We start from the raw sequence: 142,047 nt of genomic DNA on the forward strand, positions 1-142,047 counted from the left end.
AGCATCATCATACTCCTCACGAGCCTGAAGCACAGGTGACACATGTCAGTGACATTCACTGTGTTTATTTTGAAGCTCACTTATAATCAGGTTATATTTACTGTCCAGCTCACCTTCTGTTTCTCCTTCACTTCAGCTACAATCTGTGTCTGTCCAATCTGAGCACTGAAATGACAGACAGCAGCATCTCCAGGCAGAGGGAAGACAAAAACAGCCTCTAATGGTTTGTCCTCCTTGTTCTTATAGTTCAGAATGGAGACCACTGTAGCCACATGGTCCCTCACCTCCAGCTCCACCTCAATGCTCTTCAGAGGAACTGACAGAGAAACAAAATTAGAATAAATGCATAAACCATACAAATGTTTTGCAAACGGTTGATTCACAGATTGTGTCTTGTGTTACATTTCAGCCACACAAAAGTCAACCATTAACAAGCTGGTACTTAAACCTGACTGTTCAATAGTGTCACAATGTTTGTCTATTTTTATTGAGTTTATTTGTTTATTGGGTTTATTTTTTGTTTGTTTGTTTGTTTTTGTCCATCAATTTTCTTCTTTGCTTTTCTACTATAATGTTATACTCTGCATGACTTGTCCCCATATGCAGCAGCAGCCAACTGCCCAGGATGCATATGGTCAACTTCACAGAGTGAGCTTGGTGCCATGCGTATCTCTTCACCAGTCTGTGTGGGAGATGCAGATGTTTTTATTATTTATACTTTGGTCAGTAGAAGATGAAAATGAACCTCAATGCAATTCTCATGTTGATAGTTGAGTACAGCCTCAGTCAGGGTGAAACAATTATATATTATTATTTGTTACTACAACTGACAAAAGTCTTTACATGTTGTTACATGCATGTTACATGAATGAAAAGAGTCTGCAGAGAAAACTTTATTTCCTGTCAGTACCTGGTTCCCTCTGGAGAGTTAGCAGACCACAGCGGTTCATCATCATACCTGTGAAACAAAAAATATTAAAATATTAAAAACAAGACATAATTCTTGTCTATGCATGACTGAGAACCTTCACAGACATCTTGTCTATGCAGCCTGGAACAATGCTCTACTTTATATATAATATATTTTTTTAAATTCCCCACTCGCCTCTGTGGGTGGTCAATCTTTCAAGCTCGGGTCCTCTACCAGAGGCCTGGGAGCTTGAGGGTCCTGCGCAGTATCTTAGCTGTTCCCAGGACTGCGCTCTTCTGGACAGAGATCTGCGATGTTGTTCCCAGGATCTGCTGGAGTCACTCGCCTAGCTTGGGAGTCACTGCACCTAGTGCTCCGATTACCACTGGGACCACTGTTACCTTATGCATGTGTTATTTTCAGACAGGTGGGGGTTATGTCACCTCCCCCCCTCCTCATCATTAATGAACTAGTCCAGTATTAACTTGGGCATGACTTAACCAAATAACCAATACGTACCTATTATATGTCAGCTGATTTATCAATGAAGTTTTGACTGGTTAATTTGATTTTATTTTTATTTTTCCTGTCTTGTATTTAAGCAATTTTCTACAATGTTTTACTATGACCCTGATGAAGGCCACAAGCCGAAATGCGTTGGTCAATTATTAAAGTTGTTCATCTTCCCTCAATTGTTGCTGGAGTTCCTGCATTGTGAACACTGTTACCTTCACCATCCACATTTTCTCGAGCTCATGTTCAAAAAGGAGCAGGAAGTAGCATAAGCTTATTTAATCCCACCCCTTTTCCACTATCTAGTAATCAATACTGCCAAGCAAAGACTCACAGCCTTGGCCAGCCGCTTGAGGAGGTACACCAGAGAGATAGAAGGCAGGAGAATAAACCAGCTGTTCTCCACAGAACCAGCAAAGGTGTACTCTCAGTGGCAAGGGAACAATAACAGAACAGCACCACCAAGGCTGGAGACGGAGCAATACTGGAAGAGCATATGGGAGAAGGACGCAACCCATAACGGCAATGCTCAGTGGCTAGTGGATCTGAGGGCAGACCATAGCGACCTCCCTGAACAGGGTCCAGTAACCATCACAGTGGCAGACATCCAAGAAAGGGTCTCCAGTATGAAGAGTTGGACAGCACCAGGGCCCGACATGGTTCACGCCTACTGGCTGAAGAAGCTGACTGCACTCCACGAGCGTCTGGCAGCACAAATGAACCAGCTGCTAGTTAACGAGAGACACCCGGAATGGCTAACCGAAGGTCGGACGGTCCTGATCCCCAAGGACCCCAAGAAGGGACCGGTCCCATCCAACTACCGACCAATAACCTGCCTCAGTACTACATGGAAGCTCCTGTCAGGCATCATATCGGCTAAGATGAACAGGCACATGGGTCAATACATGAGCGGGGCACAGAAAGGGATCGGCAAGAATACCAGAGGCGCAAAACACCAGCTACTGGTAGACAGAACAGTCAGACTGACCAACCTGTGCACAGCCTGGATTGATTACAAGAAGGCCTATGACTCAATGCCCCACAGCTGGATACTGGAATGCCTAGAATTGTACAAGATCAACAGTACCCTAAGAGCCTTCATCAGGAACTCAATGGGAATGTGGCACACAACACTAGAGGCCAACTCCAAGCCCATAGCACAAGTCACCATCAAGTGCGGGATCTACCAAGGAGATGCTCTGTCCCCACTGCTGTTCTGCATAGTGTTCTTGTTAATGATCTCACTGAGATCATTAACAAGACTGGCTACGGATACCGACTACGGAACGGAGCGGTTGTCAGCCACCTCCTGTACATGGATGACATCAAGCTGTATGCCAAGAGTGAACGAGACATCGATTCACTGATACACACTACCAGGCTATACAGCAATGACATTGGAATGTCATTCGGGCTGGAGAAGTGTAGTCGGATGGTAACAAAGAGAGGGAAGGTAGTTAGAACTGAGGGGATTGAACTACCAGAAGGCAACATTGCAGACATAGAGGACAGTTACAAGTACCTGGGGATCCCACAGGCGAATGGGAACGATGAAGAGGCCGCTAGGAAAGCTGCAACCACCAAGTACCTGCAGAGGGTCAGGCAAGTCCTGAGGAGTCAGCTGAACGGTAAGAACAAGATCCGGGCCATCAACACCTACGCCCTGCCCGTGATCAGGTACCCTGCTGGGGTAATAGGCTGGCCAAAGGAGGAGATAGAAGCCACTGACATCAAGACAAGAAAGCTCCTTACCATGCATGGAGGGTTTCACCCCAAGTCCAGCACCCTGAGGCTGTACGCTAAGCGGAAGGAAGGAGGCCGGGGACTGGTGAGTGTCAGCACCACAGTCCAGGATGAGACAAGAAACATCCACGAATACATCACAAAGATGGCCCCAACTGACAGTGTGCTCAGTGAATACCTCAGGCAGCAGAAACCCAAGAAAGAGGAGGAAGGCATAACCATCATGGAAGGACAGGCCCCTGCACGGTATGTACCACCGGCAGATAGAGGAGGTGGCTGATATACAGAAATCCTACCAGTGGCTGGACAAAGCTGGACTGAAAGACAGCACAGAGGCACTAATCATGGCAGCACAAGAACAAGCTCTGAGTACAAGATCCATAGAGGCTGGGGTCTATCACACCAGGCAAGACCCCAGGTGCAGGCTGTGTAAAGATGCCCCAGAGACGATCCAGCACATAACAGCAGGGTGCAAGATGCTAGCAGGCAAGGCATACATGGAACGCCATAACCAAGTGGCCGGCATAGTGTACAGGAACATCTGTGCCGAGTATAACCTGGAAGTCCCGAGGTCAAAATGGGAGATGCCCCCAAGGGTGATGGAGAATGACCGAGCTAAGATCCTGTGGGACTTCCAGATGCAGACGGACAAAATGGTGGTGGCTAACCAACCGGACATAGTGGTGGTAGACAAACAGAAGAAGACGGCTGTAGTGATCGATGTAGCGGTTCCGAATGACAGCAATATCAGGAAGAAGGAACACGAGAAGCTGGAGAAATACCAAGGGCTCAGAGAAGAGCTCGAGAGGATGTGGAGGGTGAACGTAACGGTGGTCCCCGTGGTAATCGGAGCACTAGGTGTGGTGACTCCCAAGCTAGGCGAGTGGCTCCAGCAGATCCCGGGAACAACATCGGAGATCTCTGTCCAGAAGAGCGCAGTCCTGGGAACAGCTAAGATACTGCGCAGGACCCTCAAGCTCCCAGGCCTCTGGTAGAGGACCCGAGCTTGAAGGATAAACCGCCCGCAGGGGCGTGCTGGGTGTTTTATATATATATACATAGATATATATATGTGTGTGTATATATATATATATATATATATATACATAGATATATATATACACATATATATATACACACACACATATATATACATAGATAGATAGATAGATAGATAGATATATCAAGGGCGTAGATTTGGTTTTGGCATTGGTGGGGACGGATGATTCAACCACCGAACCCTGCCCTGATTCTTTTTTTTTTCTTTTTGTCTTTGCTTCTTGATTTTAAAAAAAGGAGAAAAAAAAACTTGCCTATGCATGTAGAATATACTATTCTACATGCAATTCATAGTTTTATGTGATTTATATAATGTTAAATTACTATTAAACAAATGACTAAGTACTTTAGACTTTAGTTTACTTCAGCCATATTCCATATAAATCAGGTATCATACAAAAATAAAAATAGCTTCAAATACAGTCATGACAATAAAAAAATATGACTTTAAGGACTTAACAACATTAGTTCAGTTATAGTACACCAACATCTCTTACACATTAGCACTAAGGGAACACTGATTGACCTGGTGGGTTTTGTCCATAAAACTACTCATCTAAGATTACCACCAAGTAAAAGATCTCTCAGCAAAATTATGCAACATTTTATTGCCCCGATCAAATCAGTGAGCTGGGATTTTTTATTCTAAACATGAACTACTGTTACAGCAACAGACATGGACTACTGGTGCCGCACACAACAACTCAATGTCCACTATGTGAAGGAGCCAAACACATGCTGTCTCCTCTCGTTAACTGAGATGAACTGCTGGCATATTTGTTTTACATCTATACTGTCCAGTCTCTCCTGGTGGACATGGCAACACGTTATTCATGGTCACATGCAATTTTAGACGATGTGGGCCAAAAGGGAGCTGATTGATTATAATGTAAGTAAAATAACACAGATATTTGAAGTTTACACAGCTACATTCTCGCCTGAAAATATGTTAAAAGTTTATTTTGCGACCCAGAAAGATTAATAAGAGTAATATTAAAACTAAGTAGCTGCAGCAGTAGTAGCCATTGATGGAAACTTGAATTGGCTGGGCCAAGCTGGGATATGGTTTTTCAATTTTGTTGTCCGGGTGGAAAATCGGGAGAAACTGGGGAGAATGGTGGCTCCGGAAGATTTTTGGGAGGGGCACTGAAATTCAGGATTCTCCCAGAAAAATCTGGAGTGTTGGCATGTATGGCCTAGCATAGCCTGTAACGTTATTATGATGGACATATTTTATGAGTGAACTTGACTTTAAGTGACTTACAGGTTTCTTTGAAAAATACTTTCTTATATCCAGATTCTTCCTTTTTGCTGCCATCCTCCTCTCCTCCTTGCAGGTCCTTGCAGCGCAGGCTTGCCGCTGCTAAAGCTAAACAGAGCTCCCTGACAGGCACAGCCAGTCACATTGGCCATATTTGTCACATGAGGTAGGACTCCAGTAGAGGACATAATTTAACTCTTTCTGCACCGCTGGGTGAATGACACGTTGACAGATCGTTTTTTTTCTTTCTATCGGGTTTGTTTTTCTTTACTGGAAGAGATCAAATTATTGGTGGGGACTAGAGATGGCACGATACCACTTTTTTATGTCCGATACTGATACCGATATCATAAATTTGGATATCGGCCGATACCGATATGAATCCGATATAATGTGTTTTTTAATCAATAAAACTGTTTTTTTTTTAATATCTTGCTGCATTTTGTATACGTTCATACTCAAGTTTAAATAAACAACAACACTAAAGCTATTCTGTTATACCTGTATGTAAAAAATACACTGCACCCAAAATATTTCATAGTTCAGCAACACTGATCAATCTAATCAACTTAAACCTACCTACTCCATCCTTCCTATTCTGGTATTTTAAAGAGTACTTAGCAGAAATATTAAGCAACCTAACTAACAGGGTTGCAAACTCCCAGCAAGAAAAAATAGGGAACCACCCCCCACCCTCCACCTCATGATGCTTAATCGACGTAATCAACTTTAATTTGATGCAGGGTGAAAAAAATGGACAGAAATAAATTATTTTTCAAGAATAATAAGATAAAGAAAAGTATGTCTTTGTGCCCCCTTTTCAATGTTCATGCCCTATCGGCCCCCCTGGCTAAACTTTGCTAGATCCGCCCCTGCACAGTTACCAGCCGTCAGCTAGAAAACGATCCTGGTGTAGAAAGTAATATTAAATAAATTCTAACAACAGCTTATCAAGGTTAAACGTTCTGCTGTTGTTCAGCCGCTGGTTTCCTCTTTCTGGTGAGAAGTGGGCCAAAAACAAAGAAGAGAGACGGTCTGGCGACAGAAAAGCCGATCAGCTGATCATTAAGCAGTTTCATGATTGAAGTAGCAGCAGGAGAGGGAGAGAGAGAGGCAGTCGCTCCATATATCGGTTGTTAAGCTTAATGTGGGTATGGTTTACAAACATTCAGAGATGAACTTACACACTTGCTTTACTTCTCTCTGGGATAACTTCCTCGGAGATGAAATGCTGGAGGCATACTGCTCAGATGTGCTACGGTTATGAGCCGAGTTATGCCTGTAGCAAGTTTTGTGAGGTGCTTTTTTGATATTTAATGGATTACATTTTTTATTTCTCGCCGATATCCGATCCAGTAATTTAGGTATATATATGAAGACGGCTGTAGTGATCGATGTAGCGGTTCCGAATGACAGCAATATCAGGAAGAAGGAACACAGAAGCTGGAGAAATACCAAGGGCTCAGAGAAGAGCTCGAGAGGATGTGGAGGGTGAAGGTAACGGTGGTCCCCGTGGTAATCGGAGCACTAGGTGCGGTGACTCCCAAGCTAGGCGAGTGGCTCCAGCAGATCCTGGGAACAACATCGGAGATCTCTGTCCAGAAGAGCGCAGTCCTGGGAACAGCTAAGATACTGCGCAGGACCCTCAAGCTCCCAGGCCTCTGGTAGAGGACCCGAGCTTGAAGGATAAACCGCCCGCAGGGGCGAGATGGGTGTTTTTGTTTTGTTTTTTTATATATATACATATACATACATACATACCTATATATGTGTGTGTGTGTGTGTGTTTCTATCTATCCATACATACGTATATACACATACACACATATACATATTTTCAATAATCCCAGTAACACCTCAAAGGATACACAACCTACAGATATATATACCCATACCAACATATTCGTGCACCCGCACCCTGCAAAAACCATATCCTTAAACCGCTTTTTAAACTGCGCTATGCTCGGACATTGCTTCATATCTTTGCTTAGTCTGCTCCACAGCTTCACTCTAGAGTGCATGCTTTTTCTTAAGGAAAAAAAATATCCTTGACCCGTTAAATCGTCTAAACAGCATGTTAATTACTCGACAAGCGTCTTATTTGCATTAATGTGAGGAATCTGCGACTAGAAAAATCTGGATTACAGAGTGAAATGTTGGAAAACGTCACCAGAAAACCAGTTAAGATGGAAAACCGAGGACTTTTTCCATGCGTTGATAACTTCCCGACAGAGGATTCTCCGTGCAGACGATAAATGGTATCTTTCTTTTTGTGAGTGTGAGTGACTGTGCAGCTGGGGGATAATAACTTTATGCTTAGGCAATACTTCTTTTTCACAAAACACAAAACTATTTGAAATAGTTTTGAAACTGGGTGTTTTTGTCTGTGACCCGAAAGCATTTTTCAAAAGGCGATAATAAAAACTGAAAGAGAAACCAACGATGTGACATTAGGGATAAACTGACGGACAAACTCATAAAGAATGGGATGGTTAAACCATCCACCTGTGAGATATGAAAATATGGCACTCGAGACCCCAAATGAAGAATCATTGCAATAGAAGCTTACCTGTGTGGACAGGTAGTTGTTGACTACAGTTCTTTTTTCTTGTAGTAGTGTTTACACACCCCATCGTAGAAACAAGTCAGTGCTGTCGGGTGTGTCCCATTTCCATGTTGTCTCAAAAAAACGGTATATACTGGGTAGGCGGAGCTTCAACTGCCAAATAAATTTTTCTTTTGGTTTGTTTTTTTTTTTTTTAAATTTTGTTTATTTGAGAAGACCTGTGAGTTTCATTTTTACTTTGCAAAAGCTCTGAAGTGCTGAGAAATATTATTTTTAAAAGATTGAGCTTATTCTTCCACATTATTCGGTAATTTACTGTGCATACCTTTCATTATACAGTTGTATAATTGGTGTGATATTCTGGATTAGGCTCTGTGAAAAGATCAGGACAGAAGGACGTGGATACGTGCTTTATTGAACAACAGGACATCACACACTAACTTGTTTTTCTTAGCGTTACACAAGCTACCCTTTTTTGTTATGTGTTGGTCAACCAAGAATTAGCCCTCTAACAGGCACTTCTGTATTTTAAAACTGGGGGGCAACAATTCACTCTATTACAGTTGGCTTACAGATTATAGAAATAGTTCAAAAGAAAATTCGACAGATTAAACAGCATTTATAACACACAACACCGAACTGAAGGCAGTATGTTGTAAGTAGATCTGCTTCTGTTGACCTGTCCTGACGGTGAAGGCACTTTAAGAAAATCCTCAGAGACCCAGAGCTTCTTTCTTCACTCTGCAGCCCAAAAGGACATTTCCAGCTTCCACACACTCTGACACACATCTTGCTAAAATAGAAAAGTTATTATTAGAACAAATCAAAAGAAGTACAGCATCAAACAGTGTTTAAAAGAATATTTTAGTTGTTGTTCTCATTGATACGACCAGTCTGAGCACGGAGTCATGAGGAAGCCTTCATTGTCAAAAGCTCCTATACTTCTCCTTTTCATACTGTATATCTTGAGAACATAAAGCAAGATTAGAGTCAGAATGGTGGCCCACACTTCACTGTTGGCCTTATTCAACAAATCAAAGATAATCAAATATAACAGAACACATAAAGATCGTTATCTCACTTTCTACATCTGTGCAAACACATTATCTAAAATATAGTCGGAGTATTTTTTGGTGTCTGATAAATAGATATCTACATCACACTATGTAACCCTTGTTCCAAACAACATATTTAGCATACATAGATGACCGACTTGAGGTCCAACAATAATTTATTGTAAGAAAAAAAAATTTAAGCAGTGAAACATGTTTCTTCACAAATTATATTACTTACCTAATTCAGAACAAGTTTTCTGCAGTTAGTCTTCCCTAAAAAGTAACCCCCAGCAGTTCACAGAGTTTTATATGAGAATCTGCTTCCTTATAACCAACCAACTCATAATACAAGTTAGAGCTTTATAAAAAGAAAGAAAGAAAGAAAGAAAGAAAGAAAGAGTTGTGTTTTCAAATTTGGAGTTCAAGTTATTTTTACTTCCAATAGTGTTAACATACTACACAGGTCATGAACAAGATTTTTTTTTTTAATTTTCATTGTAAGTGGGCTAAAGCAGTTAATTAAAAGTAGTCTAACATAAATTTAAATGCTGTAATTTGATTATTTTAATAAACCATGTAACTTGGATGGATTTGATGCTTGCGTGACCACAGTTCACACGTCTGCTGTTGCTCACAGTGGTCCAAGGGACAGCTCAGGGAGTTTGTGTGTTCGCTCAGACACATGAAAAAATAGAGGGAACATTGCCAAAGACCCTATGACAGTGCTGCCTGAGATGAAAAGAAAAGGGATTGGTTTACTTTGGTACGTTTTCATTTGTGTGTATTTGTAGATTTGACAAGGCAGTGACCTGACAGAAAGCCACTGACTGGGCTCACCTCAAAGCATAACTCAAACTCTGGAAGCAGTTTTTGGACAGGGGTAAGAGTCTGTTGGGGTGTGTGTGAGCATTAACACCTCGGTGAGTGGGTTTGGCTTCGTCCGGCTCCTGCTGCTGCTACATCTGTGCAATAATAACACTTACCTGGAGTATTTAATTCTGGCTCAGCTCTCTGCTGATTGGTGCTCAGGCCACTTTAAATATGTTGCTTTTTGTGATAACTCTAAATTTCCTCCTGGCTTATGAGAGCTTATTAGGGCCAGTGAAAGAAGGAAAAGATCAGGCACTGGGCATTGGGGGTCTCCAAAGTTCTGAGAAAGAACTCAATTTTTTAGGTTAAAGTGGAAAATTTTTGAGGAAAAGTGTTTGCCAAGAAAATTTGTGTACTGTGCCAAGACTGGATGATCTACAGTTATATCCATAAATTTGGACAGAGACAACTTTGAGTTTTCGTTTTGTAGATGACCACAATGACATTTAAATTGAACAACTGAGATGCAGTTGAAGTGAAGACTCTCAGCTTTAAATCAGTGGATGAAACTGAAGCATTTTTAACACAATCCCTTCATTTCAGGGGCTCAAAGGTATTTGGACAAAATTAAGAACGGAGAATATGGTAAATGGCCTGTATTTGTATAGCACTTTACTAGTCCCGAAGGACCCCAAAGCACTTTACACAACCAGTCATCCACCTATTCACCCACCCATTCACACACTGGTGATGGCAAGTTACATTGTAGCCACAGCTACACTGGGGCGCAGTGACAGAGGTGAGGCTGCTGGACACTGACGCCACCGGGCCCTCTGTCCACCACCAGTAGGCAACGGGTGAAGTGTCTTGCCCGAGGACACAACGACCGAGACTGTCCGAGCCAGGGCTCAAACCGTCGAACTCCCAACTCTTGAGCCACGATCACCCCCTAAGGCAATGAAAGACTGAAGGACATCACCAGTGTTACACACCGGCCTGGGGTGGGGCTGGAGTGCAACACAAGAAAAATAATAAAAAGAAGTAAATCACACAGCTACAGCTTTACAATGACTAGTCGTTTTATTAATTTGACAGGTAGCCAGCGTCAGGGTGGGCATGGCCAAAACAACAAACAAAACACACTAGAAATGAATCAGAACTAGCTTACCTATAGTGTGTCAACCCCAAAGGAAAATACAAGCCTCTAACCTGTCTCCCTACCCAAAACAGGAGAAAAAGGTTGTAAAAGAAACGGCATCCCACCCCTACAGCTGTCCAGATAGAAGACTCTCTATACTATTTTTACTGCAGCCTAGCTCATTCTAGGAAACTCAGTCACACGGCACGAAGGGCCCCAAACGCGCAGCTCACTGGAAACAGGAAGTAGGAGGGAGGGGCTGCCTGTCCATTCAGGTCCCAATTTGTAGCTGGCCTCATTCGCTTTTCCATCAATGGTCAGCCTCTACCTGGAAACTTACATAACACAGACATCACAGAGTACAAACAATGCCCCCGCCTGGTGTGGCAAGTAACAGTACCACACGGCAACAATGACCTGGGTCATAACACCAGATAAAGGAAATTAAAACAGTTTCCCCCTTTTTAATGCCCTGTTAGGTCTTTACTACAACAGCTTTCAGTTGCTGCCTGTTTGTGGGGCCTTTCTGTCCGAATTTTTTGTCTTCAGCAAGTAAAATGCATGCTCAATTGAGTTAAGATCAGGTGACTGACTTGGCCATTCAAAGTAATAATATAATAAGAGTTTTATAAGCACTATACAAAAACCGACTTTTACTGTCTGATTTTGTGATCCAAGCTGTCCACCTTCAGGCTCGCTTTCTGCTCACACACAGGATGTACTTGGTGGCTTAAGGGAAAGTTATGGAGGAAAATGAGTACATACACACAAGCTTTTAAGTTGTTAATACTACAGGTACCCATCAATGAATAATAACCACTAGTACATAATTTAACATAGCACAGCTTCAGTTTAAATGTTTATGTTTAAATTATGAGTCAAAACCTCCAACATTGGGTTGTGTGACCCAATATATTTTCATATTCTTCAAAAAACCTGATAACTTATTTCGTTCTTATATAACTAAACACATTGTAAGGACTCTGGGGTTAGGTTTGCATGAGGTGGAAGCAGATGTGTTTCTTTTTCTTTAGGAAAAAACAAAACATGTATGTCGTGTAATTTTAATGCATGCTTTCCTGGAAATAAAGACAAATTATACAACAATGACTGGAAACACATTAGTTATAAATAGATGAAAAATATATTAAAGTATTTTGATCCTGTGAAACAAATATCAACATGAAAAAAAACATGCTTCATCAGTGGTTTCAGTCTGTTTCAACCCGAATGTTACACCTAAAATATATATTCAAAGTATTTTCAATGTTTTGCTCTTGAGCCCCAGATGTTTTCATCTGGGGCTCAAGAGCAAACCCCATAAAAGAATGATTCATTAAAAGGCAAATGCATTCAGGCCTGTAACATGTGACTTCAGCAGCTGTGCTGCAAAGCAGTTGATGTAGTGAGTTGATGGTTAAGAGCCTTTAAAGTGCAACAATGTGAATTTACAAACTGACTCAGAATGTCTGGTGCTCTGGACTCATGTGAGAAGGTCAGTCTAACACCCTGATGTCATTGTCCGGTTTATTTTGCCATGTTTATTTTTGAGCCTTTTTCCAGAAATGGTTACCTGGACATTCCTGTTCATGATTTCATCTCCTTCCGCTTAGATTACTGTAGTCCTCTATTGTCTTGTCTGTCTAAATGATCTGTTAATCAACTCCAATCTGCCAAAAATGCTGCTGTAAGGCTTTTAACCCACTTGTGATGGCATGCCACACATGGTAAGCTCCACACCTCACCACCAGTTGATTCACCTTAGTTTAATTTACAGTCACTACTTTAAAATATTCTACTTATTCTTCAATATTGTTTCTTTATTAAATGTATTTATTTTTCCATCACACCTTCCAATGTTTATATGGCGTGCACACATATTAACCTTGCCAGGTCTAAGTTCTGTTTTTATGTTATATTAATACATCTCTCTTTGTTTGAGTTACCTGGGGGTTGGCGTCTTCTCCTGTCTGGCAAAAGGTGTGGCAAAGGGCTGGGAGAGCTGAAATACCACTGACAGCCTAATTGGATAGCACCACATGCTTCATTGCCTGGGGGGTGTTTCATGTTTGTTTAATTGTTTTGTATTAGTTGGTTATATGGCAGCCATTTTGTTTTCCCCCGTGTGTGTCATTTGGTTTAGCTAGACCAGTATTTAAGTTCCCCCGTGTGTCATTTCAGCAGGTCAGTTTACCTTATGTTTGGTTGAGGTTTTGTTAACTATTATCTTGAGTTTAGTCTATTGAGTTGACCTCTTTTATTGGTCTGCCTGTTTAAGTTTTGGCTTTGTTAAATATATAATATATAACTGATTGGGATCAGTGGCTGCCATATCTAGTCTTTGCTTATAGAGAAGTCCCCCAAGCCTCCACAGGTTTTTCCCCTTTTGAGCTGTTGTATGGTTATGAGGTTCGTGGCCCTCTAACTCTGTTAAAGGAGATCTGGGAGGGAGACAAGGCGAAGGAGGGACCCAAGAACATTTTGTCTTATGTCATTCAGATGAGAGAACGGTTGGAGAAAATGAGCGAACTTGCTCAATCACATATGGTGGAGGCCCAGCAGCAGCAGAAGTCTTGGTATGATAAATCTGCTCGTCAGCGTTCGTTTGAGCCAGGACAAAGGGTGCTCGTGCTCCTCCCCAGTGACAACAACAAATTGTTGGTAAAGTGGCAGGGGCCATTTGAAGTCATGAGGAAGCTGGGACCCACCACATATGAGGTGTCCACCCCAGGGCAGTTGCGCTCCAGCAAGGTCTTGCATATAAACCTTCTGAAGGAGTGGGTGGAGCGTATTGAACACAAGGCGGATGCAATGCTCATACGGCGAGTGCCTGAAGAAGATGAAGCAGATGAGCAATATCTACCACCTGCTGGCTCTCTAGATTATCATCTCAGCCATCTCCCAGAGGACAAGCAGCAGCAGGTGAGAGAAATGTGTAAATCAGCAGTCTTTCAAGAGAATCCAGGGAGAACTGACATTGTCGAACATGATATTGTGGTACGAGAAGGTGCCTCTGTGAGACGATTAAGTTACAGGATCCCAGAACGTCTGCTGCCTTCATTGAAGAAGGAAATCGATTTGATGCTATCCCTAGGGATCATTGAAAGATCTAAGAGCGAGTGGTGCAACCCTGTGGTCTTGGTACCCAAAAAGGATGAGAGTATGAGGTTCTGCATTGATTTCAGGTACCTGAACTCCATATCCATGTTTGACTCCTACCCAACACCAAGAATTGACGATCTACTTGAACGTCTGGGAAAAGCAAGGTACCTGACCACAATAGATCTGTGTAAGGGTTACTGGCAGGTCCCACTCACTCAACGGTCCAGAGAGTTCACAGCATTCAGAACACCATGGGGGCTTTTCCAATTTACAGTCTTGCCATTTGGATTACATGGAGCTCCAGCCACTTTCCAACGGCTAATGGATCAGGTATTACGTGACTGCTCTGACTTTGCTGCTGCTTACTTGGATGATATTGTTATCCACAGCAACACCTGGGAGGAGCATGTGGAACACCTGCGAACTGTTCTGGACCACCTGCACTCAGCTGGGTTGACGGTGAATCCGTCAAAGTGTGTTTTCGCTGCTGCTGAGACAGAATACCTGGGCCATGTCATCGGCAAGGGGGTTATCAGGCCACAGGTCAGCAAAATCGAGGCCATGGAATCATCCCCCCTGCCCCAAACAAGGAAGCAGCTGAGATCCTTTTTGGGCATGGCAGGTTTCTATCGTCGTTTCATCCCTCAGTTCTCCAACAGGGCAGCTCTGCTCACAGACCTGACGGGATCACGCTCCCCCAATCACATCCAGTGGACAGAGGAGGCAGTGGCAGCATTTCATGACATCCAACAGTCACTAAGTAAGCAACCGGTTTTGTACAGTCCCAACTTTGATGAACCGTTCATATTACAGACTGATGCTTCAGATCGGGGCCTGGGAGCTGTCCTCCTTCAGGAAACCATGGGAGGCCGCCATCCAGTGGCTTACATCAGCCGGAAACTGTTTCCACGGGAAGTTCGGTATTCCACAGTAGAGAAGGAGACCTTAGCAATCAAGTGGGCCCTGGACTCCTTCCGCTACTATCTACTGGGAAGAGACTTCACCTTGGAAACTGACCACAAAGCACTCCAGTGGCTTGAGCAGATGAAGGACACAAATGGGCGAATTACCCGCTGGTACCTGGCCTTACAGCCATTCCGATTCACTGTCCACCATGTACCAGGCAAGGAGAACCTTACTGCTGACTATCTCTCTCGCTGTTCCAGCGAGAGCTCTGAAGAGGGGAGGTGTGTGATGGCATGCCACACATGGTAAGCTCCACACCTCACCACCAGTTGATTCACCTTAGTTTAATTTACAGTCACTACTTTAAAATATTCTACTTATTCTTCAATATTGTTTCTTTATTAAATGTATTTATTTTTCCATCACACCTTCCAATGTTTATATGGCGTGCACACATATTAACCTTGCCAGGTCTAAGTTCTGTTTTTATGTTATATTAATACATCTCTCTTTGTTTGAGTTACCTGGGGGTTGGCGTCTTCTCCTGTCTGGCAAAAGGTGTGGCAAAGGGCTGGGAGAGCTGAAATACCACTGACAGCCTAATTGGATAGCACCACATGCTTCATTGCCTGGGGGGTGTTTCATGTTTGTTTAATTGTTTTGTATTAGTTGGTTATATGGCAGCCATTTTAAGTTCCCCCGTGTGTCATTTCAGCAGGTCAGTTTACCTTATGTTTGGTTGAGGTTTTGTTAACTATTATCTTGAGTTTAGTCTATTGAGTTGACCTCTTTTATTGGTCTGCTTGTTTAAGTTTTGGCTTTGTTAAATATATTTTCATATTTTTGGGTCAATAAAACCCCTTTTTTGAATTAAACCACCTGTGTCCTTTATGCTTTACTGCTTGGTCCCTGACACCACTCATAAATTATTTTATATCACTCCATTGTTAAAGTGTCTGCACTGGCTTCGGGTAAGATTTACATATCAGTTAAAAATCTTCATTCATTCTTTTATGGCCTTAGGAGGAGAGGATCCCACTTATATGACCCCGGTTTACTCGACACCTAGTCTTCAAACCAAATCCTGAGGTCCGGAGATTCTTTTTTTAAAAAGAAGAAGCTGTAAATTAATTTATTTAGAAAGGCATTTGAGTAATTTTTTGGTGTTTTGTGTTATTTTACATAATTTGAGCATGTTCATTTTGTCCACTTTTTATTGCCTCTGTAAAGCAATTTGTGACTCGTTCGTATCTTAAAGTGGTATATAAATAAACATTACTCTACTTACTCTTTGAATGTACAAAAACATTTAAGATGTCTACTTGTTTGAATGCCTCTTATTATAACTAAAGCACTTCAGCATTGTTGGCAGAGGAGCTGTCTCCTGTTACTGTTGCAGCATAGACTTATGGAGAGAAAGTTGCCCCTAAAGTGTTGCAAAAGCTACGATATGATCCACAAGCATAAACTAAGATTTACAAATATGTACAACTTTTGAGAAATCACAAGTGCATGCTTCAATCCACACACAAATAGAAGGCAATTTGTTCAGCTTCAAGAATCATAATTTTTTTCTTTCAAAAACTTTTCTGTGCACGCAAATGCTTAGTTTTGTTTTAGGGACTTTTTTTTTCTCCAAATAAAGTGGACGTGTCCTTTTCTAAATCTACTAGATCTACTAGAAAATGTGATTTACCAGTTAGAGAAACTACACAGTGGCCTATAAAGCTTAATATACGGTTTGAATAATCTGCTGCTACATGCTGGACGATCTTTTGATTGGAAAAGTCATCCAGTGCTCAGCTACATCGTGGCTGTACATCACTGTGAATCCTACTCTGGAGTGAGAATACACTAACTAATCTCTGTGTGTTCTGAATATAACCAAGGTAATGTGCACATAACACTTTGATGTTAATATTACCATTCTCTAATAACAGAAGGGTTACCTTAATGTTGGGGTAATTAATAATTCTGAACATTTCAGGATGGTGCAGTCTACTGTCTAGTGTCTGTAATTGGTAAATCTATGTTTTCTAGTAAAGGAGTTATGAGTTCAGTTTATTTAGGGGAAAAAAAACGCAGAAAAGGCAGTGGAGGCCCAGACGTCCCAGTTTTACATTGTGACTGACTTGAATGCAGCTTACGTTTGCAGATAATCTGTGCAAAACTGGCAGCGTTAATTTTGCCTCAGACCCCACGTGGGCATGCAATGTGATCTGTGCGTACCAGACGATTCGTCCACACATATATATATGGATTTTAAGAGACCGAGAAGGAAGTTGCGTGAAGTTTTAGACATTTGTGTGCACAGTGTGTGCTCAGGTTTGGATGCATGCATTTGTAAAATAGTTTTAAGCGTGTGGTCAAATTGCATTTGTGAGTCCTCAAAGGTTGCACACAAATCATTGTCCATATTTTTAAATCTTGGTTTACGGTCGTGGGTAGTAAAAAATGCCCACAAGTTCAACATGTCAGGATGAAATCATCCATGATCCTGTCTCAAACTGTTTGCACACGTGTGCATGACAGTGCGTAACCATGGTTACCGTGTGACAGCAATTGTCTGTTACTCTGAAACTCTCGTGACTTCTAATAAATGATGTCGGGTTACTATGCATACAAAATAAATCAAGATTAAGATTTCATAGTAAAAAAAAACAACAGGAAAGGTGAAAAGAAGAAGAAGAAGACAGACTATCAATTTAAAAGGTGCAACAGAAGCAGAAGCTATGAGACTAGGGCTGGACAAACTAAAAAAAAAAGATACTGGCAGCACGCAGGCTTGCAATTTTCTTAAGGTTTTACTACTACTTCTATATATCATATGCATGAATAAATATCACAAAAAAGGGCTAGGCGAGGCCCCCAGTGTTTATAAGATCCTAGCCCCTGTATGCAGGGCTGGACTGGGACAAAAACTCTGACTAGTGACCGGCCCACCATGATATTATAGGAAAAGCCATAAGGTCTTTATGATAAACTTAAACCTACACCATTCTCCCTATTCTGGTATTCTAAACCGTACTTAGCAAAAATATAAAACAACCTAATTTATAATTACATATAACTAACTAATAGGGTTGCCAACTGCCAGCAAAAAAAGAAAAGAAAAAAAAATAGGGAACCACTGCCGTACCCTCTGCCTCAAGATGCTTAATTGACAAAACTGATTTTAATTTAATGCACGTATAAAACAAATGCACAGAAATCTATTATTTTTCTCCAGTAATTAAATAGATTCAACATCTTTCTTCAACAGAACTGCACAGATGGCACCTTCCCAAAAGAAAGAATAATATAAGTTCTTAGGGTATATACTAGATTTAATATTTACTGAATACAATAATGGATTTCTATACATTTTACATCAGATGAAAACTTTGGTTGTAAGATTCAGATAATTATTTATTAAAAGCTAGACATTTTAAATAAGAATAAGAAAGAAAAGTATTTCTTTGTGCCCTCTTTCCCTGTTAATGCCCTACCTGGCCCCCTGGCAAAACTTTGCTAGACCCGCCCCTGCACAGTTAGCTATCAGCTACGTAGAAAAGGATCCTGGTGTTATTTGTCTCTCAGAAACAGTTCATAACTTCCCTTCAACTCATCCATGTCACCTAAAAGGTAAACCTGTTTCTCCATCACCTGTTCAGCTCTGATGATTCAGTAAGGACATCTCCTGGTTTCATCTGCATGTTTCCCTCTCACCACATATCCAAACGATATCATGACCAGCAGCTTTTACAGCTGTGGCTCCAGCAAACATCAGCTGATACTAGAAAGTAATATTAAATAAATTCTAACAACAGCTGATCTTAAACGTGCTGCTGTTGTTTAGCGCGACATCCACTGGTTTCCTCTTTCTGGCGCAGAGAGAAAATCTGATCAGCGGATCATTGATCAGTTTCATGATTGAATTAGCAACTTTCTAGCTGAAGAGGAACGGGACAAACCGCGTTCTTTTTCACCTCAACTTTAAAGTTCGACCTCGGCTGTAATCTGTATCTGTAAACTGTAAACTGTAAACTGGCAAACATCCCTTATGATGAGATTCTCTCAAAGAAGGGTAAACATTTGTACACACCAAACAATACGCACAACAATTTGTGCTTCTCCCTGTGCATAGCACATTCATTAAACCCAACAGCCCCCGAGCATGAAAAACATGCTACTGCTAAACAGTTACATGCTCAAGCAGGTCTATGCGACACACAGACCGTATCATTCTCTGATGTCTGCAAATTTGAGAAACACCTAAACATTAAGATAGTAATCTATTATCACGCAGCAGGACGTAAACGTCTGCATACTTTTTTCACACATGATGATCCAAATCCAAACACTGTAATGATGTACCTACACAATGAACACTGTCACCTGATTGAAAAGCCAACAGCTTTTCTTGGGGGAGCCTATGTGTGTAATTTTTGTTACAACACATATGAAAGACCTCTCTATCACAGCTGTAAACATAGATGCAGCGTATAACACCTACCGTCATTGTGACGGTAGCTGTTATACGCTGCTTGACATAGTACTCCAAAAGTATGTAGTTATCAAAGCCAGATGCATTATGTGCTATGAATGTGTACCCACGAAACCTCGGGCATCTCTAATGCTGCACAAACGCCGCCACACATTTCAATGTATTAAATGTGAACTTGTTGCCCTTCAGATCAGACGCACACACAAAGTTGGCCTCATGTTTGCCGTTGTGATACCGTGTCTCAAAATCATATAAAATATATTTATCACAAGGGTTCTGTTGTTCAACAGGCTGTATGAAACACTGATGCTCAGAGTCCCCGGCTAATTTAGGCTCGCGGCAGTGCTCACATTTAGGCTGGACACATCTGTGTGGTGATTTCTTTGATTCTTTATATGTGACACCGCAACTCATGCAATGCTTCATATTGTCGCACGGTACCATGTTGTGTTTTATTTCTGGTAATTTGTGTTGTTGGTAACAGTGTTGTGATTTGCAGATGCGGTTACAGTCACTGCATTTCACGGTGGGACCTCTGTGATGGTGACAGAGTGTGAAACATATGTTGCATCTATGTTTACAGCTGTGATAGAGAGGTCTTTCATATGTGTTGTAACAAAAATTACACACATAGGCTCCCCCGAGAAAAGCTGTTGGCTTTTCAATCAGGTGACAGTGTTCATTGTGTAGGTACATCATTACAGTGTTTGTTTGTTGGATATTGCAATTCACGGGCGTTGAAATTAGGTATCTCTCTGATGCTAAGCTGACTGTGACTGCCAGACCCATATGGGCTCGACTACTGCAGCACCTGTTTGTGAATGGTTAGCACTTAAGGAATTTCCATTGTTTGAGGGGCTGTGTGGTGATGCGTCAGCAACAGCAGCAGCAGCAGATGCAGCGTTAGCACCCAGATAAGCTTGTGCGCTAGGTGCACCCACCCGTTCAGGGGTGAAAGAAGGCTCAGTAATAAGACAATCATCGGTAGCCTGAGTAACAACAGTCTGTGCAACAGTAACATCCGTGGCAACAGCCAAATCCATATGTGTTTCGGATGCATGATCACCAGCATCATCAGCAATAGGTTCAGAATGAGTTGGACAAGGACACTCATTAGACACACTGCGTGCTGCAGCGAGACTACTAAGTGTTGCATGCAAAACTTGACAATTGCTTACTAATTGTGCAGTCGCCTGGTTAAAAGCCTCAAAGTCAAAACATTTAGTTCGAGTGGCGGTACCATCATTGTGTTTGAATAATTTACGGGGTGGGTCCATGATGTGGATTTTAAAAGTCACCTATTTAGAATGGTGGTATTAATGAGACGTAATAAACAGAGGTGTGGAGTCGAGTCACATGACTTGGACTCGAGTCAGACTCGAGTCATTAATTTTATGACTTTAGACTTGACTTGAAAAAAGGTTGTAAGACTTGTGACTTGACTTGGACTTTTACACCAGTGACTTGGGACTTGAATTGGACTTGAACCTGTTTACTTGAAAAGACTTTATATCTTACCCAAATCTAAAATTTAACATACATATTATATAAAAAGTGCGGACCATTAATTCACTTTATTCATTCATTCATTCTTACCACACTCCGTATGTATGTGAGCGTGGGCTGTAGCACAGCCAATCAAATTAACCAGATTTGAAAAAAACAAGAACAAAAACGCTTGAGCCAAAAATGCTTCCAAGAGTAATTTCTTTCGGGTACATAAACTACGAAGTAGTCAACAAAAAACGAAATGCAATATGCAAAACATGCAAGAAGAGAATCACAGACAGAGATGGAACAACTTCCAACTTTGTCCGACATTTGAAGTTGCATAAAGAACGGTAGGTGGTGCTTTTTTTTTTTTTTTTTTTTTGCTACGATGAGACAGCTGACTTAGCTAACTTCATCTTATTAGCAAATGTTCTTCGGGCTACGTTGATGATACTGTTTGGCTTTAACAGGTGCTATTTTAAATCCGGTCCTGCAAGCGCATCCAAAAATAACATGCAACTTGTTAGCTCAGAATTGTCGGTGAATGGTGAGCAGGGTCCGTTTCAGAAAGTGGGTTCTGTAGCTGTACTCAGTCTCTCTCCGTCTCCTCCCCATCATTAACCCCGTAGATTTAACCCAGTTTAGACTGACAAATATTTATTTTACCATCACATCACAATTCAAAATCACTGTGTTTAATTTGCAATTAGTGTATGGTCGTGTTTAACTTTTGCATGTCTGAGCCAGGGAAAATTTTTTTTTTTGGTTAGAAAATCTGGCCCACCTTAGTGTGTAATTGAGTAGTCCTGCTATACATGGCCTTTTTCTTCTGTCATTTATGTCAATACATCAAATAAAATACTTTGATCTTATATTATTAGCTGTTGTTTATTTGCAAAGGTTATTCTCAACAGGGATGCTAGACAAAAACGGCGTTTTCTACAGACAGCCTAGCATACGCTCTCCACTTGCGAGTGAAAAAAGAAAAAGAAAAAACACCCCTTCCCTATTGGTGTTAGAGTTTACCATGTCAGCCAATCAAAAAAATGATAAGGCAACATGTGACATTTGGTTGTTTAGGGAGAAGGGGAAGTTTTTAGGAGTGACACCCGCGACGGAAAGCGGGCGAGCGAAAGAAAGAGAGAGAGAGAGAGTTTTCATATGTGAGACATTAGTGACGTTTAGCGTGTTTGGAGGCTGTAGTTAGTTTGTTGTGTAGTTATTGTTTTGTATTGTGTGTCGGTTAGACTGCTGAATTTCATATTTGATCTAAAAAAGCTGTCAAAGGCAGATTCCAGTGTAAACGCTGTCTCCACATAGAAAACTGGACTGTTGCACCTCCAGTTGTCAGACCTGCAGGGTTTAGGCCTGTGCTGTTCTCCTCTGTCTTATACTGAACACAAACTACATTTTTTGGACTGGCATAAATAATTTGTGTGCCTTCTTATTTGATGCAGCACACCTGATTGTTCTGTAAATAGATTTAAATGGTTATATAAAAAACGCCTGAGGCCTTGGCTGCATTTTTAGGTAAATAGTACCATATAACTTTGTTGTTTGCAAAACTTGTGCATAATTTTTAGAAATGTACAATTTCTATTTGCATTTCAAGTTATGAAAATGATTCGTTAAACATGTAAAAAAATATAACTTTTTTCTACTCGGATTCTGAATTTTTTGTCTGAATTTAGATCAACTGTGCTAATATAGTATACCAAAATGAAAAAAATAACTCAAATTTCAGATATTTGAGGTTGTGCTGTAAATAATGATACCAAACAAGGCAAGAAAAACATATTTTAAAAGTGAAATATAGAAGTAAAATCAAAAGTAGTCAAGAACGGCCAATTATACCCGGGACCCCAGAGGGTTAAAAAAAAGACTTGAAAGGACTTGAAATTCAAAGTTTCGGACTTGGGACTTGACTTGAAAGTTGTCTGTCTTGACTTGCGACTTGACTCTGACTTGCTTGACTTTACTTGAGACTTGACTTGTGACTTGAGGATAAAGACTTGGGACTTACTTGAGACTTGCAAAACAATGACTTGGTCCCACCTCTGGTAATAAACCTGAGGTATTGTTTATTGTCTGCTGGATACTAGTTAGAACCCGCGCTATTTCTTGCAAGTTGGCCTGCGCTGCTTCTGGCGCAAAATGGGCGATAAACAAATAAGAGAGACGATCAGCTGATCATTGATCAGTTTAATGATTGAAGTAGCAACAGGAGAGGGAGGGAGGGAGAGAGAATGAGGGGAGAAGAGGCAGCTGTGCAACCTAAAGACAGAATAACTCCAGCTTTGTGTCTTTTTTTCATTCTAGCTGAAGTACGGGACAAATCGCGTTCCTTTTCCTGTCAATACGGATGTATTGTAATTGGTCCAGCCCAGAGTTGATCATGACCAATTGGCTAATCCACCACTTTTCAATGTTTATACCGTTACAAAAACAAACAAACATAAAAATGAAAAATCACCATCGGCCCACCAAGCAAATGCCCGGTATGCCCAATAGACTATGTGCACGTTAGCACGGTGTCCTATTCGCGCCTTGTTTATGGTCCAAAACAAGTTAAGCAAATGAATGAATCAAGCGGCGATTTACATTTCTATAGATGTCTTGGGCATTTACCCAATATATCTGTAAATGATGTTCATCAACTTGTCGATATTTTTCCCCCGTGCCTCAGAGCAAAAGAGAAAAGGGATTCAAATGTTATATTTCTCAGTATCTGTAAACAGCGGTCCCTCGTTTATCACGGGTGTTATGTTCTAAAGATAACCAGCGATAGGTGAAATCAAGTAGCCAATTTTATTTTTTGATGGTCTAAAACGTTTCGTCGACATCGTCGACATACAGTACTGCACTTCAGAGTCATACTGCTAGCGATCGATGCAGCGATTCTGTACTGTACAGGAGAGACGTCATGGAGGAGATCGTCTGCAGCGATCAGGACGCAGGACAAAATGTGATGTAAAAAAAAAAAGCATGCAAACTTGCACTAAAAAATCTGCGAAACAGCGAGGTGAAAGGTGAACTGCGTTATAGCGAGGGACCACTGTAATTTTGAAGGTAAGTCACAACATACCCTTCATAAATACTAATGTATAGAAACCCTTACCAGCAATCATTCATTTTTTGTGTGGCTTTTTTTCACGGTTTGTTAACATGCTGTGTAGGTGTGTACTTGACTAGCTGATATCGACATAACGGGGGAAACATCTAGTTTGACTATTCTTCACCTGTAGTTTGAATGCTGAACCTTTGCCTGTTTAAATCATAAGACCAGTCACTATACAGAGATGTGCTTCTGAATGTGGACGATGTGTCTTCTGATTCTGTAATGCAGTTCTGCTTGTGTTGAGTGATGTAAACAACTGATCGATCTAAACTCTTTAAACGTCAAAGTTGATCATTCGATTTTTTATGACACAACAGTGGTGAGTGTTCCCACCTTCTGCTCTTTGTAACTTAACGCGATCTTTCCGTTTTTGAGTTTTGGACATGATTTTGGAGTATATCTCCGCAGTAGCGATTGACCGCAAAGTAAAGCTATCGGAAATGTACAATCCTACATCCGGTCTCAAACCAGGAAGTTAGCATTTTCTCGTGCACAGGGTCTATGGCCAGTCCAGCTATGCGCTCAGTTTGTGGGTAACAGGCATCTCCGAAAACGTTAGAGCAGTTATGCAAATATGTGAAGTCTTGATAAATCCAGCAGGTATTTGAAGTTTACACAGCACCATTCTCGCATGAAAATATCTTAAAAGTTTATTTTGTGACCCAGAAAGAGTAATATTTCAAACTCCGCCACTCTGTGTACCGCCGCCACTGCCTCGTTTGAGTTTTGGACGAAATAGATTCTGGGATATTGCATTTTGTCATTTCGAGCTGATTGGAGACCAGAACAGCCAATCAGATTTTTTTGCATCCAAGTCTGTGATTGGCTGGTTTTGTGGCACAAAACTAACGGTGTACAGAAAGAGTTGAGCACGCACGGGCAGAAATGCTGAGAACGGGAGCTAAACACATTGCGAGCGAGCACAAATGCCAAAACTGAGCGAGAGGGGCTGCATTTGTGTGTATATGGATAATAGCAAACACTGAAATAAATTTTTTGCACGCAGCAATGAATTTTGTTCACTCAAATTCAGCTTTTCTTCGCTCAAAATAAATTTTTCCTCAAAATGCAACACTTGCACCTGCAAACTTTTTTTAACGTGCGCTCAAAATGTTTTTCCGTGCACTCAGAATAGTGGCACAAAAATAACGCCATAGAAATACTTTAAGCACACATGCAGTGTTATTTTCTCTGATGAATCTTTATATGTTGGTTTTGTGTATCAGGGATTATAAAGGTCTCTGTAAACGATACAGTTTGTAAGGAAAACTACACTCAGCCTGAATGCCACCCAAATGTCACTTTCAACAAACAGCTGTTAATCTTACACAACAGTAAGTATGTTTCATGTGTACTCAATTACTGAATACAAAGAATCAGTATATTTGTTGCCACACATGCTTTCAATAAATCACCTGTATATTTTCCTCCACAAAAGGAATGGAAATATCTGCTTCAACATGTCACCAAAGAATGGCATGAAAGTAAAGATTAAATTTCAGTGTGCTGAGTACCCTGCTGCTAACAGTAAGCTCTACCCAACACAGTAAAATTGCTTAAAGACAGCATTTAATGTGGTGACATGGAGTTTATGTACAATATGTGTGCATTACATTTTTAAAACCTACTCTCAATTTTTGTGTCCAGTCAGTCTACACAGCGAAAGTAAAAGTTGGATTGATGCCTTGGAGGACTGCCAGACGGAACATTTCTCCCTGGTTGAGATCTGTGAAAAGAAAGTAAGGGATGATGTGAAAAGACTGCAAAATAAAACAGACTCAAAGACGGGGGTGTGGATTGGACTGCAAAGGTCCATTTTTGGCTACAGTCCTGAGTGGAAGTGGATTTCAGGGTATAATGTTGTAAATTCACAGTTGAATAGAACGTCGTCCGCCAACTCTGACTTTGACAACCACTGTGGAAAAGTCATCTTTGATAATAAGACAGAAGAAATCAAGTGGTCCAACGCCAACTGCCATGAAAAATTACCATACATTTGTCAAAGTAAGTTGCTGTTTTGTTGTCCAATCAGACTTCTTCACCTGATTTTTATTAAATCTTATTGTTTTTGTTTTTTCTTTTTCTCCAGGAATGAATGAAAAGCCTTGTACTGATGATTATACAGAGAAGTCAGGTATATCTACCAAAATGTTTTCTAGCCTGTAGGCATAAATTGACGTTTTACTTTATATTCTGCATCTTATTTTATCTGTGTGACACATATCAGTGTAAGATGCAATATTTACATATAAGTAGATGTATAAAGGTCAATGGGAAGTTTAAAATGAAGTCATTCCACTCTGCATTTTGATATTTTTGAATTAATATTTGTGTTTTGGGCCACAGAGCTTTTCATTGACATTGACTGAACTGATAGCACCAAAGAAAACGATACGCAGCGTCTCCAATCATCATCATGTCAAGGTGAGATTCCTGGAGAAGCGGATGGATGACCCAACAACCCCAATGTGTATATATGCTGTTTGTATGTATGTATGTATGCTGTAGTGTTGTGTTTCACAGGAAAACTACTTTGGTTACTATCATTTGCAAGCTTTGTTAAATTACCAGTTCACCCACCACTTCTCAGAAGTACCTGTATTTGTCAAAGACGCTTCTATGTAAAGAGTCGATGTATTATTTTTGTCATTAAAAACCTAAATATCTGGCTTATTTAACCGAGCGGTTATAAGAAATGACATTTTTAAACATTGAATTTGAACTTGCGATTTTCTTTTTCTCTCAAACAAAACAACTAAAGAATATTCTGTGCTAATAATAAAATGTAAAGTTAACAAAATGCAAACTGTATTTATTTCAGCGATATCTTGATTCAAGAGATAGTGAGGTATACCAATCTGTCACAGACACCATTCACACACCTAGGGTGAAATCCACAGTTTTAAGCTTAAATTTCAAAACTTACATTTTAACTACTGATTTTATCTACTGTTCTGATTTTATCTACTGTTTTTTAATCAATTTTAAATCATGCTTTTTATTGTTTTTGTTTTTTAATGTTTCTGTTGTTGAATTGTGCTATATAAATAAACTTGCCTTGCCTTTTCAGGTAAACTAATGTGTTGCAAACTATTCGTCCAGCTGTTTGTTTTTAGTAACACTTCTAGCTCACCATCACAAACTTTTACCAAACTTCACAGTATTTACCTGACCTTCCGATTAGCTCAAGAACAGCACATAGAGAGCGTCATGGAATGGGTTTCCATGGCCAAGCAGCTGCATCCATGCGTTATATCACCAAGTGCAATATCACCAAGTACAATGCAAAATTTCAGATGAAGTGGTGTAAAGCACACTGCCAATGGACTTTATGGATGGATTTTATGGATCTGTTTCGATTGCTGTATAGAATGGGAACTATATTGATTTCCTTAAGGTGAAACATCAGTGTCAGTTATTTAAAGCATTAAGGTGAGAACTAATGCAGCAGCAAAAATCATGTGGTGGTGAATGAACTGGTTATTTATTACCAGCTTCTCTACCTGATGACATAAGGAGACTTTTTTCAGTATACCTTGATTACATAACTTATTTGTTTATAAGATCAAAATAAAAACTGATCAGTATATATTTGCTTCCTGTTTGACTAGTGTTGGGAGTAAAAAAAATTTCAGGGCCTCAATAATGCTATGCTTTTTTATTAATAAGTGTTATAAAGTTATATAGGGTAGTATTAAGTGGACACAGCCCTGAAAAATAAAGGCATGAGACCATGTGTCCTTGGGGGGTAGAAAGCTGCAGACTCTCGCTCATGATTGCCTGGGAAAATCTAGATAAGAGGGGACCATTTTCTGTGGAAAGTTACTGGAATGCTGTTGTTTAGACTAGAATGAGAGAGCTTCTGTAATAAAACTGTCAGGGGCACACCGCAATTTTGAGATTTCTGGCAGTGTGTCGTGCAGGACGCATCTCCCTTCTAGAAGTAATGGTTCATTTTGTTAGTCACTCCCAGTCTAGGTCACCTTTAGGTTTTGTTTCTGTTCGCCGTGTTTCTGTTTGTGCCACCGGTGTGTTAATAAAAGCTCGCTCACATCCAAGCCAGTGCCTGCGTCTGGATCCTGTCTCACACTCACCACTAAAATCAAAATATTTTCTATATCAGTCAAATTGATTCACCTTATTAAGTTTGTAATATTGCACATCCACAGTACCTTAGAGGGGGAACAAAAGCAACATTATTCCATTTGAGGAAGATGAGAACACATTTGTGTTTATTTAATCAAAACTATGATAATATAAAGAGCAATATAAAAAGTCTCTCCTGCCGGCATTTCTCTGAGTTATCATTCTGGAGAAAGACAGCAAGCCAGAGGACAGTGGGGAGGTTTATTCAAACACTTTGGATATTTAACAATCATCTCTGCAAAGACTGGAAGCACTGAAGGTGAACTTTTTATTTATAAACTCTTAATATGACGATCAATTCCTTCTCAGTTTTCTACCTTCCTTTTATTTTGCATGTTACAGACCATGGCACGTCTGATTCATCTATCATTACTGCTAGGTATGTTTACAACGTACAGGTCAACACCTAAATGCAAACTGTAGTCAGGCCTGATGTGATCTTCCTGTGTTACAGCAGTGAGCCAGCTGCCCTGTGTTTCAGCCATACGAGACTTTCCAGATGGAGGAATCAAATTTACTCCCTATCATCTGTGCCCTGTTGGAGGGAATATTACACACGACTGCAATTGCACAGCTGGCAAGTGGATATGGAAATTTAAATGTTGTGGGCCCACTGTTAACCAAGTCACACTGGAAGCAACTGCCACAGCCAATTACACTGAGACAGAGGACTGTACTAATAAATGCCGTAAAATCACATACAAAACAAAAATGTTTGTTTTGTCTGTGGAGGTAGAAAATGGTAAGAAATCTAAAATTCACAACACATTAAAAATGATTTTATCGCTGGCTTAAAGTCGGCTGACTGACTTTAAAATGAAATCTAAGAACTTTAAAGCCTGATGCATATTGCTGTAGATGAGCATTCATGTGTTTTGTTTCCATGTACCAGGGTATTTAAATCATACGAGTGATAATAAGGTCATTTGTGAATCTTGCTCTGCAACTTCAACTACTGCCGGCACAAAGTGTTTCAGCTTTAAAAAAAAAGTAAAAGAAAAAAAATTCTCTCAGTTTTCAAATATAATGCTGAAGAAAATGCAGATTGTTACCTTTTATAGGCAGAATCATGTTTGTCACATGCTTTTAAAACAGCTTTCTGTTTTCTTCAACAGAAAAAAGATTCATATCTCGGTTCCTGAGCAAGACCAAAACACAGTTAAGCTCAAATTTCAAGGTTCATCAACAGCACCGTGTTAGTGACTGTACAGAGGCTCACACAGGCGAGTACTTCAACAGCACAATCAGCCTTTCCTACAAAGAGCAGCTTTAAGAATTTAATTTGCTACATAGTTTTTCTTTCTCAAACAACAAAAGTAAATTATTGATGTGCAAAGCAATGAACCGATGCGTTTCTTTCCACAAACAAGAAAACTGCAAAAATTATACACATACATGTACACTTACACACTGTATAGTTACAACAAGACTTTTTTTAATGTAAAACTGAAATATGTTTTTAAAGCCTGCATTTTTACTTTTTCTTCTTATGTGCAGGTTCAAATCAAAGGACCTGCAATGTTAATGTTGCTACAACAAATACAGGTACATCAGGTGGAAATGTTCAGCCTGAAAGCAGTCTTGTACTTTTAACATTATGTGAATAAAATAATATGTTAATATATTATAATGCTGTAAACACAATACTTTAATCTATACAAAACATCCCCGACTATCAGGGTGAGTCAGCAGAGCTTTGCATAAATAAAGAGACAACAGGAAACTGTGGCATGTTGTAGTGTTAGCATGTCTTAAATGTCACTTTGCTTTTTTGTCACAAGCTCCAGACCTGGAGTTCTACCGTGAAAACAAAAGTTGGATTGATGCCTTGGAGCAATGCCAGACAGACTACACCTCCCTGGTTGAAATCACCAACCAGACAGTGAATGATGAAGTGAAAAGTCTCCTGCAAAATGAGACACACTTGCAACAAGGGGTGTGGATAGGCCTGGAATGCTCAGTCTTTGGCAAAGATAGGGAGTGGATGTGGATTTCAAAGACCAAAACAGAAGCATAGCTGACTCAAATAACCACTGTGCAAAGATGATCCTGACTGAGAAACAAGTAATTAAGCTGCTGGATGCCAACTGCCATGACAGACTACCTTTCATCTGTCAAGGTGAGCATTAAAGAACAGTCTGGTATAATATTGTTATCAGTTTTCTGCTTCTTTTTCTTTCTTTCTTTTTTTCCAGGCTCTGGTGGCTCCTAGATGGTGTTTTCCTTGTGGCTGCGTACAGCGGAGATGGGGGAGGGCCTGTACTGGCGGACGTTGGTTACTGGCCTGGTGGCCTGGTTGCCCCCAGGTGGGTCCGGGACGGGCGTGGAGGCTTGGGGGTCTGGGGGTGCTCCGCCCCCTGTCTGGGGTGCTGGCTGGGCCTTGGGGCTTGGGTCCTGGCTGTTGTGTCGCCTGGGCTGTGGGCAGGTGGGTGCAGGGGGGCTCAGCCCCAGTGCAGGGGACCTCTGGTGCATCAGCCCAACTAAGGGGCTCTCTAACTGGTGGGGAGGATGTTATATCTTTGCAGGTCGTCTCCTCTCTACAGGAGCTCACCTTGCAGGTGGGGGAGAGATATAGGAGAGGTAGAGAATGAACTCAACCTGGGTGTCTATTGTCTTGTGTAGTTTGGGAGATGATTGGATGATGGGGTGGGTGCAGTTTTCTCTGCGGTGGGGTCGGGTGGGCTGCCCCGGACTCTGTAGGGCTGGGTGGTGCTGCTGCTGTGGACCCCGGTCCGGATGGGCCTGGGCCCCCTTGCCCTGGTGGGTTCCAGAGTGTGGGGGTGCCTACTGGGGTCAGCGGGGGAGCTGGCCTCAGTGAGGGGCCGCTTGCATCCAGAGGATGGTCGGTGTATTCCAACCCACCTCCGGCGCTAGTGCCCTACCCTCAATTTTAATGCATATAGACACTGAGGGTTTTCGGGAGGAGTCGTGCTGCTCTCTGGCAGGAAGCACCATGCCCTCCTGTGTTTTAAATGCACTTTAGAACAGCACACAGCAACACTACATATGAGCGGGCGGAGGGAGGTTTGGGGTCTTCACTCACCCCGGTTCTGTTAGCCGTCAGAGCTGGGGGGCTGGGAGGAGGTGCTAGCCGTCAGATTGGGGTCTGGGATGCGGGGCCTCCCTGCTACTGCAGATAAGGAGGCGGTCTGCTTGCCTCCACCCCAGAGAGAAGGGTTACACCTCCTGGGTCTAGGTGCGGCTTGCCCCTCTGGGGGCGGGGGTACCTGCACCTGGGATATAGAGTATGTTTGGGGAGTGTGATTGTCTGTGCAGTGTCTATTTGTGTCTGTCTACACGTTGGGTAAGTGCCGAGTATTTGGTTGTGTATATGAGGGTGGGAATGCACGTTTGAGTCTGCGTGCACCTGTTCGTCTGTGTCTATATGTCAGGTTGGGTCTTAGACTCGACCTCTCTGGGAACATCTCAGGCCCTCCAAAGTATGGAGGCCTATCTCCCCTCACCACACTCCCTGCCGGTGGCTGATGCCCTCAGACGTTGGTGTGCTGGTGGTTCTTGTCGACTGGGGCTGGGTGCTCATGTATGTACTGGCTCACTCCTGGTGGCCGATTGGCGGGGCCTGGCGCCTGTGGCCTGGCTGGGCCACTTCCGGGGGGTGGGGTGCCCTCAGGCTTCTGGCCTCTGGGCCTGAAGCTCGGCCCTCTCTGGCACAGCTGGCTGCCGGCAGAGCCCGCGGGCACGCCACTGCAACCCCCTCTGGCCTCTGCTCTGTGGCTGCTGGGTGACCTCTCGCTTGGGGCTCTACTCAGCTCTTCCCAGGAGGGTGGCACGGTTGCCCCCCTTTGGTGGTCCTCCTTGGGTCCTCGTACTCTGGGGCCTCTGGATGTCTGGGGCCTGGATCTCCTCCATACCTGCTTCATGCCCTGGGGGCCGGGGCTATGGCTCCCCACACTCCCTAGCAGACCGTTACATGGAGAAACCTTTGGAATACAAGCATGCTTATCCACACAGGTGTACACACAGGTGTTCACAGACACAAACTACACCTTTCTTGGCTGCTACCTCAAAGCACATTGTGCGCTGTCTATCTTGCGTGCTGCACAATAACATCTAATATTTAGTATCTACTGTTATCTACTGCTAGCTAGTTTATTGTGATGGTGCTGTATTTATTATGTTGCTCTTTTTTGTTTGTTTTCTCTTCTGTTTTTTTTTCTCCATAAAGGTGATCCAAGTGTTTTGTTTGTTTTCTCTTTCTTTCTTCTCCCCTTTCTCACCATCTCTTCTCCCCTCTATTTTTCTTTCTCTCCCTCTCTTTCTTTCATTCTTTCTCCCTGTCCTATCCCCAGTCATGTCTGTCCTGACTGTAACAACCGAAAATAAAATAAATACATAATTATAATAAAGGTCAATCAAATGGACCAATATGGCAAGGCCATGATGATCCATTGGTAAATCCGCTTGGCATCTCTCTTGGCCTTAAGACAACAATTCTGCCACCAACAATTCTGCCACCATCTCTTTCAGTTTTAAGTGACTGTAAACTCACCACTCCAAATAGTGATCCACAAGTTCCCTGTACTGTCTCCTTCCCACATCTGGCAAATCCCACAGCTGCAGACTTATCCAAGAATCTCTAACCGCTGTGAGTTATACTGGAAGTCAGGAGTGTACAGGGTGAAGAGAAAAGGTGAGAGTACAGTCATCCATGGTGCTCCTGTGCTGTGGCACACACACTGTACAGTATATACATTGTTTCAATATTTTAAAACAAAGTGTTTTACCAGGCCCCCTGGTGGTTATCGAATGTACTGCAGTTGAGTAATAATAGCAGAAATTCAATTTGAAATAATGGACAGTCACAAATTTATATAAATGTATTTATTTATATTAAAACTAAATTAAAACTGGTAATAAGATTTGGTTAGTTTGTGATATTACTCACTACTCTGACCTAAATTTATTAATTTTGTCTCTCACTGGAAGGTGAGTCACACATTGACCCTAACACTTATGAGAAGTTTATGTTTTATAATTATAATTAATTTTATTGTTTCAAACTGCGTTAAAATCAGTCAGATCAAAAAAGGTTGTGCTCTACCAGATACTTCGATCCATAATCCAATATATTGTAATCATGCATTTCCACCCTCATGTTTAGATGCCTCTTTTGAGGTCTAGACACAGAAAGGTATACTTACTCTCAAAGACTTATATATTAACAGGCAATTTCTGTCATTTACCCAGTTGCAGAACAAGTTCTCTCTCCCTGCGTCACATTTTTTTCATTATTTACAGATAAGAAACTATGTTCGTCAGAGTATCCTCAACTTTCCATCTCTTCCGGAAAAGGGGTCAATTTTTACGCTTCTTCTGAGTTCCCAGGATTCTGAAAAGTTTTTGTGAACGCTTTTTCTGAGTATTTGAATTGTAAATCTGACTTTTTGAAGACAAGAGGAGGAGCAGGGTTTACAAATTGGAGATGAGGTGTGTGAGAGGAGTCTGTGTAGGATCCATTCTTGTTCTATAAATTCAAGACATCAGTTAATTCAATTTGAAGTGCTTCACAGACTCAAATTAAATTGCACAGGATTTTTCCTTCTGTTAGTCCTATATGTGATCGTTGTAAACTTGGAGAAGGCTCTCTTACTCATTTATTTTGTACTTGTCCCAAATTGTACAACTATTGGCTGGACATCTCTGCACTGCTCTGACAGTGCAGTGCAGCACCCAGAAAGCTATTTGGCATTGGCAGAGAAGACTTGGCAAGTTATTCATGAAAACAACCCTGGTACTCAACTTTGCTGCTCAACCCACAAATAACCCAAAAATATATTGTTCATACAAATGTGGCACCATTTCCGGGGAAAAACAGACTTTCCAACAATATACAATTTATTGCCAAGAAACATTGTTACAACAAAGAAATAACAGACCAAACATAAATTTCATAACTTTTTATGCTAAGTATTATTTGGAAACTCATTACAAAACAGGCACTTTTGAAAATTCAAAAATAATCATAAGTAAGCAAACATGAATGAAGACTATGTGCTGTCTTAAGTCGTTCAAGGACCAATCAGTGTCAATTAGCAGAATGAAAGTGTTTTATGGATAAAATTGTAACTCCTGCGAGAGAAACAGAATGACGTTCTGTATAGTTTCATTTCAATTTGGCCATAAAAATATGACTTTTTAAAAAATAAAAGCTAGGATAGACTTTTTTGTTTAGAAGATGGTGTAAACACTGTAAATAGTTATTTTCAAAGTTTAGCTCTATTCACTCCAATTCACTGAGGACCGTCTTGAAAATGTCCTGAACTGAAGCCATTTTCAGAACTATAACAGGAAGGGAAAAGACTCTTCTTAGATTGGTTTTGGTGTTTCTGTGTGAAAGAAGTAAAAGTATGAGCATAATCGCCATCTAGTGGCAGAGAAAGGGAATTAAAACACTTTCTGAATGAGCTGCCACAGCAGTGGTTCAGTCTTTTACTGTGTTAGGAGTATTCAGATAATTGCGCACACACTTTTTTTCCACAATGGTAAAACCAAAATTAGGTACATGATTCATAACAAATAAACATGTAAAAGGGGTTGATGATATAAAACAGCTCTGTATCAAAGGCAGTGTGGAGTAAGTAGACCTGCTTCTGTTCACTCTGAAGATGAAGCTACTTTAAGAAATCCCTCAGAGTCCCAGAGCTTCTTTCTTCACGCTGCAACCCAGCAGGACATTTCCAGCATCCACACACTCTGACACACACGGTGCTAAAAACACAAAACAGATATTAAAGGAGATATTAATGTGTGTGTGGGGAGGGGGGCTGATTGTAGCATGAAACAGTTTTTTAAAGCTGTTATTTTATCTGTCACTATCATTGCTAGTACCATTCTGAGCACGGAGCCACGAGGCAGCCTTCATAGCCAGAAGCTCCCACTCGTCCTTTGCATCCATCTTGAAACCATGAAGCCAGATCAGAGCCAGAATGGTGGCCCACACTTCACTGCTGGCCTAATTCACCAAATCAAATGAAACAGACAGAACACACATTTTACTTTCTACAAGCAGTAATATTTTATTTGATTTGGCAGATTATTACACTGGATGCTCTTCCTGATGTAATCCCAAACTGTGATATCATAAATGCTCTAAAATAATGTGCTGACATATTTTTTACAAGAACTGATGAGGAAAATAATTTCTGCTGCTGTGTGGTTTCTGGATAATATCAGACGCTGGTGCAGCTCAGTGGGAGGTTAGGAGTGTGATTACCACCAGTGTTTTAGCTTCTGATATGCAGATGTTTATTCTCAGGCTGTGAGGCAGGCCTACATTTACTTTGACTTCAGTGTCCTTGTTTTATGGTGTGTTTTTAATTACATCATGTGGTTTAGTTCAAATTATAGAATCAAATCTGTTTTACAATATCTCACATCATCATTTTGTGTTAATATTTAAATTGACAGCAGCCCACCTTTTCAGGCTTTGACTTTTCCACCTCCTCGTTGGTCTTTCCCAGTGCAGCAGCCAGAGCTGCATCAAGCAGCCAGCAGCCAGACGCCTCCTGCAGGGAGACTAACTGCAGCAAAGGGTCTCTGGGTGGCTGCTCAGGCACAGCAGCTGGAAAATCAAAGATGAAATAAAAACAAAACCTGATTATGGTGCTAGATAAACTGGCAGCATCACACATTAGTTACTGTGGTTTTAATGAATACCATCTGAAGGCAGTCAAACTGATGAAATGAAAGGTTGAAACGATGTAAAGTATGTGTTTCATATGTTTTAAAGAAAAAATATATGGCCAATGTATTAAATTAATTTAATCTGATTTATTAGAATATAAAACTAAAACTTTATTCAGTGAGAAAAAACTGGATCTCATTATCAAAGCAACTGAAATAAACATTGTTATATAGTCACTTCCACTTAGCTTTAAATTTCCTTCATATCCACCAAGACAATGCGTGCTTATTTTCTTTTCTTATTATATTCTAACCCAGCAAATTATAACTGATGGAGTCACACACAATAAGAAAATAAGAATTTCCATCAGTTGACCTTTTGAAAAAACACACCTGCTAATTAAAACTAAATACATGCTCTCATTTTGTTTTTTACTTACATTTTCTTGACTGGTTTTCTTCTTCCATCATCGGGAATCCATCTGAATTGGTAAAGACACACACACACACACACACACACACACACACACACACACACACACACAAAAATGTCTTTGAGGTAATTACAGAGAATTCCTTAGCAATAGTATCTGAATGTATGGATTTCTCAAAAACAGTCATATTCCAAGAAAAAAATCATAACCTTTTCACTTCCTGATTTCTTACAATGTTAAAACAGTGCACTGCTGTGCTGCTCTGCCCTTAGCATACACACTCCATGATAATATTCTTTTGGCTGTCAGAGGCACAAACAGTCCCCTGACATACATGTTGCTATGGACCACCATACCAGCTCATGTAATAGCTCACATCATTTCCTCTGTGTTTAACAGTCTGTGTATTCACAGAAACGGCCAAATTAAAAGTACAAAATATCACATTCATGAAAGCTGGTTTGGCTGTATTTACTCTTTTTATTGCTTGTTTGCTGCTCTAACTGCATATGTAATGAAAATGACAATTACTTTTGAGGACTTACATGTGCATGTTCAGTCCACACACTAAACCACACCTAAAACTATTATCCAAATGCGTACATCCTAACCTGAATAAATACTGAGTTTAAGTTCAGCCAACAAATCAGATTTCAATTTTGACCTTCAAAAACCTTTCTGAGCGTACAAATCTGTAAAACTACATGTAACATCTCTCTCGCTTGTTCGCAAAACCTTAAATATGTGTGGACGAATCAGCTGATACACACAGAACAAATTGCATGCCCACGTGGGGTTTTGAGACAAATTTAACGCCATCAGCTTCTCACACATCCACAAATGTAAGCTGCATTCAAATCTTTTTGTAAATACACAGAACAACTTATAACCCCTTTATTAGAAAACATCGATTTACCAAATACATAATTATAATTCATTTAAAGGGTTTTCTTCCCAGAGTGCAATGCAATATGTGTTCAGAATTATTCATTACATCAACATTAATGTTAGCCTGCTGTTATTAGAGAATGGTAAGATCAACATTAGAGTGTTAGTCCATACTATTTATTTTTATTATTCTATTTTTTTTTTAAGAAAATGAAATGTCCACTTTATTTGAACAAACAAACAAAAACAAATCCGCAGGTCTACAAGGCCAGATGTGGTTTTGGATCAGATCGTACGTATTTGCAACCCTTTGAAACATATTTCTCTCCATACGTATGTTACTTATACACATACATGTATGGAGGTCAACAATATGTGATGACTACTGTATGAATACAAATGCCTATATATTTGTTTAACTTTCACAAAGGGTTTTGCTTACTCCTGTTATGTACAACTCCTCCAAAGCTATGTCCTACATCACGATGTTAAAATCATAAAAGAATGGATGGCACGAGATGAAGACAGTACATATGAACTATTCACATTCATTGTGTTATATAAAACAAAATATCATTCTCGACCACCCTACGTCTCCCATTTAGACCTCAGGACTTCCAGGCCATAGTTGGCACAGATGTTTCTGTATGGTACGCTGACCACTTGGTTATGGCAGTCCATGTATGCCCTGCCTGTTAGCATCTTGCACCCTGCTGGGTGTGCTGGATTGTCTCGGGGGCATCTTTACACAGCCTGCACCTGGGGTCATGCCTGGTGTGATATGTGTGAAATTCCTCTGTCATTGCTGTATATCCCGGTGGTGTGGATCAGTGAATTGATGTCTCGTTCACTCATTTAGCGTATAGCTTGATGTCATCCATGCACAGGAGGTGGCTGACGATTGCTCCATTCTGTAGTCGGTATCTGTAGCCAGTTTTGTCAATGATCTCACTGAGGGGGTTCAGGCCTAAGCAGACCAGCAGTGGGGACAGCACATCCATCTCTGTGGTCGATCCCGCACCTGATGGTGACTTGTGCTTTTGGCTTGAAGTTAGCCTCTAGTGTTGTTTGCCACATCCACATAGAGTTCCTGATGAAGGCTCTTAGGGTCCTGTTGATCTTGTACAGTTCTAGGCATTCCAGGATCTGAGTGTGGGGCTTGGTCAGCCGAGTCTTGCAGTCTCTATCAGTAGCTGGTGTTTTGTGCCTCTGGTATTCATGCCAATTCCCTTTTGTGCCCCACTTATGTATTGAGCCATGTGCTTATTCATCTTAGCCGCTATGATGCCTGAACAGGAGCTTCCATGTGGTACTGATGCAGGTTATGTCCAATAGTTGGATGGGACCGGTCCCTTCTACAAACAGCTACACATTTACATAGATGTACAGATGTGTCATTTAGGTTTTACTTACCTGTTTCAATTTCCTCATACATCACCGGGGAGGCACACACTATAATGTAAAAAATAGAGTCAGTACATTTGATAAGAATTTGTTAAAGAAGACTAAATTACTGATTTGTTGATATACAAATACAAAACAAATAGTATAAAAGTATTTAAATGTACATCACTGTCACTGTTCTAATTAGAATTTTGAATTTTTGTAACAAATATTTTAAAGTCAATGTCATTTTTTGCTTTTGGTTCGTCTGAACCTGACTCAGATATTCTGCTCTGAAATTTATTGTTGTACCCTGTTTATTGGTAAATGGCCTGTATTTGTATAGCGCTTTACTCAATCCCTAAGGACCCCAAAGCGCTTCACACTACATTCAGTCATTCACCCATTCACACACACATTCACACACTGGTGACGGCAAGCTACATTGTAGCCACAGCTGCCCTGGGGCGCACTGACAGAGGCGAGGAAAAATAAAAACTGGCATTACTACAACCTCCATCTTTAAAATTTATAAATCAACCTTAAACAGGCTGAGGTTATCAGGTAAAAGTCTTCACTTTGGGACACAGCCTATTCAGGGGCGGATCTAGAGAAATTTTTTTAGGGTGGCAAAGAAATCAAATGGGGTGGCAAAATCAAAGCCTTTTTTTCCAAACACATATGCAGGTGGTTACATATGGTTAAAATGATTCAAATGCAGTAAGTATACATGTTTTTCATGTAAATATAGTCTATAACTTGATTATTGTCTGTAGCCCACATAATTAAACACTTTAGTTACATAAAACATGTGATGTTATGTACTGTATAGCCTGTATAATAAATAAATATGTAGGCCAATAAGCAAAGGTGGAAAGTAACGAATTACATTTACTTGCGTTACTGTAATTGAGTAGTTTTTTTTGTGTATTTGTACTTTTTAAAGTCATTTTTCAAGTCTGTAATTTTACTTTTACTTTTTTAATGAAGTATTGTACTTCGCTATGTTTTCAATCACACCCGTTACTGAGTAAATTTATAAAAACAAAAAACAAAAAACATTGCGCTTTGGAAATACAGCAGGGAATGATGGGTAGTAGAACAAATTGGCACTAAGGTCACGATAAAGACGGAGATGGAGTCTGACATCGGTGGTACGGATCCAGTGAAAAAAGAAACTCCGTTGAATTCTGTTGACCCTGAACTCAAAGAAACTGATGTGAACCCCTGGCCGTATTTAATGGTCCATTTTGGCTTCAAGTGCAAGGAAAGGAAACAGCTTTATTATGCAGTGTAAGCTGTGTTTGCCCAGAGAGACCGAGTTAGCAGCTTTTAAAAATTCAACATCAAACCTGCGCAAGCATGTAGAGGTAAGTTAAATGAAATTTGTACCGTTATGGTACCACTCCAAAAAATAATTTCTGTCCACTATGGTCTCTATGGCCTCTGGTATTCATGCCAATTCCTTTTTGTGCCCCGCTTATGTATTGAGCCATGTTCCTATTCATCTTAGCCGCTATGATGCCTGAACAGGAGCTTCCATGTGGTACTGATGCAGGTTATGTCCAATAGTTGGATGGGACCGGTCCCTTCTACAAACAGCTACACATTTACATAGATGTACAGATGTGTCATTTAGGTTTTACTTACCTGTTTCAGTTTCCTCATACATCACCGGGGAGGCACACACTATAATGTAAAAAATAGAGTCAGTACATTTGATAAGAATTTGTTAAAGAAGACTAAATTACTGATTTGTTGATATACAAATACAAAACAAATAGTATAAAAGTATTTAAATGTACATCACTGTCACTGTTCTAATTAGAATTTTGATTTCTTGTAACAAATATTTTAAAGTCAATGTCATTTTTTGCTTTTGGTTCGTCTGAACCTGACTCAAATATTCTGCTCTTAAATTTATTGTTGTACTCTGTTTATTCACATTCATCTGTCTTTTTCTTTAAGGAAAGCAAATAACCATGACAACAACAGATTAATATTTCATCTTAACATGTAATGTCTCCATATCATACTACGTTTCTGGCTTCCGAGAGTCTTACAGCAGGTTAGAATATTACTACAATATTTAAACTGTATTTAAATCTACATATTGATAAACATCACCTATATTTAATCATTCAAGTTTGGACACATTGACTCTTTAAAGGGTCTTTTTCATTGTTTTTACTCTTTTGTGCAGTGGACAAGAAAACCTCTTAATTGAAGGAGCGACATGTACAGATACGACCTTCTGTAAGTTTTAATAGGATCACATATTTATTATATTCTATTTCTAATTATTTACTAATTAAAAAAGGAATTGCAGCTAGATTATGATGCTGATATGAAAATGTTGGGAAAATTATTTCATTTGATGTTTCGATCAGTAAGTTCATCCTGACTTGAAACTTATCATAAATGGTAGTATAACTAAAAGCTTGTACATCTTTAGTTACTCACTAAGGATACAGACAATTACAACAACTAAGAAAAGAAGTACTGCAGTAACTGTCCAGTGAATGTTTGACATTTGAGATTTAAAATAAGTCCAAATACAAATATGTTGGATTCTTCTTTTTTTTTTCAGAAATGCACATGTGTGTAGATGTGTGTTGTCATTCAGCCTCTACTTACTTATACCCTAACGACCTATGTAAAAAAAAATAAAAATTAAAAAATTAAAATCAGATTTAAAGTTTACAAAAGGGTGAACATATTAGAGAAAAATAAAAACTGGCATTGCCACAACCTCCATCTTTAAAGTTTCTTAATAAACCTTAAACAGGCTGAGGTTGTCAGGTACAATTCTCCACTTTGGGACACAGCCCATTACAAAGGCCTTCAAAACCAATACTGCAGCAACTGCAGTGAATGTTTGACATTTAAAATTTCAAATAAGTTCAAGTACAAATGTGTTGGTTTGTTTGTTTTTATTTTTAGAAATGCACATGTGTGTAGATGTGTGTTGTCATTAAGCCTCTACTTACTTTCTCTAGCACACTTAGGACCTTTGTAAAAAAAAAACATAATAAAGAAAAATCAGGTTTAAAGTTTACAACAGGGTGAACATATTAGAGAAAAATAAAAACTGGCATTACTACAACCTCCATCTTTAAAATTTATAAATCAACCTTAAACAGGCTGAGGTTATCAGGTAAAAGTCTTCACTTTGGGACACAGCCCATTCAGGGGCGGATCTAGAGAAATTTTTTTAGGGTGGCAAAGAAATCAAATGGGGTGGCAAAATCAAAGCCTTTTTTTCCAAACACATATGCAGGTGGTTACATATGGTTAAAATGATTCAAATGCAGTAAGTATACACGTTTTTCATGTAAATATAGTCTATAACTTGATTATTGTCTGTAGCCCACATAATTAAACACTTTAGTTACATAAAACATGTGATGTTATGTACTGTATAGCCTGTATAATAAATAAATATGTAGGCCAATAAGCAAAGGTGGAAAGTAACGAATTACATTTACTTGCGTTACTGTAATTGAGTAGTTTTTTTTGTGTATTTGTACTTTTTTCAAGTCTGTAATTTTACTTTTACTTTTTTAATGAAGTATTGTACTTCACTATGTTTTCAATCACACCCGTTACTGAGTAAATTTATAAAAACAAAAAACTTGCGCTTCGGAAATACAGCAGGGAATGATGGGTAGTAGAACAAATTGGCACTAAGGTCACGATAAAGACGGAGATGGAGTCTGACATCGGTGGTACGGATCCAGTGAAAAAAGAAACTCCGTTGAATTCTGTTGACCCTGAACTCAAAGAAACTGATGTGAACCCCTGGCCGTATTTAATGGTCCATTTCGGCTTCAAGTGCAAGGAAAGGAAACAGCTTTATTATGCAGTGTAAGCTGTGTTTGCCCAGAGAGACCGAGTTAGCAGCTTTTAAAAATTCAACATCAAACCTGCGCAAGCATGTAGAGGTAAGTTAAATGAAATTTGTACCGTTATGGTACCACTCCGAAAAATAATTTCTGTCCACTATGAGATAAAGGAGAACATCACAAGCCTGATACCTGCAGGCCTGACAACAGGAGATGTATCACTCCTGTAACACCTGTAACATTCAGCAGTCGCCTCATTGTTCTCATACACAACAAAACTATTGACTACACTACACACTAACTACACAAGATTTGCGCTAAACGTTGCAAATCTGTCACATCTCAAAACACCGCAGTCACTCCTAAAACTTCCCCCTTCCTAAACAACTAAATACCATGTTTTGATTGGTCGACATGATACATTTTTCGACCAATAGGAAAGGGTGGGGTTTTTTGGTTTTGGTTTTGCTCAAAGGCGGAGAGTGCTTTCAAGCGCTTTCCTTATAAAATGCCGTTTTTACTGTTTCTTCCCGCAGTAAATATAAACAATGATAGTATTCAGGAAGAAAAACAAACATTGCTTATATTTTTATCACAACTCTGGTTTTACGTGGCCTATCAACACAATTTAAAAACTGGTATAAAGTCCACACCTTTTCATCATTGGCTGGACTATGGGATAAAGTGGCATCATTGTAATCCCATACGGGAGCAGCCAGTCACTAAGTGACTAACACTGCAAAACAGAATTGTTAAAGTATTCATTTTAATTTCAATTCAGGTTAGATTTTTTTTCTGTGCACACAGACCGTGCCAGCAGTGCGCAATTGCGCACACGAGCAGCTTAGAGGGAACATTGCTCCTAAGAGGATTAGCTAACAAAAATAAGTAAATAAATAAACTAGTAAAATAATAGAATTCTAATATTAATGCAGTGCTCCACAGGTATTATAATAAGTAGTATTTAAATTGTAAAAGATATTCTCCTATATTCTGAAATGTAAACACCCATGAAGGGTTAGTAGTAGTAGTTAAAGTGTAAAATATGTTCACTAATATTCCAAATATAAAAACAGCAACATTTTGGCTTGCTTACTCAGGATACAGCCCATTATAATGACTATCAAAGCAAATACTACTGCAACTGTACACACAGTGTTTATTATTTAACATTTTGAACAAGTTTAAACAAAAATGTGTTTCTATTTTTAGAAATGCATTGATGTGCAGATGTGTGTTATACTGATATTCAGCTTCTACTTACTCGGATGTCGTCCTGACCTGCCCTGAAAATTTCGGAAAGCACCTAGGATGTAAAAAAAAAACAGATGTGGGCCAGGTCTGGCAATGATGGCACTATTTACGTTCCTATGTTCCTATTTTAGTTAGAAGACCCAAATGCCATGTTGCAATACTATACTGCTATGGTGGCCAACGTTTCAAATGCAGATTTGACAGGTTTGTGAGTGTACACTTTATCCGAAAGCTAGTGACGGTTTACTCATCTTTGCCACTGAGTGGCTGTAGCTCAGGAGGCAGAGCAGGTCACCTACTGATCGGAAGGTTAGTGGTTTGCTCCCTGGCTCCTCCAGTCTGCATGTCAAGAGTGTGAATGTGTATGAAAGTAGTTAGGAAGCACTCAGTTTAGAGAAAGTGTGTGAATGTGACATGTTGTATAGAGCACTTCGTGTAATCTGGGAGAGTAGAAAAGCGCTATATAAGAATCAGTCCAGTCACTGTCTGAACAGAGTTTCGTCATGCTACTTTTGCACTATTATGTTCCAGCACATGTTGTTATTACATGGCTTGATTAAGGTACACATTAGGCTGACATCTGGGGCCAGAGCTGAAACTGTTCTGGGCCAGCACAAGGCCAGCAGTGTGTCTGCAACTGGCCCGTGGCTGCACACAACTTACACATGACCCACATACCGCAAAGAATGACGGCCCTTTGGTGGCCCAGCTACTGTGCAGTAAATGTTTGACATTTAACATTTCAAATAAGTTCAAGTACAGTCCCCTGGAGATCCTGGGGATGCTCCCTTCCATGTTAGAAAAAAAAGGTCCAGAAATTTTTACTTTTTAACATTCATAGCCTGATATGCAAATAAACAAATACACAAACACAAATACACAAACACTGTTTAAAATATATACAATGTTTATCTGCCCAGTCTGGTTGTTCCATTTTCATGTCATAACCTTCCTGACATGTCTGCCACTAAAGTTTCCTCACCTGCATCCTGTTCTCTGATTGGTCCCTACTGTATTTATACATCATGCTTAAAACTCTAGTTTATATAATTAGTAATTTATAATGTGTTCTCCAATGTTTAATTTTTTCCAGTTAATTTTTTTTTCTTATTATGTGGCCATTATGCATCAAGCACTGTCTGCCACTAAACCCCTATGCCTCAGTTCAAGTTATAATTAAAAACACTCCTAAGAGGATTAGCTAACAAAAATAAGTAACTAAATAAACTAGTAAAATAACAGAATTCTAATATTAATGCAGTGCCTCACAGGTATTATAATAAGTAGTATTTAAAGTGTAAAAGTTATTCTCCTATATTCTGAAATGTAACCATGAAGGGTTAGTAGTAGTAGTTAAAGTGTAAAATATGTTCACTAATATTCCAAATATAACAACAGCAATATTTTGGCTTGCTTACTCAGGATACAGCCCATTATAATGACTATCAAAGCAAGTACTACTGCAACTGTACACACAGTAGTTATTATTTAACATTTTGAACAAGTTAAAACAGAAATGTGTTTCTATTTTTTTAGAAAAGCATTGATGTGCAGATGTGTGTTATACTGATATTCAGCTTCTACTTACTCTTATGTCGTCCTGAACTCTTTAAAATTGGGAAAGTACCTAGGATGTTAAAAAAAAAAGGATCAAAATATTTAATAAGAATCTGTTAAAGGGAAGTAAACATATAAGACAAACACTACAGTATTTAAAATGTGTAATGTGTAAAATGTGATATGATATGATTTTTGCTACTGAATCTCACGTTTTGCTTTAACCAACTTTTCTTTGTATTTGTATTACGACTGGATCCTGTGAACTGACTCTGTTAGTCTGCTATTGTACTCTTTTCATTCAAGTTTAGCTTTCTTCATCTTCAAACTGTGGCTGACAGAGTTTACTTTTTTATTTTGAAATAAACTCACAGGGTGTTGGAATATTTCTGCGCACAAGAGGTCCTTGAATCACTTCGCTGTTGTCTTTGTTGACAGCAATAAAGGCAGTGAACGAACTGCTCACTCCTGATTGGACACTGAGCTGCACCACCTTCTCCTTCACTCCTCCATCTTGCTGTCCTCTACGATCTCTCTCCTCCATCTCCAGGGAACGAATCAGATTGCGAGCACCCAACCTGTGGACTGTTAGTCTGCACGTAAGAAGGAAAACATTACAGAGTTGTCATGTCATACGTAATATTGCCAATAGCTTATTATGCCTAATACTGATCAGAATATAATCAGGTACATTAAATAAGTATGTTAAAGTTTAACTCATATAGTGTGTGTGTGTGTGTGTGTGTGTGTGTGTGTGTGTGTGTATTTAAGGAAGATAGGAGGGAGTGAGAGACACTGAGCAGCCAGTAATCTCAAAGAATGTCTGACGTCAATTAATGATTTAATGACAAAAACACAGTTTTAAAGAGAAAAGAAGATTTTTACAATGAATTTTAATGTGAGAATGTGTTACAAACAAATCTACCTGAAACAGAGGACAACATAAACTAGATGAAACACTTCTCTGTGAATCGCTACCTTTTTATGGTGAAGGGGTTTGTGTGTCCCAGGCATCCCAGGGACTATGTTGTCGGAGGTTAGGTTCTCCGATGGCAAATTGGTTCTGGGTGAGGGACCAGACAAAGAGCAACTCAAAAGACCCCTCTGAGTGAAAGAAATAGGGAACAGTTCACCCTCCTGAGCTAGAGTTACTGGGGTCCCACCTGGGAGCCAAGCAAGGGGAGGGTGCCCAAGGGTGAGTGCCTGGTGGCCTGGTCTAAGCCCATGGGGACGACTAGGCACAGCCCGAAGAAGGGATATGGGTCCCACCAGCCTGTACTCAAACAACAGAACACCATGCTCTTGATTTACCGTACGATCTACATCTCTACCCTCATATATGGTCATGAGCTGTGGGTAGTGACCAAAAGAATGAGATCACAGATACAAGCAGTGGGAATGAGCTTTCTCTGAAGGGTGACTCGTCTCTCCCTTGGAGATAGGATGAGGAGCTCAGCCATCTAGGAAGGGCTCCGAGTAGAGCCACTCCTCCACATCAAAAAGGAGCCAGTTGAGGTGGTTCAGGCATCTGACTAGGATGCATCCTGAGCACATCCTAGGTGAGGTGTTTCAGGCATGCCCCACTGGAAGGAGCCCCCTCCGGGGCACACCCAGGATACACTGCAGAGATTACAGCCCTCAGCTGGCCTGGGAATGCCTTGGTGTTTCCCTTTACAAGCCTAAGGAGGCGGCCAGGGAGAGCAAGGTCTGGGTTGTCTGCTTAGGCTGCTGACCCCACCACCTGGGGCTGGATAAGCCTGGGATGGATGGATGGATGGATGGATGGTGAAGTAATTATATCCATATTTGACTGAAATTTCAAATGTGATGGAAGTTTCCATGTTAAAGAATAAAACAGAAAAGAAGAAAATGTATTCTAATGGTATTGTTTTAGATCTGATCCTTAAATAGTTTAAACAAGATTGCTACAGGCCTCCAAACCTCATGTGGTCTTCGCATTAGCTCAAGAACAGGACAGAAAGAGCTTCAAGCACTAGGTTTCCATGGCTGAGCACCTGCATCCGAGCCTTTCAATACCAAGGTCAAAGCAAAGAGTGTGAAAAGGAGTGTTCTCTGATGGAGATGTCTAGATTTGGGGGTTGTCAGGAGATCGGTATTTGTATGACTGCTTTGTGCTAAGTGCAAGGTTTGGTGGCGGGAGGATTATAATGCAGGGTTGTTTTTCAGGAGTTGGGGTTGTCCCTTAGTTCCAGTGAAAGGAACTCTTAATGCTTCAGCATACCAAGAAACTTTAGACAGTTTCATGCTCTCAACTTTGCAAGAACAGTTTGGGCCCCTTCCTGTTCTAGCATGACTGCACACCAGTGCACAAAGCAAGATAGGCTACATAAGCGAGTCTGATGAGGAAGAACTGGTCTGGCCTGCATAGAGTCCTGAGCTCAACCTGATCAATGACCAACCTCACAAATGTCCTTTTGAAAGAATGATCAAAACTTCCTAAATTATCTGTGTATCTGAGCCTCAGTCTCAGTCTCACTTTGCTGTTTTGTTGTGGGAATGGAGTCTCTGCCTTTGAGTCAGACAAGTAACTGCAGCTAAAAAGTCAACACTGTCACCTTAATTTGATCATAACAAGTGTAGAAAAGCTCAGACTGCAGTGTAGAAGTTGCTGAAACCTACAATAAGCTGGAAGTTAGTCAAACATTGATTGTTTGATTATTAACAATATTGTATGCAATTGTTGAGGACCACTGACTCACGGGGTTAAAGTCTACTCATTGTGAAAGAATTTCTGCAAGTAAACAAAGCTTTTGTTTACTTGCAGTTGTTATGAGAGGTTTACATACACTCATCATGGGAATGAATTTGATGGTATTTCTGGGCTTTTAATGGTTTCTTTGAATTCTTGTTTTTCTAGGGTGGAGTGATCCAAATTAGCTGGTTTATTTACATAGACTGCAATGCTTCTAATCTACAAAGAAATTATATAATTCAGTTGTGTTGTGTGTAGGCCTTTGGTCACAACATGTTGAACTCTCTCATTCATCAGCCACTTCGTTGCCTTATTACTCTGGCACAATTATGAAATCAAATCCAGTGTCCTTCACCAATCATTTCTGTTACACAAGCATATTTTATATTTTGCAGATGGCCGCCCCTCCCTGAGCCTGGTTCTGCTGGAGGTTTCGTCCTGTTAAAAGGTTTTTCTTTCCCTCTGTAGCCTGCTTGCTCATAGGCAGTCATATGATTGTTGGGTTTTTCTCTGTATGTATTATTGTAGAATCTTCCTTACAATATAAAGCAACTTGAGGCAGCGGTTGTTGTGATTTGGGGCTGTATAAATAAAATTGAACTGAATTGAAGAAAATACTATTTCCTTTCAAATTTCATGTGGCATTGAGCAAACATGACAAGTCATGCCACCAAAATAATCAGTAGGTTGTCTCTTCAAAATACAACAAATACTAGAGTGTCCAGATGGTCAAATGTAAAAAAAAAATGTAAAAAAAAAAAAATGTGTCAGGAAGTGCTGTGTGGCAGGCAGGAGTTGGACCCAAAATGCAGGCTCTCAGGCTCAAGGGGTGAACTCAAAATCACAGCTTTATTGGCTGGCAAAGAAGATGCATTAAAAAAAAAAACCTACACTGGGAAATCTAAGTTCAAGGAAACACAGGGACAGAGTAACACACCACAATGAGGGACAACATGACCCTGACACAGAGATACACAAGGCTTAAATACACTGGGGAATAACGAGGGAATGAGACACAAAAGAAGAGCACAGCTGGGGGAAATCAGAACTGACGAGACAAGGAAACAAAGTAGGATACACTCACATGAGACACAGACCTTCAAAGTAAAACAGGAAGTATAACACTGAGGTGCGAAATTGACATTGACAGTTCTCTATAAGGCAGAGAACTCTAAGAAACAAAAGACTAGAGATGATAAATAATACACAGAGTGAAATCCTGGAACACAAGAAACTAGACTCAAGGGAGCAACAAAAGACCAACCATGAGAACATAATTCACAATACAGAGTGACAAAAAAAGCCACAGGAAACTCAAAACATGCCAAGACACAGACCAAGAAACACGGACTTTACACAGAACAGAGGGGGCACAGAGAAACATGAGGGGCAAGGGATCAAAACTAGAAACCATAAATCACATGAGAACTCGACGAAATACTAAAAAAAAAAAATCACAAAGAACTAAAAACGCTGGATCAGGAGACCCAGGACCCTGACAAAATGTTATTATTTGAAATGGAGTCACTTGGGTCTCACAAATTAAAAATATACATATATTCTATTTTGACAGGACAACCTACTAATATTTTTTGTTTTAGCAGTACAACGGAGTACAACAGAGCATTTTTTGAAGAAAATATCTTTAGCATTTAGTATTTGAAGCTAAAATTTCACAGTAGTTGTTATACGTGCCCAAACTTTGTACCATAACATTTTTATGAAAATCATAGATGGTTGAGCAGAATTCCTGTGTTGATTTCAAACAGAATGACCCATGAGCTGGGTTTGGCTTTACTAACTGTTTGAAGTTACTTTTTAACAAGCAGCTAGTATTTTGTGTAGTACAAGAAAAACTACCCATTAGCTTAAGAAATTCCTGAGCTGTCCTTAAATTAACACCAAAGCTGGGTCCGCTCCCTAGACCTTAAAGAAAGGATGCAGCTTGTCAGAAATCCAACAGAAGGAAACCGAGAGAGTCAGGACAAAGACAAGCTATGAAAGAGAGAAAGCAAGTTTTTAACAATTGCTAAGGCTCAATGCAATTTGGTGTATAAACACATGGAGAGAGAAGATAAAATGAAGATAAAATGCTCAGTGCATCATGGTAAGCCACCAACAACCCAGTTGCAGCATACCTAAGGGATGGTTTAGGGTCATCTGATACAGCCCCAACGGGAAAGTATTGATGAGTAATGTTAAAAATAGAGATGGTGTCTGAATTTAAATAGTGTTATGAATTAAAGAAAAAAAAAAGAATGCTTGGACACTGCTATCATAATGGACAGGTTTTTGACAGGGCTCCCACAACTATATCTCCAAACCAACTTCCTTCCAAGCCAAAGACTAGAAAATACGATGAAGCATATCTTGCCTTTGGCCTCACCTGCACAAGTGCCAAGGTAGGTCTCCCCGGCAGAATTAGTTTCCCCTGCGTTGGGAGCACGCGCTGGGCTGTCCAAATCACGGACAAACAGAATCCCACATTCTGGATTTTTAGTTCACTTCTTATAATGACTAACTATTCCTGACATTTTGACACTTTATACAGTAAAGTTACAGTGGAATACAAATAATGTCAGGCTGATCCTGCCACAATTTGTTCCCCCTGTCCAAATCATGGACAAGATTTTCTTGTAAAACAAAGGGAGGGGGGGCGGGCTAGCAAAAAAAGTTTGGGAACCACTGACTTACCCCAGTAATCAGTCTGAAGGAGTCCTGACAGTATCTTGCACAGATTTCTTTCTGCTGCTGATGGATTTGCCTCTAAAGGTCAGACAGGCTTTGTTTTCTTCTCTAAACAAACACTATGACAGTGTGTAATGTACAGACAAGTCTGTCATTCTTTACAAAAGCAGGCTCTGAGGACACAAATTAGTTGTTGTTGGTGATGTTCCTGTGTGCGTCAATCTGTTTGTTCTTAGTGTATTTTATAGTAAAAGTGTCAGATTATTACATAAAAGTGTTTGGACTTGAATTCAAACAATGTCTCCTTGATTTCACACAAACTGCAGACTGAGGTTACTCTGTCATGTCAAATATGTTTGTGATCAGTAATGATATACTATTAGATATTATGATACCCCTAATCCAAGAAATAATGATTAGGAAAAAGTGAAACATGTTTAAAACAAGACAAACAGCATTAGATCTGGGTATTATTAACTGTTTTCCAGTAAGTAGAGTTCCGTTTCTGATAATACTGTTTTAAATTCAACACGTGGAAACTCACAATTCAAAACAGAAGTGTTGTTTGTGTTAAACATGTTTTACCCAGTGTCCTCTGCAGGTCTGAGACTGAAGTGCAGCTGGTTCTCAGAGGGATGACCTGCCAGGCTGTACTTCAGCGTCACACAGCCCTCTGCTGCCTCTGAGCTCTGACACAGAATTACAGTGTTAGAAGTCACGTTAATTACTGTCATCAAATACCTAAACAACAACATGAGGCTGCTGCTCCTACCTGTCCAGTGAGCTGGGCATAAATCAGTGACCTCTGACCCTGGAAAAGTGCTGTGATTGGTGGAGAGAGGACAGTGACAGACACTTCCTTTGGTAAATCCCATGTGACTGAGATGTCGACCACAGCTGGCTGCAGAGCAAATCGCAGCGACTGCATCACCTGAAAAATAATGAAAACTCTCCAAATATACACAAACAACTGGAACAGACATTTTACTCACTGCAGGTCTGATCTTAGTGTGTATCTGCTGCTGCTGTAATGTAATGTAATGTAACATGTTTGAACATACATACATGCACATAAACAGACACATAATCAACCATACATTCAGACATTTATTCCAACATGCAAACTATGGACCAAAATACACGGGAAAAGATCAAGGGTAAGCTAACCAATAAATGCTTTCTCTCTTTCATAGCTTGTCTTTGTCCTGACTCCCTCTGTTTCCGATCCCGGTCCCAGTGTCGCCACCTCCAGCTGACGAAAGGGAGAGATGCTTCCGTTGCAGAGAAATTTTCCAAATCACTTTATGGCAACCTGTCCAATTCGAGCATACGGGTGGGCGAATCCCTCACTTCCACCGAATCGCTGCTTCTCATTCTGGTCATCCTCAGTCTCAGCTAGATCACTAGGTCACTTCAAGCCTCAGCAGATTCAGGAGATGAACAGAACCTAATTGATATTAGGTTAACTAATGAGTTACATCTCCCTTTGATCCTGTTAAATCCTCCCATCCCTGCTACAGCCCTTAATAACCAATTTTTCACTACCATTACCCACCAGACCAAAGCCATCAGTATTATTACCTGAGGCAATAACCAGTCCCAGGAGAGGGTTCCTTTACTCTGGGGTGGAGACAAGGAGACCGCTTCTAGTCCTGCAGCGGCAGGGAAGTTCTCCTGTTCTCCTGGCATCAGCAGTTTGTGACGACCCCATGCCTCACTCTGCCCACTCATATGTGGTGTTGATTCGTGCTGTTCTAAAGTGAATTTAATACATGGGAGGGGCATGGTGCCCACAATCTGCCCCTGTTCACCTGCCAGACAAAAGCCAGTGTCAGCATGGCCCCTCCAAAGAACCCTCAATGTCTACATGTATTTAAAATTGAGAGGTGGGCTCCGGTACCAGAAGTGAGGCTGAACAAACAGACTGCCTTCTTTGAATCGCCTTTTCATAATTAAAACACTTTTTCACAACTGCTCCCATTCTCATCCACCCCGACCACTCAAAGTTGTGTATTGTAGAAGTGGAAGCATCAGACACTGGTGTCGGAGCAGTCCTCTCACAGTACTCAGGTTCTCAAGGCAAACTACAAGCCTGTGCCTTCTTTTCTCGCAGTCTCTCCCCAGATATTATGATGTAGATGACCGTGAGCTGTAGGCTGTAGAATTGGGCCTAGAAGAATGGAGACACTTACAAAGGGGGCAGAGCATCCTTTTGTGATCTGGACCGATCACAACAACTTAACCTATTTGAGGACAGCCAAGAGACTGAATGCCCATCAGGCTCGCTGGTCACTATTTCACGCACGTTTTAACGTCTCTGTTTCCTACAACCATATCCCTGCTTCCTCAGGAGAAACTGTAATAATCACCATATTTAACAGGTTTTTTAAGTTAGCCCACCGTATAGCCTTGAAAAAACTGTCTTCAGCTGCTGAGACAGCTAAATTGTTAACAGATCATGTTTTCCGACTCCATGGTATTCCGGTGGAGATCATGTCTGATCAAGGCTCTCGGTTTACTTCACAGGTGTGGAGGTCATTTTGTTCAGCATTAGGAGGCCGGGTCAGTCTCAGCTCTGGATATCATAGCCAGACCAGCAGCCAAACAGAGCACATGAAACAGGAGCTGGAGGCTACACTTTGCTGTCTCACTTTCAACAACCCTTCAACCTGGTCATCATATCTCCTCTGAGTGGAGTATGCACACAACTCTCACACTTCATCCGCTAATGGTTTCTCTCTCTTTTGAAATCTCCTTAGGATACCAACAACTTTGTTCCCAGAAACAGAGATAGAACTGGCAGTTCCCTCAGCGCACCAGCGGCGATGTCAACGTGTCTGGACACGGGCCAGAGAGACATTATTCTGGAAAGCGCTAGCGCCGTTAAGCAGACCACCACAGGCCACGCACTCCCAGGTAGCTACTTGGGCAGAAAGTGTGGCTTGCTGCAAAAGATATTTCCCTAAAGTCATTGTTGCATTCACCCATACAAGGTGGGGTTCCATCATTAGCCCCAAGGCAGTTAAACTGAAGTTACCAGCATCTTGATGCATGGTCAGTCATCCAGGTAAGTAAATCCCCAAAAGTTGATTCTGTTCATCTGGACGTAGCGTTTTCAGTGGGAGAAATGTTTTGTCACTCAACTAAGTGACTTCTTCAGTCTCAGCTGACTGCAGGTTTCCCCAATCTTATAAACAGAATATTTGCATAATGACTGAAACCAGCCCAGTGAAGGAACAATGAGCTGGGAAGTCAGTTCCTTGATCATTAATATGCAAACACTCATGAACATTGATCAACAACCACTGATCAATGGCCATGAGTACCATTCACAGAGAGTTGGGGAATGGCTGCAATCACAGCATTGTAAGATGGCAAAAGATGTACCCTTAGGCAATGTTCCCTCTGTGCAATCGCGCACTGCTGGCACGGTCTCCGCGTACAGAGAATCTGTGTTGCACACAAAAAAAAAACCTAACCTGAATTGAAATTAAAATAAATACGTTAACAATTCATTCTGTTTTGCAGTATGAGTCACTAAGTTACCGGTGACTGGCTGCTCCAGCCAATGATGCGATTCACATTCGTATATACGCAGCTAATCAACATCGTTGACAGGCTATGACAGCGTCCTTATGTGCCGACACCGCTGTTTTAGCTAGCAAAGCAGCGTGGCCGGCATGGTCGTGGCTGCCAGTCTTGGGTAGACTGGGAAGGGTACTGCACCTCCAAGGAAAAAGACTGCATGTGTGAAACAATGTCAAGGAGATCTGTCGAGAAAATTAGTTTAAACTCAGAGAAGAGAACTGATCAAGAGACTTGGGCCAGTTGAAGACATGCAGACTTTTTAAGCAGTCACTGGAATACATGGCAGGGAAAACAGATTGAGGTGGATTAAGGAATCTGCTGATGGTGTCAAACAAAAACCTTTGATTGGATTTATTACCATTAATCAAAACAGCAGAATAAGATTTAGTGTCTTTTATGAGTTGGTTAAGTATGTTTAGTAAGTCCTTCATATGGTGTTATTAACGTCCTCATTAACTGTGTTTAATTTCTTACTTTTGGTTGCATCCTGTCAGTCCCTGTGATGAACTGAGCGTCACCTCCTCCTTCCTTGGCCATCCCATTGATGAGAGCAGAGCTGGCCCCTTCCCCAATCCCAAAAGAGAAACACCTGCAATAAAACAATTGTCACGCACACAGAGGACATGTTGGACATTCTGGGAACTGTGTAGATATAACTGTGGTTTTGTGGTTTCACCTGTGAGAACCTGAATTCTTCTTCACCAGATCGATCACTTCTTTGGTGTTCCCCACCTCTCCATCAGTAAAGACAAACAGCTAGAGAGGAGAGTTGGCACATAAGGACATAACATCAGACTCACAAACACACAGCTTGTTCTGAGAGCTGAGTTAGGTTTCAGAAATAGTAACTGGGCTGTTTCTTATTAGTGCTTTTCTACTCTGCTTGAGCACTCAAATTTCTTTATGCAACATGTCTCATTCACCTATTCAAATAAAATGGGTGAATACAGGCCCTTTTTTCTATGTATTTCTATATAGCATTAACGTGCACATACTCACTCTACATCATGCACATTGGGGATCAAGAAGACATTGCCATGCAGCCAGGAATCGAACCACAAATGTTCTTATGAGCAGATTATCTGCTGCACAACCTGAACCATAACCACCCTAGGAAAGTGTCCCACTTTATGTGTTACCTGTCTAGGCTGATTTTGAATGCAGGGCTGGCTGTAAATATGTTTGAGAGGCTCCAGGATCTCTGTTCCTCCAAGATCAGCCTCCATCTGCTCAACTTTCTTCAGAGCCTCCTCCATGGTCTGCTGGCTGTACTCCACACTCTTACTGCCATCACATAAACACATGCACCAAAACATCCATTAAGATAGCTTAACAAAGACAGCGGGGACTTTGTTGTTGTTGTTGAGACTCACGGGAAGATGTGTTCATATCTGGACCCAAAACTGTAAATGTTGAAATAGCAGCCCATTGGTAAACTCTTCAACAGGAGCAGCAGAGTATCCTGAAGGGAAGAGGGAAAAGATGGTGAGGCCACTGTGTGAGAGGGACACTGTGAAGGAATATCTATCTAATATGAGTGTAAGAACAAACGATGAATACCTTGGCACTGCGGATGCGAGTATTACTCATACTTCCAGATCGATCCATTAACAACACAAACTCTCCACATGAAGCCATTGAAGACATCACAGACTGGGGGAACTCAGGGTACAGACTCACCATCACCACTGGATCACCCATCAGAGAGCCTGAAAAATTCAGAGACAGAAAAAACTTAAAACAAGATCGACTTTCAGTGTTTATTCAAACATATTGAACTCCAGAACTTTTTCTTTGCAAACTAATGACTTCACTCATTTTCACTCACCCGGCTCAGCAGAGGCCTGTCCTGCCTCCACCACAGCAGTGGGCTGGTGGGCGTCTTTGTAATAAATCAGCAGTTCAACATCTCTGTCAAACTTGTGTCCTGCAGCCAGCTTGACCTGCACACCACAAACACATTCATATTTATTCCTCAGTAATAAGTAACAACCACACACAGCAGACACATCAGCACTCTACCTACCGTGGCCTGGGTTTGATCAGTGTTGAGGTACTGCAGAGGGTCCAGGGAACAGTTGGACTCTACTTTAGAGACTGGACGAGGAGAGGACACTCGGGCAGAAAAAGACAGACTGTAGGGCACCAGAGAGGCTGGAACAGAAGTCACCTGGACACCTGCACCTTCACTACCTGTACACAGTATCAGGTTAGAAATGCTGTAAACAATAAGGCTGCTCACAAGAAAAAACTACAGCTGCTAAAAACATCTGCTTCGAATAAGGATTTCAGTAAAATTAGGTATTTTTAAAAAAACAGTTGTATTTCAGCTGTTCAGGAATAACTAAATTATCATAGTACAAATGATAGAGAACCATGCATCTGTGTGAGCAGCTTTACAACTCAACAGCTGTACTCTGTGTGTTTTGCAAATGTTCCACATACTTGATCAATTCTATGGTAAATGGTAAATGGCCTGTATTTGTATAGCGCTTTACTAGTCCCTAAGGACCCCAAAGCGCTTTACACATCCAGTCATCCACCCATTCACGCACACATTCACACACTGGTGATGGTAAGCTACGTTGTAGCCACAGCCACCCTGGGGCGCACTGACAATTTTATATATTCAAATTTCACTTGCAACATATCAAGCTGACAAGAAAATCTGAAAAGTTAAAGTCTGTGGTTACTCAACACATCTGCCTCTGGTTTCTTACAAAGTTTATAATATGAAAAATATCTATATCACTTTTTCTTCTAGAAAATGAAGTTGGATCTTGACTTAATTTTCTGCCATACATTGTATCCTGTCAGTCTTTTGAATGTTTGTTAAAGACCTAATGTGGTTTAAACATTTCTGGTCCAAGTATTCTGAAGTTGTCCTACCCTGAGGTTGGTATCGAGGGTTGAGCACAGCAGGCAGACAGAACCTCAGACCATCATCAGCCTGCACAGCCAGCTCAGTGACGTACTCCAACCTGATGGAGGCGCTCTCTCCTGGAGGCAGACTGCCCACATGCAGAGAGAATATATCTGGACTCTCATCACTCTCCTCCAATAGGAAGGCCTGCTGACCGGAGCTCAGAGCATCATCATACTCCTCACGAGCCTGAAGCACAGGTGACACATGTCAGTGACATTCACTGTGTTTATTTTGAATCTCACTTATAATCAGGTTATATTTACTGTCCAGCTCACCTTCTGTTTCTCCTTCACCTCAGCTACAATCTGTGTCTGTCCAATCTGAGCACTGAAATGACAGACAGCAGCATCTCCAGGCAGAGGGAAGACAAAAACAGCCTCTAATGGTTTGTCCTCCTTGTTCTCGTAGTTCAGAGTGGAGACCACTGTAGCCACATGGTCCCTCACCTCCAGCTCCACCTCAATGCTTTTCAGAGGAACTGAAGGACAAACAAAATTAGAATAACTACATAAACCATACAGATGTTTTGCAAATGGTTGATTCACAGATTGTGTCTTGTGTTACATTTCAGCCACACAAAAGTCAACCATTAACAAGCTGGTACTTAAACCTGACTGTTCAATAGTATCACAATGTGTATTTATTTTTATTAATATTGATTCATTTATTTTATTTTTTATATCCATTAATTTTCTTTTTTGCTTTTCTACTACAAGGATATACTCTGCATGACTCGTAGCCATATGTAACAGCACCCCACTGCCCAGGATGCATATGGTCAACTTTACCAACTTGTACAGAGTGAGCTTGCTGCCATCCTGAACTCTCAAACAGTAAGTGTGGGAGACCCAGACGTTTTTATTATGTATGCTTTGGCCAGTAGAAGATGAAAATGAACCTCAATGCAATTCTCATGTTGATAGTTGAGTACAGCCTCAGTCAGGGTGAAACAATTATATATTATTATTTGTTACTACAACTGATTAAAGTCTTTACATTTGAATGTTACATGAATGAAAAGAGTCTGCAGAGAAAACTTTATTTCCTGTCAGTACCTGGTTCCCTCTGGAGAGTTAGCAGACCACAGCTGTTCACCATCGTACCTGTGAAACAAAAACATGTTGATATTAATATTAAAAACAAGAAATATTTCTTGTCTATGCAGCCTGGAACAATGCTCTACTTTATATATAGTATATATATATAAAATTCTGCATTTAAGAAAATGTTTCCTTAAAACAAAAACTTAATATGACATTTAAAGGGTTGTTTTTGTTGTTTTTAGTTTTTTAACAAATGAAACAAAAACATTGGAATTTCTAAAATGGAGCCCAATGAGCAGTTCATTTTAAAAGTCCTGTATTGTTTTTCTTTTTCTTTTTTTAATTTTTTGTTATTGCTCATTAATAAGACAAAAGTATTTCTTATCCGATTAATCAACGGCATATTCGATAGAATTATAATCAAAAGCTGCAGCGTTAGTTGAGTTTGAGCATAACTGTCCTTTAACCTCTCAGGAATTTTGCAGTTGATTGGGGTAAAACTCGGGACAAATGTAGTGTGGGTGCAGATAACATTTAAGATTTCAATAATGAATCATGAACGAATAAGCACATTACCAGCAAAAGTAAAAAGTAAAGTAAATAAAAACTTAACTGGTAAAAACAAGAGCTCCGAGAGCTTTATTTCGCTTAATTTCCTGTGTGTGTTGGGGGCAACAACAACGGACGTAAAGATGCGCTACCGTAAAGCTTACTGAAAAGGCGCAAGAAATTTAAGCGTCGGAGAAGAGGCGGCTGACTTCACCGTGGCACACGAACGACGGGCGAGGGGGGGCTCTACTAGTAACATGGCGCTTCTTATGAATACAGCACAATCCAGACACTTTATCAGGTGACAATGATAAAAGGGTGATTAAAAATCTATAACAGAATATGCACACAGAACGATGAAATAAAAATCTTCATCTAATTTACTATTATAACGCTGAGTGCACTCTCAGTGTTGCTGTTTATTTCTAATATGGCAGCTGCGCATTAGAGCTCTGAAACTTTAAATATTAAAACATCAAGAGTTACTTTCGCTTAGATGCTTCGGTTTGTCAGCAGATTAAATGAAATTATCACTGAAAAATATGAAATTAATTATCAGTGTGAAACAATTCATTCCAATCAATTTAAAACTGCAACTCTGAACATATCCTGCTCCTGACCAACGCAGTAGAGTGCGTTATATAGATTGCATGCTTTATGGGAGCTGTTTTCTTAAGAGAAAACAAAATCTCCTTGATCCGTTAAATCGTCTAAACGTCAAAGACTCGACACGCGTCTTACTAAGATTGCGTCTTCGCTTCTACAAAGATTCACATTAATGTGAGAAATCTGCGACTAGAAAAATCTGGATTATTTTTTACACGGAGTGAAATACTGGAAAACGCCACCAGAAAACCAGTTAAGATGGAAAATGCGTTGATAACTTCCAGTCAGGGGATTTACTGTGCAGACGAAAACTTGCATCTTTCTTCTTGTGACAGAGTGACTGTGCACCTGGGCAATAGTAACTTTTAGAACCTAATAGTTCTTTTTCACAAAACACAAAACTATTTGAAAATCTTTTGAAACAGTTTTGAAACTTTGTGTTTTTGACTTTGATCCAAAAGCATTTTTTTAAAAGGCAATAATGAAAACTGAAATAGAAACCAATGATGTCACATTAGGAATGAACTGACGGACAAACTCATAAAGAACGGGATGGTTAAAATCCACCTATCAAATATGAAAATATGGCACTCGAAATCCCAAATGAAGAATCATGCGCAATAGAAGCTTACCTGTGTGGACAGGTAGTTGTTGACTACAGTTCTTTTTTCTTGTAGTAGTGTTTACAGACCCCATTGCAGAAACAAATCACTGCTATCGGATACGTCCCGTTTCCTTGTTCTTCTTCTTCTTTTTCTTCCAGTTTAACGGCAGCTTGCATCCATCGAAGTTGCATTACTGCCACCCTCTGCTGTTACTTAGACTGCACTTAGCTCTTTAAATCTTCTTCAACAATCCCGTTCTTCTCAGAAACCGAAGAACCACTCTTTTCCTTTCATGACATCCTAGCCAGTCAACCACCTTTTCAAACCTGAGTTCCCCCCTAATTCCCATTTCTACCCTCATCATTCTCCTATGGTTATCATACCTTCTGCAGTTAATAAATACATGCTCAATTGTTTCCATAACACCACACCAATTACATTACACAGCCCCGTTAAATGTTTCCCCATCCTAAAAAGAGTGCCATTCAGGAAACGATGCCCTGTTCTTATTCTACACTTAACAATCTCCTCCCAACTTTTCATTCCCTTATTTCTTTTAACTTCTACTGTATTTTGCACCCTATACAATTCCATTTCCTCGTTGTCTCAAAAAAACTGTACTGGGTGGGCGGAGCTATCTGTAGCTTGTTTTCTTTTTGATTATTTAAGAATACCTTCTGTGAGTTTCATTTTTACTTTGCAATAGCTCTGAAGTGCTGAGAAATCTTACTTAAAATAATTGAGCTTACTCTTCCACGTTATTCGGTAATTTACTGCGCATACTTTTCATTAATCAGCACAAATAAGGTTGCATAGTTGGCTTACAGATTATAGAAATAGTTCAAAAGAAATTTGAAGAAATACTGATTAAACAGCATTTATAACACACAACACTGAACTGAAGGCAGTATGGTGTAAGTAGATCTGCTTCTGTTGAAGGTGAAGGCACTTTAAGAAAATCCTCAGAGACCCAGAGCTTCTTTCTTCACTCTTCAGCCCAGCAGGACATTTCCAGCTTTCACACACTCTGACACACATCTTGCTAAAATAGAAATCAAATAAAAGCATACAGCATCAAACAGTGTTTAAAAGAATATTTTATTTGTTGTTCTCATGGGTACTACCATTCTGAGCAAGGAGTGTCTGTGTCTAATAGACACTACATATAAGATCTTATATGTAAAAAATTTTTGCAGCCAACATGAAAATGGTAAATATAGTTTTGTCTATGACTTTATTACTGATGCTCATCAGGAAAACTCCCAGGCAGTCCCACTATTTTCATCATCAACACATTCCATTTGTTTTGCAGTTTTCCAGCACGACTGTGCTGGAAAACTAGCTGCACAGCTGATGAATGACCTCTTTTTAGTTTCACAGAGACATGAGGGATACTTCCTGAAGTCTGACCTGCATCAATCCATCCACTCAGTGTCCATGGTTACCATATTTACTGCAGAAGGTGCTGTGAATTAAACAGCTGAAACTGCGATAACTAACGGGAGATATGAGTGTTTATGTATTTAATGACAAAAGAATTTTGTGACTTGGTTAACTGAAGATAACTTATAATGAGGAGTGTCATAGATAACTCTCACGTGATCTGTGTCCTTGGAAATCTGGACTCGTGTGGACTGTTAAGAACTGCACACAATTATACTAAAATAAATAGGCTGTTACTGAAATACACATGCTATATTATGAACTATGATATAAATATGGTGGTATTTACATTATTTACACTTCTTCCTTCAATTATTATTTAATAAAGCAGGCAAGGAGTGATTAAATAGTATCATGCCAGTTTCAACCAGTATCAACCAGTTTTCTTCAGTTAGTCTTCCCAAAAGAGTAATCCCCCGGCAGAGTTTTACAACCAGTTAAAACTGGTGGGGAGAAGCTGCTTGTTTTGCAGACCCTGAGCTAAGATGTGGCCATGATGGATATCAAGCGCTGGTTATGGTCTTTAAGCTGCCCCCGCACATTTTATACTGATATGTCTGCAGGTTTCTAAGTAATTAATCAATCAGTAAGACACTAAAGCTTCTATTAATCCCAAATAAAAATCAAACCCAACTTAGGGTGTAGGCCACAGCTGCACCTTATAACCAACCTCTGATTAGAGAGCTCGGGGAAAGTTCATGCTGCGTTCACAGACACCATGCAGGAACAGAACATCTACAAAATCTAACCCACTACACATGCACTGGTAACATCATCCCCTAACTTCAATATTATAACTTCCCACTGTCCATGTATCCTTAATGTATCAACAAATAATTTTTAGTCATGGGAGAAAAAAAGTACACTCATGTCAGAAAGGGTCATGTAGGAGGTAGTAGAGCATGTTTTTGATTTGATACATTTTTACACCTGGCGACCTTCCTGACATAACCTCAAAGGCAATTTGTGCCTCCAGCTAAAAACGAAGTAGCCTTCAGCTCACCAAGTGCATGTGTAAACCACTACATTATGGAGCCATCAGTTATAAAATTGAAATTCATTTCAATCCATTTTCTTCTGCTTTTCTGGGGCCGCGTCACGAGGGCAAAACGCCAAGCCGAAAATCCCAGAACGTCCTCTCCCGAGCGAGCTCCTACAGCTTATTTGGGGTAACACAGAGAAGTTCCCAGGCCAGCTGAGAGATATAGTCTGTCCAGCCTGTGCTGGTTTTACCCTGGGGGCTCTTTCCAGTAACACATGCCTGGAAGCATGCCTTCCACCTCCCATACATCCAGTCTCACAAACGGCATTCTCTGCTGGGCCATTCAGTCAGTCAGCACTGTCCCCCCACACCCTACCCCTGCCTGTCCACCTCACCAATCTGAGCCACAGCCTCAGTAACCCTCAACAATCAGGTCACTCACAGATGGACTCTATTCAGACCAAGTCTTTTCTTTGCACTACTTCCGAGCACTTTGCAACTATTTTGTTCTCTAGTGAGTGCCTTTCTCTTATTCTTGTACATGTTTCTCCTGTTTGCTATTTATTCCTGCTGTCTATATCTATATTTTTTCCGGCACGGTTGGTGTGGAGAACACACAATTTTGTTGAACATGTACAATGACATTAATGAGCTATTCTATTATATTGTATATTTTTTAAATTTCCAGAGGGCTTAATAAATGCTCAGTTTACAAACAATTAGAATTTTTGGGCAATTATTTCATGGCTCAGACTTTAAAGGGTTAAATATTGACAACTAAACAACCGTAAAAGCACTCATGTCAGAGACAAGTTTGTTGAAGAAAACCTGTCAGTGAGTTTCTCTTTACCCCGGCAACTGAAAAGTGAAAACAGTCCTCAGAGCTTTGCAGTTGCAGCAGTCAGGCAGAAGATAGTTTTGTGTCACCAGATCTTAAAATCTGGGTTGCAAAAACCTTAACTTACTTTTTCTGTGTTCAGATCTGCAGTTCTACTCGGTAAACAAAGCTTGGAGTGATGTATTGCAGCCCTGTCAGAAAGAGAATTCCTCCGTGGTTGAAATCTGCAGTGACACAGTGGGTGTTGAAGCTAAAAATCCACTGCCCCCAAAAAAACCCAGAAACACAGGGTTGTGGGTCGGCCTGGAATGATCGATTTTTGAGAACAATCCTGAATGGAAATGGATTTCAGATAGGTAGGTAGATACAATGTTCCCTCTAAGCCAGGGGTCCCCAATCCCAGTCCACGAGGGCCGGTGTCCCTGCAGGTTTTAGATCTCACCCTGGGTCAACACACCTGAATCACATGATTAGTTCATTACCTGGAGAACTTCAAGACATGTTGAGAAGGTAATTTATCCATTTAAATCAGCTGTGATGGATCAAGGACGCATCTAAAACCTGCAGGGACACCGGCCCTCGTGGACTGGGATTGGGGACCCCTGCTCTAAGCTGTGCGCGTCCGCAATCGCGCACTGCTGGCACGGTGTGGCGCACAAAAAAAATCTAACCTGAATTGAAATTAAAATAAATAGGTTAACAATTAACCAGCTAATACGCAGCTAATCAACGTCGTTGACAGGCTATGACAGCGTCCTTATGTGCCGACACCGGTGTTTTAGCTAGCACAGCTGCGTGGCGGATGTGGAGTGAAGCCACATTAGGAGTGACGATGGTGTTTTGAGATGTGAGAGATTTGTGAAGTTAGCGCAAATCTTGTGTAGTTAGTGTGTAGTGTATTCAAACGTTTTGTTGTGTGTGTCAGAACAATGAGGTGACTGCTGAATGTTACAGGTGTTACAGGAGTGATACATCTCCTGTTGTCAGACCTGTCAGAACTTTGTTGTTTGCATAACTCAGTTACTTTTTTTGAAGAAGTAACTATATAATTAACTATATAGTTACTTTTTTGAAGAAGTAACTATATAATTAACTATATAATTAATTGCCCGACATTGGTCATTATATACTGTATTTTGCAGACAGAGAGTTACAGGACTCAGACCACAGACTCATACTCATAATACAAAAAAAAAAAAAGAAAAAAAAAGAAAGTTGTGTTTTCAAAATCGGAGTTCAAGTTACAGATTTTTCTTCAGACGCTAGGACACATTTCGCAATACTTAGGTCACTTTTGCAAAACTCCTCACACAGTGAGCACAACAGAAGTCTATGTGGGCTAAACTGAGGATCAGTTATCATTGTTTTGGCACGAAATGCATTCAATGACTACATCTCTCAAATTTCATGAATTATTTTCTCACTCAGACACAACAACTGCCAAAAATCTTTGTACGTACAGGACATTTTGCATGTACTTACATACTGTTTTCAACACTGTTAAACTTATGGTCAAAACAATAACATAATGCAAAACTGAATAAGACAGCAAAATTCAACAGCAATATTTTATTGAAACATATTTTAAATCTAAAAATGCAGTTTAACCAGCCACAGCTGATTCTCATTGTAGATGAACATCTACACAGGTGTTACTCCTTCAATTTCATTACAAAAGGAGACAACTTTTGTAATGAAATTACACAAGGTTTGTTTTGTGATGTAAACATGGACCCAGCCAGAAATGGAGAAGTGGCTGAAAGAGGAAGAAGAGTGGCTGGGAGGGGGCGAGGAATACGTATGCGTGGTGGAAGAAGAATAAGAGGAAGATCAAGAGCTGTAGTGGCAGATGAGATCAGAGCTACTGTAATTGATCATGTAGTAAATCATGGTCACTCAATGAGAGAGGCTGGTCAGAGAGTGCAGCCAAATCTGCAACGCTCTACAGTGGCATCTATTGTTAGAGTTTTCCGGCAAACCAACAGGTAACTTGTATTCTGCAAGGGCATTTGCACATTTCAGAAGTAAATAAGCTTTTGTGTAATTGTTGTTATTTCTGCTTAGGACTCAAAGGTTACCTCACACAGGAGGGAGAGGATGGATGTTCACTGATGTGCAGGAAACTGCCATTGTTGATATGGTCATCAGAAACAATGGGATAAAACTCACTGAAATTAGACACAGAGTCTTGGCAGACAACGTTACTTTCGCAAATATTCACAGTGTAAGCATAACAACAATTTCTAGAGTCCTGAAAAACCATCAGGTCAGGATGAAACAGTTGTACACTGTGCCTTTTGAGAGGAACTCTGAACATGTCAAGCAACTCAGGAACCAGTATGTCCAGGTAAGATCACAATAAAATACAGATCTGTTTTTGAACAAAACCAAACACACACAAAGACAATTTTTACAAATTTACTACTGTAACAGTTTATGTTGCCTTGTGGATTTATGTTAGAGAGTCATGGAGATTGAAGGCAGGCAAACACACCACATTTTCATCTTTGTGGATGAGGCAGGTTTCAACTTGGCCAAAGCACAGCGACGAGGGAGGAATGTGATTGGGAAGAGAGCCACAGTGAATGTCCCGGGCCAGAGGGGTGCCAACATCACAATGTGCGCAGCAATATCCACTGATGGACTACTGTTACAGACCACTAATTGGGCCATACAACACTGAACGGCTCCTTGCGTTCCTGCATGATCTCTATGGAAGGGTTGTGCTAGGTGAGGAAAGGGATGCGGAGAGAAGGAATCAGCCAACATTTATAATTGTATGGGACAATGTGGCATTTCATCACTCCCGTGCAGTCACCGAGTGGTTTGCAGCCCATCCCAGAATGGAGTCTCTTTTCCTCCCACCTTACTCTCCATTCCTCAACCCCATAGAGGAATTCTTTTCCTCATGGCGGTGGAAGGTTTACGACCATCATCCACATGATCAAATGTCCCTCCTGGATGCAATGAATGCTGGATGCCTGGAGATATCAGCAGAAGATTACCAGGGATGGATCAGGCATGCCAGAAGATTCTTTCCTAGGTGTATTGCCCTAGATGACATAAGATGTGATGTGGATGAGAACCTGTGGCCAAATGGAGAAGACCGAGTAGATTAGCATTACTATCAGTGGATGGTGTGTATACAAATTCTTGTATTTTGGGATTACTTAGTGCAAAAAAATAAAAATACATAAACAAATATTAACGAATTCTGCGTGATGTCTGATTCATTCCAGTAACATATATTGAAATTATGAACAGAGATGTGTCCTTGTTTTACACAAGGAAACACTGTGTAATGCTACATGTTGTTAGTGTTTTTTAGGTCATTGTTTTGTGGGTGACAAAGTGTGTTTGTTGGCTGTCAACCTTTGCTAGTGTTCTGGAAGAATGAGTTTATTTGAGACCTGAATAAAGTGTTTTGGTAGTTCTAGTGCATTTTGAATGTGAAATGAACTGCTTTGCCAAGCTGAGGGTCAGTTAGGAGAATTGTGTGAAGAGTTTTGCAAAAGTGACCTAAGTATTGAGAAATGTGTCCTAGCGGCTATAAAAAATTGTATTTTTACTTCCAAAACTGTTAACATACTACACAGGTCATGAACGAGATTTTTTTTTAAATTTTCATTGTAAATAAATGTAAATGCTGGCGTGACCACAGTGCACACGTCTAATGTTGCTTACAGTGGTCCAAGGAACCGCTCATGGAGTTTGTGTGTTTGCTCAGATGGATAGATAGAATCTATTTCAAACATGCAAATATAATTGAGATAACAAGAGAAAAAAGCTTCTTACACAACCACTGTGGAAAGAGCTTAACATTAGGTCAGAATGTTTCTTTCTTCAGTTGCCAGGTCTGAACAACAATCCTTGCTCTACTAAAGCAACTATGCTGATGCAAGTGTATGTACTGAAGCTGTTTTTCAGTTTCAAAGCAGAAACTTGTAACTTTATGTTCACTTTATGTTCCTAACAAAGAATGTATGCACTAAAAACTAAAAAGTCTCACCGTTATTCGTTTTCACAATTTCAGATTCACATTTGTGTTTTCGGTGCTTTGCATTCACATCAGAGATGACAACAGTAATTGCTAATAAATCAGTTAAGAACAGAACTACTTCTCCCTTGTCACAGTGAGATGTGATTCCTGAGGAACCAGATGAATGACCCAACAAACCCAGTGTGTATATCCTCTCTTTAGGCTACTGTTCTGTTTCCCAGGAAAACTATTTCGGATGTCATTATTTTTAATACTTTAGATTATTGCAGGGTCTTTACCTTAAATTGCAAAGCACCTTGAGGAAACTGTTGTTGTGATTTGGCTCTATGTAATTAAATTGAACTGAAAATTTAATTGTGACAGATTTTAGACATGTCTTGGGTTAGTTCACCCAAGATCATGGTTTTGTCTTTCTGGTTGTGTTATTTAAATATCAAATTTGATTTTTTTTTTTTTTCCATTTCATGCATTCTTTAGCAGATTTAGTGTTGTTCCTAACTGACTTAGAGTTTAAATCTGGTGTTTAAATCTCATTACCTTGATTGTGAACTTCACACAAAGTTTGTGTTAACAAAAGCAAACTGATGCAGATCTCCTTAGAAGAATACACAGTCACAAGACAAAATGAAAACAGACTGTTCAAAGTGAAAGTAAAGCAGCTAAAAGCCATTAAATAACAACAATGTTGGGCCTGTGGCAAAATTTGAATGCACATGCGATGAAGTCACAGGTCTTCTTGAAGTGTTAAACATAAATTTCTTGATCTATAGAGACACAAAACTTTAAATTATTGTTTGCTTGAATATCAGCCTAGCTCTGTTTATCAGTTTTGAGTCTTTTTTTGTCAACTGTTTGTGCTACTTTTTGAAGAAGCAATCAGATTGCTTATTATTGTCATGTAAATGTATTTGTTTGGTTACTTGAGTAACCAAACATTCATCTAACAGTTCTGGAGAGGCATGCTTCAGCAGGTAGCTGTTTGCAAAATGTTGTATCCTATCCAAAAATTCTTTGCAGTTTTACATTGAGAAACATTTATCGTACTGCGTACCATAAACACACCATTATTAATCTATGATCTTCCGACTGCACTGAAAAAAAGGGATTGGCCTGCTCTTAGATTTATGTAAGGATCTTACGTGTATTTAACACAATTGCCTCATGCTTTACAGTAAAGTGTAACTATATAGTGTAGAAACTACATGATACACAGAGAGGGTATATTAAATTGTTCATATCATGTTCAAGTGAAGTAAGTCAATAATATAGCAATGTTAAACACCACGTGTGATTTTGTCTCGCGTGCTTGGGGAGTGGTTTGGGAAGGCGTCCATGTTAGTCAAGTCGAGCAGCCGCCTCTATTTTTCAATATAATGTAAAAAGGAAATTGGATGATTGTTACATTTACAAAAGTCTAACTTGTAATTTGAACACAATAATTCCATATTTCTATGAATGTAATAAAATCATGTGTGTATGAAATTCAACAACTTAATTTGCTCTTGTTGAGATGACATGTGTGGGAAATAAAAGCTTAAATGGCATTGTTACGGCCCTGAGCCTTGGGAGTGAGAATGCCTTTTTATATTTATGTAAATCCAAGTGTGCTAGGACTCGTGGGTGATTGTTTACTGGGAGACCCGTGCCAGCCCTCTTTTATGCAGATTGAAGTGTGCCAGACCACGTGGACGATTGGGCTGCCTGGAGATCCCATGACACTCCAAGAGGAAATGACTGGCTGATTGTGTGCACCTGTGGGTATAAGAGGCTGAAGATCCTTCACGCTATGGCGTCTGCTGCTCAGAAGTGGACATGCAGTGTCCTCCTCGTCTGCATCGCTTTTGAACTTGAACCTGTTTGCAGTGTTGCTCTTTGTGTGTTAAACCTGGTATACAGCTGAACTTAGTTTGGTTAGTTTTATGACGCTGGCTTGCCTTAGTTAACCCTTAGCTTTTACTCTTGGCTGTTCTTCATGTATTCATTGGTTGCCCAGTGGTCTGTTGAACAGTCCTGTCGATTTTATGTTTAAAGTTTGCAATAAAACCTTTTATTTTACTCCCCTCCTGTCGCCTAGCAGAGGGGGTCGTAACAGGCATTATATGAAGTATCATTAACCCCAATAAAGTGTAATGTTTCAGTAGTATCATACCAAATGAAGTACTAATCTTAGGAAGATTGTTTTGCTTGTAACTGCTTGTAACAGTCTGTACTCAGATTGCGCCACTTATGGGGCCTCACAGCAAGAAACAGGAAACAGCTGGGGGTGAAGGAGTGTTGCAACCATCAGAGAGGGATAAAATTAAATATTGAAACCAGACAAAGGGCTGCAGCTAACTGTCGCTGATGGATAACAAATATACTCTGCTTACGCATACAGGGTGTGTGTGCAGCCTGTTAAATAGTGAAGTTTGTGTACTTCCTTTTTTGAGATTTACCGGACCGCGCTTTGGGTGGTATCGTGTTTGTCTCTCACATATATGTGCTTAAATAAATAATTGTTGTTGACTGGACCTGCTCTGAGTATTGGTTGTTTGTTCTCAGCCCATCATCAAAGAATCGGGACACATGATACAATCTAGTAAGAGTAGTTAGTTGCCTGGACTCATGAAATTCACAGGATCACACGAGATTTCAAACTGCAGGAAAATCACTGGAGTTATAAGAGGCAGACAACTACACACACACCACATGTATGCTATCGCTATTTATTGTGGTTTAACCTGTCTAGGACAAAAATGTACAGAAAAGTCTGCATCAAGCCTTCGAATCATAGCTTACCTACTTCTGTTAAACCTGGACTAGTGGTGTGGTGATTAGTGCTGTTGCCTCACAGTGAGCAAGTCCTGGGTTCAAATCCACAACCAGGGTAGTTTGTAGTAGGGTCTCTCTGGGCATTCTGGCTTCCTCCCACAGTTAAGTGTCATACAATTAGATTTAGGTTAACTGGTAATTCTAAATTACCCATAAGTGTGAGTGCAAATAGCTGTTTGTCTCTGTGTGATAGACTGGTGAGCTGTCCAGGGTGTAACCTGCCTCTTAACCTATCACTTTGGAGTTAAACCCCAGCCCACCTACAACCTGGATAAAGATAGGAGGATGGAAGTCGTTTTAAATTCATTTGACTTTTATGTTAATCAGACTCTAGACTTTGTTGAACATTATGTAATATGAAGACAACATCTAGTATTTAAGTGACCAAGCAGTATTGAGGTAAAAGTTCTAATAGTTTTGGAATAAAATGACAAAATTGTGAAGGATTAAAATTTTCCAACAGCTCAGCTTACTTCATCTAAACATGTTCCAATCACGTTTCATCAACACAAAATGCACAGGTTTATTGAAGACGAATAGGTTGTGTTGATTTAACTTAGTTGTTTAAGTTTCTGCCAAAGCAAAACAATTGTGTGCAAAAAATGTCCACTATTGAATTAAGTAAATCCAACATGCTCTTTTTTTCAGTGCAGAGATGTTGCCACCACAGCAGACCACACCATAAAAAATGGCTGAGGCCACCACAGAGTCATAGAAGGTCTTCAGGAGTGGGCCCTTTACTCCAAAAGACCTGAGTCTTCACAGCAGGTACAGCCTGCTCTGCCCTTTCCTGTAGAGGACTTCAGAATTATGAGTCCAGTCCAGTTCATTGTTCAGATAAACGCCAAGGTACCTGTAGCTGTCTACAGCCTCAATGTCCATACTTTGGATGTTCAGTGGTTGCAGTGGAGGATGTTTGTGCCTGCGAAAGTCTACCACCAGCTCCTTGGTTTTACTAGTGTTGATCTGGAGGTAGTTCTGCTGGCACCAGTCCTCAAAGTCATGGGTAAGTTCTCTGTACTCCTTGTCGTCCCCATCAGTGATGAGGCCGACTATTGCAGAGTCATCAGAGAACTTCTGCAGGAAGCACTGGGTGGAGTTGTGGGAGAAGTCTGCAGTGTAGATGGTGAAGAGGAACGGAGCCAGAACTGTTCCCTGTGGGGCCCCCGTACTGCAGACGACCCTGTCCGACACACAGCCCTGAGTGGACTGTGGTCGGTCGGTGAGGTAGTCCAAAATCCAGGTAGTGAGGTGGTGGTCCACTCTTTTGTTTTCCAGCTTGTCCTTCAGGACCTGGATATGTTTCTTCCCTTCTGCGTTTTAAGATAAACATCTTGATACAATCATATTTCTCAGTTCACTGGAATAATATAGAGGATCTACTTTTTATTTAAACGTTGCCATGGTGCATGAACTAACCGATTTGCCTTTCTGGAACTGAAAACTCAGAGCTGCTGATATGCAGGTTATCCAACAGCTGAAAACAGTTCCTGGAACCAGTAAGGGCCCTGCAATCCTTGGTCAGTCTTCAGATGGACCCTCATCCTTGCTTTCTGCTCACACACAAGATGTACTTAGTGGCTTAAGGGAAACTAATTAAGGAAAATAGGTACACAGTTGTACACAGAGCAGTTCAGATTCTGAAAAGTCCTATCTGAAAACCAGGGAAGTGCAGTACAGAGCAATGTGACTCAACTTGGTTTTCTGTCTGATGCTGAAAGATAGCAAAGTCAGCTACACTATTTTGAATCACACTCGTACGCCATAATGTTGTACAGGGTATCATTTTCGTGTGCAAATCACCTAAACACTATGTCAAAATCTCATTTGCCTTTATATAAGCACTTCTGAGAAGGGGTGGATAGACTAGTAATTCAACATCTCTATGAACCAATAACAACATCAAAACAGGTTTTCACGCATGACCCCTGGTATTTGCATGTTCTTCAAAAAACCTGCTAACTTATTCCATTCTTATATAACTAAACACACTGTAAGGTCTCCAGGGTTAGGTTTGCATGAGGTGGAAGCAGATGTGTTTCCTTTTCTTTGGGAAAAACAAAAAAACATGTCAAGTAATTGTAATGCAAGCTTTCCTGGAAATAAAGACAAATTATACAACAATGACAGGAAGCATATTAGTTATAAACAGATGAAAAATAGGTTCAAGTCTTTTGATCCTGTGAAACAAATATAATATATCAACATGGAAAAAAACATGCTTCATCAGCGGTTTCAGTCTATGTTTCACCCTGAAAGTTACACCTAAAATATATATTCAAAGTATTTTCAATGTTTTGCTCTCGAGTCCCAGATGTTGTTTAAATAGGGTCAAACCTCATAAAAGAATGATTCATTAAAGGGCAAATGCATTCAGGCCTGTAACATGTGACTTCAGCAGCTGTGCTGCAAAGCAGTTGATGTAGTGAATTAATAGTTAAGAGACTTTAAAGTGCAACAATGTGAATTTACACATTAACTCAGAATGTCTGGTGCTCTGGACTCATGTGAGAAGGTCAGTCTAACACCCTGATGTTATTGTCCGGTTTATTTTGCCATGTTTATTTTTATTTTACTTTTTTCAAAAATGGTGATGCTTGTTCATCCTTTCATCTCCTCCCACTTAGATTACTGTAGTGCTCTATGGTCTTGTCTGTCTAAATCATCTATTAATAATCTATTAAAACTCCAATCTGCCAAAAATGCTGCTGTAAGGCTTTTATCCCAGTCAAAAATTCTCTCATATCACTCCATTGTTAAAGTGTCTGCATTGTCTTCACTGATAGATTTACATATCAGTTCAAAATCTTCATTCTTTCTTTTATGGCCTTAGGAGGAGAGGATCCCACTTATATGTCTCCGGTCTACTCCACACCTATTCTTCAAACCAAATCCTGAGGTCCAGAGATCGAAATCTTCCGGTGGATTCCAAACCTTTTGAAACTAAAACTGCAGAACAACGTACCCCTCTGTCTTTGGCCCGTAAACACTGTGGCATCCTTTAAAAAATAGCTGTGAATTAATGTATTTAGAAGGCATTTGAGTAATTTTTTGTGATTTCTGTTGCTTTACGTAATTCGGGTGTGTCCATTTTGTCCACATTTTTATTACCTGTGTAAAGCAATTTGTGACTCGTTCGCATCTTAAAGTGGTATATAAATAAACATTACTCTACTTACTCCTTGAATGTACAAAAACATTTAAGATGTCTACTTGTTTGAATGCCTCTTATTATAACTAAAGCACTTCAACATTGTTGGCAGAGGAGCTGTCTCCTGTTACTGTTGCAGCGTAGACTTATGGAGGGAAAGTTGCCTCAAAAGTGTTGCAAAACCTACGATATGATCCACAAGCATAAACTAAGATTTACAAATATGTACAATCATTTGTGTGTAACCTTTGAGGACTCACAAGTGTGTGCTTCAATCCACACACAAATACAAGGCAATTTGTTTAGCTTCACGAATCAGATATTTTTTTTCTGTGCACACAAATGTTTTGTCTTGTTTTGGGACGTGGACATGTCTTTTTCTTAATCAACTAGAAAATGTGATTTACCAATTAGAGAAACTATACAGTAGCCTATAAAGGTTAATATACGCTTTAAATAATCTGCTGCTAGATGCTGGGAAAAGTCAAACAGTGCTCAGCTGCAGATAGGGAACAGCATGGCTGTGAATCAGACTCTGGAATGAGTATAAGCTAACTAATATATGTATATTTTGAATATAATCCAGATTGCACTTAACACTTTGATGTTAATATTACCATTCTCTAATAACAGAAGGGTTACCTTAATGTTGGGGTAATGAATAATCCTGAACATTTCAGGATGGTGCCGTCTACTGTGTAGTGTCTGTAACTTCTACATCTATGTTTTCTAGTAAAGGAGTTATGAGTTCAGTTTATTCAGAAAAAAAATGCAGAAAAGGCAGTGGAGGCCCAGATGTCCCAGTTTTACACTGTGACTTGATCGCAGCTTACATTTGCAGATGATATGTGCCAGGGTGGGCAACTCTAGGCCTCGAGTGCCAGTGTCCTGCAGGTTTTAGATGTGTCCATGATCCAACACAACGGATTCAAATGGCTAAATTACCTCCTCAACATGTCCTGAAGTTCTCCAGAGGCCTGGTGATGAACTAATTGTTTGATTCAGGTGTGTCGACCCAGAGTGATATCTAAAATCTGCAGGGCCCTCGAGCCCTGGAGTTGCCCACCCCTGAGTGACAGCGCTAAATTTGCCTCAAAACCCCACGTGGGCATGCAACGTGATCTGTGCGTATCAGACGATTCGTCCACACATATTTAAGGTTTTCTAAGGGAGCGAGAAGGCAGTTGCGTGTAGTTTTAGACGTTTGTGTGCACAGTGTGTGCTCAGGTATGGATGTATGGATTTGTAAAATAGTTTTAAGTGTGGTCAAATTGCTTCATGTTTGTGTGTGGACTGAACGCCTTCTTCAGTCCACAGACTGTGAGTCCTCAAAGGTTGCACACAAATCATTGTACATATTTGTAATCTTAGTTTACGCTGGCGGGTAGTGAAAAATGCCAACAAGTTCAACATGTAAAGTTGAAATCATGCATGATGCTCAGAGTGATGTCTATTATTAAACAACAGCACAATCTCTCTCAGACTGTTTGCACAGGTGTGCGTGACAGTGCGTAACCACGGTTACCGTGTGATGCCAATAGTCTGTTACTCCAAAACTCTCATGACTTCTAATAAAGGATCTCGGGTTACTGTCCTTACAAAGTAAATCAAGCTTTAGATTTCAGAGTAAAAATAACAGCAGGGAAGGTGAAGAAGAAGAAGACAGATTATCAATTTAAAAGGTGCAACAGAAGCAGAAGCTATGAGACCAGAGCTGGACAAATTTTTTAAAAAAAAATGATACTGGCAACACGCAGTCTTGCATTTTTCTTTTACTACTACTTTTATATATAATATGCATGAATGAAAATCACAAAAAAAGGCTGGGCGAGGCCCCCAGTGTTTATAAGATCCTAGCCCCTGTATGGTGTGTTGGTGGGCGTGTTTGTATAGTCAAAACAGGGATGAGTTTAATAGCTCCATACAGAGACACAAGTTTACATTTCCCAGTCTATAGCTCTGTTATATTTCAGAGACCAACAGCAAGTTTTCACTGAGAAGGTAAGTTGAAATTAGATTACTAATTACCCACTAATTACCAGAATGTGTGCATATTTGGTAAATCCTTAAGAACTGCCTTGTAAAATTAACACAAAAAGAACTCGTAGAATGATTAAATGTTTATTATTATTAATTATTAAACACTTTAATATTTCTGTTTAAACATTATATAAACTGGCAAAATGTCCACAGGGATAGCCTTCATGAGCCTTTCTTTTTTTACTAAGAATAACTTCTCTGATAGAGTATGGGATAAACTGAAGCCTCGTCTCGAGTTAAAGGTCAAGTTCATTTGATTTCATTTGCAGAAGTTTGTCTATTTCATCAGAAGAGACCTGCACAGACAAGCCTTTGTTTGTCAGTGGTATCTGTCACGATTTGACTACCAAAGTACTATACTGCCCTATTCAAAGTGCATATTGTCATGTTGTTTAGATGTACCAATATTAATGGTATATTATTTTGCATAAAATCCCATGTGTTCAACTTTCTCTGTTTTTTGTTGTTGTTGGGTTTGGGGGGTTTTTTTTGTTTTGTTTTTTTTTTGCCTTTTTTGGTTACAGGCCATGGAACTGCTGAGCCCTCTTTCACTACTTTTAGGTATGTTTCTCGCTGAATGATCATTGTTATAAATGTTAAATATGATTTACCTAGATTCTAAAATTAACAAATAAACAAATATTTCCTGTTGTTATGGAGCTTACAGCATTTAATTAAAGGGGTGCAAAGATTTAAAAAACATGAAAAGTAATGTGAACTGGATATTTGGTGTAGAGCTTTAGTTTATCTACAGTCTATATTGAAAAAGAGTAAAGAAATTCTACAACGAGTTATTTTTTGCATGGTCTTGAAGAAGATAACACAAAAACATATTTGCCTTTAAAATTTAAATAATTAGAAGTGTAAAAATAATGTGTTTTTTTGTATATTTAGTGATGTAGTTCTACAGTTATTCATCTTTGCATGTATCTATATCTAAATATACATAAATATACTACATATATATCAGTACATTTTTGAGGGATGAACTATAACAGTAATGTGTCTCTGCAGGTTCTCAGTCATCCAGGTCATGGTAGTCTAAGGAGTTTGGAAAGAAAAGCAACTGGACTTTTTTAAGTTTCTTGAAAACTTTCACCTCTTACCTGAGAAGTTCTTTAGCTGAAACATCTTTAAGAAGTCCAGTCACCTTTCTTTCGAATCTCCTTAGATAACAGAAATGCAGAAACAAATGACTAAATGATACTTAAACTGTTGATCTGATCTTATTCTGTTACAGCAACAGTCCAGCTGCACTTTGTTTTCTCTTCCGATGTGTGCCCAAATGCAGGAGATTTAGAAATTGGCAATTTAACTTGGAAACTTGAATGTTGTATGAGCAACAGAAAACAATTCACATTGAAAATTGTGGCTCAAAAAATTGACTCATTGGACTCGATGTACAGCTCAGAAATGTGTCCTGGCACCAATTACAGAGAGCGAAAGTGTTTGAATTTCTCTCTAGCGGTAGAAAATGGTAAACACTGCAAACCAGCACATTCTTTAAGAAATACTTCACATTATAAGAAGATTTTAAGCACACATGCAGTGTTATTTTCTCTGATGAATCTTTATATGTTGGTTTTGTGTATCAGGAATTATAAAGGTCTCTGTAAACGATACAGTTTGTAAGGAAAACTACACTCAGCCTGAATGCCACCCAAATGTCACTTTCAACAATACAGCTGTAAATCTTCCACAGCAGTAAGTATCTTTCATGTGTACTCAATTACTGAATACAAAGAATCAATATATTTGGTGCAACACATGCTTGCAATATATCGCCTGTATATTTTCCTCCACAAAAGGAATGGAAATATCTGCTTCAATATGAAATCAAAGAATGGCATGAAAGTAAAGATTAAATTTCAGTGTGCTGAGTACCCTGCTGCTAACAGTAAGCTCTACCCAACGCATTAAAATTTCTTAAAGACTGCATTTAACGAAGTCACATGGAGTTTATGTACAATATGTGTGCATTACATTTTTAAAACCTCTCAATTTTTGTGTCCAGTCAGTCTACACAGCGAAAGTAAAAGTTGGATTGATGCCTTGGAGGACTGCCAGATGGAACATTTCTCCCTGGTTGAGATCTGTGAAAAGAAAGTAAGGGATGATGTGAAAAGACTGCAAAATAAAACAGACTCAAAGACGGGGGTGTGGATTGGACTGCAAAGGTCCATTTTTGGCTACAGTCCTGAGTGGAAGTGGATTTCAGGGTATAATGTTGTAAAATCACAGTTGAATAGAACGTCGTCCGCCAACTCTGACTTTGACAACCACTGTGGAAAAGTCATCTTTGATAATAAGACAGAAGAAATCAAGTGGTCCAACGCCAACTGCCATGAAAAATTACCATACATTTGTCAAAGTAAGTTGCTGTTTTGTTGTCCAATCAGACTTCTTCACCGTATTTTTATTAAATCTTATTGTTTTTGTTTTTTCTTTCTCTCCAGGAATGAATGAAAAGCCTTGTACTGATGATTATACAGAGAAGTCAGGTATATCTACCAAAATGTTTTCTAGCCTGTAGGCATAAATTGACGTTTTACTTTATATTCTGCATCTTTTTTATCTCTGTGACACATATCAGTGTAAGATGCAATATTTACACTTAAGTAGATATATAAAGGTCAATGGGAAGTTTAAAATGAAGTCATTCCACTCTGCATTTTGATATTTTTGAATTAATATTTGTGTTTTGGGCCACAGAGCTTTTCATTGACATTGACTGAACTGATAGCACCAAAGAGAACGATACGCAGCGTCTCCAATCATCATCATGTCAAGGTGAGATTCCTGGAGAAGCGGATGGATGACCCAACAACCCCAATGTGTATATATGCTGTTTGTATGTATGTATGTATGCTGTAGTGTTGTGTTTCACAGGAAAACTACTTTGGTTACTATCATTTGCAAGCTTTGTTAAATTACCAGTTCACGCACCACTTCTCAGAAGTACCTGTATTTGTCAAAGATGCTTCTATGTAAAGACTCGATGTATTATTTTTGTCATTAAAAACCTAAATATCTGGCTAATTTAACCGAGCGGTTATAAGAAACAACATTTTTAAACATTGAATTTGAACTCATGATTTTCTTTTTCTCTCAAACAAAAAAACTAAAGAATATTCATTCTGTGCTAATAATAAAATGTAAAGTTAACAAAACTGCAAACTGTATTTATTTCAGCGATATCTTGATTCAAGAGATAGTGAGGTATACCAATCTGTCACAGACACCATTCACACACCTAGGGTGAAATCTGTCCATATTTACTTTTGACTACTTCTTTTTATGCCCAAGAATGTTACCATGTTGTTGTCAGTTAAACTAATGTGTTGCAAACTATTTGTCCAGCTGTTTGTTTTTAGTAACACTTCTAACTCACCATCACAAACTTTTACCAAACTTCAAAGTATTTACCAGACCTTCAGATTAGCTCAAGAACAGCGCATAGAGAGCGTCATGGAATGGGTTTCCATGGCCAAGCAGCTGCATCCAAGCCTTATATCACCAAGTGCAAAACATCAGATGAGGTTGTGTAAAGCACGCTGCCAATGGACTCTAGAGCAGTGGAAATGTGTTCTCTGGAGTGATGAATCATGCTTCTCCAACTGGCATCTGATCAGTGAATCTGGGTTTTGTTCTGACTGTATCGTGGGTGAGAAAGAATGCTTCAGCATACCAAAATGTTTTGGACAATTTCATGCTGCCAACTTTGTGGAAGCAGTTTGGGGATGGCTCCTTCCTGTTCCAACATGACTGCACACTAGTGCACAAACTTGACTGGTCTACACAGAGTCCAGACCCTCACCCTGAACACCTTTGGGGTGGATTACAGCAGAGATTGTGATAAACATTCTTAAGCCCTCCAGAAAGCCTTCCCAGAAAAGTTGCAGATGTTATAGCTACAAAGAATGGGCCAACATATTAAAGGATTAGGATTCAACTTTATTGTCATTACACATGTATAAATACAGGGTAACGAAATAAACCCACTAAGACTGAGATGTCACTCAAGTATATATGTGTGTGGAGATAGTTTGTTTTGTTTTTTTTAAACCATTGTTACCATCCAAGTTGTTGTACTGAGTGTACTTAAAACTTTACAACAACGTAGGCACAGGTCAAAATCATGCAAGAGGAAAAAAAATACTGTGTTTGAAATTGTTTGTTTTATGGATCTGTTTCGATCACGGTATAGAATGGGGACTATATCAATTTCCTTAAGGTGAAAAGTTAGTATCAGTTATTGAAAGTATTAAGCTGAGGGCTAATGCAGCAGCAGAAATGTGGTGGCGAAAGAACTGGTTATTTATTACCAGCTTCTGTACCTGACGGCATAAAGGAGGCTTTTTTCAGTATACCTTGGTTACATACCTAATTTGTTTATAAGATAAAAATAAAAACTCAGGATATCAGGATATATTTGCTTCCTGTTTGACTAGGAACACTCTCTAACAGTAACATCACTGAATGTGGAAACAGAGACGTATTCTTTTTGGGAGAAAATGAGAAAATAGGACAAATATAATAATATAATAAAGACAAAATTGAAAAATAACTTTAACTTACAGTAGGAATAAATATTTTAAAAGCTGTTCATCTGTTAACCTGGCTAAGAAGCTCTTAAAGCCTTCAGATTATAACAACTACAGTTTAAGAGCAAACACTCAGTTATTGTGCTGTGCATTCATGAAACAGGCTGGAGGGGATGACTGATCACAGGAAAACCTCCATTTAAACAAATATACTAATAATGTGTAACAAAAAACCCAATTTTTTGTGGATTTGCTTTAACAACATTTAAACAACATCTAAAATCAAAATATTTTCTATATCAGTCAAATTGATTCACCTTATTAAGTTTGTAATATTGCACATCCACAGTACCTTTGGGGGGGGGGAGCAACATTATTCCATTTGAGGAAGATGAGAACACATTTGTGTTTATTTAATCAAAAATATGATAATATAAAGAGCAATATAAAAAGTCTCTCCTGCCGGCATTGCTCTGAGTTATCATTCTGAAGAAAGACAGCAAGCCAGAGGACAGTGGGGAGGTTTATTCACACACTTTGGATATTTAACAATCATCTCTGCAAAGACTGGAAGCACTGAAGGTGAACTTTTTATTTATAAACTCTTAATATGACGATCAATTCCTTCTCAGTTTTCTACCTTTCTTTTATTTTGCATGTTACAGACCATGGCACGTCTGATTCATCTATCATTACTGCTAGGTATGTTTACAACGTACAGGTCAAAACCTAAATGCAAACTGTAGTCAGGCCTGATGTGATCTTCCTGTGTTACAGCAGTGAGCCAGCTGCCCTGTGTTTCAGCCATACGAGACTTTCCAGATGGAGGAATCAAATTTACTCCCTATCATCTGTGCCCTGTTGGAGGGAATATTACACACGACTGCAATTGCACAGCTGGCAAGTGGATATGGAAATTTAAATGTTGTGGGCCCACTGTTAACCAAGTCACACTGGAAGCAACTGCCACAGCCAATTACACTGAGACAGAGGACTGTACTAATAAATGCCGTAAAATCACATACAAAACAAAAATGTTTGTTTTGTCTGTGGAGGTAGAAAATGGTAAGAAATCTAAAATTCACAACACATTAAAAATGATTTTATCGCTGGCTTAAAGTCGGCTGACTGACTTTAAAATGAAATCTAAGAACTTTAAAACCTGATGCATATTGCTGTAGATGAGCATTCATGTGTTTTGTTTCCATGTACCAGGGTATTTAAAGCATACGAGTGATAATAAGGTCATTTGTGAATCTTGCTCTGGAACTTCAACTTCAACTACTGCCGGCACAAAGTGTTTCAGCTTTAAAAAAAAGTAAAAAAAAAAAAAAAAAAATTCTCTCAGTTTTCAAATATAATGCTGAAGAAAATGCAGATTGTTACCTTTTATAGGCAGAATCATGTTTGTCACATGCCTTTAAAACAGCTTTCTGTTTTCTTCAACAGACAAAAGATTCATATCTCGGTTCCTAAGCGAGACCAAAACACAGTAAAGCTCAAATTTCAGAAGTTTCATCAACAGCACCGTGTTAGTGACTGTACAGAGGCTCACACAGGCGAGTACTTCAACAGCACAATCAGCCTTTCCTCCAAAGAGCAGCTTTAAGAATTTAATTTGCTACATAGTTTTTCTTTCTCAAACAACAAAAGTAAATTATTGATGTGCAAAGCAATGAACCGATGCGTTTTTTTCCACAAACAAGAAAACAAATACAACATAAGATGAATCTGTAAAAATTATACACATACATGTACACTTACACACTGTATAGTTACAACAATACTTTTTTTTCTTATGTAAAACTGAAATATGTTTTTAAAGCCTGCATTTTTACTTTTTCTTCTTATGTGCAGGCTCAAATCAAAGGACCTGCAATGTTAATGTTACTACAACACATACAGGTACATCAGGTGGAAATGTTTATATTTCAGCCTGAAAGCAGTGTTTTACTTTTAACATTATGTGAATAGAATAATATGTTAATGTATTATAATGCTATAAACTCAATACTTTAATCTATACAAAACATCCCCGACTATCAGGGTGAGTCAGCAGAGCTTTGCATAAATAAAGAGACAACAGGAAACTGTGGCCTGTTGTAGTGTTAGCATATCTTAAATGTCACTTTGCTTTATTGTCACAAGCTCCAGACCTGGAGTTCTACCGTGAAAACAAAAGTTGGATTGATGCCTTGGAGCAATGCCAGAACGACTACACCTCCCTGGTTGAAATCACCAACCAAACAGTGAATGATAAAGTGAAAAGTCTCCTGCAAAATGAGACACACTTGCAACAAGGGGTTTGGATTGGCCTGGAACGCTCAGTCTTTGGCAAAGATAAGGAGTGGATGTGGATTTCAAAGTCCAAAGACAATTATCCTGAGTGGAACAGAAACATAGCTGACTCAAATAACCACTGTGCAAAGATGATCCTGACTGAGAAACAAGAAATTAAGCTGCTGGATGCCAACTGCCATGACAGACTACCTTTCATCTGTCAAGGTGAGCATTAAAGAACAGTCTGGTATAATATTGTTATCAGTTTTCTGCTTCTTTTTCTTTCTTTCTTTTCCATTTAAAAAAGAGACTTGGCCATAATGATGTTGATGCAAAAACTTAAAATATTAGTCTTACAGCCTGAAAGCAGAAGCTTCTTCTGAAAGAATATTTTTGGATATTAACTTTTAATTAATATTGGTGTTTTTTGGGTTTTGTTTTGTTTTTTACAGATCTTGGAGAAGAGGCCTCGTGACCTCTACTCACAGCAACAGGAAAACTCTGGATTCAGTCACCAACAACTGCAGGACCTGTGGTTTTGTCAAAAACAAAACATCTGCGGTCCAGACATTGAACTGTTGTCATGGAGACATGTCAAATAATGTGCCAGAAAGGGTGTAATCATTGTATAGCATATATCTTTAATGACTTAAAAAAACATGAATTGGGATTTTCTTTCTCTAATTCACACCGGGAGGAAAGTGTACAAATCAGTTCAAATAAATCATTAAAAACAAGAAATTACCATACCATTCATGCCCACAGTGAGTGTATGTAAACTTCTGACTACAGCTCTATATGTAACTGTCCAAGCTTTGTTGTCATTTCTCTAAGTAGTCTTCAGGAATAGTTCTCCAAGCGTCTTGAAGGACATCCAAAGCTCTTCATTCTTTCCTATTTCTTAATGACACGATACTGTTCATCTGCTGCTGTAGGGGCCTGCCACTTCTTTTCTTCATTTGTCTGGTTTCTTCAATATTGTTAAGGACACACCACACGCCATGTCCAGATTTTCTAACATTGCAGCTAACAGCTCTTGTTGGTTAAAAAATACTATTTTATGCCTGTAACTGTGCTATCTTTGGCCTGTCCAATTTAAGGCCAGAGGGCAGCTTGAACATATTATCAGTGTGGTTTTTCATTATGAGTTTATTGGCTTGGTCAAAAGACTGTTTGATCTTTTTTTTTTTTTTTTCTTTCCCCTCTTTATTTATAGAGTTTTGCACATGTAATTTAACATATCAGGCCCAATACAGCAAGTACCAACCGATACAAAGACATATATCAAGACAGATTAGGCCATTAAAATTCTGGTGACAACAATAAAACAGATAAACTAAAATAAAATAAAATTTAAAAAAAAAAAAGGAAAAAGGAAGAAAAACAAAAAACAACAACTCACACACAGAAAACAACAGCAAAAAACCCAAAGAAAAAAAAAAAAAAAAAAAAAAATCAATCAATTCCCCACCAAAACCAGAAAAGGTTTAGTCTGTTGTAAGTGTTTTCAATGAGTTAAAGTAAATGATAAAAGGTTGCCACACCTGTGAGAACTTATTAACATTTCCTCTGAGTCTGAATTTTATTTTCTCCAATTTTAAAAAGAACATAACATCTTCCAGCCAACGTGACCGGGCTGGAGGGTGAGGAGCTTTCCAAGACAGCAAAATTCGACGTCGTGCCAGCAGTGAAGTGAAAGCGATAATATCCAGTTGCTTACGACTAAGGTTTAGGGTAGCATCTTCAGAAACACCAAAAATGGCAACTAGTGGGCATGGTTTGAGAGTAACGCTCAAAACATGAGAGAGCACCTCAAAGTAAAAAGTCCAGTATAATTGAAGTGACGAGCAGGCAAAAAACATATGAGTTAAATCACAGGGGGAGGTGTTGCATCTGTTGCACAGGTCAGGAATACCGGGGTATATTTTAGATAGTCTAGATCTTGAGAAGTGTAATCTGTATACCGTCTTAAACTGAATAAGGGAGAGTCTTGCACATGAGGCCGAGGAATGAATTTTGTCAATTACTTTGTCCCAGTAACCTTCAACAAACTGAAGACCCAGTTCCTGTTCCCAACTCGAAGCAATTTTATTGGTTGAGTAATTGCCCGATGCCATAACTAAAGTATATATTTGTGATATTAGAGCCTTACTGTGAGGCTTCAACTGGAATAAGTCTTCCCACCAAGGCTTGAGAGGCTGACTTGGAAACTCTGGCAAGATAGAAGATGCACAGTGTCTTATTTGAAAGTAGCGGAACAAATGGTACGAGGGCAAATCATACAAAGAACAAAGGTCACTAAAGCTGAGAAAAATGTTATCTTTAAAAAGGTCATAAAAACATTTGATACCTTTTCTTGCCCAAATACAGAAGGAGGAGTCCACCAGGGACGGGGGGAAGAGGTGGTTGTTGCAGATTGGGGTCAGAGCAGAAGCAGAGACAGAATTGAAGTGACGCCGGAATTGATACCATATTTTTAGAGAGCCAATTAGAACAGGGTCGTCTGTGAATTGTAACAGGGAAACAGGAAGGGATGAAAATAATAGTGCTGAGAGTGAGGAAGAGAAACATGATTGCGCCTCAAGGCAACACCAAGTAGCTTGAGGATCATTCAGCCAATAGGTATACTTCTGAATGTTGGCTGCCCAATAATAAAACATCAAGTTGGGCAGAGCAAGACCCCCACTGAGCTTACCCTGTTGTAGTGAGGTCATACTAATTCTGGGGGTCTTATTAGCCCATATAAATGATGAAAACATTCGATTCACAGATTTGAAAAAGGATTTAGGTAGAAACAATGGGATACTCTGAAAAAGATAGAGGAATTTGGGTAGAATAGTCATTTTTATAATATTAATCCTGCCAAGAAGTGATACAGGAAGATTTGCCCACCTTTGAAAAGCCAACCTTACATAGGTCAGCAAAGGGTTGAAATTTGCTGTTCGCAAAGCTTTAAATGAAGTGGTAATATGCACTCCTAGATATCTAAAGCCTGAAGAAGCTAGGTGGAAATTCAAATCTGTTTGTCTAAGCTCTTGTGCAGCTGGGTTTATAGGAAAACATTCACTTTTTTGTATATTAATCTTGTACCCAGAGAAAGAGCCAAAATTCAGAAGTATTTTCATTATAGAGGATAAATGAATTGTTGGATTTGTAACATATAGCAATAAGTCATCTGCATATAGAGCAACCCTATATTCCGTACCACCACGAATAACCCCTTGAAACAGAGGCGAGGTTCTGAGAGCCACAGAGAGAGGCTCTATTGCTAAAGTGAAAAGTAAAGGTGAGAGTGGACAACCTTGTCGTGTACCACGTGATAGAGTAAAATACTCAGAATTCACATTATTAGTACAAACAGATGCCAATGGCGTAGTATATAAAAGATGAATCCAAGATATAAAACTGTCACCAAAACCAAATTTCTTCAAGACTGCAAAAAGATACCCCCATTCCACTCGATCGAATGCTTTTTCGGCATCCAATGAGATCACCACCTCAGGGACGGTGCTATGATTTTTGGAATAAATTATATTAAGAAGGGACCGTATATTAAAAAAGGAATGTCTTCCTTTAATAAAGCCTGTCTGTTCGTCTGATATAATAGAAGGGAGAACTCTTTCCAAACGGGTTGCTAGCAGTTTGGATAAGATTTTAAAGTCTACATTAAGAAGGCTTATTGGTCGATAGGAGCCACAACAAGTAGGATCCTTTCCTTCTTTATGCAGTAATGAGATAGAAGCCTGTCTTAGTGTCTGAGGGAGAGAGCCGCGTTTCAGTGACTCCTCAAAAACCGACAGCAGCAAAGGGGCCAGTTTTAAGTGGAATTTTTTATAAAATTCAGCGGGGAACCCATCGGGACCAGGGGACTTTCCAGACTGTAAGGATGTGATTGATGATATAACCTCATCCGCAGTGAGCGGTGCATCAATTTCTGCTGCTGTTGAGGTTGTAATTGTAGGGGTATCCAATTTGTCAAGAAACTGGTTCATATCTATAGAATTAGAGGGGAACTCTGATGTATACAGAGAACTATAAAATGACTTAAAAATTGAGTTGATTTCCGTTGGATCAGAAGTCAAAGTTCCCGATTCATTTTTAATTTGCAAAATTTGGCGAGATGCCGATTGGTGACGTAGCTGGTGGGCTAGCAGACGAGAGGCTTTATCGCCATGTTCATAATAGTTGCCACGGGACCGTAATAACAATTGCTCTGCATCATGGGTCGACAGGAGACTGAACTCAGATTGTAGGTTAAGACGCTTCTTATATATTTCAGGTGAGGGAGTTTGAGCGTGTTGCCGGTCTAGAGCTTGAATTTTGGCAGAAAGTTCATTTTGCTTAGCTTTCTTTGATTTAGATAGGTGAGACGAATAGGAAATAATTTGGCCCCTGAGGTATGCTTTAAGTGTTTCCCAAAGTAGAGACTTAGAGATGTCCTCAGACTCATTCGTAGTTAAGAAATCATCAATTGCAGATGAGATATAGTCACAGAAAGCTGAATCAGACAAGAGTAGAGAGTTCAACCTCCATGGATGCTGAGGTCTATAGCCTGGAGATAAAGCCATATCCAGGACCAAAGGAGCATGATCAGATATAACAATCGGAAAATATTCAGAGTTGCAAACTTTAGAAGCCATGGAGCCATTTATAAAAAAGTAGTCGATGCGAGAATATGTGTGATGGACATTTGAAAAAAAGGAATATTCTCTGGCTTGGGGATTAAAAAACCTCCAAGGATCAATGTATCCATTTTGGGTCATAAAATGTGAGAAAGCCTTGGACATAGCAGATGGTGTTTTAGAGCCAGTGGCAGATTTGTCTAAAGCTGGGTCAATAACGCAGTTTAAGTCACCTCCGAAGATCAGGAGGTGCGTATTTAAGTCAGGAATCATCCTCAAAAGATTATTAGCAAACAGAGCGTTGTCAAAGTTTGGGGCATAGACGTTCACTAAAACAACTGGGTTATTCATGAGGGTCCCTACAACAATTAGATATCGTCCATTTTTGTCAGCAATCAATTTAGTGAAAGAAAAATGTATTTTATTCCTAATTAAGATTGCCACTCCTCTGGCTCTAGTATCAAAGTTTGAGTGAAACTTATGACCTATCCATGGAGGTTTAAGTCTTCTATGATCTTTGACTCGCAAATGAGTCTCCTGGAGAAAAGCTACATCTGCATTGAGATGTTTTAAGTGACTGAGAACCCGAGATCTCTTTACCGGACCGTTCAAGCCTTTAACATTCCAAGACAAAAATCTAATAGTACTATTGTTAGTGCTATAACTAGCCATATATATGTTTTACTGAAATCTGGTGACAATGACAAGATGACTGTACATGGGAGGGGACAAGAGAGAACAAAACAAAACAAACAAAAAAAAAGAAAGAAAAAAAAACAAACACAAAAAACCAAAAAACAAGCCCACATACAACCAAAGCAAACAAACACAGGAACAATAACATTCCCCCATTCCCCCACCCCACCCACTAGGTCCCATTTCTGAACTAAGGTGACCGCAGTGTATTCCCAACAACTTCAACCTCCTAGCCCAAACTCCTGCTACATAGAAACTCCATACAACCTTAACTTTGAAGTACTAAGTGTATATCCCAATATGAATCAAACCTTCTAGGGATCAGTGAACATTAATTCAAAATATTACAAAAGAAACAAGAACCAGGTGTTAAAACGGTGACAACTAGTATACCATGAAATAACAGAAACATACAGTGCTTGCCTGCCTTCTCTGTAATCGTCCGATTGCCTGTAAGTCAACAAGGATTCAAGTCACTTTACTCGTAGCTGTCAGTCACTGTGGCCTTTGAGCTTCAGCCTCGTTCCTCAAGCCCTGCACGAACCTATCGGCTTCTGAAGCAGACGTAAACCACTTCTTCTCCCCTGTGGGCAGAACAATGCGCAGTTTAGCCGGGAAGAGGAGCGCAGGCTTAAATCCCCGCTTATAAAGTTCAGACATTGCGTCTTTAAACTCAGCTCGGTTCTTCACCACCTCCGGGCTGTAATCTTCATATAGCCGGATCCTATGGCCGTTGTAGCTGAGCTCGCTTTTCTTACGAGCTTCACGGATCACCAGGTCTTTAATTTGGTACCGATGAAATCGCAGAATAACCGGCCGTGGTTTCGTCGATTTCGGAACTGGACTCCGGTGCGCCCTGTCCAGCTCGGGCGGTGAGGGAAGCACCTGCGCTCCGAAAACATCGACGAGGAGCTGAGAAAAGAAAGCTGTCGGGCGTGGACCTTCAATGTCCTCAGGTAATCCCACAAGTCGTATATTCTGCCTTCTGCTGCGACCTTCCAAGTCTGCCACCTTGGATTTTAGCCAGTTGTTGTCTTTGCGAAGCGTAGAGCATTCGGACTCCAATTGGTCCAGACGTTGGTCAAATTCAGTGTATGTCGATTCCAAAGAATTAATGCGTTGACCGTGGTCCTGCACTGCAGACTGCACATTGTCTAACTTAGAGGACAAGTCCTCAAAGGATGACTTAAAGTCCGCTAGCAATGCAGCTCTATGCTCCTCGAGCATTAAGCTAATCTCGGCTGCAGTAACAGGTGCCGCAGGTGTCGAGGTTTCTCGGTCTCGGTCTTGTTTCCCCTTTGACTTCGACATTCTTTAGGTCTTCGGTAGTCGACAAAGGCAAAAGACATCCAAAACTGGGAATCAAAATCTCAAAGAAGTAGGTTCGTTAGGTAAATGCTGAGCCGTGTAGCGGAGCGGACCTAAAACACGTCTACCCAGTAAACGCCATTCCCGCCAAGTGACTGTTTGATCTTTTGATTGTCTTCCCAACTGTTTCTGTGGGTCACATCTGTTCCTGGAAATCAGCTCAGTGGTAACTGAGAGCTTTGCATGATTAGAGCCAGAGCAGTGAGTAGCTGTGGCACAGGAGAAGTACAGGCGAGTAGTTGAGTGGGTTTCTGGCACTGACATTCTTTCAACACAAAGTGCTACAGTTTATGTATATATTATAGGCACCCATATGTAAAGCTTTTGTTAGCAGAAAACAGAAATACAATTTGCTTTATGTTTATTTAGACTTGGTTGTTTTGATAATGGTATCATGGTATGAGTGATACAGAGGGAGTACATGATGCTGCATTTTATTTTGGGTTTCAGGGTGTTTCCTTTGTTAATAAATGTCGCATTTGAGTTTGCAGTGCTCAAACTCCCGTCTCAAACCTGCTTCTTCAAACATCCCAAAACATTTTCTGCTCATAAATACAAGGTTGTGCTGTTTTTCATATATTTGAGTAAAATCAGCAATAGTTAGTGTATAAATACAATAGCCATAGAAACCATCCGAAATATGAAAAACAACTTATTTACTTATTATGAATATTTAATATCTCATTTTTTCTTATTTAAAAATATGTGTGTAAATAAGAAATAAAATGACTTAGTGCTCTACCAGTCAGACAGGAGTCAACATATATTTTAAAAGCAGTGGGGATGAAAGATTTCCTTTAATGATGCTTATTACAGCAGAGTTGAACAAGCCTCCTGCTGACATAATACTAATACTAATAATAATAGCCTACTAATAATAATAATAATAATAATTAGAGATGGACCAATCCGATATTACGTATCAGTATTGGTCCAATACTGACATAAATTACTGGATCGGATATCGGAGAGAAATAAAAAAATGTAATCCGATCCATTAAATATCAAAAAAGCACCTCACAAAACTTGTGACACAGCGTAACTCGGCTCATAACCGTAGCACGTCGGAGCATCACGTGATAGAGCGGCTGTGTGTATTTGTAGCCTCGCTACCAAACCAGCATTTCATCTCTGAGGAAGTTATCCCAGAGAGAAGTAAAGCAAGTGTGTAAGTTCATCTCTGAATGTTTGTAAAGCAATCCCATGTTAAGCTTAACAACCGATATATGGAGCGACTGCCTCTCATTCTTTCCCCCTCCCTCTCCTGCTGCTACTTCAATCGTGACACTGCTTAATGATCAGCTGATCGGCTTTTCTGTCGCGAGTCCTTCTCTCTTCTTTGTTTTTGGCCCACTTTGCACCAGAAAGAGGAAACCAGCGGTTGAACAACAGCAGCACGTTTAAGCTTGATAAGGTGTTGTTAGAATTTATTTAATATTACTTTCTACACCAGGATCCTTTTCTACGTAGCTGACGGCTGGTAACTGTGCAGGGGCGGATCTAGCAAAGTTTAGCCAGGGGGGCCGATAGGGCATGAACAGAGAAAAGGGGGCACAAAGACATACTTTTCTTTCTTATTCTCATTTAAAATGTCTAGCTTTTAATAAATAATTATCTGAATCTTACACCCAAAGTTTTAATCTGATGTAAAATGTATAGAAGTCTATATATATAGTAACTGTTAAGTCTAATATACCCTAGTAAGCTATAGTACTTTTTCCTTTGGGAAGGTACCATCTGTGCAGTCTGGAATTCTGTTGAAGAAAGATGTTGAATCTATTTAATTATTCTTGAAAAATAATTTATTTCTGTGCATTTTTTTTCACCCTCCATCAAATTAAAGTTGAATACATCGATTAAGCATCATGAGGTGGAGGGTGGGGGTGGTTCCCTATTTTTTTTTTGCTGGGAGGTGGCAACCCTATTAGTTAGGTTGCTTAATATTTCTGCTAAGTACTCTTTAAAATACCAGAATAGGGAGGATGGAGTAGGTTTAAGTTTATTAGATTGATCAGTGTTGCTGAACTATGAAATATTTTGGGTGCAGTGTATTTTTTACATACAGGTATAACAGAATAGCTTTAGTGTTGTTGTTTATTTAAACTTGAGTATGAACTTATACAAAATGCAGCAAGATATTAAAAAAACAGTTTTATTGATTAAAAAACACTATATCAGATTCATATCGGTATCGGCAGATATCCAAATTTATGATATCGGTATCGGTATCGGACATAAAAAAGTGGTATCGTGCCATCTCTACTACTAATAATCATCATCATCATCATCATCATCATCTGTTTAACCAGTAAGACAATGCAGCAGATGTGATGTGTTGTCAGCGGTTGGTACAAAATCTCTGCACGGGGGTACAGAGTGGTTTCCAATCTGCTACCCTGCTCCAGTTTTCCTTGCCAACCAAGGAAAACTGGACCAGCAACAACAGAGTGGTTCAAAGAATGAACCGAATTTGACTACATGCATTAAATCATTCAAGTTCCATCAAGACGTAGTCTCCTATGTCCTTTTTTTAGACAGTGTTACATTTCCAGTCCTTTCTTAGTTGAAATGAAGACTCAGGTAGTTGCAGTTCACCACCTGCAGGACAGACTGAGTACAGCTGATACACTTTATACCTTTTCCCATTGCCACAAAAAAGCGAATTCTTCCAGAACAGAACTTGCTTAAATTGTCCTCTGTCTTCCCAAAATCTGCCACCATCTCTTTCAGTTTTAAGTGACAGTAAACTCACCACTCCACATAGTGATCCACACGTTCCCTGTACTTATCCAAGAATCTCTAACCGCTGTGAGTTATACTGGAAGTCAGAAGTGTAGAGGGTGAAGAGCAGTGGCGGTCCTAGCCTTTTTGGCGCCCCGGGCGAACACTCCCTCTGGTGCCCCCCCCATTGTTACACCCTTTTTACACACGCTCTTTTCTACTCTGTAATATTCTTGTCAATTTTCTTGATATTTATTTATAATCACCTCTGTTAATCCTTGATATTTATAATTGAGTGATCTGTATATATTAGTGCTATTTCTTAAATGGGTAAAATCTGTAACATAATGTATTGTTTGGAGTTTAGTCTGTTACTGTTACTATTTTTACCATTTTTTCTTGGAGCAACTGTAACCCACATAGTTTCCATAGGGATTAATAAAGTATTCTGATTCTGATTGTTTCAGGATGACCTGCCATTATCCAATGACACATCTGCTTACCTGTATCTTTTGCTCGTTTCTCCTCCTCCTCTTTTCTCTTTTTTTCTAAACTGAGGACCTGATGGCTTTGAACTTTTCTTGTCCATCTTCCATTGGTTTTAATTTTGCACTCCAGTATGAACACAAATCCCCCAACTCGAGGATCACCACAACATAACCTAATAGACCTACACCTTAGTTCACAGATTCACTTTGTCTGGGGTTTATTTCTGGGATTTTGCACAACCCAGGATTCAAATCATGAATACTTAATGGGATTGGATTTACAACATCATGAATAAAATGTGCTCTATTTGGAGGCAGCTGCTCCCCTCCCCTTTCGACAGGTTGTGTGTGAGACTTTAAATCATCAAACTGTAAATTATAAATTTTAAATTGTTATTGATCCCTTTACCCCTGGTCCTTATTTTCTTACTCTTCTTATATTTATTGTTTGTTTACTTGCACTGCTGTAACTGGAGCCTCGTCCTCTCATCTCTCTATATACTGGACTGTATGTAGCGGAGATGACAATAAAGTTTACTTTGACTTCAGCAGACAGCAGGCGCACTGAGGGCTCTTGCGCTCACTTTTCGAGTATAGAATTTTGAAAAAACATCGGTGCAAATTATAAGTCTGTATCATAATGTCTCGTGTTTGTTGGTTTGTTTTTATTTTGTTTTATTTTGCGAGTTGGTTATTAGATGCTGCTCCAGCCAGCGAGTGAATCCCCCGCCGCCCCGCCCTCTCCTCCCTGTGCCGCAAGCAGCAGGCGCACCTCACTAACGGAGGGCGCCCTTACTCCCAGCAAATGGGCGATAGAAAACCGATCGGTGGCTATGCCATTCCCAATATGGCATCATGTCGGGGCAGCATGAATACGAGTAAATTTTTTTTTTTGCCGATGCCCGTGATGCCGCCCCCACCACGATGCTGCCCTGGGCAACCGCCTGTGTCGCCCGTAACAAAAACCGCTACTGGTGAAGAGAAAAGGTGAGAGTACAGTCATCCATGGTGCTCCTGTGCTGTGGCACACACACTGTACAGTATATACATTGTTTCAATATTTAAAAACAAAGTGTTTTACCAGGCCCCCTGGTGGGTATCGAATGTACTGCAGTTGAGCCGTAATAATAGCAGAAATTCAATTTGAAATAATGGACAGTCACATATTTATATAAATGTATTTATTTATATTAAAACTAAACTAAAACTGGTAATAAGAGTTGGTTAGTTTGTGACATTACTCACTACTCTGACCTAAATTTATTGATTTTGTCTCTCACTGCACTGTAAAATGTAATTCTAGATGTTTGTTATTTCAACATATTATTCTATATCAGTTTGACGATAGATGACTGAAGTTGTTGTTATAACATAGAATTATAAGTTAAAAACGTCCCAATTACACCAAAAAAAGCTAACTTGAAAACTCATGTCCAGCTAAATCAGCAACTTATGTGAACTTGACAACGTGGGTAAGTTGAGCACAGCAGGATTCAAAACTGCCTCACGTGACTGCTACCGAGGTGCATCATGGGGAATTGGCGGTTAACGACATGCTCACTTTACTTGGACGTTTTCTAATCGTCTTCTTTGGAATATGCTTTCAAGGTGAGTAACATTGGTTATAACTATAAGGAAAGAGAGCTACAAAAGTTGGAACATGTTTTGAATTTATGGCATGATGTGTGTTTTTCTCTTTTACCGAAATGTTTGCTTTAGCTAATGTAACTTTAGCCGAAGAGGTCCAGCTTGTGTGTCATGACCAAACTTGACCTAATAAACTGACACATGGCCTTTTTTATGGGTTTAATGTGGCACTGACCAAATCACAAGTATTGTGCCGCTAGCTTTAAGGTTGTGCACTCAACCACTGTTGCGATATTAGCAAGCTAACTCAGCTAATTAATAAAGCTTATTTCATATTGTCTCTGTACTTGTAAATTTCTTTCAAGTTCACAGGCTGTTGTATTTTGGTGGAAGTTCATTTTGGCAATATTTCCAATAACTGACTGGGTTCAAAAAGAACTTTTTGGCAGGACTCCGATGCTTGTTGTCATCTGTTTACCCCTATGTAATCACTTAAGTTGTTATTAACTGCTGCATGCTAAGCTGCAAGAGTGCACTGAGGACTGAGACAAAATATGGTCTACAAACCAGCATTATATTAGTTTTTATCAGATAGTCCTCCAGTGTGTTTATTTTTTGCTTTAATTCTATTGTGCAGTTATTTGTTACCCTGAAATGCTTTATGCTTAACAACAGCTCACCATTTTAACTTATTTTTGAACTCTTGTGATCAGTATGACTAGATTGTGTGAGTTTCCATACTAACAGAGCTGTAGTGATGGCGCACTGACAGAGGCGAGGCTGCCGGACACTGGCACCACCGGGCCCTCTGACCACCACCAGTAGGCAACAGGTGAAGTGTCTTGCCCAAGGACACAACGACTGAAACTGTCGGAGCCGGGGCTCGAACCGGCAACCTTCCGATTATAAGACGAACTGTCAACTCTTGAGTCACGATTCAGTCATCCACCCATGTGTGTGAATGACTGAATGTGTAAAGCGCTTTGGAGTCCTTAGGGGACTAGTAAAGCGCTATACAAATACAGGCCATTTACCATTTAAATTGAAAATTTTGTTTGAATTCTGCAATTGAAGACATGCTCAGTTATTTATGAACATGGTCTTTGTTTAAAGCAAGAAATGGATTTGTAACATGGGGGTGCATATCTCATTCTGAAAAAACTTTAACAACTAATAAGTGTTACCCAAAGCCAATCACCATCATCCAAGGCATCAGTATGGCTCTTCTTTGGAAAGACATGAATTGTTAAGCACAAAGAATGTTGTGTAATTGTAATTGTGTAATTTTTTTTTTTTTGTCTTTGAACCCTTTTATAGCCGACAGGTATTGAAGACGATGAAAGTTGGCATTGCGATGGTGAAAGAAGAAGACATCATCGATGTGTTGGTTGTCCTTGAGGCGGCAGTAATCCTGTCTAATCTGAGGAATGTCTCACGTGCCATTTCCATGCTGATGGGCCTTCTTTTTGCCCTCAACATAGACTATCCAAAGGAACTTAAGGACATCTTTGAAGTCATTCAGAACATCCTAATGAACATTGGTGGAAGCCAGTGCATCTCACTAGTGCATGGTCTAAGAAACAGACTCTTGCAGAAAGCCATGCAGAACTGTAATTGTATGCTCACAGCATACAATTGCCTTAGTGTTAAGGACAGTTTTTATTTTACTGTTTGTTTTTTTATTCTTGCAAGTTCTCATTCTCACTTTTGTATGTCACTAAATGACTACACTTTACATTCCAGATTAGACAATTACTCATTTGTTCATGGTTTAAGAAAATTATGTGAACAACAACAATATAATGGTGGACTCTGCAGATGCTTATCTCATGCAAGTCAGTAGTTTTTCCTTTGTTTTGCAATTGAGCAGACTCAAACTGATGTTTCTGAAATATTCATATTATCAAATGTTTCAGAAGCATGCACTCATTTTCAGAGATATTGGTTCTGTGGAATTTGTTGCAATTGTAAACGAAGACAAATACAAGAGTTTGATGTCTTAGTTGTTATAAACTGATCTTTACTGTCACTTATCAAAGGTTTTGTACTATTTTAATATTTCACGTTTTATGCTAACAGGTGTGACTGAGCACAATGAAGTTTAAAAATTTTGCAAATGTAAAGAATAACTTTTCTAAAATAGCAAGTGTCCCGTTGATACATTACATTAATGCAGACTTTATGTTGTTACTTCACAAGAATCACTACTGCTCCGAAAGTATTGGTCAGAATTTAATCTTCACCCAAACTGGGCTCAAGACCAAGTTCAAATTTATTGTTTCACAGGGAGCAACCTTTGAGTTTTGATGGATTGTGAGCCTGATGAGCTACGTCACTGATTTTTCTGTTTCTCAGATGACTAAGATGGCACAATAAATGGTAAATGTTGGGTGCTCATTAGTAATTGTCTTGTCATGTTCTTAAAACAAACTTTCTGTATGAAATGATCAGATAGACTTTAATGGAATCTGTGGGGGGGGGGTTTTCTGTAAACAACAGAAAATTAATTTAAAGGAATGTAGATATTTAAACCTGAGATCTAAGATAAACCTAACAGGTAGTTTTGCTGAAATGGATGTTAGAAAGCTAAAAAACAACAACAAAAAACTTAAGATGTTTAATACACATTTTTCTTTACATCCAGTCAATCAACTCTGATAATTAAAATGAAACTGATTTACAAGTTCACTCAGCTACCTGAAGGAGCTCAGTTAATTAATAAACTTAAATCAACTTAGCTAACAGATTATGTTAGTTAAGCTAAAATAGATTCCTAAGTTAAAAGAACTACTAAAGTATTTGAATTAACTAAAAAACCCAAGTCAACTGAACTAGGACAAGAGTTTAAACAATAGATTATTTTAATTTAGCTGAAAGGGTTTTCCCAAGTAAAGATGACAATTAAAGGAGTTGAACTGACTAACAAATCTCAGTCAACTAAACTAAGACGAAAGTTTAGACAACATGTGATTTTTCATTAAGATAACAATTGGTTGTGTTATAAGAACAAACTCTATTTCTTGACTTAACTTAAAATTTTAAGGCAGCCCTGTACCTGATATTTTTAAGTTGAAACAACAAGTTATATTTTACAGTGTGGAAGGTGAGTCACACATTGACCCTAACACTTCTCATAAAATTGGATGTTAACAATTTATAACCAGCATCCCGAGAAGTTTATGTTTTATAATTATAATTAATTTTATAGTTTCGAATTGCGTTAAAATCAGTCAGATCAGTCAGATTAACAACAAAGTTTGATCAAATGGACCAATATGGCAATGCCATGATGATCCATTTGGCAAAATAAATCCATTTGGTATCCTTGTTGGTCTTCAGACAACAATTCTGACGGCTTAAGAACCAAATGGGACAGAGAAAAAAAAAAAAGAAAAAAAAAATCAGTCAGATCAAAAAAGGTTGTGCTCTACCAGACATTTCGATCCATACTCCAATATATTGTAATGCATTTCCACCCTCATGTTTAGATGACTCTTTTGAGGTCTGGACACAGAAAGGTATACTTACTCTCAAAGACTTATATATTAACAGGCAATTTCTGTCATTTACCCAGTTGCAGAACAAGTTCTCTCTCCCTGCGTCACATTTTTTTCATTATTTACAGATAAGAAACTATGTTCGTCAGAGTATCCTCAACTTTCCATCTCTTCCGGAAGAGGGGTCAATTTTTACGCTCCTTCTGAGTTCCCAGGATTCTGAAAAGTTGGTTTCTGGTTTTGTGAACACTTTTTCTGAGTATTAGAATTGTAAATCAGAGTTTTTGAAGACAAGAGGAGGAGCAGGGTTTGCAAATTGGAGATGAGGTGTGTGAGAGGAGTCTGTGTAGGATCCATTCTTGTTCTATAAATTCAAGGCATTAGTTAATTCAATTCGAAGTGCTTCACAGACTCAAACTAAATTGCACAGGATTTTTCCTTCTGTTAGTCCTATATGTGATCGTTGTAAACTTGGAGAAAGCTCTCTTACTCATTTATTTTGGACTTGTCCCAAATTGTACAACTATTGGCTGGAAAAATGTTTTTCTGATATGTACAGCTACACATTAGAGGCGGACCCAATAACTGCATTGTTTTGTTCGTCCTCACCTTTAACACCTCCGCCCTGCTGCATAAACTACAGTTTTGTTCGGAATGATAATTGCTAAGAAAATTATTTTGACTCTTTGGAGGTCTGGCACTGTGCCTCAATTCAAAATGTGGCTAACAGAACTGACTGCTCTACTGCACAGGGAGAGGATTAGGTATACATTAGAGGGCAAACCTAGTTTGATGTGTGGCAACCTTTTTTTAGATCATGTATTAAAACAACTGTTTTAAACTGTTTTAGACTGTTTATATTCAGTGTTATTTATGTCATTTAAATTTAAATGCTCATTTTTGTTTTTTGTGTGTTGTTGAAGAGTATTAAGACTAAGACATAGATTATTGTCTGTCCCAAGGAAGGTCTATACGTGGCCTTTACCCAAAAGCAGACTCAATAAAAACAGATCTTTTCACGAGAATACAAAGTTTCATTTGTTACAGGAATCTTAATCACATGAACGTGGGCGAGAAACACTGGCAAGGACTCCAGTGTAACAGAGGGAAAGCTTGGTTAATAATGGGCAGGACACACTGGGAGCAAAGGTGAAGCACAACAACTGATTTTCTTACTTGCCTATGAACTTCTGGAGTAAACCAATGTGCCAGGTTGGGGAAGTTTCACTCTAGGTTTTTTCTAATTTATATGTAATTGACTGAAGCATATACATATTGAATTATTCATAGGACTTTGTACAAAATATAAATGTCTTCCATGTGTTACATTGTGGTTTGATGTTTGCATATGTGGATGTTTTGTTTCTCATTTGGTTTGCTCCCCCCCAGACTTGGGCTATTCCAGATGCTCACCTGAATGGTAGAGTATAAAAAGAAGCCAGTTGCTGTTACAGAGGTTGGGTTCTTTGGTGTGTTTGGTGGGTACACTCATGCTTTCATTAATAAAGATTGCCAGATGATCAATATTTTTGCAGCCTCATGCCATTTTGTTTGAACCTATACGTGACTGCTGGCCAAACTGATATAAATAGTAAGTGAAGTAAATAAACTGACTGTGGCTTCTCAGGCAGGAAGTCCTGCATTTGGGTCCTGTTATTCACTCAAACCTGACAATAACACATCACCCTGTTTTACCCACATCTGTAAATTTTCAGGCAGGGACGGAGACATCCTGTTACATTTACTGAGATCAGCAGCAGACTTTCTGAATTCAAACCTCAATAAAAATGTGAAAATGACTCAGCTTTTTCTTTTTTGGTTTTTACAGCATTATGGACTATAAGTTAAAGCAATTAATGATGCAGTGAATGATGGTCAAAGGGTTGATCTTTACACAGAGCATGTCTGTCCCTTTTTATTAGCCCATTACAATTACTCCCCCATCACTTTAAAAAGGCAACAAAACATGCATGTAAGATTTCTTCAGAGATGTAATTCAGTTTTAATTATATAGCGCCAAATCAACACGACAGTCACCTCAAGGTGCTTTATATTGTAAGGTAAGACTAAGTAAGACAGAAAAAAAACCCACAATCAAATGATCCTCTTTGAGCAAGTATCTGGCAATAGTGGGAATTACAAAATCCCTTTTAACAGGAAGAAACCTCTGAGAGATCAAGGCTCAGGAAGGGGCAGCCATCTGCCACAACTGGTTATGGGAGAGGGGAGGGGAGCAGGACAAAAGAAACACATTGTGGAAGAGAAACAAGTTAGTGTCACAATCTAAATGTTGAAGTTTGTCGACATTTTCAGATCAGACTTATGGTCTTTAAGCCAAGTTTAAAATTTGTTTTGAATGCAGTTATCGGTGTAGTTATTGATGTCATTTCTTTTTATGACAATACGTTCTTAAATTATGTTTTATTTCTCACAAAAGTGAAAAGACAGATTATGGAAGAAAGTCTAGCCAAAGAACAGAGTTGGCTCTTAGACTTCGGGTATAGGAGGCCCTCAGCAGAACTTTTTAAGAGAATAAGAAACACATAAAACATTCCTTAGATAAGGAGGTGTGCTCTGACAGTGCAGCGCAGCACCCAGAAAGCTATTTGGCATTGGCAGAGAAGACTTGGCAAGTTATTCAGGAACACAACCCTGGTACTCAACTTTGCTGCTCAACCCTGAAATATATTGTTCAAACAAATGTGGCACCATTTCTGGGGAAAAAATGACTTTCCAACAATATAAAATTTATTGCCAAGAAACATTGTTACAACAAAGAAATAACAGACCAAACATATATTTCATAACTTTTTATGCTAAGTATTATTTGGAAAGTCATTACAAAACAGGCAGTTTTTGAAAATTCAGATGTAAATCTAACTACAGTCATGAGTAAGCAAACATGAATGAAGACTATGTGCTGTCTTAAGACGTTCAAGGACCAATCAGTGTCAATTAGCAGAATGAAAGTGTTTTATGGACAAAACTGTAACTCCTGCAAGAGAAACAAAATGATGTTCTGTATGGTTTCATTTCAATTTGGCCATAAAAATATTACTTTAAAAAAAAATAAAAGCTAGGATAGACTTTTTTGTTTAGAAGATGGTGTAAACACTGTAAATAGTTATTTTAAATGTTTAGCTCTATTCACTCCAATTCACTGAGGACCATCTTGAAAATGTCCTGAACTGAAGCCATTTTCAGAACTATAACAGGAAGGGAAAAGACTCTTCTTAGATTGGTTTTGGTGTTTCTGTGTGAAATAAGTAAAAGTATGAGCATAATCGCCATCTAGTGGCAGAGAAAGGGAATTAAAACACTTTGTGAATGAGCTGCCACAGCAGTGGTCCAATCTTTTACTGTGTTAGGAATATTCAGATAATTGTGCACATACTTTTTTCCACAATGGTAAAACCAAAATTAGGTACACAATTCATAACAAATAAACACGTAAAAGAGGTTGATGATATAAAAAACAGCTCTGTATCAAAGGCAGTGTGGAGTAAGTAGACCTGCCTCTATTCACTCTGAAGATGAAGCTACTTTAAGAAATCCCTCAGAGTCCCAGAGCTTCTTTCTTCACGCTGCAACCCAGCAGGACATTTCCAGCATCCACACACTCTGACACACACGGTGCTAAAAACACAAAACAGATATTAAAATAATGATTGTGGGAGGAAAGCTGTAGCATGAAACAGTTTTTTAAAGCTGTTATTTTATCTGTTACGATCATTGCTAGTACCATTCTGACCATGGAGCCATGAGGCAGCCTTCATAGCCAGAAGCTCCCACTCGTCCTTTGCATCCATCTTGAAACCATGAAGCTAGATCAGCACCAGAATGGTGGCCCACACTTCACTGCTGGCCTAATTCACCAAATCAAAGACAATAAAATAAAACAGACAGAACACGCATTTTACTTTCTACAACCAGTAATATTAGATATGTTTGTGTACTTCTTTGTCACACGGGGTCACCAAGGTGGGCAGCTCTGCATATTTGATTTGGCAGATTATTATACTGGATGCTCTTCCTGATGTAATCCCAAACTGTGATATCATAAATGCTCTAAAATAATGTGCTGACATGTTTTTACAACAACTGATGAGGAAAATAATTTCTGCTGCTGTGTGGTTTCTGGATAATATCAGACGCTGGTGCAGCTCAGTGGGTGGTTAGGAGTGTGATTACCACCAGTGTTTTAGCTTCTGATATGCAGATGTTTATTCTCAGGCTGTGAGGCAGGCCTACATTTACTTTGGCTTCAGTGTCCTTGTTTTATGGTGTGTTTTTAATTACATTGTGTGTTTTTGTTCAAATCATAGAATCAAATCTGTTTTATCTCAAATTATCATTTTGTGTTAATATTTAAATTGACAGCAGCCCACCTTTTCAGGCTTTGACTTTTCCACCTCCTCGTTGGTCTTTCCCAGTGCAGCAGCCAGAGCTGCATCAAGCAGCCAGCAGCCAGACGCCTCCTGCAGGGAGACTAACTGCAGCAAAGGGTCTCTGGGTGGCTGCTCAGGCACAGCAGCTGGAAAATCAAAGATGAAACAAAAACAAAACCTGATTATGGTTCTAGATGACAAAACAGAACTCTACATGATAACCCAGAGCATAAGGCACTGCACTGTAAACTATGCAACAGATAAATATTATTTTATTCATTTGAAAATTACATCTTAAAACTGTAATCATTACATAAGAGCTCCACATCAAACATCAAATGTTTACAACAGTCTGAATGTATTAAACTGGCAGCATCACACCATCAGTTACTGTAGTTTTAATGAATGCCATGTGAAGGCAATCAAACTGATGAAATGAAAGCTTGATACGAAGTATATGTTTCACATGTTTTACAGAAAAAATATATGGCCAATGTATTAAATTAATTTAATCTGATTTATTAGAATAAAAAACAAACTTTACAGAGAATTCCTTAGTGATAGTATCTGAATGTATGGATTTCTCAAAACAGTCATATTCCAAGAAAAAAATCATAACCTTTTCACTTCCTGATTTCTTACAATGTTAAAACAGTGCACTGTTGTGCCCCTCTGCCCTTAGCATACACACTCCATGACATAATACTTTTGGCTGTCAGAGGCACAAACATTCCCCTGACATACATGTTGCTATGGACCACCATACCAGCTCCTACATGTAATAGCTCACATCATTTCCTCTGTGTTTAACAGTCTGTGTATTCACAGAAACGGCCAAATTAAAAGTACAAAATATCACATTCATGAAAGTTGGTTTTGCTGTATTTACTCTTTTTATTGCTTGTTTCCTGCTCTAACTGATGCATATGTATGGAGAAAAATGTGTTCAACAAAGGGTTGATCCACAAGCATAAACCGAGCTCCACAAGTGAGCACAATGAGTTTTGAGGACTCACATGTGCATGTTCAGTCCACACACTGAACCACACCTAAAACTATTTTCCAAATGTGTACATCCTAACCTGAATAAATACTGAGTTTAAGTTCAGCCAACAAATCAGATAATTTTGACTTTCAAAAACCTTTCTGAGCGTACAAATCTCTAAAACTACATGTAACATCTCTCTCGCTTGTTCGGAAAACCTTAAATATGTGTGGACGAATCAGCTGATACACACAGAACAGACTGCATGCCCATGTGGGGTTTTGAGACAAATTTAACTCCATCAGCTGCAGATCCACAAATGTAAGCTGCGTTCAACTCCCTGTGTAAAACTGGAACATCTGGGCTTCCTGCATACCTGCTGGGTCGGGTGAGTTAGTGTGTTTGTTTCAAATAAGTGAGTATTTCCTTTTCTAAATAGACAGAACAACTTATAACCCCTTTACTAGAAAACATCGATTTACCAAATACATAATTATAATTAATTTAAAGGGTTTCTTCCCAGAGTGCAATGCAATATGTGTTCAGAATTATTCATTACATCAACATTAATGTTAGCCTGCTGTTATTAGAGAATGGTAAGATCAACATTAGAGTGTTAGTCCATACTTTTTATTTTTATTATTCTAGTTTTTAAGAAAACTAAATGTGCACTTTATTTGAAAAAACAAACAAAAACTAATCCGCAGGTATACAAGGCCAGATGTGGTTTTGGATCAGATCGTACGCATTTGCAACCCTTTGAAACATATTTTTCTCCATACATATGTTACTTATACACATACATGTATGGAGGTCAACAATATGTGATGACTACTTAATGAATACAAATGCCTATATAATTATTTAACTTTCACAAAGGGTTTTGCTTACTCCTGTTATGTACAACTCCTCCAAAGCTATGTCTTACATCACGATGTTAAAATCATAAAAGAATGGATGGCACGAGATGAAGACAGTACATATGAACTATTCAAATTCATTGTGTTATATAAAACAAATTATCATTCTCGACCACCCTACGTCTCCCATTTTGACCTCAGGACTTCCAGGCCATAGTTGGCACAGATGTTTCTGTATGGTACGCTGACCACTTGGTTATGGCAGTCCATGTATGCCCTGCCTGTTGCCATCTTGCACCCTGCTGGGTGTGCTGTATTGTCTTGGGGGCATCTTTACACGGCCTGCACCTGGGGTCATGCCTGTTGTGATAGACCCCAGCCTCTATGGATCTTGTGCTCAGAGCCTGTTCCTGTGCTGCCATGATAAGTGCCTCTGTGCTGTCTTTCAGATCAGGACTTCTGGATGTCGGCCTCTTCCTCTATCTGCTGTGGTACATACCGCGCAGGGGACTGTCCTTCCACAATGGCTCCTCCTCTTCCTCGGGTTTCTGCTGCCTGAGGTATTCACTGAGCACGCAGTCGGTTGGGGCAATCTTCCTCATGTATTGGTGGATATTTGTTGCCTCATCCTGGGCTGTGGTACTGACACTCACCAGTGCCCGTCCTCCTTTCTTCCACTTAGCATACAGCCTCAGGGTGCTGAACATAGGGTGAACCCTCCATGCATGGTCAGGAGTTTTCTTGTCTTGATGTCAGCAGTTTCTATCTCTTATTATCCCAGCTGGGTACCTGATCATGGTCAGGTCATACGTGATGATAGCCTTAATCTTGTTCTTACTGTTCAGCTGACTCCTCAGGACCTGCCTGACCTTCTGCAGGTACTTGGTGGTTGCAGCTTTTCTAGCAGCCTCTCCACAGCTCCCATTTGCCTGTGGGATCCCCAGGTACTTGTACCTGTCCTCTATGTCTGCAATGTTGACTTCTTCTTGTTTGACCCCCTCAGTTCTGACTACCTTCCTCTCTTTGTTGTCATCTGATTACACTTCTCCAGTCCAAATGAAATTCCTCTGTCATTGCTGTATATCCTGGTGGTGTGGATCAGTGAATTGATGTCTCGTTCACTCATTTAGCGTATAGCTTGATGTCATCCATGCACAGGAGGTGGCTGACGATTGCTCCATTCTGTAGTCGGTATCTGTAGCCAGTTTTGTCAATGATCTCACTGAGGGGGTTCAGGCCTAAGCAGACCAGCAGCCGTGACAGATCATCTCCTTGGTAGATCTCGCACTTGATGGTGACTTGTGCTGTTGGCTTGAAGTTAGCCTCTAGTGTTGTTCGCCACATCCACATAGAGTTCCTGATGAAGGCTCTTAGGGTCCTGTTGATCTTGTACAGTTCTAGGCATTCCAGGATCTGAGTGTGGGGCTTGGTCAGCCTAGTCTTGCAGTCTCTATCAGTAGGTGGTGTTTTGTGCTTCTGGTATTCATGCCAATTCCTTTTTGTGCCCCGCTTATGTATTGAGACATGTGCTTATTCATCTTAGCCGCTATGATGCCTGGACAGGAGCTTCCATGTGGTACTGATGCAGGTTATGGCCAGTAGTTGTGTGGGACCAGTCCCTTCTACAAACAGCTACACATTTACATAGATGTACAGATGTGTTATTTAGGTTTTACTTACCTGGGTCAATGTCCTCACACATCATCCTGGGGTTATACACTATAATGTAACAAATAGTACATTTCATAAGAATTTGTTAAGGAACACTAACTTACTGATTTGTTGATATACAAATACAAAACCAATAGTATAAAAGTATTTAAATGTACATCACTGTCACCTTTCTAATCAGAATCTTGATTTCTTGTAACAAATATTTTAAATTCAATGTCATTTTTTGCTTTTGTTTATTCACATTCATCTGTCTTTATCTTTAAGGAAAGCAAATAACCATGACAAAAACAGATTAATATTTCATCTTAACATGTAATGTCTCCACATCATACTAAGTTTCTGGCTTGTGAGAGAATTACAGCAGGTTAGAATATTACTACAATATTTAAACTGTATTTAAATCTACATATTGATAAACACCACCTATATTTAATCATTCAAGTTTGGACACATTGACTCTTTAAAGGATCTTTTTCATTGTTTTTACTCTTTTGTGCAGTGGGGAAGAAAATGGCTTTTTATTGAAGGAGTGACATGTACAGATACGACCTTCTCTGAGTTTTAATAGTATCACATATCTAATATATTACATTTCTAATTATTTACTAATTCAAAAAAATAGTTTCACAGGAAGGAATTGCAGCTTTATTATGATGCTGATATGAAAATGTTGGGAAAATTATTTCGTTTGATGTTTCGATCAGTAAGTTTATGGCTTCTGAGAACTTGATCCTGACTTGAAACTTAAATCAAGCTGGCACTTCTGACTGACTGGTGTCATGGCAGGGTGTATGTCAACCAGATGTGGGCCAGGTCTGGCAATGATGGCACTATTTATGTTCCTATGTTCCTATTTTAGTTAGAAGACCCAAATGCCATGGTGCAATACTGTACTGCCAGTGCATGGCTGTAGCTCAGGAGGCAGAGCAGGTCACCTACTGATCGGAAGGTTAGTGGTTTGGTCCCTGGCTCCTCCAGTCTGCATGTCAAGTGTGTGAATGTGTATGAAAGTGTTTAGGAAGCACTCAGATTAGAGAAAGTGTGTGATTGGGTGAAAGTGGCATGTTGTATAGAGCACTTCGAGAAATCTGGGAGAGTAGAAAAGCGCTATATAAGAATCAGTCCATTCATTGTCTGAACAGAGTTTCGTCATGTTACTTTTGCACTATTATGTTCCGGCACATGTTGTTATTACATGGCTTGATTAAGGTACACATTAGGCTGACATCTGGGGCCAGAGCTAAAACTGTTCTGGGCCAGCACAGGGCCACCAGTGTGTCTGCAACTGGCCCGTGGCTGCACACAACTTACACATGGCCCACATACCGGAAAGAATGATGAGCCTTTGGTGGCCCAGCAACTGTTCAGTGAATGTTTGACATTTAACATTTCAAATAAGTTCAAGTACAGTCCCCTGGAGATCCTGGGGATGCTCCCTTCCATGTAAACCGAAGAAAAAAAAAGGTCCAGAAATTTTTACTTTTTAACATTCATAGCCTGATATGCAAATAAACAAATACACAAACACTGCTTAAAATATATACAGTGTTTATCTGCTTCATGTGGGCATCTGACAAGGACGCCCCCTGAGAACATCCTAGGTGAGGTGTTCCAGGCATGTCCCACTGGGAGGAGGCCCCCCGGGGCACACTGCAGTTGTTGTGATTTGTATTTTAACAATTTTCTGATTAATTTTTGTTTCCGTTACAATATTATACTTTAATGTATAATATTGTAAAGGAAACAAAACATTAAAAAATTAATTGCTCTCTTTTTTATTCGGGCTACTTAAATTTATTTTGGGCTACCAAAAACTGAAGAGTGCCTGCCCGAAGGGCTACCAGAGATTTTGAAATTTTGCGAGCCCTGTATACTATGCACAGACTGGTACTCTTTGTTCACATGTACGTCTATGTATGATGTCTTATATTAATGAACCTATGCATATTCATGTAACCACAATAAAAGGAGTGCTATAGGGAACCTGGCTGAGGTCAAGTGGGCGGAACGACACTCACTTCAGTCGGGTCTCCCTCGTGCACGAGTAACACAAAGAACTTTGGTGACTTGCGTCTTGCTTTTGCTGTTGTTGTAGAATTGTCTCGTTCCAGCGGTGGGTCTGTGTTAGACGGACCCATTGATGATGATGATGATGATACCGCCATTTATTTGCCACTTGCAGTTGCCTGCAGCAAGATTGAAACTCTTCCAACCGTACATATGTTACCGGCACCAGACCTAGGGGAATCTGGACCGGCAGCAAGCGGCACACAGGCTAGAGAGCACTGCGTAGCCAAGTATGAGCAAACTGTGGATTAATAGAGAGGACACCGAAGTTAGCGTCTTGCTCAGGCCGGAGCTCATTTATTTCTCAACATATACACAATACAAATCACACTAAGCCATGCATTCTCCTAGTAAAATAACAGATTTCATAAACAAAAATAAAGTTACAAAGAGCATTCTCTCAAAAGCAAAATAAATACACACTAATTCAAAATGACTACATACTCACAACTTAAACAAAACACTCACGGCTAAAGCATAACAACATACCAAAATAACTCCTCTCACATTCACACAACCTGTCCCCACATTCGCGCCATATACACTATCACTTTTGAACATGGCGTCCCCTGAACGCAACACAACATGGCGGCAGACGACTGCAAACGTTGTTTCACCAACGAAAAGCTTTCCCCTTAATACATGTACTCAGTACTGCTTGGCTAACACTAAAACAAACACTACAACACATTTTCCGAAGTCGCAGGTTGCCACTGTCATGGCATATACTTATAGTGCTACGTCGCATTATAGCATTATGCCGATGATACACTAATACTCATTACAACAACACACCACAAAACATCATCATCACAATCATCTCAAAATATAGCCGAACAGTTGTTACTCAACTTACATGACATTTAGAACCATTTCGGTAACATAAAAGTTTGTTTGTCAGTACCTGTGGATTAATAGAGAGGACACCGAAGTTAGCGTCTTGCTCAGGCCGGAGCTCATTTATTTCTGAGCTGCGCATGCACAGAGCCTATAGCTAGAGTCTCTCTGGTAGTTCCACAGCAGTGCGAAAGCACCATCTACTGGCATAATGAAATATAACCATGGTCTGGCAACGCATAATGTCAAAATAATCACAATAATAAACAAAAAATAAGGGGGTAATTGGTTTTCTTACAAAAACAAACATGTAGCTTTTTCCAACCTGCTACACATACATTATACAAACATCACCAGGTCAGAACATGTAGTGTAAAGAAAACAACAATGAAATCTACAACACAATAGGGGAATGGAGGACAGAAAAAGAGAATTCTACTCAGACTGAGCTCCTAGTAGGAGATCAGTATGAGAACAGAAATTTAAAAAAAAAAACTCCTCAGCACAAAAAGCACCTGAATCTTCACACCATAACACCATGAAAACACATCACAAGCAACGGGTGTGGGTATGGGGTGAGAGTTTTCTTTTGTGGACAGCAGCATCCGGTCCTGCAGCAATCTACGTTGCGCTGGTCCAGTTGACCTGTCGTCTGCATCGGGTGGAGGCAAGCATTGGATGTGTTTGGGATGGGCGAGGATGGGTGAGTACGTATCCGTGTCAGTGTATGCATGTGTGTGCATGTGTATCATATCATATCATATCAAATTTATTTGTATAGCACATTTAAAGACCAAAGTGCTTTCCAGTAAAACCATGATACAGATAAAATCACAATATAAAATATAAGTTACAGATATAAAATAATTATATAATATAAATGCAGAGCCAGATAAAAACCACACGAATTAGCCTCGAATGCCAGGATAAACAAGTATGTTTTTAGACGTGATTTAAAAGATTGAATAGAATCTGATGCGTGAATGTCAAGAGGAAGATTATTCCATAATTTGGGTGCGGCAATGGCAAAGGCATGGTCTCCTCTAGTCTTCAGCTGTGACCTAGGTTGCACTAAGAGCAGCTGACCCAATGATCTTAGTGCTCTCTTAGGGCTATACAGACAGAGGAGATCAGCTAAGTAATCAGGTGCCATCTTATTTAAGATTTTATAAGTAAACAATATGATTTTAAAATCAATTCGACATTTGATAGGAAGCCGATGTAAGTTGGCTAGAACAGGGGTGATGGAATCATACCTTCTAGTGCCGGTTAAGAGACATGCTGCGGCATTTTGGACCAACTGCAATCGTTGTAGGAGTGAAGATTGGAGGCCCAAGTAAAGAGAGTTACAATAATCTAGTCTTGAAGTGATGAATGCATGAATAAGTTTCTCTAGATCTTTGTGTGGTATTTAAGGTTTAGCCTAAGAAATTAGGCGTAGTTGATGGAAGCTAGTTTTTACCACAGTAGACACCTGTTTATCCAGTTTGAAGGAACTATCCATAAAAACTCCAAGATTCCTAACAGCATCAGTGAAATGAATAGCAATAGGACCAAGAGTACCAGTTAGTTGTCCCAAAGGCATATTTCTATCGAAAACAATAATTTCTGTCTTCTTTTCATTTAGGGTAAGAGAGTTACATGATAACCAGTCTTTGACATCCCTCAAACAATCAAACAGAGGATGTAGTGAAGATGAAACTGTTAGGATGCCTGGGTCGTTGACCCAGGGCTTTTGAGGTTATGTTATTTATCATTTCTAGTCTTTGGTTTCTTAGTTGGAGTTCTGTCTTATGGTTTATGTCTCTGTGTAATCCTTAGTTGCTGTCTGCTATATCCCCGTGTCCAGTCAGTGTCTGTGTCTGCCCTGGTCCCACGTCTCTGTTCCCTCTGTTGCAGTGCTTGCCTGTGAGTCTGTGTCTTTAAGTTCAGTCTGTGTTATGTTTCCTGTTTTACTTTGGAGGTGCGTGTCTTATGTTAATGTGTCTGGCTTTGCTTCCTTGTCTCGTTAGTTCTGATTTCTCCCAGCTGTGCCCTCCTGTGTCTCATTCCCCTCGTTACTTCCCAGTGTACTTAAACCCTGTGTTTCTTTGAGTCAGTGTCGCGTCGTCCCTCATGCTGTGTAGATCTCCCTGTGTTTCCCAGTTTAGTTTGCTTTGTATGCTCGTTTTCCCGTGCCAGCAAATAAAGCTGAGTATTTTGAGTTCATCCCTTGAGTCTGAGTCCTGCATTTTGGGCCCACCACTCCTCCTTGCCTGCCTGCCACACAGCCAACCTTAACAGAAACATCCCGAGTCAAGTAGAGGTAGATTTGAATATCATCAGCATAGCAATGAAAAGAGACATTATGTTTTTCAAAAATGGAGCCCAAGGGCAACATGTACAGAGAGAGAATAACACAGGACCCAGCACCGAGCCCTGAGGTACACCACAGTGAAAAGGGGCAGAAGCAGAGGTATGTTTTCCCATCGTGACATAGAACGACCTCTCAGAAAAATATGATTTAAACCATGTAAAAACATTTCCTTTAAGGCCAACCACATGTTCTAACCTTGCCAAAAGAATCTCATGGTCAACAATATCAAAGGCTGAAGTCACATCTAATAGAATTAAGGCCACAGAGCGCCCAGAATCAGTGATTAGAACAGTGGTTCCCAAACTTTTTTTTGCTAGGCCCCCCTTTGTGTTATGTCACGGAGTGTAGGTGATTTAAGCACAGATATTACTAAGAAAAGGGAAACCCTCCTCAAAAACGGACAGAGCAGTGGAGCAGCCAAGGGAATTCACACAAATTTAAAAACTGTAAGACTAAAATATAATTTATTATATTTAAACAGTTAAAACTATAAAAGGAATTAAAAAACAACCCTGGCCAGGGGAGAACACACCATAAACATCAATAAAACACAAGATTAACAGTCCAGTGGCGATTGCCACCGTATAAAAGTCACTAAAAATTTAAAAATCCAGTGAAGCAGTGCAGGAGGGAAACCCGGCGCCGTCTTCGCCTTCCTCTTCGCGTTCTGCACCCCGGTGCGCTAAAGGAAGAAAGGCAGCGGCAGTCACTACGTTTTTCGGCAGCTATCATTCATTAGAGGGGACAAATCAAAGACTTACCCCGGGTGGGCAGAGCTCTTAACTCTGCCCGCTGCTTCTTTGTAATCGCCAATTGGCACCGGCCCGCCTCGCCGCCTCTAGTTTCCGCAGACGCGAAATCTGGCCTCCAGTTGCTGAAGCAGTCGGACACCTCGCTCTGCGTCCTTGCTTATCGGCGCTGTATCCTCCTGGCTCGCTTCACGCCAAGCTCTCCCAGCCTCTCTGTGTTACTCAGCACTCCCTGTAAATTACCACTCACTCCTTTTCTCTCAGGTGTGTCCAATCAGTAAAATGGGAAAAGGGCGGAGTCCCTCCAGGACAGATTGACAGTGTAACCAAAAACATGCAATAAAAATAAAACACTGCACAAAATATAACCACAACATGCAATATAAAAAGTAAATAAACACACTTCAACATTAAAACACAACAAAGCAAAACAACATCCGTCCTCCCCTGGATGACAGTTACAAGAAAAATGTTGCGCCCCCCCCCTCGCGCGCGCACAAACACTTCCTTCAAGCACACACACACTCACAGGCTACGTTCACACTGCAGGCGAAAGCGCATCAAATCCGACTTTTTCACCCTATGCGACCCATATCCGATCATGGTATGACAGTGTGAACGGCACAAATCCGATATTTTCAAATCCGATCTGGGTCACTTTCGTATGTTCAAGGTTCAAGGTTCAAGGTTCTTTATTTGTCACATGCATAGTTATACAAGTATAACACACAGTGAAATGTATCCTGACACGCTCCTCGACATGTGCAAAAACATGGGGGGGGGGGGGGTAGAGGGATAACATTATAAATATATATATAGTATATACATAGGGTGAATGTGCAGTAGAAGCAGCAGCAGGTGAATTCTGTACATTAATATGAATAGACATCTGACTATTTTACAGAATGGACAATATAAACATATTTAAAGTTAAAGGAAGTTAAAGGAATTGAGTGTCTGGAGGAGAGTCTCAGTCAATTATAGATGATGTGAGATGGCGTGTGTGTGGGGGGGGGTGTTGGTTTAGGGCCCGGATGGCTTGAGGATAAAAGCTCTTCTTGAGTCTCTCTGTCCTTGCCCGGATGATGCGGAACCTTCTGCCAGATTGTAGAAGTATGTGGTACTGAAGCCGATACATATCCGATGTTTTAGAAAGCGACTGCTGTTTGAACGGTCATGTCGCATTAAATCCGTCTTTTACGTCACTGACACAAGACAGATGCCAATTATCAGCGCCGGAGAAGACATCGCGAATGCTTCCTGGCCATCCAGTGTAGATGTTAGTGAAACTGTTGGGAAGACAAAGTGAACATTTTATTTGTACTGTATAATCTGCAGATTCTGACAGAAATCTGCAACTATCCTTTGAAGCACCGCTCCTCTCTAAAACAGCAATAAGGATAGTTTTTAGGTTATTTACATTATTATGTAAATAACAAAATAACTTAAAGCAAAAATTGGGAAACGTAAAGTCCAAAGTCTTTATATTAAGGGTCATCAGTCAAACAATACTGTTTGGTCTGGGTCTAAACAGAACGCGTTGTGTGACATCTTCTTTTGTGCATGCGGGCCGCTTTGAGCGTTCACACTAGAGCGCGTTTGCTGTCGCATTTTATTTGTAGTGTGAACAAGCAGACAAAAAAATCGGATTTGATCAAAAAATTGGAATTGAGCATTAAGACCTGCAGTGTGAACATAGCCTTATTTTGTTTTCAAACTCCATTGCTGTTTATTTCCCACCTCAAACATTTAGTAAACGATTTAGCAAATACCAGTAAACTGCAATAAATTAGAGGTAGTAATAAAATACACTACTAACTCTTTTACGCTATGTCCACACCTACACGGGTATTTTTTGAAAACGCAGCTGTTTCTATGCGTTTGGGCCTTTCGTCCACATGTAAACGGCGTTTCACCGAAAAAGGAGATTTTTAAAGCTCCTTTTTTGCGTTTACGTGTGGACGAGGAATACAGAGTTCATCACGCAACGTCAAAGGTATGTGCGTTTTTTTCACGTCACGCTGTGCGCCACGTTATTGTTTACATGAGATGAATTGCAGAATGGCATAAAGAGACAAAATACTCTTACTGTTAATCTGACTATCTGCAGGTTTTACATGCTTACATATACACACACAGAAAGTTAGAGGCGTCACGGTGTGATTATTTTATGTTGGGTTTTTTTGGGAGAAATGTAATAATATTCAACATTGCTATCAATACATTTCTCCAAAAATGTCTCTCTGTGCAAAATAGGTTTAAAAACATAAACAGCTGTGGGATACTGTTAGTCCGTGATTTAAACCGGGGGAACAAATTGTGGCAGGATCAGCCTGATATTATTTGTATCCCACTGTAACTTTACTGTATAAAGAGCTAACATCTCCAAAATGTCAGGAGTAGTTAGTCATTACAACAAGTGTTTGTGAACTAAAAATCAAGAATGTGGGATACTGTTTGTCCGTCATTTGGAGAGCCCAGCGCGTGCTCCCGACGCAGGGAAAACCAATTCTGCAGGTGAGACCTACCTTGGCACTTGTTCAGGTGAAGCCAAAGGGAAGACATGCTTCACTGTATTTTCTAGTCTTTGTCTTAGAATGAAGTTGGTTTGGAAACATATTCAGCGATGCTTCATCTCCTGCTTTGCATTTGTGTGGGCACCCCATCAAAAACCTGTCCATTATGCAAGCAGTGTCCAAGCATTCTTCCCCCCCCTTTTCATCCCGCGCCCCCCGTGCAATGGCTCTGCGCCCCCCTAGGGGGCGGGCCCCACACTTTGGGAAGCTCTGGATTAGAAGGAGGTCATTGAAAACTCTTAGTAGGGCAGTTTCGGTACTGTGACTAGGTTTAAATCCGGACTGGAATTTATCACTGATACCGTTTATCTCTAAATAGGTCTGTAGTTGTTGAAGCACTATTTTCTCTAAAATTTTTGACATAAAAGGAAGTTGTGACAAACATTCTGGAATCACATCATTCCACCAACATTCCACCAATGTTCCACCAACGTTCTGGAGTCACAACATTCCACCAAAGTTCCACCAATGTTCCACCAACGTTCCACCAACGTTCCACCAACGTTCTGGAGTCACAACGTTCCACCAATGTTCCACCAACTTTCCGGAGTTCCAACATTCTGGAATCACAACATTCCCCAACATTCTGGAGTTCCAACATTCCCCCAACGCTCTGGAGTCACAACGTTCCACCAACGTTCCACTAATGTTCCACCAACGTTCCGGAGTTCCAACATTCCCCCAACATTCCGGAGTTCCAACATTCTGGAATCACAACATTCCCCAACATTCCGGAGTTCCAACATTCTGGAATCACAACATTCCCCAACATTCCGGAGTTCCAACATTCTGGAATCACAACATTCCCCAACATTCCGGAGTTCCAACATTCCCCCAACGTTCCGGAGTCTCAATGTTCCACCAACGTTCCACCAACGTTCTGGAGTTCCAACATTCCCCCAACGTTCCGGAGTCACAACGTTCCACCAACGTTCCACCAAAGTTCCACCAACGTTCCGGTGTTCCAACATTCCCCCAACATTCCCCTAAATTCCGGAGTTCCAACATTCCCCCAACATTCCAACAACATTCCAGAGTTCCAACATTCTGGAATCACAACATTCCCCAACATTCCGGAGTTCCAACATTCCCCCAACGTTCCGGAGTCACAACGTTCCACCAATGTTCCACCAACATTCCCCCAACGTTCCGGAGTCACAACCTTCCACCAACGTTCCACCAACTATCCGGATTTCCAACATTCCCCCAACGTTCCGGAGTCACAACGTTCCACCAACAATCCACCAAAGTTCCACCAATATTCCACCAGCCTTCTGGAGTCACAACGTTCCACCAATGTTCCACCAATGTTCCGCTGTTCCAAAATTCCCCCAACATTCCCCTAAATTCCGGAGTTCCAACATTCCCCCAACATTCCAACAACATTCTGGAATTCCAACATTCTGGAATCAAAACATTCCCCAACATTCCGGAGTTCCAACATTCCCCCAACGTTCCGGAGTCACTACGTTCCACCAATGTTCCACCAACATTCCCCCAACGTTCCGGAGTTACAACATTCCACCAACGTTCCACCAATGTTCCACCAACGTTCCGGAGTTCCAACATTCCCCCAACGTTCCGGAGTCACAACGTTCCACCAACAATCCACCAAAGTTCCACCAACGTTCTGGAGTCACAACATTCCAACAACGTTCCACCCACTTTCCGGAGTTCCAACGTTCCGGAATCACAACGTTCCACCAATGTTCCACCAACAATCCACCAAAATTCCACCAACGTTCCACCAACGTTCTGGAGTCACAACGTTCCACCAACGTTCCGGAGTTCCAACATTCTGGAATCACAACATTCCCCAACATTCCAGAGTTCCAACATTCCCCCAACGTTCCGGAGTCACAATATTCCACCAAGGTTCCACCAACGTTCTGGAGTTCCAACATTCCCCCAACGTTCTGGAGTCACAACGTTCCACCAACGTTCCACCAAAGTTCCACCAACGTTCCACCAACGTTCCGGTGTTCCAACATTCCCCCAACATTCCCCTAAATTCCAGAGTTCCAACATTCCCCCAACATTCCACCAACGTTCCGGTGTTCCAACATTCTGGAATCATAACATTCCCCAACATTCCGGAGTTCCAACATTCCCCCAACGTTCCGGAGTCACAATGTTCCACCAACGTTCCACCAACGTTCTGGAGTTCCAACATTCCCCCAACGTTCCGGAGTCACAACGTTCCACCAACGTTCCACCAAAGTTCCACCAACGTTCCGTAGTTCCAACATTCCCCCAACATTCCAACAACATTCCGGAGTTCCAACATTCTGGAATCACAACATTCCCCAACATTCCGGAGTTCCAACATTCCCCCAACGTTCCGGAGTCACAACGTTCCACCAATGTTCCACCAACATTCCCCCAACGTTCCGGAGTCACAACCTTCCACCAATGTTCCACCAACGATCCGGAGTTCCAACATTCCCCCAATGTTCCGGAGTCACAACGTTCCACCAACAATCCACCAAAGTTCCACCAATATTCCACCAGCGTTCTGGAGTCACAACGTTCCACCAACGTTCCACCAATGTTCCACCAACGTTCCACCAATGTTCCACCAATGTTCCACCAACGTTCCACCAACGTTCCGTTGTTTCAACATTCCCCCAACATTCCCCAACATTCCGGAGTTCCAACATTCCCCCAAGATTCCAACAAGATTCCGGAATTCCAACATTCTGGAATCACAACATTCCCCAACATTCCGGAGTTCCAACATTCCCCCAACGTTCCGGAGTCACAACGTTCCACCAATGTTCCACCAATGTTCCACCAACGTTCCGTTGTTTCAACATTCCCCCAACATTCCCCTAAATTCCGGAGTTCCAACATTCCCCCAACATTCCAACAACATTCTGGAATTCCAACATTCTGGAATCACAACATTCCCCAACATTCTGGAGTTCCAACATTCCCCCAACGTTCCGGAGTCACAACGTTCCACCAATGTTCCACCAACATTCCCCCAACGTTCCGGAGTTACAACGTTCCACCAACGTTCCACCAATGTTCCACCAACGTTCCGGAGTTCCAACATTCCCCCAACGTTCCGGAGTCACAACGTTCCAACAACGTTCCACCCACTTTCCGGAGTTCCAACATTCCGGAATCACAACGTTCCACCAATGTTCCACCAACAATCCACCAAAATTCCACCAACGTTCTGGAGTCACAACGTTCCACCAACGTTCCGGAGTTCCAACATTCTGGAATCACAACATTCCCCAACATTCCAGAGTTCCAACATTCCACCAACGTTCCGGAGTTACAACGTTCCACCAACGTTCCACCAACGTTCCACCAATGTTCCACCAACGTTCCGGAGTTCCAACATTCCCCCAACGTTCCGGAGGCACAACGTTCCACCAACAATCCACCAAAGTTCCACCAACGTTCTGGAGTCACAACATTCCAACAACGTTCCATCCACTTTCCGGAGTTCCAACGTTCCGGAATCACAACGTTCCACCAATGTTCCACCAACAATCCACCAAAATTCCACCAACGTTCCACCAACGTTCTGGAGTCACAACGTTCCACCAACGTTCCGGAGTTCCAACATTCTGGAATCACAACATTCCCCAACATTCCAGAGTTCCAACATTCCACCAATGTTCCGGAGTCACAACGTTCCACCAACGTTCCACCAACAATCCACCAAATTTCCACCAACGTTCTGGAGTCACAACATTCCAACAACGTTCAACCAACGTTCCACCAATGTTCCGGAGTTCCAACATTCTGGAATCACAACATTCCCCAACATTCCGGAGTTCCAACATTCCCCCAACGTTCCGGAGTCACAACGTTCCACCAACGTTCCACCAATGTTCCACCAATGTTCCACCAACGTTCCGGTGTTCCAACATTCCCCCAACATTCCCCAACATTCCGGAGTTCCAACATCCCCCCAACATTCCAACAACATTCCGGAGTTCCAACATTCTGGAATCACATCATTCCACCAACGTTCCACCAATGTTCCACCAATGTTCCGGAGTTCCAACATTCCCCCAACGTTCCGGAGTCACAACTGTATAAAGGGGACACATTCAGAGTTTTAGCAATTTCCCATTAGTTTTAGAACCTACCTTCAGTTCTTAAAGTAATGATGAATTGTAGTTTTGAGAATCTGTGGCAAGATCTGACAACTGCTGTTCACAAACGCTGTCCGTCTAATCTGACTGAGCTGGAGCTGTTTTGCAAAGAAGAATGGGCAAGAATTTCAGTCACTAGATGTGCAAAGCTGGTAGAGACATACCCTGAAAGACTGGCAGCTGTAATTGCACCAAAAGGTGGTTCTACAAAGTGTTGACTCAGGGGGCTGAATAATTACGCACACCCCACTTTTCAGTTATTTATTTGTAAAAAATGTTTGGAATCATGTATGATTTTCGTTCCACTTCTCACGTGTACACCACTTTGTATTGGTCTTTCACGTGGAATTCCAATAAAATTGATTCATGTTTGTGGCTGTAATGTGACAAAATGTGGAAAAGTTCAAGGGGGCCGAATACTTTTGCAAGCCACTGTAAACCTGCTTTAAATTTCTCAATAACTTTATCCCTGACCTGTCTGGTGTGTTCTTTTGGACTTCATGTTGTTGTTGCTCCCAATATTCTCTGAGGCCGTCACAGAGCAGCTGTATTTGTCCTGACATTAGATTACACACAGGTGTACTCTATTTAGTCATTAGCACTCATCAGGCAATGTCTATGGGCAACTGACTGCACTCAGACCAAAGGGGGCTGAATAATAACGCACACCCCACTTTTCAGTTATTCATTTGTAAAAAATGTTTGGAATCCTGTATGATTTTCATTCCACTTCTCAAGTGTACACCACTTTGTATTGGTCTTTCACGTGGAATTCCAATAAAATTGATTCATGTTTGTGGCTGTAATGTGAGAAAATGTGGAAAAGTTCAAGGGGGCCGAATACTTTTGCAAGCCACTGTACAAACCAGATATGTGTCCTTCTCCGGTGAGGCGTTCCCCGTGGCTGGAAAGATTTCTACACACCAGTCAGCGGGAATCTTGCCGGCGTCATGCTTGTGGCTGGAAGGTTCAAAAACAGTAAAGTTAAAACAGGTGTAGTTTGCTTTACTTGGTGTAAATGGTCCCACTACAGTTTTATTATCAATTGGGGGAAACAGACTGGCCAACAACGTCCAGTTGCCCTCCGAAACTGCCTCCCTAGTGAGTCTAAGCATGCACTTAAACCCCCAGTGGTCCTCTGGATACAGGGGTGCTGGTTCGTTGAACAAATGTGGTCTGTCTGCCGCGCAGGCCACACAATCAGACACATTTTGCTCTCGGGAAGTTCGAATTAACCAATCTAACCACACATTACTATCCCTATAGCCAGTCGCCATAGAGATCAGCTGTCTGGGCTTCAATTTAGTGTAATCCACTTCCATAATCCCTGTAAAATTTTCAAACAGTGGTGCCAGGGCTAGGAACAAACCTTGTAATGAATTTCTAAAGTTCACCTTGACCACTCCATACGGGTCCTCCCCGACCACATCCACTCCTAGGGTAAAATAAATCACCCTATTGGCGATCCCCATGGGTGGAGCTGTCCAGTTCCCCAATGACAGAGTCACTAGATTTGTCACGGCGAGTGAGAAGAGCCGTGTGGAAAAGGTAAGGAAGGATCCAAATGCAGGCAGGCGTGAAGGTGTGAAGGTGATTTATTGAGCAAACAACAAAGGGAAAACGGCAAACGAAGACAAACTAAACTATACTGGAAAACAACTAAACTACAGCGCGGAAACCAGAACACGAACATGAAAGAGGGCGAGCAGAGGCAGACGATGGTAGACAGCAGGGAAACACACAGATGAAGCAGGGTGGATACACAGCTGGGAGTAATTAATGAGACGGGACAAGAGGTAAACTGAACACACTTACATGAGACGAAGACCTTCACAATAAAATAGGAAACAAGAACACTACACAAGGACGCGGACAGAAAATAATACATGAAACTCAAACAATAGACATCATCATATCTACAACAAGAAAACAATCCCAGATGCAAAATTAACCAAAGCATAATAAACTCAAAATACTGGGTCCAACGGACCCAGAACCATGACAAGATTCTGTGGGGTCCTAAAATCTCGCTGTAAATAAAACCTGTCTCCCCAACCCTCTTGATTCTGGCTCTGTGGTTTCCAATTTCCAGTATACCCCACAACCTCCAACCAGGCACATCTGCTGCTCAACTGTGTCCACCCCTGCTGACAATAACGGTTGAATGAGAGTTGATAACACATCCAAATATCATAAATCCTATAATTTCGGCCCCAACTTATGAGTGCACAGAGATCGAATGTGAATGAAGTCGTGGACCCTGTAACGTAGTCCAACTCTACGCCACCGTAATAATTTAAACAGGTGTCGACTTTACCTGATGTGCTGCGTTTGGTTCGTCTCACCGTGGCCTGGAATGCTGGAGTCACTGGTGTGGTCTGAGGTCTGTCTCCGGGCAACTCACATGCAAGAAAGAGTTACAGTAGCAATAATAACAACCCCTAAAGCTCCCATTACTCTCCAATTTTCCCACAACATATTTCTGGTCACTTCTCCGACCCCTTACTTTATGCTTAGACTAGAACCTCTGTCTATGGAGTTCGCAACCTTTTATTTTATCTTAGAAGTGACCTTTATCTTCCTGGTTGGGTGATTCTCTGCTCCTCTTCTTTCTTCAACGTCAGGGGTTAGACTACCCTTCAGTCCGTTGCATAGATCAGGGAATTCGAACGGACCTGTCCACCTCGGCTCATTCCACTTCCACTTGTACACCTTCAGCCACACCCACTTTGCCTCCGGCACCGTCTGCTCCTGTCCTTGATCTGCGGTCACCTGTGATTCAAAACTTGAGACAAGAGCCTTGAGTGCTTTAAGTTGCTTAACATATTCTAACCCAGGTACCTCCTCCCTCAAAGCTGGGATCCCTGTGGTGGGCCCAGGAAATCGTCTTCCTGCCCGGTGGATTGATTGACAGAGCATCTAATGCTCATCAGGGCTATTGGGAGTGCATCAACCCAATCCATTTTTGTCTTTGCACAGATTTTTGCCAATTTGCTCTTCAAATTTTGGTTCATCCTTTCCACCCTGCCCTGAGATTGTGGATGATAAACCGTCGCAAATTTATGTTGGAGTGCCAACATAGATTCCACCTCCTGAAGGTGTTTATTTTTAAAATGAGTCCCATTATCTGATCTGATTCTTTCAGGGAACCCATGCCAATGTTAAGGTTGGCTGTGTGGCAGGCAGGCAAAGAGGAGTGGTGGACCCAAAATGCAGGACTCAGACTCAAGGGATGAACTCAAAATACTCAGCTTTATTTGCTGGCACGGGAAAACGAGCATACAAAGCAAAGCAAACTAAACTAAACTGGGAAACAACATAAACTCACAGGAAACACAGGGAGCTCCACACAGCATGAGGGACGACGCGACACTGACTCGAAGAAACACAGGGTTTAAGTACACTGGGAAGTAACGAGGGGAATGAGACACAGAAGGAGGGCACAGCTGGGAGAAATCAGAACTAACGAGACAAGGAAGCAAAGCCAGACACATTAACATAAGACACGCACCTCCAAAGTAAAACAGGAAACATAACACAGACTGAACTTAAAGACACAGACTCACAGGCAGGCACTGCAACAGAGGGAACAGAGACGTGGGACCAGGGCAGACACAGACACTGACTGGACACGGGGATATAGCAGACAGCAACTAAGGATTACACCGAGACATAAACCATAAGACATGACTGTAACAAAAACCCAAAGACTAGAAATTATAAATAATATAATAAACTCAAAAGCCCTGGGTCAATGACCCAGGCATCCTAACAGCCAAGGAATGTAATGGTTCACCAAACACTTAATCACCGTCTTACTGTCTTCTCTCCTCGCCGGCCATGCTTCTGGCCACCTTGTCAGACTATCTACGCAAACCAGCAGATATCTGAACCCCTTTGCGGACCTCGCCATGCCCGTGTAATCGATTACAATCTCCTGCCCGGGTCTTTGGAGCAGGGGAAACTTACCCATCTCCGGCTTCACTGTTACGTTGGAATTGTACTGTCCACAGATCAGGCAAGTCCTCACATGCTCCCGCACCATGTCCTTCAAATATGGGTGCCACCAATGACAGAGATTCCTCTCCATCTGGGTCAGACAGAGTCCAGTCTGTCTTCCTATACTTCTGCCAATCTGGTGATTCTGCTGGCTGGGAGCCGGGAGGGAAGAGAGTTCAGCAGTCTCACAGCCTGGTGGATGAAGCTGTTGGTGAGCCTGGTAGTGCTGGAGCGGAGACTTCTGTATCTCTTTCCAGAGGGCAGGAGGCTGAACAGACAGTGCGCGGGGTGGGTTGCATCGTTGACAATTGTGATGGCTTTGCGGGTGAGGCGAGTGGTGTAAATGTCTTGCAGGGAGGGGAGTGGTACACCAACTATCCTCTCAGCTGTTCTCACAATGCGTTGTAGAGCTTTCCTGTTATAGTCAGTGCAGCTACCGCCCCACACAGTGATGCAGCTGGAGAGGATACTTTCAATAGTTCCTCTGTAGAATGTGGTCAGGATGGGTGGTGGAGCACTTGCCCGCTTGAGTTTGCGCAGGAAGTAGAGGCGCTGTTGTGCTTTCTTGGCCAGTGGGTGTGGATAATTTTGCCGCAAAATACGGCAGAAGGGAGCGGCCGAAGAGTGAACTGTCAAAAGTAAGTACTGAATATTATGTCACTTATTTATGTGCGAATGTTTAAGAACATTAAAACATTACTGTTGGCCACATGTCGGCAAAGTTATGTGACATTAGTGATGTTTGTACTTTCAGCGGTAACTTGGTTTTAAAGCCTCTACTTCTAAATACATATATAGTTGACCTTAATCTTACAGAAAATGTGATGATTTTATGGATAATTAAAGTCAGTCATATATCCACAAACACAACAGGCTGAAAGTCAGTGATGCTGCTCAGTTTGCAGTCCTGAATATCACGGCACAAGCAGGATTCACTGCACTGTTAATGTTAGCTATGTTATATTGCTGCCTCTGTTCGGTGGTGTCGAGCTAAACGGACTTTAATGTATGTTTGAACGAGCTGACGGTTCACTCGTTAAGCTGAAAGAAAGATGCTTTAATCACAGGAGTCACACGTGTCCACTGTACCATCTGGAACTCTTCTTGTTTAGCACTCGTAATAACACAAACACTAAATCCTCCTTCTCTTGTGCTGTTTTGTAGCAGTGTGTACACCTGAGACTGTCACCTGTCTGTCTGTCCTGCACTCTCTCTCTGTTTCTTTCTCTCTGATTGTGGAATAAAAGTATGAACATGTATTTATAAGTCACACTTGTGTTTGAATCGTGGCTCAAGAGTTGGGAGTTCGCCTTGTAATCGGAAGGTTGCCGGTTCGAGCCCCGGCTCGGACAGTTTCGGTCGTTGTGTCCTTGGGCAAGACACTTCACCTGTTGCCTACTGGTGGTGGTCAGAGGGCCCGGTGGCGCCAGTGTCCGGCAGCCTCGCCTCTGTCAGTGCGCCCCAGGGTGGCTGTGGCTACAACGTAGCTTGCCATCACCAGTGTGTGAATGTGTGCGTGAATGGGTGAATGACTGGATATGTAAAGCGCTTTGGGGTCCTTAGGGACCATAAAAGCGCTATATAAATACAGGCCATTTACAGGCCAGGCCATTTGAATCCTGCAGCTTATCACACATTTGATTTCCATGTGTGACAACTGCAAGTGTCCAGAGTGAGGACAGACTGAGGGACCCACTCCTGCACATCATCTGTGAGGCTTTGCACCCCTGATGATCCACCAGGACAAACTCAGCAGTGTGTGAGGAAGAGGAGGAGGAAGAGCCAGCAGCAGCTGACAGATGGAGAGAATAGACAGACTGTTCCCTGTTTGTGAAGGACTGCTAGGAAAGTTTAACATAACTAATTGTCTGTCCTGAATCAGTCTTATTAGGTAATGTTCAAATAATGTTATCATTCCAGTGTTTTCAGTGTGGGAGAAAGTACTCAGGGCCTTCAAGTTACACACTATGAAAGGCAGCAACAAGTTTAATGTCCAGAAACCTCCAGTATGTATCAGCAGCAGAATGGAGCTAAAAATAAATGTTTGTTTCAGTTCTATGAAGCTTTGAGTATTTTGGATTAGTAGTACTGCTGTGTTTGTTGCATCATATTGCTGTAATTGTTTATATGCTTTATATATTCTGAGGTAAGTTCATCTATAGTGTTACATCATATTCTATAAGGATGTTATGTGTTTGTATACTTTCTGCCCAGTTTGACCCATTTAGCAGAAGTCAGCCTGTTTAAGGCTCTGATATCTATTCTGTATGACTTAACGCAGTTATGACATGGTCTGATTTTCTCACCCAATAAAGGAATATTTCATATATCAGTCCACTCTTCATTCTATCAGAAACAGTTATCACAGCTCGTACATTTTCTTTTTACACATATATATAAGCATTGAGCCAAATTTAGTAATGCCAACATATTGAAAGAACAATGTTTGTCTCTTATATATAATACATCTGTATATACACTGTCAGAGATACTTGTCTTTGAGTGAAGATTTAAGGTGATAGGAAATATAAATAACTGCTACTTGCATCTTTGACCCAGAGTTCAAGCTCATATATATATATATATATATACATATATATATATATATATGTAATCTGACAATACATATAATATTGTCCATATTATATTAATTGGCCCTGCGACAGACTGGCGACCTGTCCAGGGTGTACCCCGCCTTTCGCTCTATGACAGCTGGGATAGGCTCCAGCGCCCCCCGCGACCCTGGAAAGGATAAGCGGAAGCGAATGGATGGATTATATTAACATTACCACAGTGAGATGACTTTAGTCTCATGAACAACATTAGCTAATTATTATTTACTAACTAATCTTGAAATGACTGTTCAGTACAGGAATGAAGCCCAACTATCATGTTTTACAGTCCTGTGGTCTCAACTAATCAAAGTGATGTCATGACAAAAATGAATGACCAACAAAACATTTTTTCTCCTTCATTTCTGTCACACAAAGCTGTATGAAACATTTCTCGCGGTTAGTATCATGGTTGCTAGGCAACCTGAACAGCACGACGAAGGCTAGACCATCCCATTTCACAAGCCTCTCACTTCCGCACTTCCCGTACTTGTAGTACGCACCGTACGTAGTACACGTAGTGTGCGTACTTCAAGCGTGCATACCCTGAATTGGGACACAGCCTAGGTCACACAGGGGTTTGGTACGGCCTACATAATCTGTTAAGTAGTGTTTACTATACCCCGTGAGACCCAAAAAAGAAAGCATTTCTTTCACTGTTTCTGGTGTGGGGTGGGTCAATATGGCACTTCTGTGATTGGCCAACATCCCGACCCTAAATTGCTGGATTTCTCTTCCCAAGAATGTGACCTTGGGTCTCACCAGCTGCAGTTAGTCCTTACTTACTTTAAACCCTGCCTCTGCCAGTCTCCTGAGTACGGTCATAGTAGCTTGAAAGCAAGCGTCGGCCGTGAGAGCCGCAATGAGCAGGTCGTCCACATACTGGACCAGGGTGCACTTCGCTGGAAGTACACATGGCTCCAGCGTCTGTTTCAATACCTGATTGAAAATTCCTGGTGACAGAGCGAATCCCTGTGGAAGTCTGGTGTACCTGAACTGGTGACCCTTATAAGTGAACGAAAAAAAATCTCTCAGGGAGTGGTGCAATGGCAAGCAGAAGAAAGCATTAGCCAAATCAATACAGGTAAACCACCGTTGTTCAGGTAAAAGATTGGTGAGAGCCGTGAAAGGATTAGGAACAGGAACAGTTTTAGTTTTCAAGATATCATTGATGGCCCTTAAATCATGCGCCATATGATACTTTCCAGTGCCATGCTTTTCTACAGGCAAAATCAGAGTATTCCAGCGCGAGGTTGAGGGTTCTAACAGCCCCACCTTAAATAAGCCCTCTATGGTCTCCACAATACCCTCCTCCGCCTCAGGTGTGTGACGGTATTGCGGACGCCAAATCGGGACCTCCGTCTTCAACTCAAAAGTCACAGGGGAGCACGTGGTTAAGCCAACATCTGTGGGCCCCTGTGACAGGGCGGCCAGGCCTTTAACGCCTCTGGGTGGTCCGTTAGTTCCCTGCCATGAGTTCTCCAAATAGGGCAGTGTTCTAACACCCCCTCATCCCTTTGAGCAATAGAAATTCTATACGTGTTTGTGCTCAGGGAGAAGACGACCTCAGGGATCTGAGTGTGTTTCCAATCGGTTGCTCGAGATGCCACTCGCATCATAGGACCCAGGTCCTTCGCCTGGTGTTTGGAATGCACCGCCAAGGAGACATGAGGGACCAACTCATCACCCATTCTGAACCAGCTCTGTTTATCCTCTGGTAACCGGACCAGGGTGGCTACACCCTGAGGTCCCACATAAATGTCATCAGAACATATCTCCCAAGATTTGCCTTCAAGAAACTCAAAAAACAGATCTTCATACCACTCAGTTTTATTGCGGTCGTAAAAGAGCGTCACGTGGTATGGGTCAGTGGGAGGAGAGTAAACATTAAAAGCCATTATCCAGGGGCGCCAGAGCTGAAAATGAGCCAGGATACCATCAGATGTAGTCAGCCGGGCCCAATAGATATCAGCTGTTTGCTCAATGTCCTCAGACAGCAGCCATTGACCTCTGGTCCCTGTCGAGGTGCATGGAAGCTGAGTGTCATCTCGCAAAGTAACTCTCAGTCCATCAGTTCCACACATGATCATCGCTCCAAGTTTAATCAACAATAAGAATAAGAATAAGAATAAGAACAACTTTATTTATCCCGAGGGAAATTCTTTTGTCATGTACATGCTCAAAGCAGCAGGAGAGACCGAGGAACAGATGAAATAGATATAAGAATAGTGTACAGTAATATACAGTAGGATAGTGCAAGACAAATAATCGGATAACTCTAACAAAGTAATATACATAACTATATCCTGGTGAATAAATAACTAAACTATCAGTGCAGGCGGTTCTAGAAAGTGACAAGTATTGAGCAATAGAATGAAGGGAGTAGCAGCATATGATGGGGGGATGAAAACAAATATTCAATAAGTACTCTTGGGTAATATTGCACGGTCTGGAGGGAACAGAATAACATTGGTAATCGTCTCAGGAGAATCACCTACAGAGTGAGGAAGAGTTAAACAGTCTTATTGCCACCGGTACAAAGGATTTCCTGTGGCGGTCAGTTCTGCATTTCGGGGCAATGAGTCTTTTGCTGCGTTTGCTCCGATGGTCCATCATGGGGGCGTGCATGGGGTGGGAGGGATTGTCCATGATAGAAAGAAGCTTTTTAAGCATTCTCCTCTCAGACACCTCCTCCAGGTTCTCAAGTCTGACACCCAGGACAGAACCGTCCTTTCTAATCAGTTTGTTCAGCCTGTTGGCATCAGCTGTCTTCACCCCACTTCCCCAGCACACAGCTGCAAAGAACACGACACTCTCCAACACCGAGTGATAGAACATGGTCAGCATTTTCCTACCAACATTGAAGGACCTGAGCCGCCTCAGTAGGAAAAGCCGACTCTGCCCTTTTTTGTAGATAGCATTGGTGTTCTTGGTCCAGTCCAGTTTACAGTCCAAGTGTACCCCCAGGTACCGGTAGTCCTCAACGATCTCCACGTCAGCCCCTCTGATGGTGACAGGGGTAGGAGGAGGAGCCTGCTTCCTAAAGTCCATAATCAGTTCCTTTGTCTTTGTGATATTAAGTTGTAGGTGGTTTAGCTCACACCACTCGACAAAGCTGTCCACCACACTCCTGTACTCCTCCTCCTGTCCATCCCTGATACAGCCCACGATGGCAGAGTCATCTGAGAATTTCTGCAGATGGCATGACTGAGACTTGTACCTGAAGTCAGATGTGTAGAGGGTGAAGAGGAAGGGTGATAGGACCGTCCCCTGCGGCGCCCCTGTGCTGCTCAGAATGTTATCTGAGCGGCAGCTCTTCAGTCGGACATGCTGTGGTCGACTTGTTAAATAGTCCGTAATCCAACCTACCAGTGGGGTGTCCACCTGCATTTCCGTGAGCTTATTCCCCAGCAGTGATGGTCTGATCATGTTAAAAGCACTAGAGAAGTCAAAGAACATGACCCTCACAGTGCTCCCAACAATGTCCAGATGAGAATAAGCCTGGTCCAGCAGGTAGATGAGGGCATCCTCCACACCGATACGAGGTTGATAAGCAAACTGCAGGGGGTCCAGCCAAGCCTCCACCAGCAGCCGCAGATGTTTTAGGACGAGTCTCTCCAGCGTCTTCATGACATGTGAGGTCAGAGCCACTGGCCTGTAGTCACTGGGGGTCGATGGGTTGATCTTTTTAGGGACAGGAACCAGGCAGGATTGCTTCCAGAGTGATGGGACTCTCTGCATCTCCAGGCTCATGTTGAAGATCCGTTGTAGAACTCCAGACAGCTGGGAAGCACAGCACCTGAGGGCCCTGGGACTGACACCATCAGGACCAGCAGCTTTGCCGGAGTGGAGTCTGCCCAATTCTTTTTTGATGTCATCTGCTGAGAGGGACAGGGTGAGACAGTCTGAGGGGGCAGGAGAGGGGGGAGGCGAAAGGAGAAGATGGGAAGAGCTGGGTGTGGAGACAGGAGACGCAGGGCAGTCGAACCTATTGAAGTGTAGATTTAGGTTGTTAGCACTTTTGACGTCCCCATCCATCCCAACACCTCTCTTTTGTCTCAGGCCAGTGATAGCCCACATTCCATTCCACACCTCCCTGGTGTTGTTTTCCTGCAGTTTGTTTTCCAGCCTCCGTCTGTAGGACTCTTTACCCTCTGCAATCTTGGCTTTCAGCTCCTTCTGCACCAGTTTCAGCTGATCTCTGTCACCATTTCTGAAAGCTCTTTTTTTCTTGTTCAGGGTTGCTTTGATGTCTTTGGAAACCCAGGGCTTATTGTTGGGGAAGCACAGAATGGTTTTTTTGGGGACTACAGTGTCAACACAGAAGTTGATATAGTCTGTAACACAGCCTGTCAGATTGTCAATATTGTCCTGATTGGAATCAAAAAGAACATCCCAGTCCGTTGACTCAAAGCATCCCTGCAGAGTCTCTTCCGACTCCCTTGTCCATGTTGTAACCCTTTTTGTGGCTGCAGGTTGTCTCTGAACGGCAGGTCTGTAAAGGGGCTAGAGGTAGACCAGGTTGTGATCAGCCCTGCCCAGAGGAGGGAGAGGGCTGGAGGTGTATGCCTCAGTAGCATTGGCATAAAACAGGTCCAGTGTTTTATTGTCTCTTGTTTTGCAGTCCACATACTGCTTGAATGTAGGTAGAACAGTGGAGAGGTTCGTGTGGTTAAAATCGCCCGTTATAGCCACAAACGCAGAGGGACTACGATTTAGTAGGTCCGCTGTCGCAGAGCTGATGACGTCATACGCCTGCGCCGCGTTGGCATCAGGAGCGATGTAAACAATGACGATAATGGCGAGGGAAAACTCACGCGGTAAATAATATGGTCGAAGACCGACTGCTAACAGTTCGATGTGTTTGTTACACACAGCCATCCTCACCTTAACGTGACTGGGGGAACACCAGCGGTTGTTAACATAGAGAGCGAGTCCTCCTCCCCTCTTCTTCTCGCTACTGCCTGGGTCCCTGTCCGCTCTCACACACGTAAATCCGTTTATATCCACCACCTGGTCCGGGATGTTTTTGTGCAGCCATGTCTCCGTGAAACACATAACACTGCATTCTCGGAAAACTTTCTCTGTCCTTGTTAGCGTCGCGATCTCCTCCATCTTATTAACCAGCGATCTGACATTGCCAGTCACCACAGACGGGAGAGCAGGACGGAATCTTTTCCTCCTCAGTCTTCGCGTTTTCCCCGCTCTGCAGCCGCGGTAGTTCCTCTTGATCACCGCGGGGATCTCATGCTGAACACCGGCATGGCTGTGCTGTCTTAGCCCCAGCAGCTGGTCCCGGCTATAGACAAAGGGGCAGCGTGGCGTCGCGGTCATCTCAGTTGTTTTACACGGAGTTTCGTATCCAAACACGGCTAAAAACTTCTCGACTACACAAGAAGTATAAACTAAAAAACTAACTAAGTAGACAAAAAGAAATAAATAAGAGGAAAAGAAAGAAAGGGGAAAGTAATTTTCAACTGCAGAGAGCATGCTAGACAGGCTGCCATCCAAGACGGCGCCGGAAGCGGAACAAGTCTCTGCCCATTAAATTCACCGGGACTTGGGCTGAAATCACATACGGATGCATCACTACTTGGTTACCAAGTTCAGTCTCTAAAGGTGTTGTGACAGGCAGCGTAATTGGAACCCCAGAGAAGCCGACCACACTGACTTCGTCCCCCGATAATCGTGTCTCTGCTGGGGCCTCACGAATGGTGGAATACGTGGCTCCAGTATCAACAAGAAAGGCAGAGTCAGTCCATTCACTGTCATTGGGAGCAAGGGATCTGCCTTTCCCCCGTCTCCCTGGCCTCTCTGTGGGGCGTGTCACTGCATCCACTGCTGCCCGTCCCAACCTGCCTCCCAGGTTGGGAATTGCGGATGTGGTGTCATGTGTGGGTTAGGTGCTTGATATTGGGGTCCCCCTCTGCCCCACTGCAACTGACCAGTGTATTGTTGAGGCTGCTGCTGATAACAGTCTCTGGCCCAGTGCCCTGGCTGACCACAGATCCAACAAACATCACGCCACCCACGTCCCACTCCAGGTGCTCCCCTTCTGTAGCCCAGTGCCCCCCTCAGACCCAACGAGCCACCACGGCCTCTTGTCCTACCTCTACCGGGTCCCCTATTACCACCCCAGCTGGGCACGGGTGCGGCTTGCAGTCCGTCATAGTGTCCTGGGCATGAAATCAGCGAGTGATTATTTTGGCATGAATCAGGGCATGAATCAGAGTCAGTTTGATGACCACGCGCCACCATCACTTTAGTAGTTTTACTTTCTTTATTTTCATTTGATGCCTGTTGCCTTGCTTCTCCCACCTTAAGCTTCAATAATTGTTCTTCAAGTTCCTCTAGATCCCCTTTATTTTTCTCTTTCTCCAGTTTATACTTATCAAGATGGTGCACCAAATGTGTCTCCCAGCGATGTGAATCTGCCCCTTTTAAATCAGGGACATCCAAAATTTTCTCTCTCACCTCTTCTGGAACTCCTTCCAACACTGCTTTTCTGAACCACTCTTGATGGAGACCCCTTGTAGTTGGGTTGTGGCCAGTTTGCTGCAGCCACTTCTCCTTGCTTTGCTCTATATAGTCTCTGGGGTTCTGATCAGGTTTCCACTCCAATTTAGTAATTGCAGCAGCATTTGGATTTGGGTACATCTGCCTAACAACATTCCCCACTCTCTCCTGCACACGGCAGTAAGGTGTGGCATCAGGAAGATCCACCAGCCTTGCTATCACCTGCACTTCCTCTAACGCTGTTATAGTGATGCATCTTGCAGCTATGGCCCTGAAGTCTCCCAGAGCCAATTGGGTGCCTTAAGTCACTTTATCCAGTTGTCTCAGCCACGCTGCCCCTCCCTCAGTTATTGGAGGCAGCATCTGTACATCTGTACTAACCAGTGACATCCCCTACATTAAAAGGCTTGTACCTTCTATCCCCGCCACTCGTAGCCACAATGGGGTACTGTCCAGGACCCTTGCTCTCGGTGTTCCAGTAGAGCTTTCCCCCTTTAGATTGGCTACGCAGGCGCATACGATAACCTTGCTCTTCCTCCTCCCACAGTTCTCTCTGTCCCCACCTAAGAAATGCTTCATACTCTTCAGGTTCTTCAGTCTCGCTGAAATTCAGTCGTTTTTGAGGGTTCTCAAGATTCTCATCCTCTTTCACTGAAGCTGTTACCCAACCACCCCACGAATCGTCGTCCCACTCTCTATTTGTTACTCTCAGTTCTCACTCCATCGCTGGAGTAAACTTCTGACGTTTCTCCCGACTCCCTTGCTTTGGCTCTCCCTCTATTTTCTTTACCAGGGCCGGGGTACCCCCTTTCCCTTTCGAATTCTGTACCCGACTCTTGAACATGTCCAGGCTCTCATCTTCCTCCTGCGCTGGACTGCGCCCTCTGTCTTCCTTCTGTGTTGGAGCTGGAAGTAAGTAAGTAAGTAAGTAAACTTTATTTATTAAGCGCTTTTCGCAGATAGACAATCACAAAGCGCTGTACATAAATATTAAAATAAACAATAAAATCGATAGACAATGTACACAATATAAAAGATCAAATGTAAATAATGTAAAAAATATAAAATATGAAAAGATCAACAAAAGGCTTGTTTAAACAGAAAAGTTTTTAACTGTTTTTTAAAACAATCCACAGAGTCAAGCAAACGTAACTGTAGTGGTAAACTGTTCCACAGCCTTGGTGCAACAGACTGAAAGGCTCTGTCCCCTTTTGTCTTCAGTCGTGTACGGGGAACAACTAAGAGACTTTGAGTCTGTGAGCGGAGATGACGAGCAGCAGTGTATTTTATAAGAAGCTTGGATAAATAATCTGGGGCCTGGCCATTTAGTGCTCTATATGTTAAAACAAGAATTTTAAAGCGAATTCTAAACTCTATTGGGAGCCAATGTAAAGAAAATAAGATGGGAGTGATGTGAACACGTTTGGTAGAACGAGTTAGTAGTCTGGCTGCTGCGTTTTGTATTGCCTGAAGGCGAGAGATAGATGATTTATCCAAGCTAGTAAACAGGGAATTACAATAATCTAGGCGTGATGACACAAATGCATGAATTAGTTTTTGCAGTTCAGCTGAGGAAACCATATGTCGCAGTTTAGATATGTTTCTTAAATGATAGAAACAGGAACGAGACAAAGATTTTACATGAGAGTCGAGGCCCAGAGAAGAGTCAAATATTACTCCGAGATTTTGAATATTTGACTTGACAGATGGACAGAAGGAGGCAAGAACCTGACTGATTTTAGAATGTAGCTCAGGAGGAGCTATGATCATGGTCTCGGTTTTGTTAGTATTTAGAACAAGGTAGTTGCTTGAAAGCCAATCAGAAACCTGGGTTAAGCACTGGACTAGGGTGGACAGCCTATCCAGCTGATGAGGCTTAAAGGACATATGGAGCTGAATGTCATCAGCATAAAAATGATAAGACAGGTCGCTAAAAGATTGAATGATACCAGCTAAAGGAAGCATATAAAAAGAAAATAGTAATGGACCTAAAACTGAACCCTGTGGGACACCACAGGTCAGGGCAGCAATGTCAGAGGTGAACCTATCAGTCCTAACAGAAAAGGTCCTGTCTGATAAGTAGGAAGAAAACCAGTCTAGGGCAGAGCCAGATATACCAGCCAAAACCTTGAGCCTGTTGAGTAGGATTTTGTGATCGATGGTGTCAAAGGCTGCACTAAGATCAAGTAAGATGATCACAGAACAATTCCCTGCGTCAGATGCCATTAATAGATCATTATAGACTCTTAGGAGAGCGGTCTCTGTAGAGTGCTGCTTTTGAAAGCCAGACTGAAAAGGGTCAAGGATGTGTAATTTACATAATGGAGACCTGAACTGATTTTCAACAATTTTTTCAAGTAATTTACTTAAAAATGGCAATTTTGAAATAGGTCGGTAATTACTAGTAGAGCTAGGAGCTGGAGTGGGTAATTCTCAAAACAAAATCGGTTCTTCCCCTCTTCACATACCTCTCTGGGTGTGGGATCCTTAGGGCCCCCTCCTGTGGCCATTTCCACTGTGGTGTAATCCGGGCAAAAAAGTCATGGGTGAAATTTTAAATAAAGTTCGATTCAAAGGCCTAGGTCGCTTAGTCGCCTCATAATCACAGTTGATGGTCCCCGAGTTGAGCCTCACAACTGTGCCGTCCTCTTTCTCCATACTTCCGTCCATAACCATGAAAGTTGGGAAATTTCCGGAACACAATGGTAGGGCACCCTCAGCAGGGAGCGCAGTAGGTCGGGGCGGTGGAGAGGGGAGACCCTGCTTACCTTTTCCCTCCACCGGCTCCCTCATCCAATGCTCCACCCCCTGGCAATAAATTCCCCATCTCATTAGGTTGGCTCTTCTCTCCTCCTCAAATTGTTTCCTAATTCCCCCTTTCCTCCATGTATTCCCTCTTTCCATCTCCTTTCTCAATTTCTTTCCCTTTTTTTTTTCTTTCCCAATTTCCAGCACTTTGGCTAGGGGGCGATGCATATCATCTGTTGCCCCTTGCTCATCACATATTTCCTTAATTTCTCTTCGTATTTCCAATATTTCCCCATCCTTACCTGTATTGTTTCCAGAGATGGTGCTCTTCAAAGCCTTTTCCAATTCTTCTCTCTGTTCCTTTTCCATGTATTTCCATCTTGTGTTTTAGCCCCAGGGTCCTCTCTAATCATTTCCTTTGAATTTGCCATTTTCATTTACAATTGTAATACTTACCACAGTCCACCAGATGTCACCCTTGTTCTGTTTGTCTCTTCGGCGCTCCTCCTCAGTTACGCTACATGTCTCTGCAAAACCCAAACACACGGTTTTAGATGCAAATTCAACAAGTCAACCCCAAATTTAACCCTGACAGTCTAGAGGCACTATAGCCTCTAGATCTAAATTATCTACCGAACGAACGCGGCTCCATTGCAACATAATGACTATCCAACGAATATACACACTCACAATCTAAAACCCCCATAGCGGGACTCACAGCTCTCAGCTCGGAATCTTGGGCCCACACGCATACAGTATAATAAACTGTGGTGAATTTAGCCAATCGATTTCAATCGAGACACGAGACGCAACCTCTCACGCTTCACACACACACACATAGCCCAGAAGCTCTGCTGCAGAGACTTCGCTTACGCCCCTCCGCGGCCCATCTGTCCAGCGGAGTATGTGGGGGAGCCTATTCTCATACAAACTTCAACTGTGACGAGGATCCCACACCTCGATTTTGCTATTTGGGGTTCCTCAATTTCCCAGGTTGCAACCCTAGTCCCGTCCCACGGGGCTCGCCCTCGCGTCCGCGAGCGAGTGGAGCAACCACGCCCTAGGATAATTACTCTTACTCTTACTTTCAGCCGTCATCCGCAAAAACCAATTCGTTTACTCAGCTTATTACACCCCAATTTAGTTGCTCTAACGCACTGGGACGGATCACACACCGCCTCTTTGTCTACTGCCGCAAATTGAAACTGAGAATTCAATCAACTCGGCGAACAGACAATTTAGATACCCTCCAATATGCACACCTTGATTTGATTTAACAGGTGGTGCTTACCTTTATTTTGAAATGACCCGGGTCTCTGTTCGCTTTGTTGAGCCCCAGCTCGCCTATTCTGTCTTCCTTAGCCTTCTATTAGAATCCCGGATGAGCCCCCAACTTTTAATATCAACGCTTCACCGAGTTCTTTCGATTCCGCAGAGGCATCCAATGGAAGACAAAACACTGCTCAGTAGACCATTTAACACTTGATTTCACTTTTACAATACTTCTAGAAGGCAGATGCGTCCTGCAAGACACGCTGCTGCGGATCTCAAAAAGTGTGCAGGCACACTTTGCTTCCCCCCCCCTTATGTTTCGGTGTTGCGCTGACACGTCACCTGACTTAGACACTTTGGGGGTTGTTAAGTTGTTTACATATTAATAATATATATTGTTTTTGTTGTTGAGAATTTTAATTGTAATTTTTGTATTATAGTTTATCAACAGTATTTGTTTTAATTTGTTTACTGGTTTGCGTGCACTTAAGATTTAAAGAAAAAAAAAAAAAAGATCGCCACCACGGCAGACCCGATGGCATTTTCATGCTTCGCGCATCATTTATTCTTACAATAATCCCACGGTTGCTGTAATAGTACATTCAACGGCTGCAGCTCTCCGGCTGGCAGCCGTACACATACACATCACCACCACCAAACCTGCAGCGGCATCGCAGAACACGCCCTGCCACATACTCCCTTGCCCGCTTCACCCCACCCCGCGAGCAGGCGAGGGAATCGGCCCGGACCGTCGGCGCCCCATTCCCCGGCCCAGCGACGGGGAAGTGTCCACTCTGGCGGTCGCCCGCGCCTCCAGTGGAAGCCCGGGAGCTGGCCTGATGGCCGCCCATATGGCAAGCAGAGGCGGTGGAGCAGGAGTGGAAGTGAGCCGGGGCTCAGAGGCAGCTGGGCAGACGGCCGAAGCGGACAGCACGCCGCCCTCAGGCAGGACCCCCGCGCACCTCGACCTCCATCTCCAGCTTGGCAGGTCCCGCTGGCGCACCAGCCTCCGGCTCACCCCGAGCCGCGCGCTGTCCACCCTTACAGTGATCACACGGTTGCTGTAACAGTAGCCTACATTAAACGGCTGCAGCCCTCCTGCTGCCAGCTGTACACATCAACACCAAAAACAACAACAGCGCAAGCAGCGCACAGGTTTTAAGCTGGTGAGGCATGATTGTAGATGCAGTGAAGGTGTGTCCATCTCACTTGCAGCAGCATCGCAGACCACGGCCGCCACAATAATAAAGCATTTTTTATTTAATTATAACTTAATTATTTCTCCTAATTATGTCCCGGATTTTAAGTAATTAATAATACAAAAGGAAAAATCACAAAAAACACTTAAGGTCATGAAAATTAATTGCGATTTAGCAATTCAATGAGGCATCCACCTTATTTATTGAAAAGTATCGGTATCGGTATTGGTATCAGCGATACTGGCCCGTATTTACTTGGTATCGGATCGATACCAAAATATGCAGTATCGCACACCACTAACGGCTGCATGTACCAACTGGTACTGAACAGTTAAAAAAAAAACAACAACAAAAAAACCAAAGACTCAAGAGTTTGCTTTTTTATAACTCTCAGTTATATATTAGAAGCTCTACTTACACACAACAGTTTATTCTGATGAATGGCTCGGGGGGAGCTCACAAATCCCAGTGTTCATATTGGCACCCCCCAAAAGAAATAATTCTGCCTTTAGATTGACTGGCTCAGAAACAGTAAATGTTGACTTTAAACTGGCCAGGCAAAAGACCAAAACATCAGCATTTAAGGTGATCAGCTCAGCCTTTTTTATGTGATGCTTAGTAAACAACTGTTGTTAATGTCTGAATTTCAGTGTGTGTATGTGTATTAGTGATGTGTCGGTCGCGAATGAAACGGCTCTTAGAGCAGGATCTTTTTTCTTTCTCTCACCCTCTCTCTCACACTTTTTTTGTGCTTCACTCCGCACGCGAACCTTGTGCTTTGCGCTGGGCAGAGGGGGGAGGGGCGGTAGTTACACTCGCAGTAGCACAGGAACAGAGCGGGAGACAGAAAGAGAGCCAGGGACAACAACGTCACATTAGAAAAGTATAGTAATCATCCACAACTATTTTCAGTTGCAGATGATAAAGGATTCAGAAAGTTTATTCATGCAGGCCCATATGACAGAGAATATGCATCTTCTTTTTGTTTTCATATTTTAATTTATATTTAATTGTGTTGTGGTTTGCAGTGTTTTGTGTTGTTTCCTTTTAAATTTGTTTAAAAGGAAAAAGCTGAAAATTTAAATAGTTAAAAGTTGAAATGTGAATAGTTGGTTTTTTGTATTATATGATTTATTTATTACATTTTATGTGGAGTGAATAAATAAAAGTATATTTACGCTGGCCCCTAGAGGCAAAGCACGTAAAAACTCCGAAGCACGTACAAACTCCGAAGCACGTACAAACTCCAAAACACGTACAAAAGACAACAGAAGTGCTCCAGAATGCTAGGCGCAGTGTTGAGCTTTTGTTACCTAGTGGCTAAGTAAGTAATTAATAAGTAATTTAAGTGATCTAGGTAGCTCTGTTTTGGAAGTTCAGTTAACGCTAGAAATGTGTTTTGGAGTTTGTACGTGCTTTGGAATTTGTACATGCTTTGTCTCTAGGGGCCACCGCATATATTTATATATAAACATATATAAATAAAAAACCCTTTTTTTTACATTAGTAATTCCTTTTGTGCATAATTTTATATCATTGTTAATAATAAATTAATTAAAGCAACAAAACAACCTGAAGAGCTGGTTGGGAGCTGAAAGAGCGGGCTCTCTAAAAAGAGCCGGCTCTTTTATGCAGGATAAGGGCATGAGAGACAGAAAGAGGAAATGAGTGAGATCTGTAGAAATGTAACTGGCTGATCTCAGACTCACGTAATTGCTGACAATATCACTGTCAGCTATTTAAAAAAAATATTTTTTCATGAACAGAAACTATCTCTTCCTGTCTCTTCAAGTGTGATGGGAATGAATCAGCATATCAGAAACCCAGATCCTGCGCACTAGCAGGCTGATGTAATGTGCTGAAAGTAATCAAACCTGATACCCGCTTACTGTAATCTCAGTTACTCTACCTTCACAGGACTATAGAAGGATTCTAGGAAGAGAGTTTGAATTCTTTTCATTATTTTTTATCTTATGCTTATTAAAAAGAGAATTTAGATAGATGGGGATCGCTTGGTTTGCAGTTTTTGGCACTTTATTAATATTTTTAAAGGTAAGACTTCCTCTTTTGGTCATAATTTTGCAATTGTTATTTACTAATTTCTCTCATTGACCATTCTATTTCAAGTTACCTAAATTAAATGTAATTGACATTATTACTTTATTTCTTTGATTGAATTTGACAGCACTATTTGTTTTAAAAGCCATCCTTTCCTTTTTGCATGAAGCAAATGAAATGGCTTCCATTGTTGAGCAAAAGACATAGCATTCAAGCTAAAATACAGTAAGGTTGTTTTGAACTTTCAGTATTTAGGGGGTGATTGTGTATTGAAGTTGATTATGCTCAGAGAGAACAAAGTCTCCATCAGACAGGTTCCTTTTGGAAACCTTAGAGATTGAGGCACTCAAAGAGGACATCTTATCATATTAACATTGGAACGTGTAAGCTTCTAACCCATTGGATGGAAGTTAAAGAGAGTCAAGAGGACTGTATGCAGTGCACTAGCCGGTGAAACACTGGGCATGTCAGATTGTATTGACAGTGCCATGTTTCTGTACACAGTATACTCTGAAATGAACACTGATGATATAAAACATCCTACACCTATAACCTTTGTCACTGATAATCATTAACTGGTTGAGTCACTTAAGTTTACAGAGTCAGTCACTGAGAAAAGACTACATCTTGAGACAAGCGGCATCAACGAACTTATCCAACCTTGAAATCAGGAGTGAGTCGTTTGGTCCAACACAAAAGAGTCTATTCTAGTCTAAACAACAGTATTTTTCAGTAAGTTTCCACTACAAGATGGTTCCCTCTTATCTACTGCTCTACAGGAAAACATGGGCGAAAGCTACGACTGAAGGACACCTATTCTACAGGGAGTGCAGAATTATTAGGCAAGTTGTATTTTTGAGGAATAATCTTATTACTGAACAACAACCATGTTCTCAATGAACCCAAAAAACTCATTAATATCAAAGCTGAATGTTTTTGGAAGTAGTTTTTAGTTTGTTTTTAGTTTTAGCTATTTTAGGGGGATATCTGTGTGTGCAGGTGACTATTACTGTGCATAATTATTGGGCAACTTAACAAAAAACAAATATATACCCATTTCAATTATTTATTTTTACCAGTGAAACCAATATAACATCTCCACATTCACAAATATACATTTCTGACATTCAAAAACAAAACAAAAACAAATCAGCGACCAATATAGCCACCTTTCTTTGCAAGGACACCCAAAAGCCTGCCATCCATGGATTCTGTCAGTGTTTTGATCTGTTCACCATCAACATTGTGTGCAGCAGCAACCACAGCCTCCCAGACACTGTTCAGAGAGGTGTACTGTTTTCCCTCCTTGTAAATCTCACATTTGATGATGGACCACAGGTTCTCAATGGGGTTCAGATCAGGTGAACAAGGAGGCCATGTCATTAGTTTTTCTTCTTTTATACCCTTTCTTGCCAGCCACGCTGTGGAGTACTTGGACGCGTGTGATGGAGCATTGTCCTGCATGAAAATCATGTTTTTCTTGAAGGATGCAGACTTCTTCCTGTACCACTGCTTGAAGAAGGTGTCTTCCAGAAACTGGCAGTAGGACTGGGAGTTGAGCTTGACTCCATCCTCAACCCGAAAAGGCCCCACAAGCTCATCTTTGATGATACCAGCCCAAACCAGTACTCCACCTCCACCTTGCTGGCGTCTGAGTCGGACTGGAGCTCTCTGCCCTTTACCAATCCAGCCACGGGCCCATCCATCTGGCCCATCAAGACTCACTCTCATTTCATCAGTCCATAAAACCTTAGAAAAATCAGTCTTGAGATATTTCTTGGCCCAGTCTTGACGTTTCAGCTTGTGTGTCTTGGTCAGTGGTGGTCGTCTTTCAGCCTTTCTTACCTTGGCCATGTCTCTGAGTATTGCACACCTTGTGCTTTTGGGCACTCCAGTGATGTTGCAGCTCTGAAATATGGCCAAACTGGTGGCAAGTGGCATCTTGGCAGCTGCACGCTTGACTTTTCTCAGTTCATGGGCAGTTATTTTGCGCCTTGGTTTTTCCACACGCTTCTTGCGACCCTGTTGACTATTTTGAATGAAACGCTTGATTGTTCGATGATCACGCTTCAGAAGCTTTGCAATTTTAAGACTGCTGCATCCCTCTGCAAGATATCTCACTATTTTTGACTTTTCTGAGCCTGTCAAGTCCTTCTTTTGACCCATTTTGCCAAAGGAAAGGAAGTTGCCTAATAATTATGCACACCTGATATAGGGTGTTGATGTCATTAGACCACACCCCTTCTCATTACAGAGATGCACATCACCTAATATGCTTAATTGGTAGTAGGCTTTCGAGCCTATACAGCTTGGAGTAAGACAACATGCATGAAGAGGATGATGTGGACAAAATACTCATTTGCCTAATAATTCTGCACTCCCTGTAATGCCTTTATTATTCAGGGCTGTGTATACTTAACACTACTTCTATCTGATTATACGGCAGTTTTAATTAATATGAGAGTAATATAAGGCACAGTAACAAGGCACTTCAGGTAAAATCATTCCAACACTAGTCTTACTAGTTCCTGTGTAGGGATGCACTGATGCACAATAAACGGGTTTTGGAGAGGCTTGCACAGATGGACGATAGACAGTTTCTGTAGAAGTCTTCGGTGGAACAACAGTCTGATGAAGTGTGCTGTGGCCTAGGGGACACAAAGGCTACGGCTGCATGTACTAACTGGTACTGAACAGTTAAAAAAAAAACAACAACAAAAAAACCAAAGACTCAGAGTTTGCTTTTTTATAACTCTCAGTTATATATTAGAAGCTCTACTTACACACAACAGTTTATTCTGATGAATGGCTCGGGGGGAGCTCACAAATCCCAGTGTTCATATTGGCACCCCCCAAAAGAAATAATTCTGCCTTTAGATTGACTGGCTCAGAAACAGTAAATGTTGACTTTAAACTGGCCAGGCAAAAGACCAAAACATCAGCATTTAAGGTGATCAGCTCAGCCTTTTTTATGTGATGCTTAGTAAACAACTGTTGTTAATGTCTGAATTTCAGTGTGTGTATGTGTATTAGTGATGTGTCGGTCGCGAATGAAACGGCTCTTAGAGCAGGATCTTTTTTCTTTCTCTCACCCTCTCTCTCACACTTTTTTTGTGCTTCACTCCGCACGCGAACCTTGTGCTTTGCGCTGGGCAGAGGGGGGAGGGGCGGTAGTTACACTCGCAGTAGCACAGGAACAGAGCGGGAGACGGAATGAGAGCCAGGGACAACAACGTCACATTAGAAAAGTATAGTAATCATCCACAACTATTTTCAGTTGCAGATGATAAAGGATTCAGAAAGTTTATTCATGCAGGCCCATATGACAGAGAATATGCATCTTCTTTTTGTTTTCATATTTTAATTTATATTTAATTGTGTTGTGGTTTGCAGTGTTTTGTGTTGTTTCCCTTTAAATTTGTTTAAAAGGAAAAAGCTGAAAATTTAAATAGTTAAAAGTTGAAATGTGAATAGTTGGTTTTTTGTATTATATGATTTATTTATTACATTTTATGTGGAGTGAATAAATAAAAGTATATTTACGCTGGCCCCTAGAGGCAAAGCACGTAAAAACTCCGAAGCACGTACAAACTCCGAAGCACGTACAAACTCCGAAGCACGTACAAACTCCAAAACACGTACAAAAGACAACAGAAGTGCTCCAGAATGCTAGGCGCAGTGTTGAGCTTTTGTTACCTAGTGGCTAAGTAAGTAATTAATAAGTAATTTAAGTGATCTAGGTAGCTCTGTTTTGGAAGTTCAGTTAACGCTAGAAATGTGTTTTGGAGTTTGTACGTGCTTTGGAATTTGTACATGCTTTGTCTCTAGGGGCCACCGCATATATTTATATATAAACATATATAAATAAAAAACCCTTTTTTTTACATTAGTAATTCCTTTTGTGCATAATTTTATATCATTGTTAATAATAAATTAAT

At 40.8% G+C, this 142,047-nt stretch overlaps 6 protein-coding genes and 1 long non-coding RNA gene across 25 annotated transcripts in view; 4 read left to right on the forward strand and 3 right to left on the reverse strand.

The window, feature by feature from the left end:
• LOC100706833 (von Willebrand factor A domain-containing protein 5A) overlaps window positions 1–8,195 on the reverse strand; it is a 93,869-nt gene extending 85,674 nt beyond the window's left edge. For all 9 annotated transcript variants that reach the window (XM_019345309.2, XM_025897902.1, XM_025897901.1 and 6 more), the window contains exons 1-4: window positions 8,056–8,195; window positions 911–958; window positions 114–316; window positions 1–24 (exon numbers count right to left, since the gene is read on the reverse strand). The exon at window positions 1–24 is cut by the window's left edge and continues 199 nt beyond it. In XM_019345309.2, the coding sequence (XP_019200854.2) occupies window positions 1–24; window positions 114–316; window positions 911–958; window positions 8,056–8,119 (339 nt within the window). In that variant the 5' untranslated portion in view covers window positions 8,120–8,195. The remainder of the gene's footprint in view (window positions 25–113; window positions 317–910; window positions 959–8,055) is intronic.
• Window positions 8,196–25,345: 17,150 nt separating this feature from the next.
• Window positions 25,346–27,147, forward strand: LOC109204941 (regenerating islet-derived protein 3-gamma). The gene is made up of 5 exons (XM_019367192.2): window positions 25,346–25,492; window positions 25,597–25,685; window positions 25,806–26,162; window positions 26,248–26,292; window positions 26,505–27,147. Exons 1-5 carry the CDS (start codon window positions 25,443–25,445, stop codon window positions 26,525–26,527), a joined length of 564 nt encoding a protein of 187 aa, XP_019222737.2. The 5' UTR covers window positions 25,346–25,442; the 3' UTR covers window positions 26,528–27,147.
• Window positions 27,148–34,142: 6,995 nt separating this feature from the next.
• LOC106098520 (von Willebrand factor A domain-containing protein 5A) lies at window positions 34,143–60,204 on the reverse strand. 6 transcript variants are annotated; one of them, XM_019345231.2, is made up of 23 exons: window positions 60,055–60,204; window positions 58,280–58,327; window positions 57,500–57,702; window positions 57,188–57,410; window positions 56,325–56,491; window positions 56,127–56,241; window positions 55,859–56,007; window positions 55,672–55,760; window positions 55,438–55,582; window positions 54,975–55,054; window positions 54,773–54,887; window positions 51,483–51,641; window positions 51,296–51,399; window positions 45,682–45,902; window positions 45,341–45,379; window positions 43,763–43,804; window positions 41,644–41,664; window positions 40,304–40,342; window positions 38,684–38,722; window positions 36,389–36,430; window positions 35,741–35,886; window positions 35,154–35,277; window positions 34,143–35,033 (listed from the first exon to the last, which is right to left on the reverse strand). In XM_019345231.2, exons 1-23 carry the CDS (start codon window positions 60,116–60,118, stop codon window positions 34,954–34,956), a joined length of 2,454 nt encoding a protein of 817 aa, XP_019200776.1. In that variant the 5' UTR covers window positions 60,119–60,204; the 3' UTR covers window positions 34,143–34,953. The 6 variants fall into 6 exon arrangements, with proteins under 6 accessions (XP_019200776.1, XP_025754070.1, XP_025754072.1 ...); XM_025898285.1 differs by lacking the exon at window positions 41,644–41,664; XM_025898287.1 differs by lacking the exon at window positions 40,304–40,342.
• Window positions 60,205–64,986: 4,782 nt separating this feature from the next.
• Window positions 64,987–66,819, forward strand: LOC109205012 (uncharacterized). The gene is made up of 3 exons (XM_019367388.2): window positions 64,987–65,275; window positions 65,355–65,637; window positions 65,752–66,819. Exons 1-3 carry the CDS (start codon window positions 65,019–65,021, stop codon window positions 65,971–65,973), a joined length of 762 nt encoding a protein of 253 aa, XP_019222933.2. The 5' UTR covers window positions 64,987–65,018; the 3' UTR covers window positions 65,974–66,819.
• An 8,396-nt stretch (window positions 66,820–75,215) lies between these two features.
• LOC109194447 (uncharacterized) lies at window positions 75,216–78,350 on the forward strand. The gene is made up of 9 exons (XM_019367483.2): window positions 75,216–75,253; window positions 75,817–75,853; window positions 76,533–76,769; window positions 76,888–76,996; window positions 77,101–77,189; window positions 77,307–77,398; window positions 77,534–77,663; window positions 77,749–77,793; window positions 78,005–78,350. The coding sequence occupies exons 2-9, from the start codon at window positions 75,820–75,822 to the stop codon at window positions 78,025–78,027; spliced, it is 759 nt and encodes a 252-aa protein (XP_019223028.2). The 5' UTR covers window positions 75,216–75,253; window positions 75,817–75,819; the 3' UTR covers window positions 78,028–78,350.
• Window positions 78,351–80,329: 1,979 nt separating this feature from the next.
• LOC102076905 (uncharacterized) lies at window positions 80,330–82,638 on the forward strand. Of its 6 annotated transcripts, none has more exons than XM_019367384.1 (8): window positions 80,330–80,418; window positions 80,502–80,538; window positions 80,614–80,901; window positions 81,052–81,154; window positions 81,286–81,395; window positions 81,694–81,741; window positions 81,985–82,341; window positions 82,569–82,638. In XM_019367384.1, the coding sequence occupies exons 2-8, from the start codon at window positions 80,505–80,507 to the stop codon at window positions 82,589–82,591; spliced, it is 963 nt and encodes a 320-aa protein (XP_019222929.1). In that variant the 5' UTR covers window positions 80,330–80,418; window positions 80,502–80,504; the 3' UTR covers window positions 82,592–82,638. The 6 variants fall into 6 exon arrangements, with proteins under 6 accessions (XP_019222929.1, XP_019222931.1, XP_019222927.1 ...); XM_019367386.1 differs by having other exon boundaries at window positions 80,617–80,901; XM_019367382.1 differs by having other exon boundaries at window positions 80,340–80,418; window positions 80,469–80,538.
• Window positions 82,639–100,622: 17,984 nt separating this feature from the next.
• Window positions 100,623–101,660, reverse strand: LOC112842102 (uncharacterized). Its single transcript, XR_003213736.1, has 3 exons — window positions 101,484–101,660; window positions 100,838–100,961; window positions 100,623–100,731 (listed from the first exon to the last, which is right to left on the reverse strand). It is a non-coding gene; the product is annotated as an uncharacterized LOC112842102 (long non-coding RNA).
• Window positions 101,661–142,047: the final 40,387 nt, after the last annotated feature.

Source organism: Oreochromis niloticus, linkage group LG14, assembly GCF_001858045.2.
Source record: "Oreochromis niloticus isolate F11D_XX linkage group LG14, O_niloticus_UMD_NMBU, whole genome shotgun sequence".
Classification (NCBI taxonomy): domain Eukaryota; kingdom Metazoa; phylum Chordata; class Actinopteri; order Cichliformes; family Cichlidae; genus Oreochromis; species Oreochromis niloticus.

What these genes read in the sequence shown, in the direction of transcription:
- LOC106098520 (XM_019345231.2), bottom strand. Translation starts at nt 60,118, where the DNA reads ATGGGGTCTGTAAACACTACTACAAGAAAAAAGAACTGTAGTCAACAA. An exon ending in TTCAAAATCAGCCTAGACAG is followed by an intron (nt 55,055 to 55,437) that starts GTAACACATAAA and finishes TCTCCTCTCTAG; the next exon opens with CTGTTTGTCTTTACTGATGG. An exon ending in AGAAAACCAGTCAAGAAAAT is followed by an intron (nt 35,887 to 36,388) that starts GTAAGTAAAAAA and finishes TTGATTTTCCAG; the next exon opens with CTGCTGTGCCTGAGCAGCCA.
- LOC109205012 (XM_019367388.2), top strand. Translation starts at nt 65,019, where the DNA reads ATGGACCCAGCCAGAAATGGAGAAGTGGCTGAAAGAGGAAGAAGAGTG. An exon ending in GTTTTCCGGCAAACCAACAG is followed by an intron (nt 65,276 to 65,354) that starts GTAACTTGTATT and finishes ATTTCTGCTTAG; the next exon opens with GACTCAAAGGTTACCTCACA. An exon ending in TCAGGAACCAGTATGTCCAG is followed by an intron (nt 65,638 to 65,751) that starts GTAAGATCACAA and finishes GATTTATGTTAG; the next exon opens with AGAGTCATGGAGATTGAAGG.
- LOC109194447 (XM_019367483.2), top strand. Translation starts at nt 75,820, where the DNA reads ATGGAACTGCTGAGCCCTCTTTCACTACTTTTAG. An exon ending in CTCTCTAGCGGTAGAAAATG is followed by an intron (nt 76,770 to 76,887) that starts GTAAACACTGCA and finishes TTTGTGTATCAG; the next exon opens with GAATTATAAAGGTCTCTGTA. An exon ending in ATTACCATACATTTGTCAAA is followed by an intron (nt 77,664 to 77,748) that starts GTAAGTTGCTGT and finishes CTTTCTCTCCAG; the next exon opens with GAATGAATGAAAAGCCTTGT.
- LOC102076905 (XM_019367382.1), top strand. Translation starts at nt 80,493, where the DNA reads ATGTTACAGACCATGGCACGTCTGATTCATCTATCATTACTGCTAG. An exon ending in TGTTTCAGCTTTAAAAAAAA is followed by an intron (nt 81,155 to 81,285) that starts GTAAAAAAAAAA and finishes TTTCTTCAACAG; the next exon opens with ACAAAAGATTCATATCTCGG. An exon ending in TGTTACTACAACACATACAG is followed by an intron (nt 81,742 to 81,984) that starts GTACATCAGGTG and finishes TATTGTCACAAG; the next exon opens with CTCCAGACCTGGAGTTCTAC.
- LOC109204941 (XM_019367192.2), top strand. Translation starts at nt 25,443, where the DNA reads ATGCCACCCAAATGTCACTTTCAACAAACAGCTGTTAATCTTACACAA. An exon ending in GCTGTTAATCTTACACAACA is followed by an intron (nt 25,493 to 25,596) that starts GTAAGTATGTTT and finishes CCTCCACAAAAG; the next exon opens with GAATGGAAATATCTGCTTCA. An exon ending in TGATTATACAGAGAAGTCAG is followed by an intron (nt 26,293 to 26,504) that starts GTATATCTACCA and finishes TTTGGGCCACAG; the next exon opens with AGCTTTTCATTGACATTGAC.